The 115,365-nt window shown below is 44.4% G+C and overlaps 4 protein-coding genes and 1 pseudogene across 7 annotated transcripts; 3 read left to right on the top strand and 2 right to left on the bottom strand.

Moving 5' to 3' along the window:
- Nucleotides 1-5,991: 5,991 nt before the first annotated feature.
- On the top strand, nucleotides 5,992-41,357 carry Klb (klotho beta). 3 transcript variants are annotated; one of them, XM_038311478.2, is made up of 6 exons: nucleotides 5,993-6,872; nucleotides 28,066-28,320; nucleotides 28,435-28,576; nucleotides 32,257-32,525; nucleotides 35,596-36,739; nucleotides 39,288-41,357. In XM_038311478.2, exons 1-6 carry the CDS (start codon nucleotides 6,048-6,050, stop codon nucleotides 39,674-39,676), a joined length of 3,024 nt encoding a protein of 1,007 aa, XP_038167406.1. In that variant the 5' UTR covers nucleotides 5,993-6,047; the 3' UTR covers nucleotides 39,677-41,357. The 3 variants fall into 3 exon arrangements, with proteins under 3 accessions (XP_038167414.1, XP_038167406.1, XP_038167397.1); XM_038311486.2 differs by lacking the exon at nucleotides 39,288-41,357 and adding an exon at nucleotides 38,825-39,270 and having other exon boundaries at nucleotides 5,992-6,872; nucleotides 28,066-28,576; XM_038311469.2 differs by having other exon boundaries at nucleotides 28,066-28,576.
- A 3,144-nt stretch (nucleotides 41,358-44,501) lies between these two features.
- Rpl9 (ribosomal protein L9) lies at nucleotides 44,502-47,967 on the bottom strand. The gene is made up of 8 exons (XM_038311518.2): nucleotides 47,868-47,967; nucleotides 47,414-47,460; nucleotides 47,206-47,321; nucleotides 46,630-46,725; nucleotides 45,764-45,896; nucleotides 45,166-45,246; nucleotides 44,722-44,835; nucleotides 44,502-44,579 (listed from the first exon to the last, which is right to left on the bottom strand). The coding sequence occupies exons 2-7, from the start codon at nucleotides 47,457-47,459 to the stop codon at nucleotides 44,729-44,731; spliced, it is 579 nt and encodes a 192-aa protein (XP_038167446.1). The 5' UTR covers nucleotide 47,460; nucleotides 47,868-47,967; the 3' UTR covers nucleotides 44,502-44,579; nucleotides 44,722-44,728.
- A 33-nt stretch (nucleotides 47,968-48,000) lies between these two features.
- Lias (lipoic acid synthetase) lies at nucleotides 48,001-65,115 on the top strand. 2 transcript variants are annotated; one of them, XM_038311497.1, is made up of 11 exons: nucleotides 48,001-48,157; nucleotides 48,875-49,047; nucleotides 50,994-51,087; nucleotides 51,947-52,027; nucleotides 53,235-53,391; nucleotides 53,468-53,525; nucleotides 55,989-56,117; nucleotides 58,968-59,113; nucleotides 60,478-60,548; nucleotides 61,604-61,715; nucleotides 64,688-65,115. In XM_038311497.1, the coding sequence occupies exons 1-11, from the start codon at nucleotides 48,113-48,115 to the stop codon at nucleotides 64,744-64,746; spliced, it is 1,125 nt and encodes a 374-aa protein (XP_038167425.1). In that variant the 5' UTR covers nucleotides 48,001-48,112; the 3' UTR covers nucleotides 64,747-65,115. The 2 variants fall into 2 exon arrangements, with proteins under 2 accessions (XP_038167425.1, XP_038167434.1); XM_038311506.1 differs by lacking the exons at nucleotides 50,994-51,087; nucleotides 53,235-53,391; nucleotides 53,468-53,525.
- A 9,064-nt stretch (nucleotides 65,116-74,179) lies between these two features.
- On the bottom strand, nucleotides 74,180-100,975 carry Ugdh (UDP-glucose 6-dehydrogenase). Its single transcript, XM_038325167.2, has 12 exons — nucleotides 100,818-100,975; nucleotides 91,469-91,637; nucleotides 86,525-86,626; nucleotides 85,604-85,804; nucleotides 85,297-85,494; nucleotides 84,777-84,924; nucleotides 81,995-82,089; nucleotides 79,609-79,739; nucleotides 77,960-78,093; nucleotides 77,357-77,448; nucleotides 77,133-77,243; nucleotides 74,180-75,000 (listed from the first exon to the last, which is right to left on the bottom strand). The coding sequence occupies exons 2-12, from the start codon at nucleotides 91,628-91,630 to the stop codon at nucleotides 74,893-74,895; spliced, it is 1,482 nt and encodes a 493-aa protein (XP_038181095.1). The 5' UTR covers nucleotides 91,631-91,637; nucleotides 100,818-100,975; the 3' UTR covers nucleotides 74,180-74,892.
- On the top strand, nucleotides 81,055-81,534 carry LOC119818634 (annotated as a pseudogene).
- Nucleotides 100,976-115,365: the final 14,390 nt, after the last annotated feature.

Below are 115,365 nucleotides of genomic sequence, written 5' to 3'. Positions count from 1 at the left end.
ATAGCAAGATCCTGTCGCAAAAAGAAAACTTTACAAAAGAGCATAGGTTTGAATTACTAACTAATGAGTCAACTGGACTGGGTCTCACTCTATAGCCCTGGTTGCCCTGAAATTCACAGAGGTTGAATTCTTGCTCCAGAAACTGCCTCTGTCTCCAGGGTTCTGGAATCAAAGATGTGTGCCACCATGCCCACCACTACAGGTCTGAATTTCAAAGGCCTAACAAAAGGAAGTCTAACAGAGTCTTACACAAAATATACATGAAAAATCTTGCCAGACATAGAGGCAGAGGCAGGTGGGTCTTTGTCAGCTGGAGGTTAGCCTGATCTACACAGCAAGACTCCACCTCAAAAAAATGTTGCAAATGAACACAAATCAGAACTGAATTAATTAATGTATTTCTTCATATTTAAATGTTTATTTATGCTGGGCAGTGGTGGCGCACACCTTTAATCCCAGCACTCGGGAGGCAGAGGCAGGAGGATCTCTGTGAGTTCGAGGCCAGCCTGGTCTACAAGTGCTAGTTCCAGGACAGACTCCAAAGCTACAAAGAAACCCTGTCTCGAAAAAAAATTATTTATTTAGCAAGTACCAGGACATCCAAATTGTCTGACCTCCACATATGTGACATGGTACAAATATGTGCCTCCACATGTGTACACGGTACATTTAAAAAGCAGACAACAAACATTGACTACTCACAACAGAAGAAATTTAAGATCAATAAAAATATGAAAAGATGTCCAAACTCTTCACTATAATCAGATAAATGCACAAAAATTCAAGATAGAGACTTTACCAAATAAAAAGAAGGAAGGGTAGGGAGAAAGGAAGAACATAGTCCAGTGTGGGGGGTGCACGCCTGTAATCCCAGCACTTGGGAGGATGGAGGAAGAAAGTTCAGGAGTTCAAGGTCATTCTCAGCTACCTAGTAAATTCAAAGCCAGCCTGGGCTGCATGAAACCCTGTCTTCCTTACCACGAAAGAAACATCAAGTGTCTATTTAGATCTGTTAAGTCAGTCTCCAAGGGTAGAGATTAAATATGATAGAAATTAGGTAAAATCAAATAAAAAATAATTTTTACAATTAAACTTCCAGGTTAGAGAAAGGTGGCTCAGTGGGTGGAAAGCATTTGCTGGCAAGCCTGACTACATAAAAGTCAATCTCTAGAGCCCACATGATGGAAGGAAAGAACCAGTTCACACAAGATGTCTTCTGACCATGTGTGAGCTGTGGTACACGTGTGTGCCCCCACACAGTAAGTAAGTAAGTAAGTAAGTAAATAAATAAATAAATAAATAAACAAACAAACAAACGTACCTTTTTGAGTGGAGGAGAGTTCATGACAATGTTTCTCTATGTAACTATGGAACTTGCTTTGTAGACCAGGCTGACCTCAAATTCACAGAGATCTGCCTGTCTCTGCCTTCTGAGTGCTGGGATTAAAGATGTGCACCACCACTGCATGGATAAATGTAATTTTAAAAAGTTACAGGTGGTTGTAAGCCACCATGTGGATGCTGAGAATTGAACTCGGGACCTTTGGAAGAGCAGGTAGCTTTCTTACCCACTTGACCATCTCTCATCTCAAAAACAGGCTTAAAAATGAGAGCTAAGCACAGTTTCCTGCCTCAACAGTCCCAGCTTCCTTAACAAGGAGGAGGATTGCCGGAGTCTAGGAGTCTAGGAATTTGTGGTCAGTCTGGGCCTCAAAATAGCAGCAGCAGGAACAACAAGAGCAACCATGCATCAACCCCGGGATCATGCTAAGTTAGAAAGCTAGACGCAAAGTAGAAGTCCCCATTATCCTGACAAGATGAAGTTCATGGTGTGCTCAGATTTACAGACATAGAGTAGAGCAATGGTTGCCAGGGGCTGGAAGGATGCAGGGCAGGGATCACTCACTGGGTAAAGAGTGGAGCTGGGGATAAAAAGTTTTGGGGGTAGATGTTGGTGTTTTTCTGGCTAGATCTTTACTGAGATTTGATTGAGACTATAGATCAAAGTCCATAGAAAATTGGTTCTGTTGTTTTGCTGGGTTTTTGCTTTTGTTTTTGAGATAAAGTCTCATGTGTCCCAGGCTGGCCTAAAACTCACAACGTAACACCATCCTCAGTATGCAGTATGCAAACCCAGGGCCTAGAGCAGCAAGGCAAGCACTCTACCAACAAAGCCACATCTCTAGTCCTGGGATTGCAGAAGAAAGTCATAAATCTTTTTAATCCATGTAACTGGTCTATCTCTCCATTTATATAGATCTTGTTACTACTGTTTTTGGTATCAGGCTGACCACGTATCTGAGGATGACCTTGAACTCCTGATTCTCCTGCCTTCACCGAGCAAGCTCTGGGATTACAGGAATGTACCACCACATCTAGCTTGTAAATTGAGACAGAGGTTCTTGATCAAACTCCCTCCAATTTCTACCTCTGATGCACTGGAATTTCGGGAGGGGAGGCTGCCATGCCCACCTGGCATTTGCGTGAGTTCTGGGGATCCAAACTCTAGTCCTCGCCCCTGCTGCCTTTACAGCAAGCACTTATCTACTGAGCCACCTCCCCAGATTGATTTTTTAAGATTATTTTAAGACTGAACCTTGTGTAACAAAAGCTAGTCTCAAACACACTAAGTACAGAGAATGGCCTTGAATTTATTATTATTATTTAAAAAAAATTTAAGTGTATTTTATGTGTATGAGTACTCTACCTGCATATATGCCTACATGCCAGAAGAGGGCATCCGTCCCATTCTGGATAGCTGTAAGCTACCACGTGGCTGTTGGAAACTGAACTCAGGACCTCTGAGAGAGAGGCCAGTGATCTTAATATCTGAGCCACCCCTCCAGCCCCAGGCCTTTCTGATCTTCCTGCTTCCACACCACACGCGCTGACAATAGGCATGCCCTACCATTCAGTTAATACTGTGCTGAGAATCGAACCTCGGGCTTCCAGCATGCTAAGCACGCACTCGGCCAACTGAGCTACATCCCCAGCCCTGCCGCTGTCTTTTTAAAAGACGGTAGCTAATTAGCCTACTTTGTGTACACAGTATGTTTGTGTCCGTGCACATATACGGGAATGTACACATTCATGTCTCCTCGCGCGGAGAACACGGAAGGTGGGGGCCCTGCTCTGTCACTCTGCCTATTCTCTTGTGACAGGACTCCCTAGCCCAGGAACCAAAAGCTACAGAGAAACCCTATCTCGAAAATCTAAAAAAAAAAAAAAAAAAAAAGGAAAAAAATAACAAAATATATTTTAAAGAAAAAAATAATTGAGTCATGATTAACTTTAAGAATTACTGCACTGGGGCTGGACAGATGGCTGGGTGGCTAAGAGCACTGCCTGCTCTTCCAAAGGTCTTGAGTTCAATTCCCAGCAACCACATGGTGGCTCACAACCATCTGTAATGAGATCAGGGTGCCCTCTTCTGGATTGCAGGCATATATACAGACAGAACACTGTATACATAATAAATAAATAAAATATTTTTAAAAAAAGAATTATTGCACCGAAGGGTGGTGGCACACACCTTTAATCCCAGCACTTGAGAGGTAGAGACAGGAGGATCTCTGTCAGTTCAAGCCTAGCTTCGTCTACAGAGTGAGTTCCAGAACAGCCAGGGCTCCATGGAGAAACACTGTCTCCAAAAACCAAAAACCAAACCAAAACAAGAAACCCCAGACACGATCTAGATAAAGGGAGAATCACATAGCAATGGTGAGGGCATACCTGGGAAAACACTGAGGCTGAACTGGGTGTGGGCAGCTTAGTGTGTGTTGAGCTAGAGGGAGGTGTGCACACACAGGTTCAAGTAATGATAAGGGAAGCCCAAACCGGGTCAGAGCCGGGCTTTCAACACTGCCTCTGACTGCCACTTACTGGACTCTTTTCCTTCCATGTAAAAATAATGCTTTTTCTCTGGGGAGGCTGAGGCAGCCCACATGGATGACAGGCGGGGTCGACCTTGGAGACACAACAAAACTCTGTCTGTAAGCCCGGCTCTCGGAGGCTGAGGCAAGAAGAGCTCCAGAAGTCCCAAGCCAGCATGGACTATAGAATGAGAACCTGTCTCAGGATAGTTTTTAATTTAAGCTTATTGAGCATTTACTATGTGTCGATCTATAGCTGAAGTGGCTTAGGTGTGCTAACTTTACCTCATAATAATCCACAAATATCATCCTTATTATGCTTCTTGGGTTGTTTGTTTTAGTTGACTTTCTTTTTTTTTAAATATTTATTTATTTATTTATTTATTTATTATGTATACAATATTCTGTCTGTGTGTATGCCTGCACGGCAGAAGAGGGCACCAGACCCCATTACAGATGGTTGTGAGCCACCATGTGGTTGCTAGGAATTGAACTCAGGACCTTTGGAAGAGCAGGCAATGCTCTTAACCTCTGAGCCATCTCTCCAGCCCCTTAGTTGACTTTCTTATTGTTTTTGAGACAGGGTCTCACTATGTTGCTCTGGCTAGCCTGGAACTCACTATGGAGTCTGCTTACCTCTGCCTCTCAAGGGCTGAGATGTGTACCACCACACAATTTATGCTACTTCTGTATAGCAGGAAACTGTAGTGCACAACTGAGTTCCAGGTCAGCCAGAGCTATGTAGTGAGACCGTCTAAAAACAAACAAGCAAACAAACAAACAAACAAATAAATAAATACATGATAAAAATTAATTTAGGCCACTCCTGGACTTGGCGATGTAAGCCTGAGGCAGGGCAAGTTCATAGGCAACAGAGTGAGCCCCTGCTTTAAAATAAGAGTCAAAAGAGGGGCCGGGCCGCGGTGGCGCACGCCTTTAATCCCAGCACTCGGGAGGCAGAGGCAGGCGGATCTCTGTGAGTTCGAGACCAGCCTGGTCTACAAGAGCTAGTTCCAGGACAGGCTCCAAAGCTACAGAGAAACCCTGTCTCGAAAAACCAAAAAAAAAAAAAAAAAAAAAAAAAAAAAGAGTCAAAAGAGGACTAGAGACATAGCCCCGTGGTGGGGTATTTACTTAGCATGCACATGTCCTGAGTTCAAGCCTTAGTACTGCCAAAAGAAATTCAATTCATATACTCCAACAAATCCTCAAACTCAAATCATCTCCCACATCCAATGCCACATAGCCTCGGTGACCTCAAATTCCTTTTGTAGCCAAGAATGACCTAGAACTTCTGGTCCTCTTGCCACCACCTCCTAAGGGCACCGATCCTAAAGCACCTACTTGGCTTGGTTTGAAGTTCTTTAGATGGAGTCTTGCTTTGTAGCCAAAGTGGCTTTGAATTATGCAGTTTAGGCAGGCCTTAATAGACTCACAGCAATCTTCCTGCTCCAGTCTCCCAACTTCCGGAGTTACAGGCGTGAGCCAGTGTGCTCAACTAAGTTGTTTGTTTGTTTGTTTGTTTGTTGACAGGGTTTCTTTGTGTAGCCCTGGCTGTACTGGAACTAACTTTGTTCACCAGGCTGGCCTCAAACTCACAGAGATCCACCTGCCTCTGCCTCCCAAGTGCTGGGATTGAAGGTGTGCACCACCACGGCCCAGTTCAACTAAGTTTTCTTAAAAAACAGATGACATTTACTAAGATTATTCTCGGGTGTGTATGTTTTGGGTTGAAGTGTGGTAGCCTGCTTTTGATTATTTATTTCCGGCTATTGACTTGTATGTAAAATTGCTTTTCCTAAAATGGGAGATGATAAAATTACCACTCTAAGACTCTAAGAACAGAAAAGTCGGTCCCTTATTCAATAAAGTTCAAAACATTCAGAAACGATCTATGTGAGAGGCTGCACAGACATTGCCACTCTTGGGCATCGTTGCCATGGGTTTATTTAACCCATTCAAATTAGCGCCAGGCATGCGTCCCCCATCCATCTCATTTTGTTCATCCCAAGAAGACGACACGTGTTGCTGACTGCACTGAGGCCACCTCCCTCAAACTGCGTGGCTCTCACGACCCATCCTAAGTCTCCCGGTCCAGGCTAATCATTGACAGGGCTTTACAATCACAGGCTTTTGCTGGAGAGCTGATAAAGACAGTCCAGCAGTTAGTGGCAAATGAAGGCAGGCTGTGCAGCAGGGTCTCCAGGGAATGAATGGATTTTCTTCAGCTCTGATGAAAGAAACACACGCTCTAGGAAAACAATGTCCAACGGGGCACTGCAAAGATCTGTCGTGCTGTCAGCGTTTGTTCTGCTGCGAGCTGTTACCGGATTCTCTGGAGACGGGAGAGCGCTATGGGATAAAAAACATTATGTGAGTCCGGTCAATGCAAGTCAGCTGTTTCTCTATGACACTTTCCCTAAAAACTTTTTCTGGGGTGTCGGGACTGGAGCATTTCAAGTGGAAGGGAGTCGGCAGACAGATGGGCGAGGACCCTCGATCTGGGATCGTTTCATCTACACACACCTGAGAGATGTCAACATCACAGCCAAATCTGCCGACAGTTACGTATTTCTGGAAAAAGACTTGTTGGCTCTGGAATTTTTAGGAGTTTCTTTTTATCAGTTCTCAATCTCCTGGCCACGATTGTTCCCCAATGGAACAGTAGCAGCCGTGAATGCAAAAGGTCTCCAGTACTATAACACGCTTCTGGACTCACTGATACTCAGGAATATGGAGCCCATCGTTACCTTATACCATTGGGATTTGCCTTTGACACTACAGGAGGAATATGGGGGTTGGAAAAATGCAACTCTGATAGATCTCTTCAATGATTATGCCACATACTGCTTCCAGACCTTCGGGGACCGTGTCAAATACTGGATTACAATTCACAACCCTTACCTCGTTGCTTGGCATGGGTTTGGCACAGGTATGCAGGCGCCAGGAGAGAAGGGAAATTTAACAGCTGTCTACACTGTGGGACACAACCTGATCAAGGTACTGTACGGCCGGCTTCTCACAAGAACTTCAGAGCACAGGTGTGGGGGTTCAAAGAAACACTCTGTTTAAGGGGTAGTCTAGTAAAAATCGGCACCACCAATTTTATGCTAACTCACAAAGTCTGTCCTCGATTTTTATGTTTAAAGTAAGAATATGTTTCATCTTCCAAAGCTGGTATTAATATGTTAGCTTAGTTGGTTTCTTTCACAGTTGCAACTGAAGACCATTTTTAAAAATCTATAGTCATGTGGTTAAAGTTATAGTATATAGTATAGTTATAGTGATGGGAGTCTAGCTTTACTCTGTGGGAAAGCAGCAGCTTATATATTTAGAGGTTGGGCTTCTTTTCCAACAACACATCCTGATTTCAGAGTAATGTTAATGCACAATCATTCTCAGTACGGATTTTTTGCTCCTGTTCTTAGTGGTACTTAGCTAGAGTAAAAAGGGAATCGCCGATAGCTCACCTGTGCATATTGAATATGGAAAGCGAAAATGATTTGTAGCCCACGTTTGGCATTATGTGTGCCACGCAGCAAAACTGGTGGGCTGACATGTGTTGGGAGCTAAATGAAAGCAATAATATAAAAATTGGAAATATTAGACCCTGCTAAGGTATTTAAAACAATGTGTTTCAGAAGTCAGAATTTATTCTGGAAAATGTTCTGTGTATTAAAGCAATCATGAAAGCACAGGAAAAATAATAGCTCCTACTGGGTACCACAGGTTATGGGAAACACTTTTTGTGTACCACGTTTGACCCTCATAACAACCATGAAACAGGCCCTCATTTTCATTGTTCCCATCTTAAGGAGACCTGAAGCTCAATGAGATTAAATATCTTAGCCACGGTTCAGAATAAAATTCAGCAGCTATAAACCTGAGCTGTATAACTGGCAACATAATTAAATGCTCTTTAAGTCTTTTTTATTAAAGAGTAACCTAGGGACTTCGGAGAGGCACAGCCTCATGGGAGGCTACCATCTGAAATCAGATATAACCTCTTGGATAAATAGTTCACTTGAGAAAAATAAACTACTCTAAGTATTGTTATACTTTAAAATAAAAAAGTTAGCAATAACATTTTATAATGTGCTAAGGGAAATCATTTGACTCCTAAGAAATCAAAATTTCAAATATGTACAAACAGAAAAAGTGCCCAGGCACATAAAACATACCCATTTAACCCTTCTTTTCTTTGGATTTTCTGAATTTGCATAAATATATATCTTATATATTTAGTCTGATAGTTTCAGTCACATCTTCCCTTGGTGAGAACCAGGTTGCATTACGTTTTCAAGGTCATTTGTTGCATCCGACGTAACTTTTAAAAAGCTGTATTTGCGTGTGTTTTCCCTTTTCCTCTATTTCATCAGCTAGACATTTTTTTAAAGTTTCTGTTACATTTGTACATGACTGTATGAGTGTATGTGTGCACGCGTGTGGTGTGAGAATGTGTGCTCACACCAATCCCTGTGCACGTGTGTGGTATGAGAATGTATGCTCACACCAATCCCTGTGCACGTGCCACGGTACACTTGTGGAGGTCAGAGGACAACTTGCCAGGGTCAGTTCTCTCCTCCCACCACGTGGGTCCTGGGGAACAAACTCAGGTTGTCAGGCTTGTCTACAAGAGCCTTGACCACTGAGCCATCTCAGAGGGTTTCATTTTTAAGTAATCATGTTGTCCCAAGTCACTTCTCTGATGTGCTTATGATTTCTAAACCACTAGCCTAAATAAATGATCTAAGGAGTCCCTTGAAATCAGCCAGACAGTGAAATGTGCTGCCTAACCCGGTGACCTATGGCACAGAGAGAAGTCTCGTAAGGCTCTGGTAGCCTGAAGTGAACTCGTTCCCCACATCTCCTCTCAGCCTTTTCTTTAACATAAAAGAGATTATTTTGATATTTTGTGCTGCAAGAGTATTTTCCCTTCTTGCTTCTCCTTGTGGCCCAAGAGAGTTAGAATTCTTTAGAGTTAGTTTGTAGTTCAAAACTATTTACTAAATTAAAACTAATTTAAAGCTCAAGTGTTATGTGACCCTAGGATACTTTATTCTCTACTTCTCAGAGGTTTTGAAAAAACATACAGTAACTGTTAGAGTTATTTTAGCTCTAGAATGATCTCCAAAAGTTTATCTCAATTTGAAATGCCCTCGTTTAGAGGCAACCTGAACTGTCCAGCTCACTACAGACTAACGAGGAATTTGGGTTTCTGTTTGTTTTTGTTTTTAAGATGAAGCTTCACACAGCCCAGACTAGCCTTGAATTTGATATATTTATTATATAACTGGGGATGACTTTGAAATTCTTACCCTTCTGCCCCAGCTCCTGTGCTGTGAATAGAGGTGTGGGCCACCATTCCTGATTGGTGTAGCTTTGGAGATCAAACCTAGGGCTTCGTGCATGCTAGGCAAGCTCCCAACTGACTTAGACTCTGTGTTATTGAAGCTACTTTATGATTCCTTAAAGTAAGTCTATGCCGCTGACGTAAATTTCCCATAATCCCACCTGCCAATGGATGTTCTGTTTTGAATTTTTAATAGTGTTTGGAGCAGAACAAGGGTGAGACTTGTCTTATCCATTGTTAAGCATCTAATTAACTCTTGTATGTAATTTTCACAACAGCCTTACAAGGCAGCTATTATCATGCCCATTTGACAGAATAAGATTGGAAATATGTAACAGGTTGCTTCCCTGAATAAAATACTTCAGTGGCTTCCTAAAGCTTTGAGGCTAGAGAGTCTTCATTTGTCACCCCGACCTTCAAAACACAACCCCTGCTTTCACGTCAGCTCACATCTGGCCACTCTCTCATCCAGCTGTCATGTAATTCTGTGGGAGCACACACAGCCCATCATGATGTGTTGTTGGCGGTGGTTTGCCTTGTTGGTTGTTGGTAGCAGGTTTACCTTGCTATTCCTCTGCATTCAGCTCTCCTAACAGGTTCTAGCCAGACAAAATGCCTTTCAGAACCCAGTTTTTCCCGTCTAATGTTGTGGAAAAATTGTTTTAGACTGTTACCCCCTCAGAGGTAACTGTCCCTTCTGTCCTTCTGTGGGCTCACAGCAGCCACATCATCTGAGTCTTGTTTATTTGTTTGTTTGTTTGTTTGGTTTTGGTTTTTGCAGACAAGGCTGGCCTCAAACTCGCAGAGATCCACCTGTCCCTGCCTCCCAAGTGCTAGGATGTGCCACCATGCACATTACATTACATGTACCGTACACTGGTGTTTTGCCTCCTGTGTGTCTGTGTTACAGACAGTTGTGAGCCGCCATGTGTGGCAGGGGGTGGGAAGAACTGAACCCGGCTCTCTGGAAAAGCAGCCAGTGCTCTTAACCACCGAGCCGTCTCTCCAGCCCCTGATCCTTTCCTTCCTCTTCATTTAGACAGAGTTCCTACAGAGACTTGCTTTGATGCTGCTGCTGTTTTGTTGTTGTTTGTTTGTTTGTTTTTGGTTTTGTGTTCTTATGCCATGTTTATTTGGTTTGGGAAGGAGCATGGGCAGGTTGAGGCACAGGGGTGGAGGTCGGATGATGACCTTGGGGAGTCATTCTCTCTGTGTCTCTGTCTCTCTGTCTCTCTCTGTCTCTGTCTGTCTGTCTGTCTGTCTGTCTGTCTCTCTCTCTCTCTCTCTCTCTCTCTGTCTCTCTCTCTCTCTCTCTGTCTGTCTGTCTCTCTGTCTCTCTCTCTCCACCATGTGGATGTTAGGGATGGAACTCGGGTTCTCGGGCTTAGTGGGAAGTGCTTTTCCCTGTTGAGTCCTCTCACCTGCTCTGCTTGCTCGCTCTTGGGTTTTATGTTTCCAACATCTAATGCAGAACAGTTGGCACACGTTAGGGTACAGATGTCCAGTGAGTGAATACTTTGGGGTTCTAACTTAATCTTTGTAATCCAGGAGCCATGTATCAAGGATGTAATCAAGTTCATTCTTCCTGCTCCCTTGTGCTGTCACTTATTCCGGACATATCGCAGATATGAGTCTGGTGGTGTATTAGTCAGAATGTGCTCGCTGTAAGTAACAGACCGAATCCAAGTCGGCATTAAGCAAAAAGGAGCAATTTCCTGGCTGACTAAGCAGGGATAATGGACGCGCGGCAGCTAGAACACCCTCAGAGGCCTCTTTCCTCCCTCCCTCATGTTCGTTCCTTCTGATATGTGGATGTTGTTTTCTCCTTCATAGAAGAAAGATTTTAGCTGGGTTTGACAGCATGTGCCTTCAATCCTAACACTCTGGAAAACCCATATTTGTGAGTTTGAGGTTACCCTGGTCTACACAAAGTTTCAGGCCAGGCAGGGCAACAGCAAAACCCTGTCACAAAATTCAATACATTTTAAAAAGAGAAAAGGAGATTTCTTACATTCAGTTTTTTTGCTTTGGTTTTTGGTGTGCCTTTTTGTGGTTTTTTGTTTGTTTGTTTGTTTGGTTGGTTGGTTTTTGGTTTTTTGAGACAGGATTTCTCTGTTTAGTGCCTGTCCTGGAACTAGCTCTTGTAGACCAGGCTGGCCTCGAACTCACAGAGATCTGCCTGCCTCTGCCTCTCAACAGTCTGATGCGTTTGGCAATACACGCCCAGTGTACCAATCCAAGCACTCAGGGGGTAGAGGCAGGAAGATTTCAAGTTTCAGGCCAGCCTGGGTTACATAATAAAAACCTGTTTTGCTGGGTGTGGTGGCACACACCTTTAATCCCAGCACTTGGGAGGCAGAGGCTGGTGGATATCTGTGAGTTCGAGGCCAGCCTGGTCTGCAGAGTGAGTTCCAGGACAGCCAAAGATACACTGAGAAACCATGTCTCGAAAGAAAGAAAGAAAGAAAGAAAGAAAGAAAGAAAGAAAGAAAGAAAGAAAGAAAGAAAGAAAGAAAGAGGGAGAGAGAGAGAGAAAGAGAGAAAGAAAGAAAGAAAGAAAGAAAGAAAGAAAGAAAGAAAGAAAGAAAGAAAGAAAGAAAGAGAAAGAAAGAAGAATCTGTCTCAAAATAAATAAACAAATAAGTAAGTAACTAAATAAATAGGACTAGCAACTGGTAAAGTCACCTGCTGCCAAGCCTGAGGACCTGGTGGGAGGAGAGAAGCTCCCATGAGGTCTATGCCATGCACACCCCAACAGACACACATATACACACATGCCTACAAAATAAATAAGATATAATTTTCAAAATAAATAAGTAAAGCTTCATAGATAGTTGACCTTCTCAGGTGGTACCCTTCCTTCTTTGATCATCAAAGCTGAGAGTTCATATTAGTCAAGACAATAATGGCGTTCATTTTCCACTCTATTATTAAATTCATAAATATGAATAATAATCTAAGTTTGTAAATTTGCCCCTGAAAGTGGGGCATCTGAGAGCCCCTGAGTAAATAGTCTCAAGGGTTGGGATGTGAGTTTGCCAATGAAGCAGTCAGCCATTCCGTTTATTAGTTCACAAAGCACTGCTGGCGTCCATGTTAGCTGTGATCCTTCTGTGGCTTTGAAATGTTATCTTTCATAGACATATGCTGTTGACATAGTGTGAGGGTTTCTCGACCCCAGAGCTATTGACATTTGGGGCTGGGCAACTTTCTGTTGCAATGGATTATCCTGCATATTCTACGATGTTCATCAACAGCCATGGATCTCCCCACCCCTTCTAATTCCTTAGCCTGAACTAGCCCTGCTTCAGGCTTGTGACAGCCCAAGTGTCCCTAGACCATTGCCAAATGTCCCACAGCAGTCAAGAGTCCTTCCCTTTCCTCCACTTCTGGAAAACCAGTGACTTCTATCTATACTGGACAAGTGTTCAGATGAGACATGGCTCGGTCGAAGGCTGTAAAGACAGCTGAGATCTTATACCACAGCTTCCAGGAGATCTTCTCTGGACCTCTAAAGTGCACGTCTAACCTCAAAGTTAACTCGTTTGCTAGGAAGACACAATACTTTAAGAAATGTTTTCAAGAGGGGGCTGGAGAGGTGGCTGACCACGCATATTGCTCTTGCAAAGGACCTGAGCTCAGTGCCTAGCACCCATGCTTGGCAGCCGGTGACTTTACCAGTTGCTAGTCCTATTTATTTAGTTACTTACTTATTTGTTTATTTATTTTGAGACAGATTCTTCTTTCTTTCTCTTTCTTTCTTTCTTTCTTTCTTTCTTTCTTTCTCTCTTTCTCTCTTTCTCTCTCTCTCCCTCTTTCTTTCTCAATTCTCAATTGCCTGTAACTCCAGCTCTAGGAGAGCCAATGGCCTCTTCCGAACAGTGAGGGCACCTGGGCTCACATGCACTTACACAAAGACACACATAGACACAGGATTTTAAAAATTAAACCCTAAATAATGGTTTTAAAAGCTGGTCTACGCCAGATGATGGTGGCACGTGCCTTTAATCCCAGCACTTGGGAGGCAGAAGCAGGTGGATCTCTGAGTTTGAGATCAGCCTGGTCTACAGAGAGAGTTCCAGGACAGCCAGGCTACACACAGAGAAAAATCCTGTCTCAAAAAAAAAAAGAATATATAAATTTTACACAGCATTGTAGCATTATAGCGTGCATTTATTTCTATAACCAAACATGTTATGCCATTTTAAAATATGCCACAAAAATGCTTTCTCTTACCCAAGTAAAATAATTTAAATGATGTGCATTGTTTATTAGTTAGGAAATGCCAATGTTTGCATTTGCATTATTGATCCTCCGCCCCCTGTACTGGGAGATGCATGAACTACACGCCTGGTCCTTTCATCCGCATTTTAATTATTGATAATTTAGTCCATGAATATTTTGTTTTAAAATTTACTTTTCTTTCTTTTTTGTTTTGCTTTACTTTTTGTTTTGTTTTGTTTGTTTGTTTTTGTTTTAGAGGCAGTGCTTCTCTGTGTAGCTTTGGAGCCTGTCCTAGAACTTACTCTATAGGCCAGGCTGGCCTTGAACTCCGAGATCCGCCTGCCTCTGCCTCCTGAGGGCTGGGATTACAGGCATGTGCCACTACCACCCAGCTTACATTATTTTTAATTTTTAAAATTTATTGTGTATGCCAGACATGGTAGCACACACCCTTAATTTCAGCACTTGAGAGACAAAGTTAGATGGTTCTTTGTGAGTTCGAAACCAGTCACATCTGCTTAGCGAGATCCAGGACAGCTAGGGCTACATAGAGAGACCTTGTCTCCAAAGAGAGAGAGAGAGAGAGAGAGAGAGAGAGAGAGAGAGAGAGAGAGAGAGAGGGAGGGAGGGAGGGAGGGAGGGAGGGAGGGAGGGAGGGAGGGAGGGAGAGAGAGAAAGAATTTGAAAAAGAAAAAACTATTCTGTGTGTGTGTTGGGGATGGGGCTGCTCACGTGCAGTGACTCACGCATGGACGTCAGAGGTCTACTAGGAGAATCATCAGTTTTCTCCTGCTCTGTGGTTCTCTAGACCCAACTCACACCACGAGGCTTCACAAGCCTTTTTCCCCACTGAGTCAGCTCACTGACCCTGAATTTAGTGTAAACGAACTTTACGCTACAGTCTTCAGTAACATGGTTTTCTATCAAACGCAACCTATGTCAACACTTTTTTGTATGCCACACACAAATGCTGACACGCTTCCTGGCATTCCTTAGGGACTTAAGGGATTGCTTCACACTGTGAAAGAGGCGTCAGGGCACAAGATATTGGGAAACTCCACTCTAGGTCAAGCCCTCACCGGCTGGTTCCTGAGCTTGGGATAAGTCTGTTTTTCCTCCTTGTTTTTCCACCTCTTTGAGGACTTTGTCCAGCCTTTCGTTGCATCGTTAGTTGGTGAAGCTCACATAACACTGGGTATATGTTAGGTATATGTCAAAGAAATAAATTGATTTTTTTAAAAGAATTTTTTATGATTTATTTAACTTTATTTTATGTGCATTGGTGTGAAGGTCTCAGACCCCCTGGAACTGGCTTTACAGACAGTTGTGAGCTGCCATGTGGGTACTGGGAATTGAACCCCAGTCCTCTGGAAAAGAAGTCAGTGCTCTTAACCACCAAGCCATCTCTCCAGCCTCTAAATCGATTTTTTAAATGATTTTCTTTTTCAAATTTTTAAAATTTTTATTATATTTGCTTGTTTTTATTTTGTTTTAGGGAGGGAGAGGTTGAGACAGAGTTTTATTATGTGGCCTTGGCTATCTGGAACTCACTTTGTAGACCAGACCAGCCTTGAAATCACAGAGACTCCCTGCCTCTGCCTCCCCAGTGCTTGAGTTAAAGGCAAGCGCCACCGTGCCTAGCTGTCAACTTTTTATTTGTGTGTCAGGTGGGATATGCCTGTAATCTCTGCACTTAGGAAGTAGAGGCAGGAGGATCAAGAGTTCAAGATTAACAGCTGCATAGTTAGCCTGAGTTCCATGAGACCCTGTCTCAAAAAGTCAAATAAATAAAGTTTTTAAAGGCAAACAAATAAACAAAGTAAGGCAAAACTCCTCCCGCAGAGGGGCTGGAGAGGTTGCTGTGTGGCTCAGAGCACTTACTGCTCTGCAGAGGACGCAGAGGGGCTGGAGAGGTCGCTGTGTGGCTCAGAGCACTTACTGCTCTGCAGAGGACGGAGTGAGGAAGCTCCAGCTCCCTGTGGCTCCAGCTGGACCCCACGCCTTCTTCTGGCCTCCTCAGGCAGGCACACACACATGACATGCTCACACACAAGCAGACACATACCTGTAAATACAAATAAAATAAACCTTAACATTTTCAAGTGAACAAGGCTCTGGGTTTGATTCTCAGCATCCCTCCCCCCTCTCCCCAAAAAAGCTTTTAAAAACAACCTGAGTTGTAAAAGCCAAGTGGTGTGTCGATGAGCGCTCATCATGCTCTCCTATTTTGTTTTGTTTTGTTCTTTGTTTCTCAAGACAGGGTTTCTCTGTTTAGCTGTGGAGCCTGTCCTGGAACTTGCTCTGTCGACCAGGCTGGCCTCGAACTCACAGAGATCTACTACCTCTGCCTTCCGAGTGCTGGGATTAAAGGCGTGCGCCACCACCGCCCGGCCATGCTCTTTCTTCTATTTTTGTGATCATGATTTTCACAAGGAAAAATAAAAATAAAACAAGACAGCAAATATTTAAAAATCCTGGCGGGCTGCTAACCCTGAAAATGTGAGCTCAGCCCCCTACTTTCCACACGGTGGAAAGAGAGAGCCAACACCTACAAACTGTCTTCTGCGTGCCCTGCGACAAACGGTATCCCCACACACAATAAATCTTGAAGATGTAGTCAAAACTTAAAACATAAAAGTAAAAAGAATAGAAAATAGCTGGGGTGGTTGTAATCTCAGCACTTGGAAAGCTGAGGAGGTTCCAGAGTTGGAGGCCAGCCGGATATGTTAAGATCTTGTCTCAAAATGCAAGAGGAAAGGAAACTGTCTTTATGTAGCTTGTTTTTAAGGTGTTGTTGGAATTCTTAAGCAAAAGTTAGTGTTAAAACCACAAAAACAACGTTGAGAAATGAATCCTAGGATTTAGCCATCTTCCTTTGCCCACACACCACCCTAGCTTCTGTCTGGAATGTCTGAAGACTGCAGGTTTCTAAGATGCACTGTCGTGCATTAAAAATCACCTCTAAGTCTTCCAGCCAACCCCCCCACCAACAGTATCTTGAAAGCTGTAACTAGTGTCCAAGGGAAAGGCGGGGGAGGCTTTTGGGTGTCCCTCTCATCGCTTTGTGCCTGATTCCTTTGAGGCAGGGTCTCTCCCTGAAGCTGCAAGCCCAGCAATCCTTTTGTCTCTGCCCCCACAGCACTGTGCTTGTGTGGACCACACCCAGGTTATCGTCTCCTTCACACTGGGACTAAACTCAGGTCCACCTGGTTGTGCAGTAAGTGTGTTCTTAACTCCCGAGTATTCTTGGCAACTTCAACGGGAGGCTTTTTGAGGTCTTATATATTTAGAGGTAAATCTTCAAAGATTGTAAGAAATATATTTCTTTGGGAAAAAAAAAAACGTTTGAAAGCCCCTTTGGGAAAGTTGTAAGGTATTATTAATACAGCCAGAATTAAATTTGCTGCAATTGGAACTAAAAGACTAACACGTTTTTAGCTACCAGATCCATAAACTACTTAGCCCATGACTAACATGTCTTATTTGTTTGTTTGTTTGTTTGTTTGTTTGTTTATTTTATGTGTATGGCTGTTTTCCCTACATGTGCCACATGTGTCCCTTATGCTTACAAGCCAGAAGTGGGATTCCCTGGAACTGAAGTCACAGTTATGAGCCACCATGTGAGTGTGGGAAATCAAGAGCAGACGGTGCTCTTAGCCACGGAGTTGTCTTCTCTCTGGTCATAACATATTTCATTTTATTTTTGAGACAAGGTCTCTTGCTGTATTCCTTGCTGTCCTAGAAGTCTCTATGTAGACCAGGCTGGCCTCAAATTAAGAGATCCTCCTGTCTCTGCCTCCTGTGTGCTGGGGTTAAAGATTAGCCCTGGGGCTGGAGAGATGGCTCAGAGGCTAAGAGCAGTCAGTGTTCTTCCTAGAGATCCCGAGTTCAATTCTTTTTTTTTTTTTTTTTTGGTTTTTCGAGACAGAGTTTCTCTGTGGCTTTGGAGCCTGTCCTGGAACTAGCTCTTGTAGACCAGGCTGGCCTCGAACTCACAGAGATCCATCTGCCTCTGCCTCCCGAGTGCTGGGATTAAAGGCGTGCGCCACCACCGCCCGGCCCGAGTTCAATTCTTTGTAGAGCCTACTGGCTTCAAACTCACGGAGATTCTTCTCCTGTTCCTGAGTGCTGGGATTAAAGGCATGCGCTATCACCCCAGCATGACAGATTTAAAATAGTAACCTTGAAACATGATGGCTTTAGTGGCCAAAAACACTTGCCCTCAAGACTGACAGCCTGAGTTCAATCCCCAGATCACAATGGAAGGAGAGAACAGGAACTAAAAGTTTGTCCTCTGACCTCCTGCTGGGCCTGTGACTTGTGCGCTCCCCCACCCTCAAATCAGACCTCCAGAAAAGGAAGAGAAGGAAAGGAGGGGAGGGAAGGACAAACAGAGGGACGGAGGGACTGAAGGAAAAGAAAGAGAAGAGAAAAAAGAATGACTAGCATTTTTTCCCCCTTTACCATATGCTTTCCAGGGATTGAACTCAGCTAGGCAGACTGGCTACAAGCACCTTTACAAGTTTAACCACCCCATCCCCAAGCCTCTTTTTATCTTCTTTTGTTGCATTTATTGTTTGAAACAGGGTTTCTCTATGAAGGTGAGACTGACTTCCAACCCCCAATCCTCCTGCCTCTGCCTCCCGAGTGCTGGAATTTTGGGTTTGTGTTTCCATGCCTGGCTTCATTATTCTTTGAGATACTTTTAATCAGATTTAAATAAGTGATAGAACTGCCTGGGGAAAATTGCCAAAGATGGTTTCTACAACCATAACACCCTGCTATTGCCGAGAGTCACAGACTCAAAGGGTAAAAATGGCACTCTGAAACCTTCAAGAGAATAATATTTACTTTTTCTAACTACTAAGTAGAAAAAGTTAAACTTCAGTGAATGATTAACAAGAGTTTTGATAAATGTAATTATAAATGATCATAGAATAACTTTGCAGTCTGGTCTAAACCGCTTTGAACACTCTCATACATGGAGACTACACCAGCCAGAGTAAAAACAGCTACAAGTCATGGAAATGGGAAGGAATGGTTTGAAAACATGACTGGAGGAGAACTGCACTATGTACTAGATCATTTACGGTGAAATGTTGGAGAAAAAAAGAAACCTTCCACATTAGGATAAGTGTGGCACACACTTTGATCCCAGCACTAGGGGGGCAGAGGCAGGAAGATCTCTGTGAGTTAGAGGCCTGTGTGGTCTACAAATCAAGTTTCAGGCCAGTCAGGACTTCATAGTGATACCTTGTCTCAAAACAAACAACAAGAACAATTTTTAAAAAAAAAAGTCCGTAGACACACACAGGCTGGAGAGGTGACTGGGGGCAAGAACACTCGCTGTGCAAGCATTAGAGCCTGAGCTCGCATTCCAGCGCCAGGTGAAAAGCCAGGCGTGGCTGTGCTGGTGCCTGTAACCTCCGCACTATTGGGGGTGAAGGCTGGAAAATTACTGGGGTTTCCTGGCCACCAGCCTACCTTCCAGTTCAGTGAGAGACTCCATTCCATAAAGCAGAGAGTGACAGAGCAAAACACACTCCATGTCGTCCTTGGGCTTCTGTGTGGATACATGCACACAAGCACCAGCACACGTGTGCATACACTACAGGCATATACATGTATACTCACAAGAATGCATACACAGGGCTGGAGAGATAGCTCAGAGGTTAAGAGCACTGACTGCGCTTCCAGAGGTCCTGAGTTCAATTCCCAGCAACCACATGGTGGCTCACAGCCATCTATAATGAGATCTGGTGCCCTCTTCTGACATGCAAGCAAACATGGAAGGAATGTTGTATACATAATAAATAAATAAATCTTTAAAAAAAATGCATACACAATAGTAATAATAATAACAACATAAGATTTCATTCAAACCAGTAATACCACCAGTAATACAGTGCTAGGAATGCTGGGCATAGCCTAGGACCTTCTAATGTATCAGTTAGTCATGAATGAATCACAGAATTACCTAGAGTGGTCTGATGGTGTCCTTTGAAAATGGTTTGGGAGAACCCAGAAGTGGGAGAAAACCAGTATCTTTTAATGTTGAGTGTTTTAATAGGAAGGTGGTACATTGCCAGGTATGTGGGGTGCACTTGTACTCCTGGCACTTGGGAGGCAGAGGCAGAAGCCAAGCTGGTCTACATAATGAATTCCAGGCCAACCAAGGCTACATATGCTGGTACCTCCTGCTTCCTCTCCTAACCAGAGATTATAACAAGGGTTTCCGTTGTCCAATCTTTCATGTTAAGCCATCATAGCCTCTTCCTCTTGCCTTACATTAAACATCATATGCTATCATTGGGTTCAAAACACACCCCATGCACAATAAATTCCAGAATATTTACCTTCCATTACATTTTTTTCTTTTGGGATTTTTAGAAGTTTGGAAACTCTGCAAGAATAATTATATAAAACAGCCCAATTCCCTGACAGAAACCATTTCCAATTAGTCTCTGGTGTTTTTTTTTTTTTTTTCTTTTTTTTCTTTTTTTGGTTTTTCGAGACAGGGTTTCTCTGTAGCTTTTTTAGAGCCTGTCCTGGAACTAGCTCTTGTAGACCAGGCTGGCCTCGAACTCACAGAGATCCGCCTGCCTCTGCCTCCCGAGTGCTGGGATTAAAGGCGTGCGCCACCACCGCCCGGCTAGTCTCTGGTGTTTTAGAGCTCTTTATTTATTTTTAAAAATAGGGCCTTGCCAAATGGTGGTGGTGCACACCTTTTAATCCCAGCACTCAGGAGGCAGAGGCAGGCGGATCTCTGTGAGTTCGAGGCCAGCCTGGTCTACGTAGGGAATTAATTCCAGGACAGTCTGGGCTGCATAGTGAGAGCCTGTCTCAAAGAAAAACACTTATGTAAACTTGCTTTTGCTGAAGTATGTATAGCTTACGGAAAAACAAAACAAAAGGCAATCCTGTGGGTTCTTCGTGTGACTGGGGTGCCCAGCTGGTAAGGCGGGATGAAGGCTCAGTCAAAGCTCTGATTCGCAGATGATTTTTCTTGCCGTGTCCCTGAGAGGTGCTCTCAGTGTGCCACCCCTCACGTGTGTGCCATATCCATAGGTACCCCTTGCGTTTTCACAGCCTACGCAGCCACCTTCTAGTCTCAGAGACAAAAGCACATTTCCAAGGCACGGAACTAACTTTGCACAATTGCCCTGGTAATGACAGTGTGCTAGGAACTGAAGGGCTTCTAGCTGGCTCTAGCCTTAGCACTGAGACTTGGGTAAGTCGCTTATCTTTTCTTCTTTCAGCTTTCATCCACAATAGAAAAAGATATTTAGACTAGGTATGGATTCGTATCCCTTTAATACAAGCACTCGAGAGGCAGAAGCAGGAAGATCTCTGTGAGTTCTAGGCCACCCTGGTCTACGTATCGAGTTCCAAGCCAGACAACGCTATATAATGAAATCCTCTCTCACAGAACCAAACAAAAGTTTAATTAAAAAAAAATATTCCCTAGATGTCAGGCGACAGCCAAGAGCTGAAAAAGCAATATTCAGTGAGTGAGACAGGGTTTTTAACCTCTCCACCCCTTGGTTTCCTGCCCCCTAAAATGGGGAAGATGGTGCCTGCTCCATAAGACTTAAGTGAGTTTAAGTGAGAGGGCAGGGACGGGGAAGATGGCTCAAAGGTTAAAGCACTTGATTGACAGATGGTTCAATGGTTAAAGCACAGGATAGATGGTTCAGTGGTTAAAGCACTTGATTGACAGATGGTTCAATGGTTAAAGCACAGGATAGATAGATGGTTCAGTGGTTAAAGCACTTGATTGACAGATCGTTCAATAGTTAAAGCATAGGATAGATGGCTCAGTGGTTAAAGTACTTACTACAGAAGCATAAGAATCTCTAAAACCCAAGTAAAAACAGACACAAGGGACTGTTGGAGCAAACTAGCTAGCAAGACTGGTGTATCAGTGACTGCTGAGACCTTGCCTACACACACATACACATACACACACACACACACACACACACACACACACACACACAGAGTTGTGCTCTCACACGTGTAAAACATGCACACACAAGAGAGAGAAGAGAGAGATAGATAGATAGAGAGAGAGAGACAGAGAGAGAGAGACGAGAGAGAGAGAGAGAAAGAGAGAGAGAGAGACAGAGAGAGAGAGAGAGAGAGAGAGAGAGAGAGAGAGAGAGAGAGAACAAATGGGAAGCACAAGTAAAGCACCAGGAACATTTGGTGATAAAACGTGTTCTTGCTGTTTATATTGTTTCCCCTGTTCTTAACATCACCACTGTACTATCTGACAATGAAAGTCAGTCACCTCTAGGAACGTGCGCTTTTCCTTCTACAAGGCTGGTGCTGTCCTAAACGCTGTGCAGGTGCCACATCCCTGCCCTCTGCATCTGACACTGGTGATGGCATAAAGGCCACCATCTTCTGGAAAAGACAGCTAATGCAGGGGTGCCCTGAGGGACTCGTGTGGCCTCTGCCACCCCGAAGGAAAATGTCCAGTGCCAGCATTACTGGTTCTAGGAAAGAGGCACAAGTTTTTGCCCATCAGTGTTACATGCCATGCTAGGCGCTTGGACAACCACATGGATTTCCAATCTGGGGTGGGAGGATTTCTGGCAGTCCTCTAGGAGCTTTCTAGAGAGTTCTGAATTCCAGAAACATGCAAAGTTGGAAAAGTGGTACTGTCTTTCCAGGATGATGGAATAGCCAAGTATAGCCATAACCCCACATACCTGCAATTGCAGCATTCAGGAGGATGGAGAGTCATTTGCAGCTTGTTCTTTCAGAGTTTGGGGCTTCCTTTCTTGTTTTGAGACAGGGTCTCTCATTCAGCACAACCTAGCCTGGAACTCCATATGTGGTCAAGGTTGACTTGAGTTTCTGATCCTCCTGACTCCTGAGTGCTGTTGGGATTACAGATGTGCCACCACACCAGTGGATGCCTGCTGAAGATGCAAGGGAGGATTTCCAGCATTCTAGACAAGCCAGCAACCAACTGCGGGGCATCTACAGCCCTTTGTGTGTTCTGCCACAGTCCTGGGTGGGGGGGGGGATAGTTTCAGCTCATTCTGACAAGCCACTAAGGACTCAGAGAGGGAAATGACTTGGCAAGCTCATAAACCCCAGTAACAGCAGAGCCAGAAGCAGAACCCGGATTTCTTGCGTTCAAAACCAGGGTCATTTCCCCAATGAGAGAATGTAGGGGGAGGATGCTCAAGGATAATTTCCCTGCAAACAAAGCTGTCCAAGTCTGGCAGCAGATGATCAGAGAACACGCCTACCAAGGGCAAAATCGGGCGAGTGATTTGGAAATAGTTGAAGCAGTTCTAAGAATTAAGCTGTCCAGGGCTGGGGAGATGACTCAGTGAGTAAAGACAGCCGCCACCAAGCCTGATGACCTGAGTTCAATCCCCAGGACCCACCTGGTGCAAAGCAAGCATGGGCAGCTGCAAGTTGCCTTCTGACCCATGTGATTGTGCACGCACACACTTAGGCACCTGTGCACACACACACAAGCTCCCACACACAAATAAATAAAGGTCACTTGTCTGTCTGGTGCCAGAAAAAGGCATCAGACCCCCTAGAACTGTTGTTATGCGTGGCTGAGAACTACCACATTGTACTGGCAATTAACCTGAGTCCTTTGGAAAAGCAGCCAGTGCTCATAACCTCTGAGCCATCTCTCTAGTTTCAATAAGCATAATTGTTATACTAAAAATGGTCAGCTGATCATTGGTGGCTCACACCTTTAATCCCAGCACTTGGGAGGCAGAGGCAGGCGGATCTCTGTGAGTCTGAAGCCAGTTTGGTCTACAGAGTGAGTTCCTGGACAGCCAGGGCTTCACAGAGAGACCTTGTTTCAAAACAAACAAACAAACAAACAAAAGTCAATCTGTTCCTGTTACTGACAGGAAAGAATTCAAATAAATTAAAAACTGCATTCCCAAAGTCAGTTATTTACAACAGGAATAAAAGAAAAACAAGCTGATCTCTATCAAAATACAGAGCTGAGGGCTGGAGAGTTGGTTAAGAGCATTGCCTGCTCTTCCAAAGGCCCTGAGTTCAATTCCCAGCAACCACATGATGGCTCACAACCATCTGTAATGAGGTCTGGAACCCTCTTCTGTACTGCAGGAATACAAGCAGACATAATAAATAAATAATAAATATTTTTTTAAAAAAATACAGAGCTGACCAAGCAAGTACTATGTCCTCAAATCCGGAACTTTCAAAGTGTTAAGATAATTATCGAGACTACAATACAGAAAATGTTTTAACTGAAGTTAGCTGGGAAATGCTAAAAGGTAGCATTAAAATATCTTCTAAATGTTTTCACAAAAACATGAAAACATTTTGTTATGTTATGGAGACATTTATTTCTTTGTTTGCTTCTTACTTTCTTGAACTAGAATCTCTCTACATAGCCAGGCCAGACCTAAACTCACTATGCAGCCAAAACTGGCCTCAAACTTACATTCATCCTCCTGTCTCAAGCCTCCAGAGTGCTGAGATTATAGGTGTGTGCCCCTACACGTAGTGACTGTGATATTTTAAAGTAAAATTTAAGTTTTAAGTTTGTTCTCTACTCCATAATTTTCATAATCAATAAAATTACAAACCTCATGAAGGTATTTCAACCAACATGTGACTGAAATCTGAGAGATTTGGAAAATGGACTTTCTATTTTTTCTTTTAAAAAATTATTATTATTATTAATTATTATTATTATTATTGAGATAGGATTTCACTATGTAGGCCTGGCTCACCTGGAACTTTCTACACAGACCAGGCTGGCCTTGAGCCCACAAATATCCACCTGTTTCTGCTTCCCAAGCACTGGGATTAAAGGCATGCACAATCTCACCCATCCCTGGAAACTTGAGTATCTTTTGTTTCTTCTTTGGTTTCATGCTAAACAAAATATCTTGATCATACCCATCCATTCTCCATCTCCTCCCGTCCACTCCCCCCGCCAGGCACTCCCAACGGGTAAAATAACTTTCCAAAGGACCAGGAGTCCCCTAATGCCCTCAAACGATGGCAAGGTTCACCATCTACCTTCTCCTTCCCACCAGTGTTCCTCCATGGCATTCTGGCCCTTAACTCACCTCTGTTTTTATTATCTTATTTCTGCCTACCCACCCATTGAATTTATCATCCTAGACTTCTGAAGAAATCAAAAAAGATCAGCCTGTTAGACATGGGAGGGACCTGAATATGGATGAAATTTTGAGATTCCTACTGTCTTTCAAGGGTACTGAGTCCCAAGAGCTGGCTCTAACACAAAAGGCAGCTAGGTTCCTGTCGAGCTACTGAGCCTAAAGAACAAAGGTTGACGTGCTCTTCAATCAATCATTCCAAAGGTAGATGGCCTTGGACAAGGTAGAGGTAACCTTGGAAAACCATAGGAGGTTGTGCAAGGGTCCTGGCTGCAGGCCCTTCTTCATTGTCCAACAGATCCTGAGTACCGTCCATCTGAACATCTGCAAGATTCGGGTCAAATGGACCATCTCAGGGCAGAACGTTTTCCCTGTTATTTGACAAACAGTCAAGTCATACCATAAGGACTGCTTGGAGAGCCTCCCCCATTTTGTCTAGTGAGACGTGTCTTTGCCTTCAGTCAGAGCAAAGATAACCTGAGATACCTTGATAGCTTATGCAAACAGCAGCCACGGAGCAAGACACAGGGTGAAGCACGAAGGTCACCTTGGGCTATGACAACGCGTGTACCAGAAATCCAGGTTGCAAACACGTGGCAAAAGTGCAAACTATTGCCTTCTAAGCTGCCCTGGTTCCTATTTTAATGCTGATGTAACTGAGATTTTATCACAATTTAAGGCACCTTTCCTATAATCACCTAGTTAACAGAGGGTTATTTTTAAAGAGGCTCCCTTCCCTGTCCTTCCCTGCTAGGCTGGTTAATTTCTGTTAGTTTCTCTTTAAACCATTTTTTTTTATTTATTGGGGGAGAGGTGTGGGTAGGTGAGGGGTGTGAACGCTACAACACACATGTAATATCAGAAAACACCTTTCAAGAGCTGCTTCTCCCCTTCATCCGTGCAGTCCAGGCGAACCTTGAAATGCTGATTCTCCTGCCTCTGCCTCCCAAGTGCTGGGTTGCAGGTGTCCACCCCCACACTTGACTCTGGCTAATTCCTGCTTGGAGCATGTTCATGCATTGATCTTGATTGTGTCCCGTTCTCCCCGCAGTGTTGGTGGCAGTCCTGTGAGTGAGGTGGCTTACGAACAGCCAGCTCTCACACTTGTGCAGTGTTCTTGGTGTCCACCTCTGGGGTGCACAACTCTGAAGGGGACTGGCAATTGCTGTGTGTTCTAAGTATGAAAGTACAGAATTGGTGAAAGACTAAGCAACCACAATCAGGGTAGGGCGTCCCCTCTGGAGCCTACCATTCACAGCCATAAAGAAAGCAGTCCTCAGAACTTTCCACAGAGATTCTAGCCTCCGAGTCACTCAGGAAGGTGGGGCTTCAGATCATTCTTTGACAGTTTCACACAATATATTTTAATATTTCTTTCCCACCTCCCAACTCCTCCCAGGTCTCTCCCCCACCCAACATCATTTCTGTTCTTTCTCTCTCTTAAAAAAAAAAACCCAAAAACTAAAGAGAAATTCACTATAAAAGCAAAACAAAACAAAAACAAAAAAACCCATGAAGTCCAAATTGTTTTGACCAACTTCTGAGCACGGGGCTTGCGTGAAAGTGTGGTTGGTATACCCAGTGACTCCACAGAAGAAAATGGCTTTTCCTCCTCCCAGCATCTGTTATTTACAAATGGCTGCTTGACTGGGGTGGGACTTCGGTCCCCGGTCCTCCTCCATCATGAGACTTTGGTTGGGCTTCATCTTGTGCTGGTCACAGTCTTTGTGAGTTCGCGGTAACCAGCACAGACCCGCAACTGGATGAGGTTGAAAGTGACAGACTTTGGAGTGCTCAGCCCTAAAAGGGATGTCTACACACACACACACACACACACACACACACATACACACTTACACATACACACTCCCTCAAGGCTCCTGGATCTATGCAGAAGAGGGGCCATGAAAGTTGGAAGAGTCTGAGATGGTAGACAATTGTAAGAAAACAGCATTTTCCAGACACAAAAGGCAGATACACATATGAACTTCAGAGACTGCGGTCGAGACCATTTAAAGCAGCCTGCCTTGGTCTTCACTGGCTCCTTGCAGAAACTCCGACCTCAGCCTGCAAGCAAGAGAGGAGGTTGGAGTTTAAGACCTTATCTGAGACAAAAACATTCATAAAGATCCTGTGCTTGGTGGCACAAGCCATTAATCCCAGGAGTGGCAGAGACAGGCAGATCTCTATATAGAATTTGAGACCAGCACGGTCTACATAGTGAGTTCTGAGACAGCCAAAGCTACATAGTGAGACTCTGTCTCAAAAATAAATAAATAAATAAATAATAAAAATTAAACTAAACCCTGGAATTGCATACAGCAGTTCACAACTATAAATAATCCCAGTATTTATAGGTTGAAATATGAAAATTGTGCTTTGGAGGCTAGCCTGGGGTACATTGTGTCTCAGAAGAAAGGAAATCAGGGTGAGTTGAACATTTAAGTTCTAAATTATTCCAGGATCTTACAATGAAAATTCAGAGAGAGGACTGGAGAGATGGCTTAAAGGTTAAGAGCACTGGCTGCTCTCCCAGAGGTCCTGAGTTCAATTCCCAGCAACCACATGGTAGCTCACAACCATCTGTAATGAGATCTGGGGCCCTCTTCTGATGTGCAGGCTGTATACATAATAAATATATATATATATATAATATATATAATATAAATATAAATTAAAAACACTATATACATAATAAATAAATAACACCTTTAAAATGGAAGAAAAAAGAAAGAAAGAAGACACAGAGAGGAAGGGGGTGGTGTGGTGAGTAAGGACCCATTGCTGAGGTGATGTCTCAAAATGGCTTCCTCTAGAAAGTTCTCCAGAAAATAGTTTCAATTAGCTTTTTGTTGTTGTTTTGTTTTGTTTTGTTTTTCGAGACAGGGTTTCTCTGTAGCTTTGGAGCCTGTCCTGGAACTAGCTCTTATGGACCAGGCTGGCCTCGAACTCACAGAAATCCACCTGCCTCTCGAGTGCTGGGATTAAAGGCGTGCGCCACCACTGTCTGGCGGTTCTAAAGTTACGTACAGTGTTAATTCAACCCTCGCAACATCCCTTCGTGAACTCTATTGTTACTCATTTACAGACTTCACAGCCTGCCCTGTCCTGGACTTCTACAGCAGGACCAAATGAAGGGCTGAGGAGATATCTCAGTTAGCAAGCTGCTTGCCATACAAGCACGAGTACCTGAATTTAACTTCCAGAGCTTATGGAAAAGCTGGGTGTTGGGACCGTCCAAACCGCTCAGCGGATAAATAAGCTTGCAGCCAGGCCTCATGGCTTGAATTTGTTCTCCAAGACCCGCACCGCGGAAGGAGAAAATCAGCTCCCCAAGGTTGTCCTCTCTGACCTGGGCAGGTTTGCCTTGGCGTGTGCACGAAAACACATACACACATGTTAATAACTGCTCAGGATTTGCTAACTGTGTCACAGCCCCTGTGAAACCCGATGATGTTTTCTTTCCCACCAGGCTCATGCGAAGGCGTGGCATAACTACAACAAAAACTTCCGCCCCCATCAGAAGGGTTGGCTGTCCATTACCTTGGGGTCCCACTGGATGGAACCAAACCGAACAGAAAACATGGAGGATGTACTCAACTGCCAGCACTCCATGGCTTCCGTGCTGGGATGGTTCGCCAACCCCATCCACGGGGACGGCGACTACCCTGAGTACATGAGGACGATGGTCGGCATGCCCGTGCTCTCTGAGGCAGAGAAGGAGGAGGTGAGGGGCACGGCTGACTTCTTTGCCTTTTCTTTCGGGCCTAACAATTTCAGGCCCTCGAACATGGTGAACGCAGTGAAAATGGGACAAAACATGTCACTCAACTTAAGACAGGTGCTGAACTGGATTAAGCTAGAATATGACAACCCTCGCATCTTGATTTCGGAGAACGGCTGGTTCACAGATAGTTATATAAAGACGGAGGACACCACGGCCATCTACATGATGAAGAATTTCCTCAACCAGGTTCTTCAAGGTTAGTTGCACTTTGGCTCTGTTTGTAATATATTTATGTGTATATATGTTTGCTTGTGTGAGTGTATGCCACGTGTGCACAGGAGCTCCCGAGGCCAGACGAGGGAGTCAGCCAGCAAGGAGTTGGAGTCATAGAACAAATGCAGGCCCTCAGGAAGAGCCGCCAGCATCTGTAACTGCTGAGCTATTCTCTCCGACCCCAATTCGGGTTTTTGTTTAAGGTTACCATGGATATGTCATTATTGATGTTGATTTTTCTATTGTTCAATATTGACCAAAATTTGTTTGTGACAGGGTTTCTTTGTGTAACAGTCCTAGCTGTCCTAGAACTAGCTCTTGTAGACCAGGCTGGCCTCGAACTCACAGAGATTCACCTGCCTCTGCCTCCCAAGTGCTGGAATTAAAGGTGTACGACAATCACCGTTGATAGTGGAATCAGGTCCTTTTATCTTGACATGATTGAACAATGAAAGTTCTACAAACAAAGCCGAGCCTTTCCTACTCTCTTGGAGATTTCTTCCTACCTAACCGTCAACTCGTTCCCTCCTACTCAGGCAGCGACACCTACAGGCCAATGGAAAAGATGAGGCCAAAGACAGCTCAGGCTGTGTCCTCATCAGAGTCGGGCTCCATTCCACCTGAATATAATTCCAGTGGCTCTTTCTCCAGCTGACAGCATTTTTTAGAAGTTCTAAGTATTGGAGAGAGGGAGATGGATAAGTGGGTAAAGCAAGAGGACCTGTGTTTGACCCCCGGCAGCCATGGAGAAAGCTGGGTGCAGGACTGGTGAGATGGCTCAGCCAGTAAAAGCAATCACCCCACCACATCACATCCCCAAGTTCAATCCTGGGACTCACCTGGTAGAAAGAGAAGTGACTGTCTTCACACATGCATGCATACATCCACACACATGCACTACACACACATACACACACACATACACACACACACACACACACACACATCTTCCACCACAATACATAAAGTATACTTTAAACAAATAACTAAATGTGGAGAGAAATCCCATAGGAAAAGAGGTTTCAGGAAGGGTTTCCAGAAAGTGCAAGTCCTGGGGCTGGAGAGATGGCTCAGTGGTTAAGAGCATTGACTGCTCTTCCAGAGGTCCTGAGTTCAATTCCCAGCAACCACATGTAGTTTACAACCATCTATAGTGGGATCTGCTGACCTCTTCTGGCATAAAGGAGTACATGCAATAGAGCACTCACATAAAGTAAATAGATCTTTAAAGAGAGGGAGAGTTTTAACAGATATTTAAAGAGAGTTTTTAAATAGATATTTAAAGAGAGAGAAGGGGGGGCGGTGGTGGCGCATGCCTTTAGTCCCACCATTCAGGGATACAGAGGCAAGTGGACCTCTGTGAGTTTGAGGCCAGCCCTGGTCTACAGAGTGAGTTCCAGAATAGCCAGGACTGTTACACAGAGAAGCACTGCCTAAATAAATAAATAAATAGGAAAAAAAAAAAAAAGCAAATCCATCTCCTGGTCTCACTGCAAAAAGGGACAGCATGGAACACAGCCACACCACCCAGTCCTGGGCCATATGAACATGGTGGCCTTCACAGGACACTACCTACAGGCTCCTGGGTCAAGTGCCAAGCACTTGGACAAAAAGGTGTTGATTCCACCCTTCCTCACAACATCACCCCACCGTGGGCCAGAGTGCAGCTGTTGAAATACGTTTGTCTTTTTGGAATCTTTTGTCATGGTTCTCTACTTTTCTTTCAAAAAGAAAAGCAAAGCTGATGGCAAGGCCCCGTGCAGAGATGAGGGGTTTTGGCGAGAGAGACAAAAGGGATTGGTTTTGTTTTGGTTTGGGTTTGGGTTTGTTTGTTTTTTAAGTGATTCAGTTGGGTGGTGGTGGTTGGTGCACGCTTTAATCCCAGCACTTGGGAGACAGAGACAGGCAGATCTTGTGAGTTCGAGGTCAGCCTGATCTACAGAGCAAGTTCCAAGACAGCCAAGGATACACAGAGAAACACTGTCTCGAAAAACTAAAAAAAAAAGAAAGGAAGGGTAGGAGGGAGGGAGGGAGGGAGGGAGGGATGAAGGAAAGGAAGAAAGAGAGAGAGAGAGAGAGAGAGAGAGAGAGAAAGAAAGAAAGAAAGAAAGAAAGAAAGAAAGAAAGAAAGAAAAGAAGAAAAATGAGATGGCTCAGAGGCTGCTCCTACAGAGGACTTGGTTTCCCACAACTGTTTCTAACTCCAGATCCAGAGGGTTTGATGCCCTCTTCTGGCCTCCATGGGTACAGACACATAGGTAGTTCACAGATACAAATGCAAGCAAAACACTCCTGCACATGAAATATAACACAAATAACAAAAACTCTAAAAATGTTTCGGGGCAAATTTCAGTTTTTATTTTACACCAGGCTGACCTTGAACTCACAGAATGCTGGGATCAAAGGCTCCATATCTCATTTTTAGCCAACCAGAGTTTTAAAGCTGGAAACGTCCTTAGAGATGATCTTCTCCAGTAATTTCTGTTTACAGATAGGAAACTGCCATTCAAAGCCTTGCCCAATAGCTCCCTCTCAGAGACACAGCAGGACCTGGCCTTGGGCCTGCTGCCCTTCAACCCAGCCACTTCTCACCCCACTTCTCTGCCTTCCATGCCCCCCCACCCCCGCATCTGCTTGTGTTCATCCTGAGAGCTGGTATTTCAGTCCCTGAAGGACAGTTTCACAGACTGGACAGAGGTGCACAAACAGGAACCCGCCCAAACTCAGAATGAGAAACTCTAGGTCACTAGTAAACATCACATCCCGAAAGGCTATGAAACCGCCATGCCCTGTGCCCCAAGACACAGATCTGCACACTAAATATTTCCTATTTCCTTTTTTTTTAATTTGAGACAGAGTTTTACTATGTAGCTCTGGCTGACCTGGAGTTCAATATGTAGGCCAAGTTAACCTTGAACTCTGAGATCTTGCCCATCTCTGCTTCCTATGTGTTGAGATAAAAGGCATGTACATACCCTGCTAAACTACATGATTAAATCTTTTTTTATTTATTTTTTTTTATTTTTATTTTATTATTATTATTTTTTTTTTTGGTTTTTCGAGACAGGGTTTCTCTGTGGCTTTGGAGCCTGTCCTGGAACTAGCTCTTGTAGACCAGGCTGGTCTCGAACTCACAGAGATCCGCCTGCCTCTGCCTCCCGGGTGCTGGGATTAAAGGCGTGCGCCACCACCGCCCGGCCTTTTTTTATTTTTTTGACACAGGATTTCTCTGAGGCTTTGGAGCCTGTCCTGGAACTAGCGCTTATAGCCGGGGATGGCCTCGAACTCACAGAGATCCGCCTGCCTCTGCCTCCTGCCGCTCGGCTTAAAATGTTTTCAGCTATCAGAAATGTTTTTAATGAGGTCCTTCCACTGTCCTCATCTGTGTAGGGAGGGTACAGTGTTTATTTTGTGTGTGGTGTCCGGGAGATCGGAGGAAAACCTTCAGGACTCGGCTCTCTCCTCCCACCACGCAGCTCTGACTATCAGATCCCTTTACCGACGCAGCCATTTTGCCAACGCTTTTTTTGTTTGATTTAAAAGGCCTGCTTTTAGGACAAGTGTAGCGTGTGTAACAAGCCATGATGCAGCTCATGAAGCTGTACATATGAACTAGAGAGCTTAGCCCTCTGAAGACCCCTGCTCTCCCTTTTCTCCGTGCAGCGCTGAAGTTCGATGACGTTCGAGTGTTTGGCTACACGGCCTGGTCCCTCCTGGATGGCTTTGAATGGCAGGACGCCTACACTACTCGCCGAGGGCTGTTTTATGTGGACTTTAGTAGTGAACAGAAAGAAAGGAGGCCTAAGTCCTCGGCGCACTACTACAGACAGATCATACGAGACAACGGTTTCCCTTTGAAAGAATCCACGCCAGACATGCGGGGGCAGTTTCCCTGTGACTTCTCCTGGGGAGTCACTGAGTCTGTTCTTAAGGTAAATTAACCACACGCTAGAGCAGAGGGTATACAATATGTTTTTACAAATGTTATGGGTTCGGATGTTTTATTTGCATATGTATCTGTGTGCCTGGTGCTCATAGATCCAGAAGAGGGCATTGGATCATGGACCAGGCTCACCTTGAACTCACCTGCCTCTGTCTCCCGAGGGCTGGGATTAAAGGCGTGCATCTGGAGACACAGATATTTATGAACACCCATTGCAGGTGCTCTGATACCCTGGTCAGTGCTCTCAACCGCTGAGACGTCTCCAGCCCTGAGGTGGGACTTAAAAACTTGATTGCACTGGATTGCAGATGTGTGTGGTGGAGATTGTGGCTCACGTGGAAGCCAGAGGACAGCTGTGGAGTTAGCTCCTTCCCCTCTACCTTTGCATGGGGTGTGAGAGATTGAGCTCAGGTCACCAGGTTTCCTGATTAAGTGCTTCACCCGCTGAGCCATCTCCCCAGCCCAAACCCACTGGTTTTTATTGGTATATGTTAATTATACAGACGAGTGTGTTTCAGTATCACCTCTACACACATATATAAAACACACTCTGGTCATGGTCACCACGTTACTCCTTTTATCCTCCTACTGGCCTATTCCATTGGGGTGCCTCACCTTAACGTGGTCTCTGAGCAGATAACCACATGCATGGTCTACAGCTAGTGTTTTCTGGGGCTCTGGAAAGTGCAGGGCATTTTTTTTTTTGATCTTGCCTTTTTGTGGCAAAATTACCTTTTATAGACATCTTTTCAATAGCACTGGGATGTTCTGAACTTTTCAAAACACTGGAGCTGGCCTTAGCTGGGAAGACTGCTCGGGTAATTGATTATGCACAGATTGAACTCCATGCCCACATGATCAATGTTCTCTCAGTTTAATGTTCTAGATAACCGGTTGGCAGATGGCAAGAGGGCAGTAATATGACTTTGTAATTAGACTATGAAAAATGACACATGAGAAAACAATTAGAAGGAAAATATTTACCAAAGGTTAATTATCGGTTTTCATGGTGCATTTAAATTCAGTCGGGGCTGTGGGGGGGAGTACTTTAATGAAAGCACAGAATTTTTCCTTGCTCTAATTAATCTTGAATTTGGAAATGTTTTTCTTACATCTTTTGTTTTATTTTATTTTACTAGTTTTTTGAGACAGAGTTTCTCTGTGTAGCCCTGGCTGTCCTGGAACTCAATCCAAATCAACTTACCTTTGTACAATGGTTTTCAGTGGAGACCCCACCTTCCCAGAGCATCTATCTGGTCCCCACAATGCACCTGGGAAGTGGGTGACACAGGACCATCCCCATATGATTGTGCAGTCCAAACTCAAAGAGAAAAATTCAAGGTTGAGGTTATAGCTCAGTCAGTACAGTACCTGTCCAGCACACTCAGGGCCCTGAGGTTTTTTGTTTGTTTTACTTTTTTTGTTTTTTGTTTTTAATTGAACTCTACACTTTTCTCTGCTCCCCTCCCTGCCTCTCCCCTCCCACCTTCAACCCTCCCCCAAGATCCCCATGCTCCCAATTTACTCAGATCTTGTCTTTTTCTACTTCCCATGTAGATTAGATCTATGTAAGTCTCTCTTAGTGTCCGCATTGTTGTCTAAGTTTTCTGGGATTGTGGTTTGTAGGCTGGTTTTCTTTGCTTTATGTTTAAAAACCACCTATGAGTGAGTACATGTGATAATTGTCTTTCTGTGTCTGGCTTACCTCACTCAAAATAATGTTTTCTAGCTCCATCCATTTTCCTGTAAAATTCAAGCTGTATTTTTTTTCTGCTGTGTAGTACTCCATTGTGTAAATGTACCATATTTTCCTTATCCATTCTTCGATCGAGGGACATTTAGGTTGTTTCCAGGTTCTGGCTATGACAAACAATGCTGCTATGAACATAGTTGAGCACATGTCTTTGTGGCATGATTGAGCATCCTTTGGATATATACCCAAAAGTGGCATTACTGGGTCTTGAGGAAGGTTGTTTCCAGGGCCCTGAGTTTTATCACGAGCATTGCACTAACTAGGTGTAGTGGCATATGCCTGTACTCCCAGCACAAGGGAATGGAGACAAGAGATGTAGGAGTTCCAGGTCATCCTTGGGTGCTTATTAGGTTTAAGGCTAGCCCTGGGCTGTATGAGCTAACGCACACGCAAGCACGCGCGCGCGCACACACATACACACACACACACACATGGGGGGGGGCAGGGAGAGGAGAACATCCCATACAGTCTGCTGCTGAGTAGTTTTTTTAAAAAAACATTTTTGGAGGGCTAGAAAGATAAGGCCCGTTCTCCCATATTACCAACAGAACAGCCAGAACTCAGAAACCATTATGAAGTTATGTATTTTATTTTGTAGTCTCTGCTATATAGCTTAGGCTGGCCTCGAACTCATAGTAATCCTCCTGCTTCAGCCTCTTGAGAGCTAAGATTATAGATATGACCACTACTCTAGTAGGTTATCACTTGGTCTTTTCAAACAAGAACTACTGAGAGTTGTAGCCAGTACATGCAAGGGGTCACTGCCTCTCTCTCTCTCTCTCTCTCTCTCTCTCTCTCTCTCTCTCTCACACACACACACACACACACACACGGCCTCTTTCAGGGATGGTCTGGCTCACCCAGTCTCCTCTGAATGCAAGTGCTGCTCTCAGTGACTCTTCACAACCTCATTTTTACCTTTGTCATCAGCTTATGACAGTGCCTTTGACTGAGGGCACCGAGCCAATTTCCTGATTCATTTGCACACCATCGCATGAGATGCTATATAACCTGGATTTGTGTGTCAAATGAGCTGGAAAATGGCCCTTTAGGCTTTTCTCAAACAACAGTCCTTCCTCTCCTCTGTGTGGTTCCTGGTCTCCCTGGAGATTTGAAGGACTAGAATCAGGCCCTTTCTCCCTTATTACCAACAGAACAGTTAGAGCACAGAGATCATTCTGTACAAAAGTTACTTGTTTTATCTTGCCGTGAGAGGCTTCAGAGGGCTCAGCTCTTCTCATCTGAGGGGTGGGGTATGCTAGGAGCCACACGTGATTTACCTGGATGTGTTTGTTGTTTTCCACAGCCGGAGTTTATGGTTTCCTCCCCTCAGTTTACCGACCCTCACCTGTATGTGTGGAATGCCACTGGTAACAGATTGCTATACCGAGTAGAAGGAGTAAGGCTAAAAACAAGACCATCCCAGTGCACAGATTACGTGAGCATCAAAAAGCGAGTGGAGATGTTGGCCAAAATGAAAGTCACCCACTACCAGTTTGCTCTGGACTGGACCTCTGTCCTTCCCACTGGCAACCTGTCTAAAGTTAATAGACAAGTGCTGAGGTACTACAGGTGTGTGGTGAGCGAAGGACTGAAGCTGGGTGTCTCCCCCATGGTGACGTTGTACCACCCCACCCACTCCCATCTAGGCCTCCCGGAGCCACTTCGGAGCAGTGGGGGTTGGCTAAACACATACACTGCCAAGGCCTTCCAGGACTATGCAGGGCTGTGCTTCCGGGAACTGGGAGACTTGGTGAAGCTCTGGATCACCATCAACGAGCCTAATAGGCTGAGTGACATGTACAACCGCACGAGTAATGACACCTACCGTGCAGCCCACAACCTGATGATCGCCCATGCCCAGGTCTGGCGCCTCTACGACAGGCAGTATAGGCCGGTCCAGCGTGGAGCTGTGTCTCTGTCTCTACATTCTGACTGGGCCGAACCTGCCAACCCCTATGTAGACTCACACTGGAAGGCAGCCGAGCGCTTCCTCCAGTTTGAGATAGCCTGGTTCGCAGATCCGCTCTTCAAGACTGGGGACTACCCATTGGCCATGAAGGAGTACATCGCCTCCAAGAACCAGCGAGGGCTGTCCAGCTCAGTCCTGCCGCGCTTCACCCCGGAGGAGAGCAGACTGGTGAAGGGCACCATCGACTTCTACGCGCTGAACCACTTCACTACTAGGTTCGTGATACACAAGCAGCTGAACAGTAGCCGCTCTGTAGCAGACAGGGACGTCCAGTTCCTGCAGGATATCACCCGCCTCAGCTCACCCAGTCGCTTAGCTGTAACGCCCTGGGGAGCACGCAAGCTGCTTGGGTGGATCCGGAGGAACTACGGGGACAAGGATATCTACATCACAGCCAATGGCATCGATGACCTGGCTCTGGAGAATGATCGGATCCGAAAGTACTACTTGGAGAAGTACATCCAGGAGGCTCTGAAAGGTGAGGTTTGGGGAGCTCACATACAGAGAGGTGGGAGGGGTATATGAATTGACAGCAGTGAGACGCTGGGCGCCAAGATCACCAGCACCTCAGATTTGTGGTTCCCGACTGACTCCTGTCCATTGGATTTCCCCCTTATAATGGGCCTTTATTATTGAATTTTTATTTATTTTTTCTTTTTTGTGAGACAGTCCTGATCATATATCAGAACCAGCTGTGTAGCCTCAAAACTCAGAGATACACCTGCCTCTGCCTACCGAATTAAAGGAGTATGCCACCATACCCAGCATAATTTTCAATTTTTTCTTTCATTATTGTTTCTTTTTTAATATTTGTGATATATATAATATTCTGTGTGTATGCCTGAAGGCCAGAAGAGGGCACCAGACCTCATTACAGATGGTTGTGAGCCACCATGTGGTTGCTGGGAATTGAACTCAGGACCTTTGGAAGAGCAGACAGTGCTCTTAACCTCTGAGCCATCTCTCCAGCCCCATTATTAATGTTTCTTAGACAGGGTCTAACTAGTCATCAGGCTGGTCTCCAAGGCCAGGCTGACCCCTATCCTCTTGCCTCAGCCTTCCAAGTGGTGGGATTACAAGACCAGACTACCACATCTGCACTTTTATAAAGTGCCATAAACTCATTATGGAAAATTTGGAAAGCATTTATTTTCACTCTCACTTCCCAAGAAAAGCACAGTAAATGTTAGATTACGTCCAGTGAGTTTCCTAGATACTGTTAATACAAATGAACTCAGGCTATCACCCTTTCACATACACCTTGTTCGCTTGCTTGGGGAGTTGGACCCAAGTTCCATTTGACTACACTAAAAAGCTACATCCCCATATCCCTAACTTCTATTTTCGTGGAGCTGGGAATTTAACCAAGGACCTCATGCATACAAGACAAGAACTCTACCACTGACCTACAACACCAGCACCACAAGGTTTGTTTGTTTTTCGAGACAGGGTTTCTCTGTAGCTTTGGAGCCTGTCCTGGAACTGGCTCTTGTAGACCAGGCTGGCCTGAAACTCACAGAGATCAGCCTGCCTCTGCCTCTAAGTGCTGGGATTAAAGGTGTGCGCCACCACCACCTGGCCCCAGGGCTTTCTTTATGTGTGCTAAGCAACCAATCTACCACAGAAGCACAAAACAGCCGTGCAGGAGATTTTCTTTCTTTCAAGATAGGCTGGTCATAAACTCCTGCTCTCCAGCATGTGTTGCCTCCACTGGAGGCTGCAAGCTAGGGTAACCCCTTCTGCCCCACTTTTTAAAACATTAGATGTGTTTCACGTCATTAATTCTTACAAATGTTAATGGCTGCTTAATGTCCTATTATTAAACATATCTTCATGTATTCAATGTTGGAAACCAGCTTCGACAAAAAATACCACTTACCAGGGTAGGGGCATGGGAATCAGAAAGATAGTAAAGAGGACGAAGACGCAAGTGAAGACAATAAAACAGAAAACACAGGACAGTACCGGGAGGGAGTGTCAGCGAATACTGAAATCCACCTGCGTTTAATTATCCCAATACCGCAGGGGGAAGAAGACAAAAGACTGCTTTAACATGGTGCAAAGCACAACTAGAACAGTTACTTGCTTCAATACTTTGAGCCATCAAGCAATTAATTCACGAGAAAACATTCTGTTGTTCAGGCAGTGAACCCACCCTAGACCAAGTATCCTGAAGGCAGCTACTCCCAAGGGTAAGCCTCCTATGAGGAGCAGAAGTATGCTTGAATACCCTGACCATTAGTCAGGGTGGAGTGGATCTAGCTGTATGGGCCATTTTAATGTCAAAATGACTAAGGAACTATACCCTAGGTCAGGATGTTGTCAACAATTCTGAGTAACTTCAAACTCTGACCTCCAGACAAGGTGAAATAGGCTTACATTTTTGGGCCTCCACAATTCAACCATTCTTTAGTTGGGAATATCACCCCCACTGAAAAACTTATCTTTGTACAGAGATGTCATTTCTAATTACCTTAGACTGCCCAATATATGAAAATGTGCAGATTAGAATCAACAAACAAGACTGGGGACATAGTTGACAGTGTTTTTTTTTCACATGCAGAAAGTCCTGGGCTAGATCCGTAACACATAAAAGCCAGGCATGGTGGCAAAACCAGGTAATCCCAGTCCTCTGGAAGTGGTGGCAGGAGGATGAGAAGTTAATGGTCACCTTCAGCTTACTTAGAGGTCAGCCTGGAATGCACGAGACCCTGCCTCCAAAACAGTATCTTCAATGAAAATCATGACTTCATAACTTTGCCTTAGTTTCAATGAAAACTAAATTTAAAAGAAATTTAAAACTTGTGTATGAATTTTTTGCCTTCGTGCATATCTGCTTGCCACGTGTGTCCCTGGAACTGGAATTACAGGTGCTTGTGAGCCATCACATGGGTGCTGGGAATTAAACCTTGGCCTCTGCAAGAGCAACCAGTGCTCATAACCACTGGAGCCAGTGAAATCTGAATTCTTACTCAAAGATACTTTACTGACCATTTGTGATCAACAATTTGCTGTTTTTTTCCTAGCCTACCTCATTGATAAGGTCAATATCAAAGGCTATTACGCATTCAAACTGACAGAAGAGAAATCTAAGCCGAGATTTGGATTTTTCACATCTGACTTCAAAGCTAAATCCTCTGTAGAGTTTTACAGCAAGCTGATCAGCAGCAGTGGCTTTCCTTCTGAGACCAGCAGTCCTGCATGTGGTCAGCCACCAGAAGAGACCGAGTGCGCCATCTGCTCATTTCTCACTCAGAAGAAACCACTCATCTTCTTTGGTTGTTGCTTCATCTCCACTCTGGCTCTACTACTGTCAATCACCATTCTTCATCATCGAAAGAGAAGAAAATTTCGGAAAGCAAAGAACTTAGAAAATATACCATTGAAGAAAGGCCAGAGTAGAGTTCTTAGCTAAACTTATCATTTCTGACATGGTTTAAAGATTCACTCCAGTTCCAAATACTGGTAACTTACAATGTGAGAGACAGCTGTAACCAAGGTGATGACAATCGATGCCTTTGCAGTGTGGTCCAAATCCTTCCTTTCGGTATTGACAATCAATCAGTGAATGCAGTTCTTAGAGCTGAAGGCTTCATCTTGACAGGAATTCTGGGGATGACCCCAAACATGGCTAACACGGCTTTAGGAAGTTTGAAGCATGTTTCACATCATTTTTCTCTAGCTCTTCTGTAAATAGCAATCACTATTCATGGTAAAGAAATGAATTTTAAGTGAAGTTCTGTTGTTTTAGACTTCATAGTTTCAAACCATTTTGCTGTTAACTGTTTTTTGAGACAGTGTTTATTATGTAGCTCTGGCTGTTCTTGAACTCACAAAGATCCACCTGCTTCAGCCTTCTGAGTGCTGGGATTAGCCACACCCAGCTAAGACTATTCTTCAAACTGAAGTTAGTGACAGATGCTGTCACTTCTAACAAGGTGCTCTGTTGAGGTGAAGTAGTCCTCAGAGGGAATGTAGAAACACAACAGAATTTTAGATAATGCTTGTCCATAGGCAGTTAAACATACAAATCTTAGCTTTAGCTTTTCTGTTTTGTTTTTCTTTTCTTTTTTTTTTAAAGAAAAACCAGGCATTTCTTAAACGTCTGACTTTGTGAGCTCTCTCTTCCTGAACTTCTGTTTTGGTATGGGGATTTGGGGGAGAAGGTTCAAAACAGGTTATTTTTTTGTAGCTCTGACTGTCCTGAAACTCTGTAGACAAGGATGGCCTTGAACTCAGAGATCCATCTGCCTCTGCCTCCAGAGTGCTAGAACTAAAGGCGCGCCCACCATATCCAGGTTGGAGTTCTGATTTTAAAAGTAGCTTCCACAACTCATGTCATGGAAAGATCACAGGATGGACAACTAGACCAAGTGTCTGTGAAGATCACGTTCTTACAGCACGGCAATTTCCATTTTAAAATAAATTGGCATTACTCCTATTTCCCTGGAGGCAAGACGACCAGGCACACTTAGGAAGGTTTAAAAAGATGTAGATGAGTAAAGGGCAAAGACCTTACCATTATTCCCAGAGCCTCATAACTCCTCATGCACATAGGTACAGAACACAACCAGGGTGTCTGGACTGACGAAGCCAGCATGTCAGTTGTATTTTACCTTTTAAGGCTAGCACTAAGTAAATCTCAATTTGGATATTTTTGTATTTGATCACAAACAATAGGAATGTGTACCCATTCATACCCATTATTTCAAGTCAATATATAAACCATGTTACCCAATCACTGTTAACCCTCTCCAGCAATTTAGACTGAAGAGTCAAAGTAGCTCTTCCACAAAGAGCCTTAGTAACAAAGCATCCTAAATGGTAAGCTGATTTTAATTGTCTTTCAGATCTACCTGTTAAGATGTCAAGACATAATTAGGGTTTTTCCCACCCTGTAGACAGGTGTCTCTACCCCTGGGCATCTTAGAACTCACTCTGTAAACCAGACTCACCTGCCTTTGCCTCCTTTGCGGGGATTAAAGGCATGCGCCACCACCGCCTGGCCACAACTGTAATTCTTATAATCACTAATTTTCGATAGCATGTGCCAAAGCGATGAGAAATAAAGCTGCTACTGGACTAGCCGAATCTAACAGCAGATGGCTGCTTTCTCCTTCTGGTTCCCACCCCACCCCTGCCAATCTGAGGTTTTCCTTTTCAAAATGTGTACGGGTGTTTTGCCTCATGCATGTGTGCCCCACTTGTATGCCTTTGTCCTTGGAAGCCAGAAGAGGCACCAGATTCCTGGCAACTGGAGTTACAGATGGATGTGAGCCAACACGTTGGGGGCTGGGAGCCAAACCTGGGTCTCGCTGCATAGCTTGGTCAGCCTGGAATTCACTATACAGACCAGGCTAGCCTCAAACTCCCCCTGCCTGCCTCTTTAGTAGCAAAAGAATGTTTACTCTCTTTGAGAATTGTCTAAGGACACCCATTGTAGTTTGCTGAATGACTGTATTGACAGTCACATAGAAAAGCTATGGATCACTTGGTCTTCCTAGAATTTTGGGTATTTTGCCTGAATACATGTGCACCTGGTTCCTTTCTTTGAAGGGCAGAAGAGTACCCTAGATCTCCTGGAACTGAAGTTGTAAAAGGACGTGAGCCTCCATATGGGTATTGGAAATAAAACCTGACTCCTCTCAAGAGCAACAAGTGCTCTTACCCACTGCGGGGTCTCTACAGCCCTACTTGGGTTAAGTCACATGAATTCACTCAAGAAAAAATTTAAAATCACCTTATTAACTTCTGTCTTAGAATTTATAAACTTCCGTGTTAGTCTTGGAAAATGCAGCAGGCAATAGGAGTAATAGAAAACTTGGAATCAATCCTTAATTCAAGTACCAAATTTTAAGTTTTCGTTTGATTGGATGTCATTATATAGACTAGGCTGGCCTCAAACTGGCAGTGATGCTCCTGCCTCAGCCTCAAGAGTGCTAGGATTAAGGTGTGCACTACCATGCTCAGTTCAGTTATGGTTTCTAACTCAGCAGCACTGCTGTGTTTTTGAGACAGGTCTCATATGCAGTCCCAGCTGACCGTAAACATTGTTAACTCCCCAGCAACTTCATGGTGACTCACAACCATCTATAATGAGATCTGGTGCCCTCTTCTGGCCTGCAGGCATACATGTAGACAGAACACTGTATACATAAATCTTTTTAAAAAATGGGTTTCCATTAAGCTAAGCTTAGAACATGTTCCTCCTACCTAAAATTGCCTTGCTGAGTTCCCCAAATGTAAAGTTCCTAGCCCAATGCTTCTTACTGCTACACTTGGGGGGACGGGGAGCATGTGCAGTTACCCATTTTAATTGATCATATGAAAATCATTAGGTCACTCCAGTGATAGTAAATGCATGACACAGGTTGGGGATATGGCTCAGTGAAACAGTACTTTCCTAGCACACAAGATCCTAGGTTTGACTGCTGATACTGAAGGATTTTTTTAAGATTTATTATGTATAGTGTTCTATATGCCTGCACAGCAGATAGGGCACCAGATCTCCTATCAGATCCTAGTGAGCTACTATGTGGCTGCTGGGAATTGAACTCAGGACCTCTGGAAGAACAGCCAGTGCTCTTAACCTGAGTCATCTCTCCAGCTCCCAAAGAACAATTTCTTTACTTATTATGTAGTGTTCTGTCTGCATGTATGCCTGCAGGCCAGAAGAGGGTGGCAGATTTCATTTCAGATGGTTGTGAACCACCACCACGTGGTTCTGAGAACTGAGCTCAGGACCTCCACCCAGATAGTTCAGTATCATTGGCATCAACCAGGTTGTTTGGTATAGCACTGAAGGGTAAAACGGGGACTGGAGAGATGGGTCAGAGGTTAAGAGCACTGGCTGGCAATTTTACCAAACTGGTCAAATGTGTAGCTGAGGCTTATCTTGAAGCCTATGCCCACTTCTGTAAGGTCAGGATCACTGACAGGCACACACCAGCCACACCCGTATGCACTGCTGAGGCTTTGTTAACACTAGGAAAGCATCCTGCCAACTGAGCTACAACCATCTCACACAGCCTCCAACACTGATCCTCTTGCCAGGGATTACGGACATGTCTACAGTTTGTAGGATTCAGCTAGGTGACAGTTACGTGCAAATACAGCTCGGATTGAAAATAAACTAGCTGGGCAAGGTAGCACAAACCTTTACCCCAGAAGGCAGAAGCAGGTGATTCTCTAGAGTTTGAGGACAGCCAGGGCTAAAGAAACCTTATCTCAAAAATCTAAGAGTCTACGGGGGGTGGGGGGGGGAGCCTTGCTTTGCAAACCTGACAACCTGAATTTGATTCCTAGAACCCAAATAAGTGGACTCCAAGTTGCCCATTGTTCATCTACCCACATAATGACAGGACAAAACAAAAAACAAACAAAAAAGTAACTAAAAATTTGGAGTTATCGCCTTTCAAATTTCTTGTGTGGCTGTCCATGTCTACACCAAAGAGCTCATAAACTCCTTTAACTCTAGCCCCAAGTGTTCAACACCACCCTTTCTGACCTTCAGACGAGTGTCATGTCTGCCTGATGCCGGTACCAGCACAGTGGCGAACGCCCGTGGCCGCACTATCTTGTTTTGGCTGTGGGCAGGGGATGAGATGGTGTAACTGCAGTACTGCTGCTTGAGTTCAGCTCACTCCCGTGCGAATCTAGCTCAGGGAACTAACATCTCTGGGCACATGAGCATACAGGGAAGCATAGCTAATTTGGGCACTGTATACCCCTAGCACTGGGGAAGACAAATACTGCCTCTAACACAAGGTGAAAGGGTAATGGACACCAATTGCACATACATAGTTTTTTTTAGGCTAACAATAGAAAGCCATGGTGGTACTCGCCTGCCATCCTAGCACTGAGTATGTGGAGCCAAGAGGACTAGGAGTTCGAGGCAATGATAGAACTCATCCAAGAAAGCTGTAGGTCTGAGGTTAACCCTCCATCTTTACCACCAGATGGATAGGAAAATAATTCACACAGAACTTATAAATAACCATGATTTACATTTTCAGTCCTTATTGAGATATCTGCACATCGAAATAGTCAATATTATGCACAGACCAAAGCCAAACACCTCTAGAATGTTCCCAAAGTGCCATGCCCATGTCTGTCATTGTTACTACACTCCTGTTTCCTGAAATGTCTGGTTATTCTTTTAAGCCACTTGTTTCCATGAAAGAAAAATGTTACAGTTGACCCATTTGCTAAGTAATCAGAAAGATCAAGGACACCCCAAATCAATACAAGTCTTTTATTGTCCCAAAAGACACCCCAAATCGTATTAAAATTCAGGATCTTGTTTCTGGAACTGGTAACTGTAAAAACAAAACACACAAATTTTCATAAATATTCCTGCCCAGAAATTTTTCTTAGTTAAACTACATTGTAAATTACAGAGTAAAACAAATCCACCCATGATACACTTTAGTAATGTTTAGTGTACCAAGCTCCACCTACCTTAGGTCTACTCATCAGCCTGCTGCACGGTTCCCTTTTCAGACACATAGATACCATCCAAAAACTTCCTGATATCCTTGTTCTTAACTGTTGTGGCCTGCTGTATCAGAGCCGCTACAGAGGAGGAAGCAAAGGAAGCCATTATCTCACCAGCCAAATTCAGCTACAACCCAACTACTGGAGCTCAGTCCCTGGAAGCTACACAATAGAAGGAGACTCATTCACTGCCCTCAGTTAATTAAGGGCAGCGGCATACAGCCCCCAATATAGATCTAAAAAGTCAGCCACATCCTACCCATCACTTTGAACTATATACATAGCCACCATGTATCCATGATACCAATGTACAATACACAGAACAGATTCTGAATGTCTGACCACTCAGAAGTTCCCAAACAGAAATGCATTCAACCTTTAGGCTTAGATAAAATTTTCCATACATACCCGAGTTTGAAACAAGTTCAATATCATTTCCTTCAAGGATTAATTCATCCTTCTGGGCTTGAGAGACAGAACAAGCAACGCCTAAAAGAGGTGTGCATTCGATAGCATTAACATGAGGCATGTACAAAATAAATTTCATTTAAAACACCATGCAACCCATCAACTTTAGGACTGGACTTTCTGAACATACTGTGATTACAGGAGTGACAGATTCAATTTCCAATATCCACAAAAAGCAAGCTCTCTCTCTGTGTGTGTGTATCCATCCTACAAACTACTCCCACATGGTCTCTTCAGGAAAAATGACATAAACCTCAAGCTAGAGCAGGGGCAGTGCATGCCTTTAATTCCAGCACTTGGGAGGCAGATGGGTCTGAGTTCAAGATCAGCCTGGTCTACAAAAAGTTTCAGGGCAGCCAGTACTGCTACACAGAGAAGCCATTTCAAAAACAACCCCCCCCCCCAAAAAAAACTAACAAAAACACCTCAAATTAGCAGAGCTACCAAAACAGAGTTCTGAAATAACCTTCAGCACAAACACCAGCACTCCAAGAAAAAGAACCGTAACAGCTGATCATTTGTTAAGGGGCACACATACCTGTCCTCATGCGAACCCTGCGGATATATTTTTCACCCAAGAAATTTCGGATTTCAACCAAAGACCCATTCTCCTGAATAACGACGTTGATGGGGAAGTGAGCATACACGGACCTCATCTTGTAGCGGAAGCCCTACATTAAATAAATGAACAATCTCAAAACATTTTCATTTCAGGCTTGAGATTCCTTCTGCTTTGTGTGCCATCAGGGTCAGCTCTAAAATTCCCCAACGTGCTTCTGTTTTAACTTGAAAATTTAACACACCCTACCTGCTGTGACCTGTGTTCCTTCCCAAAGGAACTGGAACTGCCTCTTTAGACAGTAACACTCCTGGAGGAAGCATCTGTTTTACTAATTTATCCCGGCTTGCTTTCTTCAGTGAGAGCCCAGGACCCTCATCTCTGGTACTAGATTTACTGAGTTAGACACACCAGACCATAGACTTTACATTTCCAAGCTAAATAAAAGGTTCAGTCCTCCAACGAAACTGGGCGCAACAGGGAAGCATGACCCAAGAGGTACAGGTTGTTTTTATGAAACCTCTTCAGCATTAACTTAATCTTTGGAGAAAGGACTCCAAATTAGACATGCACAAGCCAGACCTTTTCTATGAGGAGTGCCACACATACCAAACAATAATCAAATCTATGCTACAGCAGATTACCTATTAAGAAAATGCTGGAGTATGGTTGCCCAGCAAATCCCTAGGTTTGATCCATGGTACGCCCCACAAACAGAAAACAACGAAATCGCCCCCTAACTTATCAGAGTCCAAAGCCCATCCTGGTAATAAACATTTGCATACATAAAATGCACGCAAAACCTCTCCCAAGGGGCTAAAAGGCAGCCCGATGGGCTGGCTTACCAGTGTAACACCCTTGATCATGTTTTGAACGTGGCTGCAGATGGTTCTGACGGTGGCCAGTTCCTTCCTGTTGCCCCACCATTTGTCAACCCGGAGCTACAACAGAACAAGGCTTCAGAATTCAAACATCCAGTTTTTAGCCGGTGACCCCAAGAGCATTCAAAGTCTCCCACAAATGACCAATATATTGTAAGTCATAGGCACAGAATTCCAGAAGAATGCCCCCCAAAAAAACCCTCGAGCAGAGCACGAGGGTCCCCCCAGGATTAAGTCCGAAAAACTACTCAGAATTGACTTTATAATTTCACCAAAGCAAAACTGCCTATTAATTCCAGGCACCCCATCGGTAACATCTTAAAAGTCACCAATTTTTGTTTGTTTTTTTTTTGAGACAAGGTCTCAGTTACGCAGCCCTGGCTGTCCTGGAACTCACTAGGTAGACCAGTCTGACCTCAGGTTGGCAAGGGGCTGTTAATTCATGGCGTGCACGCCGGGCCCAAGGCACCAAACCTCACACTTAACAGTTAACTACCCTGCAAACAAACAACTTGGCTATCAAAGCAATGAAGTCCTTACCCTCTTCTTCTTCTTCCCAAGAAGACTCAGCTCTACATTGATGTGATTGAAGTCCCTCCGGAGGGTTCCTCTGGGGCCCTTCACAATGACTGTGCGCCCCTTCAGAGTGATGTCCACTGGAAAAGAGGGCAGGACCAAGCCGTGAGACCACAGGCGAAGGCTCAGGACATGCAAAAAAGCCGTCAAGACAAAGCACCAAGTCGCCTACCATTCTCTGGAATGTCGACCGTCTGATTGCTGAGAATGGTCTTCATTCTGAAACACAAACACCCAGGTAAGAAGGCTGGAGCAGGGCACGCTCTACCGCAGATACGGGGCAGAGTTCCGCTTCAACCGGAAATCTTCCAGTAGAAAATCCGGGAGCAAGGCACAAATGGGGGTCCGTGACAACGGGCGGCCCGGGAGCGGGCGAGCTGGGAAGGTGCGGGCCCCGGAGGGACGGTAGCAAGCCCAGCCCGGGGCGCCGTGGCGGTAGGGCTGCGGCCGGGGCAGGCCTGAGAGCCCAGAACGCAGCGTCCAGCCCGCATCGCCATATCCGGGGGACGCCTGTCGTGCTGGGGGACAGTCGGGACAAGGACTCGGGGCACCAGGCCCACGCCGCCGGTGTCCCCAAGAGAGGATGGCTTCAGATTCCCGGGGAAGAGAGCTCGGAAGCTGCTCACCTCGCAGTAGATGGGGCAAAGAGAGAACGTCTTTCGTCATCACGTTCTTGTAATCCGTCAGGGTCCTGACGTGTGACGTCTGAGCGCGCGACGGAAGGTAAGACCGAACTAGTCGCTCGCCATCAGGTCGATCCGTTCAGGATCGATGAGGACGTGTCATAAGCCAAGCGACGGGTGTTTAGCGGCGTCCTGTTCCGCCAGTGCTGGTCCCTCGAGCCCTTGACCCTCCTGAGACCTGAGAGGGGATGTCTCTACGCTGCGGGGATGCGGCTCTCAGCCTGGGGTCCTGGGTGAGCGGCAGGAACGCTGTTGCTCATCCCAAGTCCAAAACTAGGGAAATCTTTCCAGATATCCTTTTCTGAACGCCCTGGCTCGTAGGGAATGAAATCGTCACAGCCGTGGCATATCCTAATGATTGCAGTTTAAACTTGTTGACAGCATGTTTTTAGTGCCTGTTTTAAGAATAGAAGACTTGCCGGGTGGTGGTGGCTCACGCCGTTAATCCCAACACTCGGGAGGCAGAGAAAAGGGATCTCTGTGAGTTCGTAGGCCAGCCTGGTCTACAGAGCGAGTTCCAGAACAGCCAGCCTGGAGTACACAAAGAAACCCTGTCTCAAAAAAGACACAAAAATGTGACATGTTAAGTCAGTTCCTAAAGTTTTCTAATCTATATTTAGTGTTTTAACTCTTAGTCTTGTACCCTACTCCTACCCCGTTTCTATCGGGGCAGGGGATGCACAGATCTCTGTAGCTGGCCTGAAACTAAATTTGTAAACCAGACAATCTTCCCTTGCCTCTTCTGAGTGATGAATTACAGGTTTGAGCCACCATAGTTAGAGGTTCTTTTACCTTGATTCTTTTTAAGACTCCACCCAAACACTAGTTTCAGCCCTTAAACCGTTTTACATAACTTCTGAATCAGTTCTTTGGCTTTGGTATTATAATGGGTTAAAACTAAATTATTCCAGAGTGTACTGAATGAACGTTATAATAAACCTTTTCTGTAGGTATTTGGAAGATATTTATACAACCCGGCTAGAGCATTAAGTTCTTTGCCCGATGAAAAAAAGAAATTTTTACAGAATGGACCAGATCTTCAAGATTTTGTGTCTGGTGATCTTGCGGACAAGAGCACCTGGGATGAATATAAAGGAAATTTAAAGCGCCAGAAAGGAGAAAGGTAACTGAATATTAGATATTATTTTAGTATCTCACCCTTTGATTTTGTGCACTGTTTTTAATCAAGCCTTGTCTCTTTTAAATTTCAGACATGTTAAATTTACCAAAGTTACTAGAAGTGATGACAAATCTAAATAGGATAGGTGAACAAAGCTGTTATCATCGTTTTAGTTTTTCTGTGCCCTCTGGCCATTTTTCTTCATCCTTCTTAAAACAACCTGGATGATTTTACAGTGTGATCTCCCATTTTATACCCCAGCATCTAATTGGAAAAGTGTAGACTTTCCTCTAGGTAATTATTGATTTATTTTACTTGATTTATCAAGACAGGGATTCTCTGTATAGACCTGAATGTTCTGGAACTCGCTCTGTAAACCAGGCTGGCCTTGAACTCACAGAGATCCACCTGCTTTTACCTCCCAAGTGCTGGGATTAAAGGCCTATGCCACCGTGTCTGGCCCTAACTTGTTCTTTTTCTGAGAAAGTTTGCATGTAGCCTACAGTTACTTTATCTTCATTATTTTTTAATGATGAAAGGTTGCCTGGTATGCAGAAGCCTCAATTCCTAGTACCACAATAAACAGAAATCGTAACAGAAGTATGGTGAGGATTGAATCCACAGGGTCATTTTCATAAATACTTACAAACAGTTTCTAGATCACAAGTGAATCAAGTGAAGGGGGAAACAAGGGTATAGCCTCCGTTCCAAATTTTAGACCTACCTTTTGTTGTTGTTATTGTTAGTTTGTCGTTTTCTGGTTTACTATGTACCTAAATTTGACCTTGAACTCCCGAGCCTCCTACCTCCGTGGTTTAAATTCTAGCATCACAGACATGAACCACCACCACTAACAAGTTGTCTCTCTTTATTAATGACTAGAATCTAGTGTGCAGTTGGGCTCTTTCCTTATTTGGAGTTACTGCAGCAGTTTATACTATGTTGTGGAATATTATTTTAACTAGGTGAAGATGAGTTACGTTTGTTTTATGCTGTGGAATATTTCTTGAACTATGTGAAGCTGTGTTAACATTTGTTTCCGCTGCCTTTGTTAACAATGTAAAGATGTGTTGCATTCAGCTCATCTTGCCTGCCTTAGGCACCTGACTGGCCTAATAAAAAGCACAACAGCCAATAGCTAAGCTGAAGAGTTATAGGCAGGACTGGTCCAGAGAGAGTAAGAAGGAGGACTCTAGGCTCAAGAGAGGAGGAGGAGGCTGGGCGATGGTGGCGCACGCCTTTAATCCCAGCACTCGGGAGGCAGAGGCAGGCGGATCTCTGTGAGTTCGAGACCAGCCTGGTCTACAAGAGCTAGTTCCAGGACAGGCTCCAAAGCCACAGAGAAACCCTGTCTCAAAAAACCAAAAAAAAAAAAAAAAAAAAAAAAAAAAAAAGAGAGAAGAGGAGGAGGAGGAAAAAATGAGGAAGAAAGAGAGGGACATGCCTGGGACTAGATGCCAGGCAGCTGCCAGCCAGACACGTGAAGCAGTGAAGTTAAGATATACAGAAGGGAAGAAAGGTAAAAAGCCCACAGGCAAAACAGATTAAGAGAAACAGATTAAAGTAAGAGCTAAGGCCGGGTATTCATAACTAAGTCTCTATGTCATGATTTGGGAGCTGGTTGGTGGTCCAAAAGAGAAAGCCTGATACAGTAGTGTTCACAGGGAAGGACACACTCAGTGACATATCCGTCCTTTAATTAGAATAGTATAGCAATGCACCTTTGCATAAGGTATCTATAAGCATATCATCCCTTAGACTCCATTATCAGTGTTTCCTAAAGCAGCTTGAGCAGACCTGAGATTGAGTCTTTGTTCTTCCTATGATGGAACTGAGTGAGTCCAAGAATATGGACTAATATAGAGCTAATATAGAGCTATGTAGCTTAATATATAAGCTACGTGTCTTCCAGAGGTTGGTGATGGACAGCTCGTTTTGGCTTTCTCTAGGTTAAGACTACCTCCGTGGTTAAAGACAGAGATACCCATGGGTAAAAATTACAATAAGCTGAAAACTACGTTGCGGAATTTAAATCTCCACACAGTGAGTAGCCAGTGTGTTTCCTCTCCATTTTACCCCAGGTCTATGCTCTCTCTCCATATTTATAACAAAAAGGTTTTGAGATACAGTCTAACTATTTTGCACAGGCTGGAGCTCCCTGATTGGCCTCAAACTTGTGATTCTCCTGCCTTAGCCTCCTGGGTGCATGGGTGATGAGATGTGTGGTACCAGACCAGACCAAAGAGAAGTGGCTGACGAGTGTGTGACTCTCAGTGGGAGAGGGAAGTGTGAGCTACAGCAGTGGTGGGCACACCTTTAGCCCAGCGCTTGGCAGGCAGGGGCAGGCGGATCTCTGTGAGTTTGAGGCCAGCCTGGTCTACAGAGTGAGTTCCAGAACAGCCTGGGCTACACAGGGAGACCCTGTCTTCAAAAACCAAAGTGAAAAACAAAAACATACACAGACATATAGGGACTGAGAATATAACCCAGTGCTTGCTTAGTGTGTTTGAAAGCACTTTAGTCCCTAGCTCCCCTTTACATTTCCCTGCAAAAGAAACAATGTGATTATATTTCTCCTGAAATACATTGGAAACAATGGGCAGTTTAAATTACATAATACTGGGCTGGAGGGATGACTCAGTGGTTAAGAGCAAGGCTCAGTTCCCAGCACCCACATGGCCACTCACAACCATATCTCCTCCAGTTTCAGGGGATCTGACACTCTCTTCTGGATACTGCTTGACACTTGGCATGCATGTGGTACACAGAGATAGATGCAGGCAAAACACCCATACATACAAAATTTAATAAAAATAATCTTAAAACAAACCTGGAAACATCTAATGCTCCATTGTTGGTAGGTAGGTCTCTTCAACCTGCTGCACCGTTTCCCTTCTCACAGGTCTGCGAGGAAGCCCGGTGTCCCAACATTGGAGAGTGTTGGGGAGGTGGAGAATATGCTACAGCCACAGCCACCATCATGGTAATGAGGCCCGCTCAGTCTCTACAGCTTTGGTCCAGGCGTGGGACAGGGGTATTTTATGTCCTCCTCCTAAGGATACGCACTGTGAACATCCGGTGAAGTCTTTATTACATATGAATTCAGGAAACTTACAAAGAAAAAGAAGTGACAGAATCTTGTCACCTGTTGTGATTTCACCCCTCTCTGAATTAGTCTGTTGTAGGTTCTTCCATGTATCTGGTAGTTAACTGTTTGATACCTTAGGGGAAGTGTTGGATCAATGTTTGGAGATACTTTTCATAATTATTTAACTTTTGTGCACTTTTTCCTATCATGTATTTAACAAGAATGAGCTGTATTTCCAGTTCCACTCTCCTCAGCTGCACGATGTCTTCCCACTGAATATATCGGCAGCCAGTGGCTCAGTGGGCAGAGTCACCTGCTGTCAAGCCTGGTGACCTGAGTTCAACCCACAGGACCCACACAGTAGATGGAAGAAGCTAACTCCTACAGTTGCCCTCTGACGTCCTTGTGTTTCCACACACACAGATGCCCATACAGACAAAATGAATTTAAAATGTCATTTAAAAAGAATATATTTTAAAATCATACTTGTTGATCATTAAGTAGTGAATAGTCTTTATAAACCACGAGTAAACTGTAAAAAATAACAATACACCAGGCGGTGACGCACGCCTTTAATCCCAGCACTCAGGAGGCAGGGGCAGGAAGACCTCTGTGAATTCGAGGCCAGCCTGGTCTACTGAGTGACTTCCAGGACAGCTAAGGCTACACAGAGAAACCCTGTCGAGAGAGAGAGAGAGAGAGAGAGAGAGAGAGAGAGAGAGAGAGAGAGAGAGAGAGAGAGAGAGAGAGAGAGTCAAAGGACAACTTTGTGCAGTTCTTCCCACTTTTGCATGGGGTCTGGGAATTGAACTCAGGTTCCCATGTTTGCTTGACAAGTGAGTCATCTCACTGGCCCCTTAAATTATAAAATTTAAAATTCATATGCTCCCTCCTGATCCCATAACCCTCCAGTTCCCTTAACACTTACTTGAGTGTATCATTTTCTTTTCCCACATAAATTTGTATTCCTTAACCATATGTTATTTAATTTTGAATATTTCAGATTCCTTATAGACAGTCATTCTGTTGATGTTCTTTGCCATGTTTTTGGCGTTGTATTCCTGAGAGTCATCTGATTTAAATTGTAACATCTCTATTCTAGTTGATGGGGGACACATGTACAAGAGGTTGCAGATTCTGTTCTGTTAAGACTGCAAGAAATCCCCCTCCGTTGGATGCCAATGAGCCCTACAATACGGCCAAAGCAATTGCAGAGTGGGGTCTGGATTATGTTGTCCTAACATCGGTGGATCGAGATGGTTAGTAGTGTGTCGTTGTGACTCTAGCTGAGTGTGGCATAGCTTGAACAATAACTGCTTTTCTTTTTCTTTCTAGATGTGCCTGATGGGGGAGCTGAGCACATCGCCAAGACTGTGTCATGCCTGAAGGAAAGGTACTTGTTTTACGTTCGTTATGTGTTTAAGGACTTTCTAGACACATACACATTCATTTTGAGGGCTTTGTCTGTCTTTTTCTTTCTTTCTCTCTTTTTTCTTTTTCTTTTCCTTTTGAGACAGAGTCTATGTAGCCCTGGTTGCCCTGAAACTCACTAGATAGACAAGGCTGGCCTTGAACCCACAGAGAACCAACCTCCTCTGCCTCCCAAATACTGGGATTAAAGGTGTGCACCACAACTAACCCAGCACTGAGTTTTTAATATGTTATCATTTGAGGGTGGGTAGTGCTTTGTGGTAGAATACCAGCCCTAGTGGGCTGGAGAGATGGCTCAGCAGTTGAGAGCACTGGCTACTCTTCCAGAAGACTCGGGTTCAATTCCCAGCACCCAAATGACAGCTCACAACTGTCTGTAACTCTACTTTCAGGGGATCTGACACTTTCATACCAAAGCACATAAAATAAAGTTAAATAAATTATTTAAAAAATTAAAAAAAAAGAATATTTGCCTAGCATGCCTGAGGCCCTAGGTTTAATGCCTGCTCCTTCCCTTCACACGCACATAAAATTGAGCATTTAAGAACATTTATTGCTATTGCAGAACACCCAGGTTCTATGCCCAGCTAACAACCATCATGATACCACAGGGATACAGCACCCACTTCTGGCCTCTCTGGGCACTGGGCATATACTTAGTGTACATACATACATACATACGTACATACATACATACATACAGGCAAAACACACATAAAGTGAAAAATAAATAGATCTTTAAAAAAAATAAGAAACCTAAAGTACGCCGGGCGGTAGTGGTGCACGCCTTTAATCCCAGCACTCGGGAGGCAGAGGCAGGTGGATCTGTGTGAGTTCAAGACCAGCCTGGTCTACAAGAGCTAGCTCTAGGACAGGCTCCAAAACTACAGAGAAACCCTGTCTTGAAAAAACTAAAGTAAGATGAAGTAAGCACCAGCCTTTGTAAAATACATCTCGAAAGAGTTTTCATTCATACCCATTAGTCCTGCCAATTTTACTTGTAATCATGTTTTTAAAAATGTTTTAATCCCATGCATTCCAAAAGGATTAAAAAGGAGCAAAATTCACCAGATTAGTGGCACACACCTTAATTCCCAGTGTTTAAGCGCAGAGACAGGAATCTCTGAATTTAAGGCCAGCCTGGTGTACATAATTATAAACGGAGACTGCTTGTTTGTTTCCTAACCACCCAGACCTGAATAATCACACAGAAACTATATTACTTACAACACTGCTTGGCCAATAGCTTAGGTGTATTCCTACCTAGCTCTTATATCTTAAACTAACCCACTTCTATTAATGTGTGTATTGCCACGAGGCTGTGGCTTACAGGAAAGGTTCTGGCAGTGGTGTTTTGTTCCTTCAGCCAATACATGATATCTCTCTGATTCCACCCACTCTCTCTCTATAGTTCTTCCAGCCTGGCTTTATTTTGCCCTGCTATAGGTCATAGCAGCTTCTTTATTAACCAATGGTAATAAAACATACTGATAGCATACAGAGGGGAATCCCACATCACATAATAAACTCCAGGCTAGCCAGGGCTGCATAATGAGACTTTGTCTCTAAAAACAAAAGGAGCGAAATTGTTTCTGGAACTCTGTGCTGGCATAATGTCTATTGTACTAACATGTTTTTTCTACTGATTCTTAACAGTTCAGAAAATTTTGCAGCTCACGAAGTTTCCTTCACAGGCCACTCACAAATGGACCTCAGGTGTAATTTTGAAGTCTGTTTCAGGGTTACACACCCAGAACTTTCTGCATCTTGTGTTCACAAGGGACCAAGTGTGGTCTTCCGTCTCTATTCTCAGGGAACAGTTGCATCCTGCCTTGGGTTTGCAGGGTGCTCTGTGACCTAGTTCACATTACAGTGCTCACTAGATAGGTACAGCCACAGTATAAACAGGAAGATTAATGTGTGTTGGTACTTGATTTAAAAATAAAAACTCGTGACTCAGCAAACCTGGAAACAGCTTTTAAAGCTGAAGGCACTGGTGAGATATTTGCTAAGGAGATGAGGAAGGAGTGTTTGGTGAATTACAGAAGAGGTCAGAGTCGAAGCAGATAGCATTTGCATTCACAGAAGTACCTCACTTTGTTTTCTAAACAGTGAAATAAGAAGAATACTTACGCCTTATTTTGGTTCCTTTAAATGATTTTACTTTTTAATCACCTACTCCCATTAGGTTTAAGTGGGAGGTTACTGATGGCTGTTGAGGTAGATGTTCTGGTCGTTAAGGAATACAGTTTACCTTTCTGAGGGTTTCCCTACGGTTGCTCACATAGGACTATGGTGTGCCCAGGCCCTCCTTAGCAGGGCTCAGAGGCTGCTGCGGTCACCCTGGGCCAGCGGGGACAGTTGTGCAGGCAGCTGTCCTGTCGGTTCTTTTCTTCCATTCAGGGCTTATCTTTTTTCCTTCTAGGAATCCAAAAATCCTTGTGGAATGCCTCACCCCTGACTTCCGAGGAGACCTGAGAGCAGTAGAAAAGGTCGCTCTGTCGGGCTTAGATGTGTACGCGCACAATGTAGAAACTGTTCCGGAATTACAGAGGTGACTGCATGTTCATGGGCCACAGCATGCTATGGGTCTCACTTTGCAGGGGGACTTTGCAGAGGACTTGTACAAAGGCAGCCCCTTTGTTTTCCTTCCCCCTTTCCTTTCCTTCCTCTCTTGATCTTCATTTTGTCCTTCATTTTGTCCTTCCTCCATAAGTTAATAAAAAAAAATCAAAAAAGATAACCACCAAAAGTGAGTGACCAAGGGCTAGAAAGATGTCTCAGTGAGTAAGAGCCCATATGCTCTTACAGAACTAGAGTTAAGTTCCTGACACTCATACTGGTCACCTGTCACTCCAGCTCCATGGTGTTCCCATGCACTTGGCTCTACCAACAGCTGCACTCGTGCACACACCCACACACAAGCATACACATATACATATAATTAAAAAGAAAAGTCTTTTTAAAAAATGTGCAAACAAGCCGGGCAGTGGTGGCGCACGCCTTTAATCCCAGCACTCGGGAGGCAGAGGCAGGCGGATCTCTGAGTTCAAGGCCAGCCTGGTCTACAAGAGCTAGTTCCAGGACAGGCTCTAGAAACTACAGGGAAACCCTGTCTCGAAAAAAAAAAAAATGTGCAAACATCACCCACGATGTTTCTAGCCAGTAATGACAGCTACTGTCACGTGCGTGTTGTGTTACACCTGCATGCGAATGGCTAGGAACTGATAATGTTGTCGACGGTTTTCAGTTTTTGTTTGTTGTTGTTTTTTGAGTCAGGGTTTCTCTGTGCAGCCTTGGCTGTTCCGGAACTCACTCTGTAGACCAGGCCGGCCTGCACTCACAGAGACCCACCTGTCTCTGCCTCCCAAGTGCTGGGATTAAAGGTGTGCGCTGCCACCACCTGACCTACAATGTTTTAATGACACGTAATGACATCTTTACTGTTTTCTAGCAACATTATCACTGCAGATGCACTGCATTTCTTTTTTTTTTCCCAAAGAATACTTCTCAATGAAAAGTGATGTATCAGAAAAACCACTGTTTTAAATCTCTTAAGAAACAGACAGACTATGAAACAAAAAAAAAAGTAGACAGACTCGCCAGGCAGAAGTGGCTCTTTAAAAAAACAAAGCAAAACAAACAAACAAAAAAACCCAAAACCAAGAATAATAGTGCATACTTTTAATCCCAGCACACAGAAGACAGAGGCAGGTGGGTCTCTAAGTTTTAGGCCAGCCTGTCCTACATTTCATGTCCTAGGTCAGCCAAGGCTACATAGTCAGACCTTGTCTCAAATAGAAACCCAAACAAGGGGCTGGAGAGATGGCTCAGTGGTTAAGAGCACTGGCTGTTGTGCTCTTCTAGAGGTCCTGAGTTCAATTCCCAACAACCACATGGTGGCTCACAACCATCTGTAATGAGATCTGTTACCCTCTTCTGATGTACACGCAGAATATTGTATACATAATAAATACATAAATGTTTTAAACTTTGGACTAGCTAGGTGGCTCAGTGGGCGAAGGTCTTGTTGCTGAGCCTGATGATGACCTGAGTTCAGTCCCCGGCACCCACGTGGTGGAAGGAGAGAGCTAACTCCAGCAAGCTGCTCTCTGATATGCCCCGCCCTCGAGTAAATAAACAATAAAGACAAATGTTTGAAGTCCACCTTGCTAAGTGTAGTGGCACACGGCTGTCATCCTAGCCAACACACAGGAGGCTGAGGCAAAAGGGTTGCAAGTTCAAGACCAACATAGTTAGCATGACTGTCCCACAGTGTTAGCTTTCTATACTGCCAGTTTTATGGAGGTTTTTTTTTTAATTGTTCTTTTTAAACTAAACATTTGTGTGTGTGTGCAAGTCACAAGATAACTTACTGTTCTTGTATGTTTGTTTGTTTTTTCCTTATATATGGGTGTATTGCTGTGCAGTGTGTGCATTCAGTGTCCTGGAAGGCCAGAGGCCAGAAGAGGGTGTTTATCCCTTGGAACTAGAGTTACACACTTATTAACGCCCTGTGGGTACTGGCAATTGAACCTGAATCATCTGGATTAGCAGTCAGTTCTCCTAACCACTAAGCCATCTCTTCAACTCCCTGCCTCTTACTTAAATTAAAACAAAACAAAAATATAGAACATAGGCTGCATTAGAATTCAGCTAAGTGCTGGTCTTCCATTATCCCTTTGGATTCCTTCTCATTTAAGCCATTGTTGAAGGGTCGCCACCCAGTCTGTGGTGATATCGTCAGCAGTGGGTGCCAGTCTCCCTGGTTTCACTTCAGAAACTTACCCTTTCCAGAGAAAATCCCAGAATGCTTTTCCTCCAGGCCTGCAGTGTTACTACATGCCAGCAGAGGGCAGTCCAACCTGTAGGAAAGAAATGCACAAAAAAGTTTCAATGCCAGAAACGTGCGTTCTGATACGTTTTGTCCTCGGAGTGGGGTTTGTCTTTTGTCCAGTTTTTTTCTTGCTAAAAGTCATTATAATTTTGAGGTTCAGGTTCTCATTTTTCAGTGTATAAACCGAGTAACTTCCAGTCTGTGCTTCTCTGACCCAGACTTGAAAGGCCTGAAAAGTTGATATATCTAGGAAGCCAGTGAGGCCTCGTTTTCTTTCCTATGTTAATTACCTCTGTGCACATATGTACCACTGGTCCATATGCTCACTAACTGAGTCACGTGTTCTAGAGCAGTGGTTCTCCTCCTTCCTGATGCTGGGACCCTTTAATATGCCCAGCCATAAAATTATTTTCATTGCTACTTTATAACTATTATTCTGCCACTGTTATGAATCATAATGTGAGATCCAGTGGTCTTAGACTACCTCTGTGAAAGGTTGAGAACACAGTTCTAGAATGTGCTTTCTGGTTGAACTTGCTTCGTCACTGAGAGCTGCCCATTTTCCAGGAAAGTTCGTGATCCCCGGGCCAATTTTGACCAGTCTCTTCGTGTGTTGAAACATGTTAAGAAAGTTCAGCCTGATATTGTTTCCAAAACATCAATAATGCTGGGCCTGGGTGAAACGGATGAGCAAGTCCACGCAACGATGAAAGGTAAAGACGTTGAAAACCAGAAACTTGTTTCCTTTTCTGTTCAGTAGTAGCCAGGACTCCTCTACAGAGCCTGTTAAATGCGCGCTTCCTCCGTAGTCTTAAGCGCAGGTGGTGGTGAGAACAGCGCACCTGGAGTGCAGCTGTAGGTCAGTAGGAGCGGTCCAGCTTGCTCTATCCTCATGGAACCGTGTGCGTGGTGCTTAACACGGGGATCTTTAGCCCTCCTTGTCCTCGCCTGTTCCAATGAGAACGAGATTGCACTCTGTCATTGAGTGGAGTGGAAAGCCAGTTAGGCACCAGGCCCTGGGGAATGAGATTCTGAAGGGCTGGGGCTTTAGCTTAGTAGTAGAGCACTTGCCTACCAAGTACCCTGAAAAAGAAAGATTCTGATATGTCACACTCTGAGAGCACAGCCTGCTCACCAGGGCAAAGCCCAGGCAGCACGTTTGACTCTTTTTACCTTTGGATAGTTGTTCCTTCACCTTTTTTTTTCCTTTAAGGCAGAGTTGGAGTTTATTAAGAAAAGATTTTAGGTGTTAGGGCTGGAACAATGGCTCAGCCATTAAAGGCCAGACTCACAACCAAATATATAAGAATTTGGTTCCTAGCACCTGTGGCCATCTTTTCAGTCATCAAAACAGAAAAATAAAGAAAAAGAAAGATTTTTACATAGACTTAAGCATGGGGATAACTAGAGACACACTCAAGAAAAGGAAAAACACAGCCAGGCATGGGCATGGCTTCCAAAGAGCCACCCCACTCACCATTTGATAGCATTAAGTGTCTTTCTTTCTTTCTTCTTTCTTTTTTTTTTAAAAAGATTTATTTATTACATATTCTGCCTGCAAGTATGCCTGCAGGCCAGAAGAGGGCGCCAGATCTTATTACAGATGATTATGAGCCACCACGTGGTTGCTGGGAATTGAACTCAGGACCTCTGGAAGAGCAGCCAGTTCTCTTAACCTCTGAGCTATCTCCCCAGCCCCTTTTCTTTCTTTTTTTTGGTGTTATCTGTATAGCTTCAGCTGTCTTGGAACTTGCTTTGAGGCCAGGTTGGCCTCAAACTCAGAGATGCTCTTGCCTCTGCCTCCTGAGTGCTGAGACTCAAGGCGTGTGCCAGCACATCCAGCCTTGAGTTTTTCTTTCTGTCTCCCGGTTTCACACTTCGGTGGTAACACGTTCCAGTGTTTCCGATTCCCACCAGCATCCCTGACTCATGTGTTTCTGAACGACTGGGTTTCCTCCCGCCTTGCCTGTGGTAACAGAGTACACAGGGTGGGGGCTCTCTTCACAGGACCTGTGCTTAGTCTGTAACTGTGCCTGAAACCCCTGCTGGTGGAATCCTTGCTGTTCTTCCCTTTCAGCACTCCGCGCAGCCGATGTGGACTGTTTAACTCTAGGACAGTATATGCAGCCAACGAAGCGCCACCTTAAGGTACAAGTGTCTTGAGTTACCAAATATTTTCTTAGTAATTTAAAGTAAATCTTCACTGTTCACAGGTAAAAATAAGAAGCTATTAGCTTTTTAGTATAATGTTCCATGTATACGTGCAAGTTTCCATCTTCTTGCCCACATAAAGCAGTGACTTACTACTACCCAGGTTCAAGTCAAGTGAACATATAGAGAAAGTTAAAGGTTGGGAGATTTTGCATTTGGTGATCTTGCAAAGGAAGGCAGTTTTCTGTTTCTGTATTAAAGTGTATATTTACTGGAGAAAATTGTGTTGAGTACTATCATGTCCTATAGGACGTTCGGGCTGTTGCTCAGTGGTAGAGCACTTGCCTAGTATGTGTGAGGTCCTAGGTCTAACCATTAGGACTGCAGACAGACAGACAGACAAACCAGAATAAAATATGTGCCATGAACAGTGCTAAACATGAGACAAAAGGTGAATTAGTCTTGTCCTCGGGCGTCTTATCAGGGGACTTGGAATGACATTAGGGTGCTTGCAGACTGAGTTCAAGTCCCAGAACCCACGTTTTCTTTTAGCCAGACGGTGGCGTGTGCTTATATAATCCCTGCACAGGTGAGACAGACACAGGTAGATTCCTGGGGCTCAATGGCCAGCCAGCCTGACCTACTAAAGAATTCTAGGCCATTGAGGGTCCTGTAGCAAAAGAAGGTAGAAATGCCTGAGGAATGACTTCCAAAGTTGTTGCTGGCCTATACACATGTGTGCAAGCACTCACAAAAATGTGCGTGCACACAAACACATGGAATCTTACAGGAACAACCAATTCTTGCTTCTACTATTAATACATGAAAGAAAAACAAATAATCTCTATACTCTCATTTTTCCCCTTTAGAACAACTAATGTAGTACAAAGTGACATTCTCTCCTCTGAGTCCTCTGTGGCTGTGCTCTGATAGAGGCCAGCAACATGTACATGGGGAGGGGGCTGGATAAATGACGAGCCCTTCCGAGTACATAGACTATATAGAATCAGAGTTACTTAGCGTTCTGTTCTGAAGAGATTCTTTACATCAAGGTTGAAGAGTATGTCACTCCTGAGAAGTTCAAGTACTGGGAAAAAGTAGGAAATGAGCTTGGATTTCATTACACTGCAAGCGGCCCTTTGGTGCGCTCTTCCTATAAAGCAGGTAAGTTTGCCTCGGGTGCTGCTGCTTTTTAGAATTAATTTCCATTAGTTTCCCACAGCTGTGTTCCACCCCAAACCACCAGAGTTCTAAAGCACATTGCAATAGCGGTGGTTGTCGGCTGTCAGGGGGAGCGCCTTTCACAGCGTGGCTCTGTGGGGTCTTAGGAAGAGGGTGCTCCAGGCTCACCTGTCTTTGCACGCTGCCTGCTGCTCTCGCTACTGCAGCCATCGACAGGCAGAGAGTTGTACAGTCAGCTACTGCACGGGTGGCTTCAGGGGCCAATCTTCCAGAAACAACAGCGCGTGCAGGACATGGGATACTGTTTTCTGGAAAATGTGTGTTCATTTGACAGTGGTGCCAGCTGCATCTCATGCTGCTGATTCCAGAGCAGTGCAAGGCATTGAGACCCTATAGTGTTGCTTCTTGTATAGTTAATTTCTTTTTATTTTCCCCTTCACATAAAAGAGAAGAAACTGTAAAGTCACCTTTTCCCTAAACAACTTTTAGTGGTTTTACTAACTTAATACAATGTTTCACTTTTGGTATTTAGCTCTTTTTTTTTTTTTAAATATTTATTTATTTATTATGTATACAATATTCTGTCTGTGTGTCTGCCTGCAGGCCAGAAAAGGGCATCAGATCTCATTTCAGATGGTTGTGAGCCATCATGTGGTTGCTGGGAATTGAACTCAGGACCTTTGGAAGAACAGGCAATGCTCTTAACCACTGAGCCATTTCTCCAGCCCCTGGTATTTAGCTCTTGCTTGGTCAGTTGACTGAACTGATTATAAAATAAAAGCGTTTTCCAAGGAATTAAAAAGTCATTTCGGGCTAGGGATGTAACTCAGTGGTAGAGCTCTTGCCCAGCATGCATGAGGCCCTAGGTTGAGTTCTCAGCAGCGCAGGAAGAAAGAAAAGAGGAAAAGGAAGTCATTTGAGCCAGACTTGGCGGTATACGCCTGCAATGCCAGCATTTAGGAGGCCGGTGAAGGAGATGGGGGAGGAAGATGTCGCCCTGGTAGTTGGGGTCAGCAATCAGGACTGGTAAACTAGGTGTTGTAGGGTATGTACACAGTGTGTTAATACCATTAATGAGCATTTAAGTGATTGCTGTATATACTGGGGTCTAAATCACAGACATATTTAAGTTAGAGTTCTGTTTAGAAAAACCAACATTTACCTATCAGTGATACTGAGTATCCCTATAAAGGAATTTAAGTGAGCTGGGCATGGTGCACACTTGTAATTATAGCACTTGGGAGGGGGTCAGGCCACCCTCAGCTTCATTGTGAATTTGAGGCCAGCTTGGGCTCCATGAGACTCCTGTTTAAAAAAACCAAACAGGAAGAAAGAAAAGAAATTTAAGATATTTTTATGAACAGTTTATCCTGTTTATAAAAGCCAAGAATTTGAATTCTAGGTTATTTTTTTTTAAGTAGTAAAAGAAAACATGAAGTTGGGTGTGTGTGGGAGGAGTTAGGGGGAAGAGTGGAGAGGAATCAAAATGCATTGTATTCATGTATGAGATTCTCAAAGGATTATTTAAAAACCCAAGACTTTGGTTCAGCACTGACTGGCAGACTGTGAAGGCTTACACACATATATAACTAGGGAGGATGAAGCAGGATGATTGACAAGTTGAAGTGCATACAGAAGCCAGAACCAGCGTCAGTTTCCAGAAGTGGGCACCCTAGAGTAACGTTTATTTTTATTTTTGCCTTTCTTATGTGCATAGCAGGTGGCTTTATCTATTTATCTATTTATTTATTTTTGGTTTTTTGGGGACAGGGTTTCTCTGTGTAACAGCCCTGGCTGTCCTGGAACTAGCTCTGTAGACCATGCTGGTCTCCAACTCACAGATCCACCTGCCTCTACCTCCCAAGTGCTGGGATTAAAGGTGTGCGCCACCACTCGGCTTATTATTTTTATTTACTTTTTAATTTTTGAGACAGGGTCTCACTATACAGTCCTTGCTGATTTGGAACTCAGGCCTGCCTGTGCCTCCAAGTGCTGAGATTGAAGGTGTGAACAACCATGGTTAGCATTAAGCAATATTTAAAGGGAAATCTAATATTTGTAAGGAAGTGAATTATGACTCTTTAGTATTTGTCAAGTCACTACTAAAAGATTGAATTCTGGTGTATTGGGCATGGAACGCAGATTTCACGCCAGATTTCAGTCTGGTGATGTCAGTTCTGTGTCTTCCAGATTTAGGTGAAGGACTGAGCAGTGTAGACAAGAGGCTCAGGATCCTTGGTGATTGGGTTTGGATGTGGTGATGGCGTTCTGATTGTGCCTATATGGTACTGAGGGAGCCGACCAACTCCTCATAAACTCAAGCACCAAGCTCATCTGACACATGCTGAACTAAATGGAGCCTTGTGGGCTGAGAGGGATGTGTAGCTCAGGCTCAGCTCAGAGGGGGACAGACGCCCATTACATTCAACCAGAAGGGAATGCGTGAGAGACAGATCCCACCCATGTGCTCAGCTGCATGAGGTCGGCTTTATAAACATCAGGTTCAGGCAGCGGATGGACAGGCAGCTCTCTGAAATGCCTTGTGCCAAAGGCAGCACTTTATAGAATAAGGAGTAGTTAGTTCATAGTGGGGTGAACGTGCAGAAGCTGATGCGCAGGCTCAGGGGTCGTCTTGCATAACACTTGGGTATTGCAAGGAACAACAGTTGAGAGCAATTCTTTTTGGTCCCTGAGTAGCCCTGTGCTGTTATGGAGAGAGGAAACCGAAGGGGAGGTGTGGTAAAGTATTATAATTTCAAAAAGTATAATAAAAAATCAAATCAAAACAGTAGGGGAAAATTTGAAAGATATGGAGTATTTAGGTGATAAAAATAACTGCCTTTGAGATTTGAGAGGAGGGCAAAGCCAGTACATACAATCCTTTGTGTGTGGGGAGGCGGGTTGTTGCTGCTTGCTTCAAGATGATATTAATGTATTCTATTTTTCCCAAATAGGTGAATTTTTCCTGAAAAATCTAGTGGCTAAAAGAAAAACAAAAGCTTCTAAAGTTTAGCCAAAATTTTCAGAATTATAGGAATTTGAAGATTTTCCTTCCAGTTGGTGCCAGCCTTTCAGGACTCCTGTGCATCCTGCCAGTGCTGTTGTGTCTGGTCCAGGAGCAGAGCAGAGCTGTAGTTCCTCTCAGGCCATCCCCAGCTACCTGAGTAAGACCCGACCTCCAAATAAAAAATTAAAGAAGAAACGAAGAGAAAAGAAAAAATCTGTAAGCTATACATATTTAATGATAACTCATTTAACTTCTTGTCCCTCTCCTTGTCCTTGTCATTGTGAGGAATCATAGAACACCTTGAACAGTTTGCTGTTACATTAACAACATTCAGAAGATCTCATAAATTACAGTAATATATCTATAATTATGACATTTCTGGGTTTTGTTTGTTTGTTTGTTTTGTTTTTTGAGACAGGGTTTCTCAGTTGCTATGGAGCCTATCCTGGAACTTGCTCTGTAGACCAGGCTGGCCTCGAACTCACAGAGATCCACCTGCCCCTGCCTCCCGAGTGCTGAGATTGGGATTAAATGCATGTGCCACCATTGCCTGGCTCAACGTTTCTTTTTTTAAAATGATTTATTTTTTTTAATAACTTATTGTGTGTGTGTGTGTGTGTGTGTGTGTGTGTATGTGCGCGTGTGCGTGCAGTACACATGTCTGTGGAGGTGTCTTCTGAACTGTGCAGTACACATGTCTATGGAGGGTGTCTTCTGGACTAACTGTGCATGTGTGCAGTACACAACATGCCTGTGGAGGGTGTCTTCTGAACTGGAGTTAGAGGAACATGTGCACCTGCACATAAGAACTCAGTGGCACATGATAATAACACATCTCTTTAAAAGACCTGCACAGGTAGGACCAAGTCAGTAAGCATAACAGTGTGGAATTGGGAATGGCTCACGAGCCCCACTAGTTCAGCAGCTGAGGAGCTACTGACGGTTGTTAGCTGCGGGGAGGGGGAATGTCAGTTTTCTTAGGGGTGTGGTCTCCATAGGTTCACCAATGCTCTAGAACAGTGATTCTCAATCTTCCTAATGACGCGACCCTTTAATACAGTTCCCAACCATAAATTTATTTCATTGTGTCAGGCGGTGCTGGCACATGCCTTTATTCCCAGCCCTCAAGGGGCAGAGGCAGATGGATCCCTGTGAGGCCAGCCTGGTCTACAGAGTGAGTTCCAGGACAGGCTTCAAAGCTACACAGAAACCCTGTCTCAAAAAAAACTAGAAAAAAGAAAAAAGAAAAACCAAAACAACTAATTTATTTCATTGCTACTTCATAACTAATTCTGCTACTTTAAAAAAAAAAAAGATTTATTTATTTATTTATTTATTTATTTATTTATGAATCTCCATTGATATGCCTGACTTTATGTCAGAAGGGGGCAGCAGATCCCACTGCAGATGGTTGGGAGCCACCATGTGGTTGCTGGGAATTGAACTCAGGACCTTTGAAAAAACAAGTAATGCTCTTAACTGCTGAGCCATCTCTCCAGCCCCCTAATTCTGCTACTTTTATGAATTATAATGTAACTGATACGTGACTCCCAAGGGGCGCTTGACCCACAGGTTGAGAATCTCTGCTCTAGTGAATGGTTCAACAGTCATGAGGATATGGGAAGCCAAATTGGACTCAGTGATTTTTGTGTGTGGTCTTTTGAAACAGGGTTCTTCTGTGTAGCTTTGACTATCCTGGAACTCACTTTATAGATCAGGCTACCCTTGAACTCACAGAGAGCCACCTGCTTCTGCCTCCAAGTGCTGAGATTAAAGGTTAGCGCCACCATGCTAGACCTGGACTTGGTGAATATTAAAAGAAAAACGTATGAGATTGGGAGGGATGGGTCCATGGCTCTAGTTGTCTCCACTCCACGTCCCCATTTCCTGCCCTGCCTGTTCTTTGAACCCTTAGGCTATGATGGCCTAACTATAAATGCAGGCTGCCTCCCACTGTGGAGTCTAGGAATGGAGACAATTGGAAGGTTGTTCAAGATGGATCTCCAGCTGGTCCCACAGTCAGTCGGTTCTCCTCTCACCCTTCCCTTGGGGTAGAGCCTGTGGTCCTGGTGTATAGTAACGAGGCCGCGAATTTGTTCCCAGCTGCTTAGCCCCAAAATAATCACACAGAAACTATATTAATTAAATCACTGCTTGGCCCATGAGCTCTAGCTTCTTATTGGCTAACTCTCACAATTTCTATTAATCTGTGTATGGCCATGTGGCTGTGGCTTACTGGGTAAAGTCTGACTCCAGTGGGGCTACGTGGTGTCTCCTTGACTCCGCCCTTCTTTCTCAGCATTCACTTTAGTTTTCCCTGCCTAGCTCTTTGTGGGCTCTGTTCTGCTGTGGGCTCAAAATTAACCAATGGTATTCACAGCATACAGAGGGAAATCACACATCATTTCCCTTTTTCTGTTTAAATAAAAATGGTTTTAACTTTAACATAGTAAAATTACTTCTAACAAAACAGTTATCAAGCAATAATTACAGTTACAATATTTATATCTACTTTATCTTTTATCATGACTAAGGAAAACTATAACTATAAATTCTTTAACTCCATCAAAGACTCCAGAAGGATATAATATTACCTAAGTAAACAGGAAGTACATTGTAAGCAAGTTCCAAAAGTCTAGAATTGAGAGAGATATCTCGCTGCCTGAACAGTCACCCAAAGTTCTTCTGTACTGTTAGGGCATCCATCTTCAGCCCACAGGCCCATAGTATCCAGCAGACTTTTTCATGAAGCAGGAATTTCAAAGACAGTTCTACCTATATTGTCAGTCACTTTTTTCTGTGTCTTGTAGAATGTTTTGTAGACTCTTTCATGAAGCAGAACCCCCAAGGATCATCTCACCTTTAGGCAAGTTCAGTGGTCATTTCTCTGCAGGTCCTGCATGTTCCGTTCATTAAGCAGCCCAGGGAAGAGCAGTTTTTTGCCCAAATGGCTAACCAACTCCATAAGGAACCTACTTCAATGCCCATCTTCTTCTTTTCTTTTTCTTTTTTCAAGACAGGGTTTCTCCATATTTTTGGAGCCTGTCCTGGATCTAGCTCTTGTAGACCAGGTTAGCCTCGAACTCACAGAGATTCTCCTGCCTCTGCCTCCCGAGTGCTGGGATTAAAGGCATGTACCACCACCACCCGGCCCATCTTCTTCTTGAAGTAACTGGTGTTGCCAGGAGTATATTTTAAATGTCATATTCTATAGTCTTTGAAAGGTTTGAAGAATACCTATGTATCTGAAATACATCTCTGTACATCTAGAAAATCTAACATAACTACAAGCTTGACTGTTATAGATGATTATCTATTAACCTGTATTATACGTTACATTTTTAAAATGAGCTGCACAAACATAATACCTTAATCAAGAGCAGAAATATACATATAACAAAATTGACCTTAAATTTGTATCAATAAACCAAGATCCATATCAATGCAAATCTCTATAGCATATGCCTCCTTAAATGTAAACCAACATTTATAAACAATATTTGGGAATATGGGTGTAGTTCTTTCCAAACTGCTTCCTGCTGTTTATTGGGTGAAGTAATTTTTTTGAGGGGTGTTCAAGGCTTTTCAGGGGGTCTTGGTCCATCAAACCATATTAGTCTGAAAGCAATCCACAGGTTCTCATCTTTTGTGGAAACAAACGAAGAACCTCTTTTCCAAAGCAACATATCCTTAGACTCAAATTTTGAATTCAAAATACCTTTGAAATAAATATGTTGGAGCCGGGCAGTGGTGGCACACGCCTTTAATCCCAGCACTCAGGAGGCAGAGGCAGGCGGATCTCTGTGAGTTCGAGGCCAGCCTGGTCTACAAGAGCTAGTTCCAGGACAGGCTCTAAAAAAGCTGCAGAGAAACCCTGTCTCGAAAAACAAAGAAAAGAAAAATAAATAAATATGTTGGTTTAGCTCAGCAGCCCATATAATGAAATGTCTCTCTGTACTAAGCTCCCTCACAGTCAAAAATTCAAAGAAAATACAATAATATACATAATCTAGATTCTCTGTGAGTTTTCCATGTTTGTGTGGCTTGTTTTTACTCTATTACTTTTTCTATAAGTTTAATATTTATTTTATTATCTTTACTCCTTTAATCTATGACTGTCTGTACTCTGTCTCTTTAAAGACTTTTTTTAAAACAACATTTACTTCTTTTTTTGACTCTCTGTACTCTTTTTCTCCTCTCTCCCAAGCCTACGTACATTTATGCAACACTGTGACCCATTTAGAGGTCTTTTATGTCTGAATCTGTCCTATTGTGTATCTGTAATTCTTTGCTGTCCAGGAGCACTTCTTAAAATGCTAAGTCCTTCTTATGAACTTAAGCGGCTGCATTACTAGGGAAAATACGGTACTGCCTGCTTGCCCCACTCAGCCCAGCATGGTGGTGTAGTGATGAGCTGCGCGGGCAGGCCTGCTTTTCATCCTGCCCGGCTCCTGGCCACCGGCTAGCTTAAAACCCGAAATAACAACACACAAACTGTATTCTTTTAAATACTGCCTGGCCCATTATTTTCAGCCTCTTACATCTTGACTAAACCATATCGAATAATCTGTGTAACACCACAAAGTGGTGTCTTACCGGGAAAGATCCAGCATGTTTGACCTGGTGGCTGGCTTCATCGCATCTCTCTCTCTGAAGAGAGGCATGGCAGTCTGACTAACTTAGGAGAGGCGTGGCATCTGACTGAGCCATCTACCTCACTTCCTTCTTCCTGTTCTATCTACTCCACCCACCTAAGGGCTGGCCAAGGCAGTTTCTTTATTAAAACAGAAGACCCTCCCACATTGTGGAGCTGTTTGCTGCCTGAGAGCCATGCTCATAGCCCCATTTTTAGGCACACAGCCAATCTATGTTGCCATTAAGCAAGTTGTAGCAGTCTGCTCAGAGACCCCACTCAAATGCTCTTTAGCAGGACTGCCAGAAATATAGAGTTCGTGCTGGCAGCATGGCCCAGAAAGCCAGCATTTCAAAACCATGGCTTTTTTTCTGCTACTGCTGAATCAAGAAAACCTCTCTTAAAGTAGCCATGCCTCTGCTTGCTTCTAGCAAACAGAGCCCACCCAAGAAAATGTTGCTACCAAACCATGCTTAACTCTGTTCTTTTGTGTCTAGGATTCCTTTTTAAGCTTTCTCAGGTTTTAAGTGGATTTTAGTCAACCACATTGGTGCACCAATTTGTAGGCACTTGCAGGGACATCAGCCAGCATTCCAGTCATTACATACCCATGCCCTCCTTGGTGCTGCCCAGAAATCTCTGGACCACCAGTGGCTCCTTCCTTCTCTGTTTTATTGAATTATGCTTCCCTTACCCACACACCTTGCTATCCTTAATTGTAATGGGTTCCTCACAAAGGAAGAACAGAATGTGTGCACAGAACAAGACATGGTGGTACACACCTGGAGCCTCAGCACTCGGGTGGAAGATTGCTGTGAGGAGAAGGCCAGCCTGGGTCAAAGCCTTTTATTCTCTGTCCCTCCAAACTGGATGTGGTAGCACATGATTTTTGTTGTTTGTGAGACAGAGTCCCATACAGCACAGGCTAACCTCAAACTGGCTGTGTAATAGAAGACGACCTCCAACTCCCGACGGCATGACTCCTGAGTGCTGTGAATACAGCCTGCACACCAGCTGGCCGGTAGGACACTCTTACAACCCCAGCACTTGAGTTTGAGGCCAGGCCAGATTATACCTCAAAATCCTGCTCCCCCTAAAGAAAACACCTCCTTACCTGTCCTAAGTAGTCTTCTATTCCTCAACTCCAGACCAAAAAACAACCTTTTATCTTTCTGTCCTTTGTGTCTGTGTTTTGAGATAGGGTCTCACTGTATAGCAAAGGCTATGTAGTCTAGGCTGTCCTGGAATGCCTGGCATCTGCCTGCTTTACTAGGAGTGAGGCACCACACTCAGCCTTGTGCCTCTTTGTTGCTACTAAATTGTCTGTCTGTCTGTCTGTCTGTCTATCCATCTGAGACAGGTTTCTCTGTAGCTTTGGAGCCTGTCCTGGAACTCACTCAGTATCCCAGACTGGTTTTTTTTTTCTTTAAAATATTTATTTATTTATTATGTATACAATATTCTGTCTGTGTGTATGCCTGCAGGCCAGAAGAGGGCACCAGACCCAATTACAGATGGTTGTGAGCCACCATGTGGTTGCTGGGAATTGAACTCAGGACGTTTGGAAGAGCAGGCAATGCTCTTAACCTCTGAGCCATCTCTCCAGCCCCCCCAGACTGGTTTTGAACTCACAGAGGTTGGTCTGCCTCTGCCTCCCAATTGCTGGGATTAAAGACGTGCATCACCACCACCTGGCGCTAAGTTCTTTAGTAAGATTTTTAAAAATTATTTGTATGTATGCGTGTATCTGTGTGTGGGTATGTGTGCATGTATGCAGGTACCTGAAGAGACCAACCAGAGGCATTGGATCCAACCAAGCTGCACCCTTGGCTCCCTAACCTTTATAACTTGATTTATTTAAAAATCTTACACAGAATTGATTGTCCATGTTACATGTTTTATAATAACCACATAAAATATCCTTTGTAAGATATAAAATAAAAAGACAGGATCTGAGTCAAAAAATAAATCTGAGGGTTTTTTGGAGAGAAATTTCTCAGGTTATCACTGTCAGTACCATTCTGTGATTCTGCCTCATCGTGCCAGAGGTAGCCACTCTTTTTGATAACAGTCTACTTCTACTATTAGGGTGTTTTCAGCATCAGGTAAGAAAATGTCTTCAAACTGGTTCTATTAATCATGGGCATTTACACCACCAAACAGGAAGTAGGTGTCAGAGATGATTAAGTGGTTCAAGAAAACCATTAAACACTTACTGATGGGGCTGAGAGATTGCTCAGTGGTAAAGAACTCAGGTTCCAGAGGACCTGGGTTCAATTCCCAGCAACCACATGACAGCTCATAGCTGTAACCCCTGTTCCAGGGGATCCAATTCCTGCATACATACTTGCAGGCAAAATACCAATGTATATAGAATAAAAATAATTTAAGAACAAAAAAAACCTTACTGATCCTGGTGATCCTCCATGGAATCCAGCATTTGGGAGGCCCAGGCTACAGAGCAAAATCCTATAATGCACACTGCCTACCCCATATCTATGTTGTTCCAGCTGTCCTGGGATTTGCTTTGTAGACCAGGCTGGCCTCAAACTCCTAGAGATCCACCTGCCTCTGCCTTTCAAGTGCTAGGACTAAAGGCGTGTGCTATCACACCCAAGCAGGATGGCTTTTTACTATGTCTATTATCTTCAGTTTTAAGTATTCCCACCAAACATGGTCTATATAAATTTACTAGGCTGGGTGTAGGCGAAGGCTGCTCTTATGTTTCCCAGCTGCCCAGATCCAAAATAATCACACAGAAACTATATTAATTAAAACACTGTTTGACCTATTAACTCGGGCTTCTTATTAACTAACTCTTACATCTTAAATTAACCCATTTCTATTATTTTGTATTTTACCATGAGGTTCATGGTTTACTGGTTAAGGTTCCAAGCCATCTGTCTCCTTTGGCAGCTACATGACATATCTCTCACTCTGCCTTTCTCCCAGCATTCAGTTTAGTTTTCCCACCTTGCTCTATTCTGCCCTGCCATAGGCCAAAGAAGCTTCTTTATTAACCAATGATTATAAAACATACTCACAGCATACAGAGGGGAATCCCACATCACTATGTGCTGGGTATTTTTGCTGTTTTTTAAAAATTATTATTTTATTTGAGACAGCCTGGCCTTAAACGCAGAGATCAACTGGTGTGGTGGAATGTGCCTTTAATCCCAGAACGTGGAGGCAGAGGCAGGCAGATCTCTGAGTTCAATGCCAGCCTGGTCTACATAGTGAGCTCCTGGACAGCCATGGCTATTTCAAAAACAACAAATAACAAACCCTTCAGAGATCCCCCTACCTCAGCCTCCTGAGTGCTGGGATTAAAGGCATTTGCTGCCATGACCAGTCTTGAGCTGGTCTTGAACTTGCTCTCAAATGAGGCAGGCCCTATACTTTGGTTCTTCTCATCTTGGACACCCAAGACTGACATTGTACCAGTAGGACCAACATTTCCTGTTTTATTACTGTGTATGTGTATATGTCTGTGTTCATGTGTGTATGTGGGGTTGCCTGATCCCCTGGAGTTGTAGTTAGAGGCATTTGTGAGCTGTGTGGTGTGGCTGCTATGAACTAAACTTTAGTTCCCTGGAGGAACAGCAAGTGCCCTTAACCACTGGGACTTCTCTCTAGCCCCCTCTGTTTGTTGTTTTGAAACAGGCTCTCAGGTAGCCCAGGCTTTACTTAGACTCACGATGTAGCCACAGCTATCCTTAAACTCTTGATCCTCCTGCTTCTGCTGTCCAGATCTGTTGGCTTAACCCTTTTAGTGTTATCATCGCCTGTGGTGTGTGTCTGGGTGAACACACGAACAGAGTACAAGCAGAGACCAGAGGACAACTTCACTTCCCCTTTGTAGGGGCTCCAGGATCAAACTCCATCAGCCTTGTGTAGCAGGGACTAAACCGTGGCCCTGGCCCCTAGCACTGCGTCAATTTAAAAATTATTTTCTTTGCTGGGCAGTGGTAGCACACGCCTTTAATGCCAATACTCGGGAGGCAGAGGCAGGCGGATCTCTTTGAGTTCCAGGCCTGCCTGGTCTACAAAGCAAATTCACAGAAGTCCTAAAGGATGGGACATGTATCTGTTTAGCAAAGTTTGTATATTCTTGGTGCACACGGCATAAAAGGGGAATATGACATCAGTCCAAGTGAAAACAACCACTACAGATAATTCACCACGAGACAGCAAACACAGGGCTGTAGATGTGTCTCAGCCGTTAAAAGCACTTACTGCTCTTGGAGAGGACCTGGGCTCAGTTTCCAACACACACATGATGGCTGACAGCCATCTCCATTCATAACTCCAGTTCCAAGGGATCTGATGCCTTCTTTTGTCCTCCCTGGGCACCAGGCACACACTTCATATACACACATGCAGGAGAACATACACATAAAAATAAGTAAAATGAGCCAGGCGGTGGTGGCGCACGCCTTTAATCAAGCACTCAGGAGGCAAAGGCAGACAGATCTCTGTGAGTTCGAGGCCAACCTGGTCTACAAGAGCTAGTTCCAGGACAGGCTCCAGAGCTACTGAGAAACCCTGTCTCAAAAAACCAAAAAAAAAAAAAAAAAAAAAAAAAAAAAAACATACATAAATTTTAAACTGTAAATGGGAAGGCACACAAAGTTTTTTTTTAAAAATGCTGAGATGGCTGAGTTCGAAGCCCAGGACTCACACGGAAGGGGAGAACTGACCACTCTAAGTTGTCCTCTGACCTCTGCACACATGGTTTGGCTGTACATGTCCCACCTCCCCTCCAAATAAAAACATGTAAAAAAGATATATGTAACTTAGAAAATCTTTTAGTTTACACATGAGATTTTATTGGTTTTCTTTGTTAAAGGAAAAACTCAGAACTGTAGGAGAAATAATCAAAAGAAGGGTAACAAACACTTCCTGACTCTGGCTGCAAAGGTAACGGTCAGTGGCAGAGGCTGAGGGACCCCACAGACCACAGCCCTGGTTTTCTCCTCGGTTAAATCCTTTCAAAAAAAAAAGTATTATTCATGTTAAACAGGGAAGGAATTGCAGAGTGATCATTTGGGGAAAACAAAAACAATTAAAACCACTAATGACATATCGTATTAAAACGATAAGGACAGAGAACCCCGACCAGCCATACATGTAGCACAGTGATTTCACGGCTCCAACACCCCACTGAGTGATAAGCCCAGGAACACGAGACGGCCTTTCCCTGGAATCAAGTCAGTCTGCGGACAGTCTGCGACGCTAGAAAGAGTTCAAAGTTTCTACTTTACAAAAATTGACCACATTTAAACCAGCATGATTGCTTTCCATCCATTCAATAACTGAGAGACAATAATATAAAAATATGTAAAAATTATTCTAGACTCATAATTCCTAGATATGCTAACACCCATATAGCTAGTATAAATTTGATGATTAAAAAAATATTTTTGTTTCCTTAAAAACATGTAGTTCATTTCCCATTTAATATCAGACAGACACCGGCTATCCTGAAGTACCAAAATAATCACAGAAAATGGCAGTATCTAGACTTTGGGTTTCTTGTTAGGTGGATCCTGAAGACTAAACTTCGGAATTTCACCAGGAGTGTATGGAATTCTCTTGGAAGACACCTTTTTGCCAATTGTTTCAATCTGAAGAGGAAAAAAAAATAGAACCATTAATCACAGTGCAGGTACGTAACAGCTCCATAGTGTGGAGAGAGGCGGAAAGACGAGGAGAAAAACTTTTTGGGTTGTCCGAGCGGCTGAGAGATCTTTGGCGCCTTTATTTTTGTGTTTCTAGAATCAAGTGTCCCCTCCCCCCACTTTGCTGGCTTGTATTTGTTCAGGTTTTTAGAGACAGGGTCTTGCTATGTAACACTGGCCTCTAACTCACAGACCGTCCTGCAGGAGTGCAGGGAACAGCACGTCTGCAATCAAGTCACAGACACGGCTGCTCCACTTCTTTATGTCTATGAGTCATTCTGTCTGCGTGCACATCTGTGCAGCAGAAGGCATCAGTCGTGAGCTGCTGTTGGGTGCTAGGAACTGAACGCAGGACTTGGAGAAGAACGGTGAGTGCTCTTAATCACTGAGCCATCTCCCCAGCCCCATATAACCACTGTTTTTTTTTTTTTTTTTTTTTTTTTTTTTTTTTTTTTTTTTTTTTTACTTGGTTAGCCCTGGCTGTTCTGGAACTCACTCTGTAGGCCACGCTGGCCTCGTCCTCAGGGATCCACCTGCCTCTGCCTCCTGAGTGAAAGCACAACTGGCTACAATAGTCTTAAGTATGGACCTTGCTACATAGTCTTAGAAATAACATTTTAAAAATAACACTCAGCTAGGTAACCTAGCACTTGGGAGACAGAGGCAGGCAGATCTCTGTGAATTTGAGGCCAGCTTGGTCTATAGAGCTATTCCAGGACAGACAGGGATACACAAGGAAACCCTATCTCAAAAAAGAAAAAAAACAAGAGTAAAATTAAAAATAACACTATTGCCAGACAGTAGTGGCATATGCCTTTAATCCTAGCACTCAGGAAGCAGAGACAGGCGATCTCTGTAAATCGGAGGCCAGCCTGGTCTACCAAGTGAGTTCCAGGACAGGCTCCAAAGTTACACAGAAAACCTGTCTCAGAAGAAAACAAACAAACAAACAAAATTTAACACTCCTGACTTTGTCTTATATGACAACTCTGAAGAGCAGGCCTGCTGTTTGCTTGGGAAGGTGGGATAGAGGAATTCCCAAGGTCAGACAGGAGTCAACAAAGTTGTCAGCTAACTCTTGCTGGAAGCCAGTGTCTCCCAAATAACAGAGCCAAGGCCCCTCAGCAAGTGAGTGAGAAGCTAAAGAAAGCAGACACAGTTATCCTGGCACCCACACGCTGTGCTGAGGCACGCACAGGCCCTCCTCTCAGCACATCAACATCACCGTGTCTCCTGCTTACGCTATCCTCCAGCAACTTTTTAATCCTCCCTAACTGACCCTGCTGGAGCCTCCACTCCAAGCCCACACTGCTGCAGGAGGTAGAAAGTAACAACTTGTTAGTAGCCTGAGAACACAGATGCGCTGCTCTGGGCAGCTTCTGTTAGCTTTCCCGAGCTCCACCAAAGAGGGCTGCCTCACGAAGCCACACAGCCCAGAACAGCACGGAGTGTCTGAAAGGTTCAGGATGAACACCAGCTGATGGGCCTGGGTACCTGGTGAGGTGGATGCTGGCTATGTTCACACGAGGATGACAGTGTTGCTGCCACAATGAAGCATTTTCTCAGTGGCCACCCACCCATCATCCATCTCTTCCCTGGGAAATGAGGACAATGTAACTAGTGTCTTCTTACTTATGGTATGAGGTGAGCTAGGGCACATGCTGGTTCTGTATGACAGACACCTGAGGCCCTCTTAGCTGCTAAGTAAAGGAGACCAACTTTATGTCAAATACGGAATGAGTGAACGGTCACCAAAGAAATCAGGACTTCCCAGAGAAGACCTCTTGCCCGGTTATCTTACTGCTAACTTAGAAAATATGGCGATTCTAGAACCCATACAATGAGTTTATGACAGACCAGGCCATTGAAATGACTCAGAGGGCAAAGGTGCTCACTATCCAAGCCGGAAGCCATGGGGGACAGATATAAAGGAGAGAGGAGAGAACCAACCCCATAGGGCTGTTCTGACTTCAAACATGCCCCCACCCCAAATCATGCACGCACACACACACACGCACACACACACATACACACACACACTAATAAAGCAATAATGACAAGCCCAGAACCCTGGTTACCTGGAAGCCAATGGTCTGTAGCTCATTGTGGAGCCCATCCAGGACACGTCGCCCATCAAAGATAAAAGCTGGTTTCAGCATCTTTTTGTGAATCCGTTCATAATCCAGTTCCTGTGAAGACACACCAAATGCATAACTAGAACACACATGTGGACACATATCCAACCAATGCTGATACTGGAATGTGCCTAGGATTTTTCTTAATGTAATTTTTGAGACTTCACCTTAAACATGTCCCATTCAGTGCAGATAACGAGGGCGTGGGCGCCGTCACACGCTTCATATGGATCCTTGGAAATGGTCACCAGTCTGGACACTACAAAAACAGTGACAACGTCCAAAAGAGAGATGGGAAACAAGGCGTCTGAAGTTACACATACAATACTAGTCTTGCAGAAAGAGTGTCTGACAGAAGTGAATAATGGGGAACCAGGAGCACCCCCAAACTTTCTCCAGAAGTATTTCCTGGGACTCTCTGGGTTTTATGAAATACCACTGAGTATACATCCCTGACCCCCGCAAAAACTGCTAGGTTGAAACACCAGCGGCGACTTCAGGTCAAGGCTGAGTACATAATACCTAAGAGTTTAATTCAGAGCAATGAGGCTGCGTGCAGAGGCGGCCGTGGCAGTGACGGAAGTGCAACTGCACAGCTCCACAGCTGTACTCAGACAACAGGCTCCACAGGAGCACAGCCGTGTGGTCTGTACTCAGACAACAGGCTCCACAGGAGCACAGCGTGTGGTCTGTACTCAGACAACAGGCTCCACAGGAGCACAGCCGTGTGGGTCTGTACTCAAGACGGCTGGGCTAGGGACCAGTCCTACCCTGGTCATCCGCCGACACGCCTGGGTGAGACAGATCCACGACGATTTGTTCCCTGGGGACTTTGGGGTCGTATATATGGAGGTGTGCGCCTTCGTCCATCAGATACTTGCTGATGTAGATACTGGAGGACTCTCTGCAGGAGAAATCAATCAGCATGCTTTAAATGACAGAGGCATTTGGTTTATTTGTTTTGTCTTTTCCAAATAGTTTCTCTATGTAGCTCAAGCTGTCCTAGAACTCCCTTTGAAGAGCAGGCTAGCCTCAGATTTAGAGATCTACCTGCCTCTGCATCCAGAGTGCTGGGATTAAAAGCAGATACCACCACTAGCACCCAGCTAAATGACATATTCTAATATCAGGAAATTTAAGATATGGGGAAGTTCTAGTTAAGCTAAACTGTTGAGGATATAGTTTTTTTTTTTTTTTGAGCTTTTTTTTGAGACAGGGTTTCTCTGTGTAGCTCTGGCTGTCCTGGAAATCACTTTGTAGACAAGCCTGGCCTTAAACTCACAGAGATCTACCTACCTCTGCCTCCTAAAAGGCTGACATTAAAGTCATGCACCACCATGACAGGCTAACACACACACAAAGGAGGAGATACACAGACCTTCTTCCGTTTAGTGAGGCACCATGTTAACAGACCTCTTCTGGTATCGTTATATAATAGAGAATAAAATACTATAGAAAACACACATGTACACATATGTACAGTCACATGTACATGTACTTCAATTCTTTTCTATCAATTGGAAAATCAGGATAAGATGAAAGATTTCCATACTTTCTCAAAAGGTTTGAAATGTTATTTTTTGGTTCATTCTTTTTTTTTTTTTTACATTTATGTGTGTGTGTGTGTGTGTGTGTGTGTGTTCATGAGTGTGCCATGGTGTCCAGGTAGAGGTCAGAGGACAACTTTTTGTCCACTGTGTTGAGTTCTATCAGGCTTAGCAGCAAGTGCCTTTACCCACTTCTGGCCCCGAGATATTTTAAAGAGGGCCGATGAAATAAATTAGCAGGTAGAAAGGGGAGAGACTTGGCTACTCCAAGTTGTGCTCTGACTGCCACATGAATACCATGGCTTGTGGGCACATGTGAACACACTACTCACTATGTAACCCTGGATGGCCTGTACTTGCTATTATATAGGCCAGGCTGGCCTCCAACTTACAGAGATCTGCCTGTCTCTACCTATGCCTCCTGAGATTAATACCATGAGTCACTAAGCATAGGTAAAATTAAAAAAAACAACAACTTTTTTCCCCCGAGACAGGGTTTCTTTGTAGCTTTGAAGCCTGTCCTGGAATTAGCTCTTCTAGACCAGGCTGGCCTCGAACTCACAGAGATCCGCCTGCCTCTTCCTCCCAAGTGCTAGGATAAAGGCGTGCGCCACCACAGCCTGGACAAAAATACTTTTAATATTTTAAAGAACTAATACCTGGGGCTGGAGAGATGCCTCAGCAGTTAAGGGCACTGGTTACTCTTCCAGAGGACTGGGGTTCAGTTCCCAGCCCCCACATGGCAGCTGGCAACTGTTGGTAACTCCAGCTCCAGAGGACCTGACGTCATTACACACACACAGGCAAAACACCAATGCATATAAAGTAAACGAATCTTAGGAACAACAACAACAACAAAAAAGAACTGATACCTGGTATCGCCAGTGTCCTTTTTGAATGCAAAACCCAAGATGGCTATCTTCTTATCAGTTACTGTATTAAACAAGCTGTCTATGATCCTTGAGGCAAACCTCCTCCTCTGGTAGTCATTCATGTCTATGACCTGAAATCATATGTGTAATAACAATGTTAGCTTACAAAAGTGTCATCTAGGATATGCTCATGATGTTCTAGTAAATGCTACTGTACAAATATATGGTTCACATATTACAGCAAAGTTTACTCAACACTGTTATTCAGATTTAAGTCTGAAAATTAAAAATCCACCAATTGCCAGATGTGGTGGCACCTGCCTTTAACCCCAGCATTTGGGAGGTAGAGGAAGGCAGATCTCTGAGTTCCAGGCCAGCCTGGTCTACAAACCAAATTCCAGGATAGTCAGGGCTATACAGAGAAACAAATAATAATAATAATAATAATAATAATAATAATAATAATAATAATAATATAAATCCACTAATTCCCTTCCTTAGAGCCTTTCTGAAAATGTTCTTTTTCATTTGGCGTGGTCGGCTGTGAGTGACACTCGGGTGGATGAAAAGACTCCGGGAACACAGCTAGGCTTGAATTCTGAAGGCATCTGAGATCCAGCCACAAAGCCAGCCAAAAAAAGCATCCTCACCCCGCTTCTTCAAGTCTCCAGAAGGCACAAGCAATCAGCTCTCCAAGCACTTCCTCAAATGCTGCAAGCTCACCAACTCACCACAGCTCACCAACTCACCAAAGCTGACCAATTCACTCACCATTCACCAATGCTCACCAACTCACTCACCACTCACCAAGGCTCACCATGAGAAGACAGAACAGACACCGCACAGAGGGGGAGCTACTTCTGTACAAACCGTGACAACACAAGTACTGGACAGCGTTGTAGCCAAATGAGTCAGAGTCTCAGAGCATCTGACATCTGCTAGGTTAAGTTGCTGATGAAGTGAGCTGGGGGGAGAAGGGGAGGCCTTTTCAAAAGCTTTCAGGAACCATCTCAAGTCTTGGCAGCTTGGAAAGGAGCCCAAAGTGTTGGGAAATCAGAGCTTCATCTGCATTGAATGGCAAGATGAAGCCGCCTGCTTGGCTGAGTGAAATACTCAAAAAATGAGCCTCTACAGACTCGCTCCCATAGCTATTGCTGAAATCTGAAAGATTATGGATTCAGGAAATCATTTGGGAATGGTGCATATCCTGGCTGGTTCTTTAGGCAAATCTGTCATTTCTCAAAGTACCTTCTCTCATCTAAAAATGGGGGATAACGTTAGTGAAGAGGGATAAACGGTGTTCTGCATGCAAAGAGTACCCAGAAAAAAACAAGCATTTGATAAGCCGGGAAGGGGTTCCTGTTTTAGCTCCGTGAAACTGAAAGAAGGGAAGGAGAGTACCCATAGATGCAAACCACTTCAAATATTACAATGTGCGTTGTTTCTAAAATGGCGGCAGCGATGGATGTGGATGCCCCCAGCGGCATCAACAGTGGCGCAGGCAAGAAGCACTGTCAAGTGGGAAAGAGGAACGCAGTAGCCTCTGGGCCTGGGATATTGTAGTTGATACTGTGCCATCCACAGGAGCCACATCATGGATTTCTGCACTGAACGTCAGGCCCACCGGGCGTCTGTGATTTCTGAGGGGTGTGCTGAGCGTGGGGAGTCTGGAGTCATGCTCGCGTTCCCGCTGCACCTCTCGAAGGCCCAGAGCGAGGCCGGGGTGTCCACTGGACAGCAGGGTGGGAATTCCAAACCGTACGGGGGCACTGCCTAGAAAAGACTTCTCCCAAAGCCTGCCCATTTGCTACGTGTGCTACTCACTTTCCTGTTAATTATAAATTACATAGAACTGTGGTGTTTTTCCTTTGTCTTTGGTGTTCGCTGTTCCCACAGACATATGGTATTTTGTGTCAAAGTCGTTAAGTTCAAGAGAAAAAAAGATATTACAATGTGGGCGCGTTCCCGGCTAGCCTGGACGACACAATGAGACCCTGTCTCTTATGACGGTACATACCTGTAATTCTAGTATTTAGGAGGCGGCAGAGGGAGTGGGTGTTCAAGGTCATTCTCAGCTACTCAGCTACACGCAAGTTCAAGGCCAGCCTCTATCTGAGACAGTCTCAAACCCCAAACATAAAGGATATTACTTCCTGACTTATTCTGGGAGAAATTTAGCTATAAAATGGGAAATACAGGTGTATAAAAAAATGCCCATCACAGTTGACTAGGAAAAAAGACTAACTGAAAACAGATACTCATCAAATAAACCTGAAATAAGAAAACTGAGTTCCTGGAACAAGTTCAAATGGTGAAAACCATTTCACCAAGGAGGCCATGTTGAATTAGACTCTAATCGGGAGTCACTGACGACAAAGACAGATACCTGCTGCCAATAGCGAGCTACTTCAGGCAGATTCAGAGCCTCGCAGAGATAAACCAAGTTCAGAACATCTTTTTGGAAGCAGCTCCCACCAAAACCTGAGGAAAGAAAAAAAAAGAACTCACATTTTTTTCAGGTAAGATCCAGAAACTAAATCCTGTGGTAAAACCTCTACAATACCTGTAGTTCTTATTCAGATTTTAAGTAATAAAATTCAGATAGCAGAAAAATTTTGCAGCTATATGGTAAGTTCAAGTCCAGCCTGGGTTACATGAGACCCAGTATCAAGATAAAAAAATGTTGGAAAAGCAGATTTATAAATCATGTGACATTTATAGATAGTTAATCAGCTCAGCTCTTCAAGTACTTACCAAACAGTACCACAAAACAAGTTTTATTAAATCTACATTCAATATTTTTCCTTTTAAAAAGGGATTTTTTTTTTTTTTTTTTTTTTTTTTTTTTTTTTTTTTTTTGGTTTTTCGAGACAGGGTTTCTCTGTGGCTTTAGAGCCTGTCCTGGAACTAGCTCTTGTAGACCAGGCTGGCCTCGAACTCAGAGATCCGCCTGCCTCTGCCTCCCGAGTGCTGGGATTAAAGGCGTGCGCCACCACCGCCCGGCTAGGATTTTATTTTTTTATGTGAGTGTTTCGCCTACATGAATGTATGTGCACTATCCTCAGAGGTCGGAAGAGGATGGATGGGTTAGCTGACCACCATGTGAGTGCTGGACCCTGAACATGGGCCATCCATCCACAAGGACAAACGTTCTAGCCCTGAGCCGTTTCTGCAGCTCCATTTGATGTTTCCTTTGCACTTCTCTTCTGTTTCTCCTGTGCTCACCTGGTATGACTGCCTAGATCTCCTGCTTTACTGCAGAGCCAGGAAACTTTTAAGGTGAAGGGCCAGATGGCTAGTATTTCAGTCTTCGTGGGCCATGAAGTCTCTGCCCAACTGTTATCCTCTGCCACTGCAGCCTCATAGTAGCCAAAGGCAAGGGCCAGGCTGTGGGCGTGGTGGGACTGTTTTCCCATAACACTCGTTTACAACAAGCTGCGGCCTTGGTTTGGGCCAAGGCCTGCTACTCGCCCTTGAGCTAGCTCAGTCCAGGCTGCCGTAGGGAGGCAAGGACTTGAGTGGCAGAAACATTTGGCCTCAGCACTGCAGGATTCTGAACAAGGTACAAAACTTCCCTTGACTCTGAGTGCTCTCTAGAAACAAAATTACATCACCTCTGTAATAGGTCATAAGCAGTAAAAATGCCAAATGTCATTTCAAACATCTGTGATTCTGGCCCACGAGAGGTATCGGCAGGAGGACCAGGAGTTTGAGGACAACCTTGACTACATAGCAATTTAAAGTCATCTTGGGCTGTGTGAAACTCTGTCTTGAAGGAAAAAAAAATTGAAGGAGATAAAGTACTAATATAGAATATGATACATAATATGCCTTATGTAAATAGTAGCTATTTTTATTATAGTGAGAGAAAACATCAAAAAGGGCAGGGAAAACAGTACTAGGAAGTGACGTTTAACCTCAGAAATACTAGCTGTGTGTACACGCATGTGCGTGAGTGGTGGGACTGAACCCCAGGCCTTGCACACACTAGACAACACTCTCCCACTGAGTCACGTCCTAGGAGACAGGGTTTGTTTCACTAAGTTGTGTTCTATGAAGTATTTTTAGCACTATAATACCGTATAACCTCCACAAATAACGAGAACTGACCACAGGTGTAAAGTCAGAGTCACAGACTGGGCAAATATGCTGTGGCCAGGCCTGGTGGCGCATGCCTGTAATCCCGATCACCTTGGAGACTGACTGATGGAGGAGCACAGAAGACTCATGGCCTGCCTAGGCTACACAAGTTCAAGTTGTTCAACACAAGTTGGCATCCTGGGCAACTTACGTAAAAGAGGCTAGCCTCAAACTCCTGATCCTTCCGCCTCGACTTCCTAAGGGCAAGGATGAGCACGCCCAGCAACACTTCATCTTTACAGCTTACACTGGAGTCAGACGACCCCGGGGTGGGGGTGGGGGTGGGGGTGGGGCCTGTGAGTTCAAACTCAAGTCACCAGGCTTGGGGACAAGTGCCCTCACCCACTGAACCATCTCACAGGCCCGAGATATTTTGTTTTTAGATTTATTTTTTTATGATTTATTTATCTTTATTTTATGTGCATTGGTGTGAAGGTGTCAGATCCCCTGTAACTGGATTTTCAGACAGTTGTGCGCTGCCATGTGGGTGCTGGGAATTGAACCCGGGTCCTCTGGAAGAGCAGTCAGTGCTCTTAACCACTGAGCCATTTCTCCAGCCCCTTTAAGATTTATTTTATGTGTATGAATGTTTTGTCTGCATGTATGCATGTGTACCATGTAGAGCGTAAGAGAGCTTAGGGTGCTGGAATTCAGGTTACAGATGGGTGAGTCACCACGCGTGTGCTGGAAATTGAACTCTGGCCCTCTGCAAGAGCAGCCATTGCTCCTAACCACAAAGCCATCTCCCTAGTATCTCTAAAATCCTTTTTTTGTTGTTGTTGTTTTGAGACAGGGTTTCTCTGTAGCTTTGGAGCCTGTCCTGGAACAGCCTCTTGTAGACCAGGCTGGCCTTGAACTCAGAGATCCACATGCCTCTGCCTCCCAAGTGCTGGGATTAGAAGCATGAGCTACCACTGCCTGGCTTAAAATCTGTTTTTTTAAGGATATTAAATTACAAAGAAACACAAGTCTTCTATAAAGCCGGAAGCATTGGTAAACCCGTGTTGTATAGAGAAAACTGTACTTACCGACACTGGCTTTGAGGAACTTATTTCCAATCCTTTGGTCCATCCCAATAGCTGTGGCCACCTCTTCCACATCAGCCCCCGTTGCTTCACACAGAGCACTGATGGAGTTAATGCTGCTGATCCTCTGTGCAAGGAAAGCATTTGCTGCCTTCAAGTATAAGACAAACGAGAGAAGACGGTGAGTGAAAAAGCGACTTTATGTCAGGAGAGCTCACTGAGCTGACGCAAACTACTAAACAGGCGTAAGATACTGACAGGCTCATTTGGAGGAGACAGTAGAAAACTGATTAGAAAAGACAATAAGTTGCAGTGGTAGAGAACAGGTAAGGCCTCAGGTTTAATCTCCAGCACTGGGGGGAAAAAGCAACATAAATATTTTCGTGTGTGCATGTGTGTGTGGTGGTCCCCACAGTCAGGAAGCAGAGTCAGGATTTGAGTTTGACACTGGCCTCAGTAACATTGAATACACTGCCTAAACACAGTAACAGATTTAATGAAGAGCTGCGAGCTTTGCACTGACCAGTTTGGAAAGCTCTGAAGACCAAGTGTTGGTGGTGAGGATCTTTTCCTTGGGCACCCAGTGCTCATACACGGCACAGAGCGCCCGGACAGCTTTCTGGCCCTCTGGGGTCTCATCCCCTCCGATCAGGACTCTGTCTGGGTTCTTTAGGTCCTTGATGGCTGTCCCCTCTGCCAAGAACTCAGGATTGGACAGCACCTAGAGGAGCAATACAGAGGCAAGTTTAGGCTAGAATGAATCAGGGGTAACTTGAAGGCATCAGTCCTGCCCTAAGAAGAATCAGTTGCGGTGTTTTCTTTCTTCATACCTGTAAATTCAAGTTGGGCTTTGTGTTGGCATCAAATATACGGCGGATGCTTTCCGCTGCCCGCACGGGGACTGTGCTTTTCTCCGTCACGATTTTGTACCCATTTGAGTTCTGCACAATGCGTCGAGCACAAGCTTCGATATACTTCAGATCAGCTGCCCGGCCTTTCCCCATTCCATAGGTCTTGGTTGGTGTGTTCACCTAGCGAAAGCATAGGGAGGAAGAGCACAGCGCCTGTGAGCGCTCTCCAGCTCTCAAGACAGTGCAGACTATCTGCCTACTAGCAATAGTAGGCATGCTCGCAACTCCCACAGAACAACACAACACACCTTAAAAATACAACCATGGAAAGAAACAACTGGAAACATCTAGAGAACTCTTCTGTGGGAGGGTGGCCCTACATATGCTAGATCCGAGGGCAGGCAGGAAGGTTCCAAGCTAAGGTCAGGAGACAAAAATGAATGAATTTGGAGGTCCTTACTCTAAAGGAGTACCTATTTATCACATGCAAAATATTATCATGCATGTGATATCATGGTCTTTTAAAAAAAGATATTTTGTTTTATGTACATTTTGTCTATGTGTATATACATGAACTGTGTGCATGCCCGGCGCCCACTGAGGGTAGAAGAGGGTGGTGGTCATTGAAACTGGAGTTACCAACACTTGTAGGCTGCCAAGTGGGTACTAGGAATCGAACTCGGGTCCTTTGGCAGAGCAGCCAGTGCTCTTACCTTCTGAGTCATCTCTCCAGCCCCTATTATTAAGTCTTTAAAAAGACTTTTTAGGGCTGGAGTGATGACTCAGCAGTTAAGAGCACTGTGGCTTAATGCCAAATAAAACAAAGAAACCTTCACAGGCAGGAATATTAAAAATAAATAAATAAATAAATAAAATCACATGGGGAAGCAAACTACTTACAGAAATAAATACTAGATCAGCTTCTCTGATGGCATCGTCAATATTGGTAGAAAAAAATAGATTTTTCCCTCGACAAGATTCTACCACTTCTTTTAATCCAGGCTAGAAAAGGAAAAAAGAAAAAGGAGTTGAACACAGTATTATCCAATCCTGAGACGAACAGCAAATAGAATCAACTATGTTGTACTGTAATTTCAAGGTCTAGATTTCCAAGTAGTGTTTTGTAAGAATAGTTGAGGGTCTCTGGGCGTGGCAGCGCACACCGCAGTCCTGACACTTGGGAGGCTGAGGCTGGAGAACTCAGTCCGGGGCAAGGCTAAGCTACACGGTGAATTTGAGGTCAGACCGACTACCCTGGGAGATCCCGTGAAAGCCAGAAAAAGGAGGGGGCATACACAAGACATAGTAAGTGAGGATGTTATGAAACGAAGCAAAGCAAAGTTGAACTTGCACAATCAAAGATCAGCAGCTCTAAAATGCCTTCTCATTGTTTGCCATGGACCTGGGGTGTGTTAACCATTAACCCCTCGTATCAACTCGGTTATCACACCCTGCAAGGCCCTGGGATTCCAAGCAAAGTTTTCGCATTGTCATTATGAATGCAGTCATATCTATCCCATGGCCTCTGCACCTGCCCCATGATTTCATACCACAGAGGTGGTTGCAGAAGTCAGTATTTGCTTTAAACAAAGAAACAATAGTATGTGTTTTTCCAAGTCCTACTATAAGAAACACTGAACATCTTAACTATTTTTTACCATGCAGTTTATCTGGGGACATATTTATGTTAAAAATTTTTAAAAGGAACATTGCCACTTAGAAAGTATTTAACTTTTTAAAAAACTACATTTATTTTGGGTGTGGAAGTGTGCGTGTCATGGTATGCGTGTGGAGGTCAGAAGAACACCTTTGGGAGCCAGCCCTCTCCTACAGTGCTGGTCCAAAGGCACACGCAGGTCATCAGGTTTGGTGGCATGCACCTTTACCCAGAGTCATCATATCAGTCACAAGTATTCTTGTAGACAGAGAAAAAACTGAGCTCAGATCTGATCACATCTGTCCTCTAGATCCAATCGCCAATTTACAGGGACTAGAGGATACAGAAAAATGTTAGAAATACTCGAGGGAGGGGCTGGAGAGATGGCTCAGCGGTTAAGAGCGCTGCCTGCTCTTCCAAAGGTCCTGAGTTCAATTCCCAGCAACCACATGGTGGCTCACAACCATCTGTAATGAGGTCTGGTGCCCTCTTCTTGCCTGCAGGCACATACACAGACAGAATATTGTATACATAATAAATAAATATTAAAAAAAAAGAAATACTCGAGGGAGCTCAGGAGTCAACCAGGAGAATCGACTCTGGAAATGTCCTCAACAAACCAATTTCTCTAACTAAAAAGCAGGGGAGAAAAGAAAACCATTAACAAAGCAGGGGAGGATGAACAAGTGAACAGGAAGTAAAAAGATTGTGGGCTTATAAAAGACATGGCTGCCGGAGAGTGCAGGCAAAAGTCTTTAATCCCTGCACTCGGGAGGAAGGGGCAGGGAGATCTCTGAGTTCAAGGCCAGCCTGGTCTATAGAGCCAGTTCCAGGACAGGTAGAGGAACACAGAGAAACCTTGCTCTAAACAACAAACAAAACACAGCTGAGCACAGTGTGCACCTGGGCTCAGCCCTCGGGAGGCAGACAGGAGGACTTGAGTTTGAGACCAACAGCCTGACCTGATTTGTCCAGTGAGATCCTGTCTCAGATGAAAGAAACAAAATAAAATACTTACACATAAGTGATACCATTCTACTGCAAAATGGGAATCTTCCTTGGCCTCTGATTTAAACTAACTAGAGGATGAACATTCATAAACTTCTTCTTTTGTTTTTGTTTTGGGTTTTGCAGTGGCCTAGATCATGCTGTCTGTTCTCTCAAAAGGCTACACTCCCAGTCCCAAGAGTTCTTCACAGTATTTTGCTTTGTTTTCCAAGACAAGGTTTCTCTCTATATATATATCTGGCTGTCCTGGAACTCACTCTACAGACTAGGCTGGTCTCAAACTCACAGAGATCCACCTGCCTCTGCCTCCTGAGTGCTGGGATAAAAGGTGTGCACCACCACATAGTAAAATGTTTTGTTCGTAGTAATGAATAGTGATGTGTTCGTGCCTTAAAAAAAGAATCATTCTTCAGAAGCACATAATGCAACTATAACAAATGAAATTATAAAGAATCAGGATGGTGAGAGATGGAAGGAAATTAGCCATGTTTGTAACTGCTTAAAAAGTGATGGGGCCACAGGGATCTCTTTACTATTATCTTTGCATTTGTTTAATTAATTTTTGAAGAATTTATAGAGGGGTTGGAGAGATGGCTCAGCAGTTTAGAGCATGGGTTGCTCTTGCAGAGGACCTGGGTTTGATTCCCAGCACTCACATGATGGCTCCCAACCATCCATAACGCCAGTGCCAGGGGATCCAACCCCCTCTTCTGTCCTCCAAGAACACCCAAGCAGGCATGTGGTGCACATACAAACATGTACACAAAGCATTCATGTGTGTGTGTGTGTGTGTGTGTGTGTGTGTATAGTCTTTTGTGTGTTTGTGTGTGTGTGTGTGTGTACGGTTTTTCAAGACAGGGTTTCTCTGTGTCCTGACTGTCCTGGATCTCACTTTGTAGACCAGGCTGGCTTCGAACTTACAGAGATCTGCCTGCCTCTGCCTCCCAAGTGCTGAGATTAAAGGTATGTACCATCACTGCTAGGCTTAAAGTCTTATTCTTTACTAATTTTAACTTATTTTTTATTTTATATAAATATATTTATTTATATTTTATTTATTTATTTATATGTGTGTGTGTGTGTGTGTGTGCACATGCAAGTGTGCCATAGCATGTGCTTGCCATGGTGTGCATATGGAGGTCAGAGGACTTTTGGGAATAGTTCTTTCCTTCCACTATGGAGGTCCCAGGACCAAACTCAGGTTGTCAGGTTTGATAGCAAATGCCTTTCTGAGCTGAGCCATCATCTCCCAGGCCCTGAGGCCTTCTAATATAAGCTACTGGAGGAGATCTAACTGTAAACTCATACCCCGTATTAATTAACACGTGAGCAGGAGCAGCAGCAATATAAAACACGTGTGGGGTCACCAACCACTGCACTAGACTTCCTTGGCTGTCCTGACTGGGGCCTAGAATGGCAGAAAACGTTACGGATGTGGGGTTTTGCAGAGAACAGGTTAACCAGTATTCTGAGAAATGAAGTGAATCTGGCACAGGAAGACAAATACCACATGTCCTTTATGATGTGGAAGCCAGGAGAGCTGATCACACAGAGAATAAAACAGTGATTACCAGAGGCGGGGAGAGTGATAGCCAGTAAAGGGTTCATAAGTCCAGCTGGACAGGAAGGGTGACTTCTGACACTCTCGAGACAGCAGGGGCGCTGGCCGAGAGCTGGCAATTAGATTATCTCAAAACAGTCTGTAGAAAATTCTCTCTCTGTTTTCATTTTAACCACTGCCCAGCTTTTCTTTAAAATTTTATATTCATTAGTGTTTTGCCTGCATGCATGTCTGTGCGAGGGAGTCAGAAGCCCTGGAGCTGGAGTTACAGACGGGTGTGAGCTGCCTGTGGGGGCTGGGAATTGAACCTGAGTCTTCTGAAAGAGCAGTCAGTGCTCTCAACCGCTGAGTCATGGCTCTAGCCCCGAAAATTCTCTTAATACAAATAAATGATAAACGTTCTGAGGTGAGAGATAGGATAAATTATTCTGATATGATCACTAAGCACTGTACAAGAAATATCACACTATACCCCATAAGTGCATACAAATAATTTTAGTTCCGTATATACAATTAAAATTTATTTATTTATGTATGTATGTATGTATGTATGTATGTATGTATTTATTTATTTATAGGCAGGGTCTCACACAGCTCAAGCTGGCCTAGAACTTTGGGATCAGCTATCCTGTCTCCCACACACCAGGGATCTACTTATTATTTTTGTGTGAGGTTTTTTTTAAGATCGGGTCTCTTTATGTAGCCCTGGCTGTCCCGGGACTTGTGTGTAGATCAGGCTGGCCTCAGACTCATAGAGGTCAGCCTGCCTCTGCCTCCTGAGTGTCAGAGTTAAAGGAGTGCTCCATCACACCCAGCAGTCCACAGGGCCTCTTGTATCCCAAACTGGCCTCCAACTCTCTCTCTCGTGGGACTTCTGTCCCTTCTGACTCCAACTCTTAAGTGCGCCGCCATGCCCCTTCTGGGAAAAACTTGAGCAAGCACTTCACCAACTTAGCAATACCCAGCTCTGGCACACTTCTCTTGTTGCTCTCTCGCATTCCTGACATAATAAAACTGTCACTTTATGTCCTTAGTCCTTTTCTCTTCTGCAGTACTGGAGAGGAAATTCAGGGCCTGACACACGTTAATCATGTGCCATATTCCCTGTTCAAAGGCCCAGAACATTTTCTTATCTTGGATTTTTGTTGTATACTTTTGGCTTTTGGCTTACTATATAGCCCAGGCTGGCCTGGAACTCACTATGTAGTTCAGTAATCCTCCTGCCTCAGCCTCTACAGTACTGGGATTATAGGCATGCACTACCATACTTAGTTTCTTTCTTCCTTCCTTCTTTCCCACCTGAAATAAGGGCCTTATGTCAGCTAGTTAATCTAGGATGAGCTATATTCAAACACCATCCAGAACTTTTGCTTTGTTTTGAAGCAGGGCTTCTCTGTGTTGTCCTGCTTGGCCTTAAACCAGCTAAAGTAGAACATGAACTAACTTCAGTCCTCCTAAGAGTTGGGATCATGGGTGTTACAAACATGCCCAGCCAGACCTTATTCACTGAAATTGGTTGCATCCATAGATATCACAATAATAGTATATATAAAATAGTTAACCAACACAGTAAGAAAACGATAAGCATAAACACAAAGCTGTTTAATATATAATTTACCTCATAAATAGGAAGGGTCGGGGAATTCCATGCGTTGATTCTCGATTCATTGACGTCGACAACGGTTACCCTGATCTCAGGGCACATATGGGCAATGACACTGCACGTGGGGCCACCGACATAGCCCGCACCAATGCAGCAGATCTTCTTGATTTCAACCATGGCTCAACTAGAAGAAAACAATCAAGAGTGTTCTGTTTTGGTATTAGAAGCAGAAAATATGGACAAATCACTGGCACATTCATCACAAAACTGTCGGGTATCTGGAGCAAGTTCCTCCGTCTGCTCATGGGAACTGGGAAAACTGTAAATGGAAAATAACATTCCAGTTAGATGACTCGGCCACTCCCCACTGTGCTCACACGAAAAGAGGGAAAATCTCTAACAGCCGATGATAATTCTGCACATACCATAAGATTATAATGACCTGAGAGTTAGAAAGTCAAGAAGCAAAATAAAGCCTGTCCTCTAAACCAGGGTTATAGGTGAGCGTACAAAGGTGAGGTTTTCCACAGGTTTAGATGGTCACAGATGGTCAGATTACTTCCATGACTCAGCTCTGGCCTCGAAGACTATTTGCCTGCTTGGCTTATACACGTCCCTCTGGAAGTGTGTGGGTAACTTAATTCCCTGTGCAAAAGAGCTGGTAGGTGGGGCATAAGAGGAGCTCTGCTCTCAGTGTGGATTAATGCCTATTATAAAAGGGCTTAAGCCTTCAGGTTTGATCTCATATCTCTTATTCTTCCGCCAGGGAATGACATAGCAAAACTGTCAACCTCTAGTACCCTAAGACAAGAAATTCCTGTTCATTATAGATTATCCATCACAGGTGCTGTTGTAGCAGCAGAACATAGAACAAATGAGTCCCTCAAATACTTAACTTGGCATCGGTAGATTATTTGGACAATAATCTTGAAACTATTTCAACTTTAGTTAGAAACTGTGAAAACACTGCAGGAAAGTAGTGTGTGTGTGTGTGTGTGTGTGTGTGGGTGTGTGGGTGTGTGGGTGTGTGCACTGGTGTACAACAACCTATGTGTAGAGACCTGAAGCCCACACCATGCTCCTCTATTGCTCTTTACCTGTTATTCTGAAGCTCTGGTCTTACTGAGCCTGGAGCTTGCTATCATCAAGCAAGGCTGACTAGCCAGCAGTCCCCAACCACACCACCTCTGGCTCTCAGTCCTGGGGTGAGAGAGGTATGTGCAGCCACAATAGCTTTTACTGGGTGCTAGGGATCTGAACTCACGTCCTCAGGCTTACACAGCAAGCAGTCTCCCTAGCCCAGCAGAGTCATTTCTGTGGTTACCAATACTGCTGCACCGATCTTAGTACGTTTTCTTTTTTTTTTAAATTTATTTATTTATTTATTTATTTATTATGTATAATAATATTCTGTCTGCGTGTATGCCTGCAGGCCAGAAGAGGGCACCAGACCCCATTATAGATGGTTGTGAGCCACCATGTGGTTGCTGGGAATTGAACTCAGGACCTTTGGAAGAGCAGGCAATGCTCTTAACCTCTGAGCCATCTCTCCAGCCCCCTCTTAGTACGTTTTCAATAGTCATCAGGTGAAATGATTAACACTAAAACTTTACAAGGAACTGGCTCATATATATGAATGCCGTTATTCACTGTAATTACTGTCAAAATGACTAGTCACTTCAGTTTTTCTGCCAAGGTCTCAGACATCACAAATTCAAACCCATTCATGCAACCCAGAGAGAAGGAAAACAGCAGTCAGAGAGCTTAACAGTTTGTTGTGGACTCCTGCATGGATGGGAGAAAGTGCTCAAGGTTAGACCAATCACAGTGCTTGGCAAGAACGTATCTGTGGTTCAGTAGAAGACTGTTGGCCCAGCATGAGCTGAGCTAATGAGTTTGAGTCTTACTACTGCAAAAAATAAAGCACACAGTTTTAGTTCCCCAAATAGGCAAGTCATAGAATTTCATAACTCTACTAAGAAAGCATTCTACCTGCCTCTGCCTCCCGAGTGCAGGGATTAAAGGCGTGTGCCACCAGCGCCCGGCTAAGAAAGTATTCTTAATGTTATACATAAAAGTTTTGGAGTGGGGGGTAGGTCTCTCCTTCCACCATGTGACTCTCAGGGACTGAACTCGGGTCCTCAGGCTTGTTGGCAAGAGCCTTTACCAGCTGAGTCACCCTGTCACTACCAAAGCCATAGGTTACAAAAAAATCCATCTCAAGAAGCCTCACTTCTACCTGTCCCTACTGACTCCGCTGCAGGCAGCTCCCTTGCTTCTTGTGTTACTCCTGGTGCTACTTTGCCCCACTATATGAGCACTTATGTGTGCGTACTGTGGCCTTTTTGAGACAGGGTTTCTCTATTATGCAGCTCTGGCTGCCCTGGAACACACTATGTAGACCAGGCTGGCGTCAAACTCAGAGAGATCTGCCTCCCAAGTGCTGAGATCATGCCTGGCATAATCGTAGTTTTGAACTGAAGAAACACCACATATAGACAGTGTCTATGCTTGGCTTCTTTTTACGTTACTGTATTTTAAAGTCACATCCATGCTTCCCTGCCTTGGCTTTCTCACTATTGTGCTGCATCCCTCTACATGGATTCACTTACCAGGAAATATTAAAACTGATTCCTTGAGAGCCTAAGTAAATTTAAAAGTTCTCTATTCACATTGTGAAGCTACAAAAGAAACACTCCTGTCAGACTTTTAGGACTGTAAGACTTGCCTTGGGAAGAAGTACTGAGAGTACCCAAGCTGGCTTCTGGCAGTCACCCATCTTTCCCTGCCTCACCCATTTTGCTTCCCCCACCCAAGTAGACGGAAAAGATGATGTTGGGGACACTAAGTGATGAAGCTGGGGAATCATCTGAAACTCTCCCATGCCTCCAGTCGTCACTACAGCTGCCCCACCTCTGCAAAAGGAAAACTTCGGCATCTGGTTCCAGAAAACTTGTCCCAGGGCCTACTCCTTCTCCATCAAACACACACAAAAATAATGTTCCCAACAGTAAGAAATGGACAAGAACTTGGCCATGGATAGATACAAGACCTGACACTGAAGTATTTAACAACCATTAGGAGACATTTATTACACACCTCCATGTAACAGCTCCTATTGTTCAGTGTGCTATGGATACAATAATAAGACAGCTCAGACCCTGCCCTCCCACAGTTACAATACAGCAAGGAGCAAGAAGAACCATGGCCTTCGTAAGCGCTCTATAGAGAAACACACAGGAATTGTCTGTGGGGGAAGGGACAGGGAAGGGCTCTCTGAAAAGTGGTAACTTAAAGAGGGAAAGGAAAGGCCCCCAAAAACGGCCACATGAGAAAAAGATAATCAACTAGAAAGCAAAATTATGTCCAAGTCCAAAGAAGAAAGAGGATGAAGAGGGCCCATGAGACGGTCCAGAGGGTAAAGTGCTGGCCGGACCAGCCTGATGCCCTGGTCCCTGGAACCCACATAAGGTGAAGGAGAAAACTGGCTCCTGAACGTTGCCCTCTGACCTCCACACACAATAATAATAAATATGAGGTGTTTAAAGAAAAAAGGAGAAAGAGCCAGAGAAAGGTCATCTCAATGGAGATGCAGAAGTTGAGCCTGGCGTAAAGAATGGGTAGAATTTGGGAGGGGGAAGAACAAAATCAGAAAGAACATTCTAGATAAGAGTAAAAGAATAAACTCAGAGAAGTGAGGCTTCATGCTCAGTGGGTGAAGCAATGAGAACTAAGGAGCTGTGGGGAGCAGTAATTGTCCCCCATAGCTACATACATTGGCTCCTGAATGTCTCTCTCAGGACAGCAAGGCAGCAATCGGTAAGCATAATCTAGTAACAGCTTACATGGTCGAATGGAACCATCACAGTCAGAGGCACTGCCACAACTAACCCGGTTCTGTGCTAAGAGAGAGGGGAAGTGTTTCCGAGCAGGGCGGCTGCAGCTTAAGTCTGGAGACTGAAAGAGTTAAGAACAATACAATGCAATACGTGATATTCACTGTTATACAAAGGACTGGGACGTGGGATCTAGACATGAGAAATTCTCTGGTTCCAGGAAAGTGGGGACAGAAATAGAATTTTCCAGGCTTGGATAGTGCATCTCCTCAAAATTCTCTGTTCTGATGCTTTATCAATTTGGATTTTCAGAAGCTACAGTAGCAGAAAGAGGTGGTCCTAGCAGGGTATTTATAATTAAAGGTGGTTCACGCCTTTAACCCCAGCAGAGGCATGCGGATCTCTTTGAGTTTGAGGCCAGCCTGGTCTACAGAGTGAGTTCCAGGACAGCCAGGACTGTTACACAGAGAAACCCTGTCTCGAAAAAATAAGTAAAGAAAGAAGGAGATAGGGAGGGAAAGAAAGAGGTAGGGAGGGAGAGAGGGAAGAAAAGAAGGAGGAAGAAAGAAGGAACGAAGGGAGGGAAGGAGGAAGGGAGGGAGGGAGGGAGAGAGAAGGATGGAAGGAGAGAGAGAAAAGATGGTTTCAATTTCAGGTATAAGTACATTCTCTATACCCAGAAGGTCTATGCACACAGAATTAACTGTGAGGTGTGGTATGTATTTGTGTATGTGTGTAGGTATAATGGCAGACATATTTAATCCTAGCACTAGGGAAGCAGAAGCAAGCTTGAAGCCACCCTGGTCTACATTGCAAGTTCCAGGCCAGCCAGCCACAGTGACATAGTGAGACCTTTCTTAAAAAAAAAAAAAAAAAAAAAAAAAAAAAAAGTTGGATTTCTACTGAGAACACATATAGACTTTTTAGGTATTACTTTCATTGTTTGTTTTGAGACAAGGTCTCCCTAGGCAACCTAGGTTAGCCTGGAACTTGCTATGTAGCCTAGGAAAGATAGTCTTATGCTCAAGATCCTCCTGCCTCCACCTCTACTATGTTAGGATGACAGGAATGTGCTATGATACTCAATTATAGGTATCATATGTAACTCAGAGGATTTAAAGTATGCAGGAGGGCATGCATAGGCTGTGGACAGATAAATACTGCACCATTTTATTTAAAGGACTTGAGCATTCCCAGTTGTGGGCATTTGCAGTAGACCTGGAGCCAATCTCCCAGAGATACCAGGAGCCCACTGTCTTCCAGGCCTGCAACAAAGTCCTCCACTGTAATAGCAAAGTTCCACTGTAGTGTATCTATCTGCTCAGTCTCTTTATAAGCCACATTGTCAACATCTAAAGCCTAGTTAACTCTGGGCCTATAGGTTTATCTTCAAGGTTCACAGGACTGAACCAGAACTACCAAATAAATATAAGATACCTGGTGAGGGGCTGGAGAAATGGCTCAGTGGTTATCATCACTCGCCGATCTTCCAAAGGACCTAGGTTCAATCCCTAGCACACATAGCGGTTTGCAACCAACCATAACTCCAGTTTCAGAGGATTTTCTTCTGACCACAGTACCAGGCATGTAGACAGTAAAGGTCAGTGGGTCTCAACCTGTGGGTCGTGACCCCTTCGGCAAACCTATCTCCAAAATATTTACATTACGAGTCATAACAGTAGCAAAATTGCAGTTATGTGGCCGGGCAGTGGTGGCTCACGCCTTTAATCCCAGCACTCAGGAGGCAGAGGCAGGTGGATCTTTGTGAGTTCGAGGCCAGCCTGGTCTAAAAGAGCTAGTTCCAGGACAGGCTCCAAAGCTACAGAAAAACCCTGTCTCAAAAAGAGAAAAAAATTACAGTTATGAAGTAGCAATAGAAACTATTTTAAGATTGGGATCACCACAACATGGAATCCATATTAAAGGGTCGTAGCATTAGTGAGGTTGAGAACCCTTGGTATAGACATACATGCAGCCAAAACATCCATACACATAAAATAAGAATACATACAAATAAAAGACACCTGCTTTCCTCCCTAATTAGACGAATAAGTAGTATTTTTTTTTTGGTTTTTAAAGACAGGGTTTCTCTGTGTACCCAGATCAGGCTGGGTTTGGACTCACAAACATCCACCTGCCTCTACCTCTCCTCCACCAGTGCTGGAGTTAAAGGAATGTGCCACCACCGCCTGGCGAGAATTTCTAAGTCATGTTGTTCCAGAGGATCTTTCAGAGGTACAACTTAATTCCACAGCCAAGACATTAGCGCTACTCTGGCAGACTACACCCTCAAGCTCAAGCAGGCCCTATTTCCGTTACCATTTACAGAATAAGCACAGATCCAATGTCTATGGAAGATAAATTCCTGGGCTTTAAGGAGTTCACAGTTTAATAAGGTATCCCAAGACTAATGAATCTTTTAAAAAATGTTTTTGGATTTATCTATTTAATGTGTTTTAAGGTAAACCACCTGAGTGCCTGGGAGTCAGATGGTGGTGAGCCACCACTGTGAATGTTGGGAGCGGAACCAAGAGGAACAAGTGGTCTTTAAATTCTGAGGCCTCTCTCCAGTGCCAAGGCTGCTGGTCCTTATCAGCTGCCGTTCACTGCTGTACCTTCAACACCTCGTATGGCAATCCCTCTGCGCCTACTGAGTTAACTGTCCCCATGGGACTCTGTATTGCAGACTTCCTATTTCATAGGTTTAGTTAAGATGGTTGATATTTTGCAGTGAACAATCAGACTGCTACTTTTTAGCCACCTAAAGAATGTCATCTTATTTTCCTGTTACCTCTAATATTACTTGGTTGCTTTTTTTTTTTTTTTATCGTGCTGGGGATTAAATCCAGGGTCTCAAGCATCTCAGGTAAACATTCCACCGCTGTGTTCCACCCCCTAGTCCTCAAGTTACTTCCTATCTGCCTTTCTTTCCAAGAAGCAGTTACTGACGACAGCTGCATCTGTACTGGAGAAATGAATAAGCTTTTCTTTCCCCTCTGGTTTTGTGTTTTTTCTCTCCCTCCTCCTTTTCCTTCTTCTCCCCACACACACCTACTTCTCTCTCAATAAAGATTCCCTCTGCAGCCTAGGCTGTCCTGGAACTGGTGGTGATCCTTCTGCCTCAGCCTCCTGGGGACTGTGATTACAGACACGAGCCACGACACTCAGCTACTTGATGAGTTGGTCTTCATTTTGGGGATCCTTGCCTTGCTAATCTTCAAATGAAGTGCAGCTTGTACATGACAACGGATGGAAACATGGGAAAGATGGATGCAAAACCGATGCAAACCCAATAAAGTCACTTGGAAGTTTCAAAAACAATCCTCAATAAACTTTTTTTGATTTCCTTATTATGTATACAGTATTCTGACTGCATGTACCCTTGCAGGCCAGAAGAGGGCACCAGATCTCATTATAGAGGGTTGTGAGCCACCATGTGGTTGCTGGGAATTGAACTAAGGATGTCTGAAATAGCGGCCAGTGCTCTTCACTGCTGAGCCATCTTTCCAGCCTCCTCAATAAACTTCAATATGGAGCTTGATACAAAGTTATCAATAGCTTTATGACACAGATATTTTAATGATTGTATTTTCATTTTTTTTATAATTTTAGAGTTTTGGTTTTTTGTTTTCTTTCTCTGTATGTCGTATGCAGGCCATGGCACATGTGTGAGGTCAGAGGACCACTTTGGGGGGTCTAGGTTTTCCTTTCTCTGTGGGTTCTGGGGATCCAACTCAAGGTTGACAGGTAAGTGTGTTGGAGGAGGCTGCATGTTTGTCCCGGCCACCCAGAACCAAAATAATCAAACAGAAACCATATTAATTAAAATACTGCTTGGTCTACTAGCTCTAACTTCTTATTGGCTGACTCTTACACATTAATTTAACCAATTTCTATTAATCTGTGTATCGCCACATGGCTGTGGCTTACCTGCTAAAGTTCAGTCTGGCTCTGGCTTCTCTCTGACTCCACCTTCCTTCTATATCCCAGCATTCAGTTTAATCCTCTCCACCTACCTAAGTTCTGCCCCATAACAGGTCTAAAGCAGCTTCTTTATTAACCAATGGTATTCACAGCATACAGAGGGGAATCCCACATCATAAGTGTTCTCCCTGCAGGCTCATCTCACCATTTTCTAATTCTACTTGTTCACCCTCTGGCCTTTGCGGTACTGAGAGAAAAGTGGGCCTATCTGCTTAGTGAATAGGTCATTCTGAACTGAGTTCCCACCTCTGTGTTTTGGGAATCACAATATACCACACCGGACCTGAAACAACTGTTCAGATAAAATCCTTTTAAATTCAGATAAACATTTCAACCTACAAGATGTCACTAACAGCCAGCAAATGTCCTATGCTGCAATCTGAACAGAATATAATCCATCTGCCACCCCTCTTCATATAGCTACTGATTAACTAAACAGTAGGCATGATAGACAGCTGGGTACACCAACCTGGCTCATCTCAGTCGGTCATTTCCTGGACACATACTTTAAAAATGCCTGACCTAAGGGGGTTAAAAACTATTGTGAAAGACTTAATTCTATGTCTAACGGGCACGAGCAAAGCTGTGGAAATACAGGGAACGATGGAGTATGCCTAGTGGTTAGAGTCAGAGATGAAGGCGAGGGGCGGGTGTGGGGTAAGAAGTGGGATATATTTTGAGTTCTTTTCCAAACCAGGGTTGTGTAGCATTCAGCTAAGACTAGAAGCTGAGTACGCATAAGCCCGCCTCAGAGCAGAAACACTCAGCTCTTTCAAGTCCAGACCCCTCAGAAGAAACAGACCAGACTACTGTTCTCCATTTCTTAGGGGAGTTGAAAAAAAACCTAGACAGGCCTTTGAGGTGAGTGGATGAACAGTAAGTCCTCTGTGTATCCCACGTATGAGCGAGCTCTCTCACCTAGCGAGTACCTCCTTTCTCCATAGCAGATTTCCCAGCCCTACTCAATTATCTTACACGTAGGACATGAAGATGTTCAAGATCTCCCGAAAAACATGGTCTCTGAAGCCCCCAAGAAAGGCCTTCCCTGACATCAAGCAGAACATCCAAGCATTTGCCTCGGCCAACAATGGGCAGCAGAAGCCCCCTAAGATTTTAGGATAAATGCCTTAGGGCTTCGTCTTCAGGGGGCGTTGCTTTCTTCTCTTAGGGGCTACCAGAGGAGAGCAGAGGACCCCCAGGTGAGCAGACTCTTAATTCTCAACAAAGCACAGATAGCCTCCTATTAGGCCCCACGGAGTGGACCCCTTCCTTGGGGCGGGGGTGGGGGCGTTTGGCTTTCCGAAGCGGCGGGAAAACCTTGTACGTTTCAAGTCCTCAAGTGGGAAGAATGAGAACCAGCCAGAAGACGCACAAGTTGCTAATCAAAAGCCCTCCTTGCCCGACCTCCTGCAGGCGCCGGACGCGATTCCGCCGGGCCCGAAAGGGGGACCAGGATGATGCGATGGGCAGCCCCGCCGCGAGCCCCGGGCCGCGTGCACACCCCGGCCGCGAGAAGGGGGCATCCCGCGGGGAACCGCGCTTACCCACTTCCAAGGCCGGAGCACGGCGGCCACTCGGATCCCGTTCGCTCGGACAGAGCCTTACTTCCAAGCCGTAGCCTCCACACTCTCCGCCCGCCGCTGCCCGAATCCAGGGCCCGCGGCCGTATTTAAATGCTTCTGCAGGGGAAGGCGGAGGCTTCATTCCCCCGCAGCCTGGCCGCCCGGGACTCTGAACCCAGCCACCGCCCCGCACTGCCCCGCCTCCCTCCGCGCCAGGCCCGGGACAGGCCTCTATTTCCTTCTGGACTCAGGGCGGCAGGAGGGGTGGGGCCCGAAATTGGTCGCCACGCCCCTGCCGAGACGGGCGAATCGGCTCGAGCCAACTCACCGCCCCGCCCCCGCCCCGCCGAGCGGCGGTGGGCGTGGCTGCGTGCGCCCTGGGTCCCTAGGTTGGGTGGCTGTGGGACAGGGCATCGTGACCCTTGTTCTTTCTCTGCCCCTTGATCCTTGGACTTTGGGATGAGAAAGGTTCACGTGTGCCAAATGAGCCAGCGTGGACTGGAGCGCAGGGCGCGTTGCGGGCCGAGCTCACCGGAAGATCCTCTGATTTTCGGGCCTTCCCCTCATCCTGGAGCCTGATCCTGGGTTCTTATCGCCCTGGTCTCTGCGGGCCAGCCTCCGCTACCCTCCCACATCCTTCAGGCCCCTGGGTCCGCCCCTCCTTCCGGACTGCTGCCCAGAGTTTAGTCACGTCCCACCCCGGTGGCGCGGGATCTGGGAAGAAAAACGCCTCAGATGGGAAGGATGCTGAGTTCCATCATGACTGGACCAGTGTGTCTTGGTCCCTGGCCGAGGAACCCGGGCGCCCACGCCTAAGGGCGTATTTTCCAGGAAAACTTAGCAAACAAATTCTCAAAGGGAGAGTGCATGATACATAGTAAGGCGTACGCAAAGTAGAAATGTGTAGGTGTGCATTGACGCGTGTGTATGTGGTACTAGAAATTGAACTCAGCCTTGTGCATGGCGGATAAGCACCCTACTACTGAACTATGTCCCCAATCCTTACAAATGCATAAAAGGAAAAATTGCCAGCTGGGCAGTGGTGGAGCACGCCTTTAATTCCAGCATTCGAGAGGCAGGAGGATCTCTGTTGAGTTGGAGGCCAGCCTGTTCTACAAGAGCTAGTTCCAGGACAGGCTCCAAAGCTACAGAGAAACCCTGTCTCGAAAAACCAAAATACATACATAAATAAATAAGTAAATAAATAAATAAAAGTAAAATTGCCGCTTGGAGAGAGGGCTCAGGGGTTCACTCCCAGGGCCCACATGAGGGGACCCAAAGAAGCCTAGAACTCCAGCACCAGGAGACCACGCTCTGGCCTCCACAAACCCAGCACACATGTGGCACACACAGAGACACCCGTACACATAAACTTTTTTAAAAAAGTAAAATTATCTAGCCTGCACACGCAAGTCTTTTGAGACAAAACCTGGTTGTGTAGAGGTGGCTGATCTGGAACTCCCTGTATAGATCACACTGGCCTTGAATTTGTAGCGATCCTCTTGCTTGGCCTCCCAGGATTCATGATTACTGGCAATCCAACTTTTAATGTGAAGGGTTGTTTTGCTTCTTTTGCTACTTCAAGATCATCTTAAGCCTGAAATCAAAAAAGGAGGAAAAAATAGGCACAGTTACTGTCTCTCACTGGTGGTGATATGTTCTGAGAAATGTGTTAAGTAGATTTGTTCCACCACGTCATTGTGTACTTAGACGACACATACTCACAAAGACATCAGTACCCAATAGAATATGTGACCACCCATATGAAGTCAGTCATTGGCCAAATGAGACGTTATGTAGTGTTTGACTCTACCTCATGGGACAAGTAATTAGGAAAATTGGAAAGCACATTAAAATGCCATAGGTATGAGGAGATGGCTCAGTGGGCAAACTGCTTTCCATGCACACATGAAGACCTAAGTTCAGATCTCTAGAGCCCAAATGAGCCAGGAGCTGGGACCAGAAAGATATCTCAGTAGTTAAAGGGAGTACTGCTCTTGCAGGGGATCCTAGTTCAGGTCCCAGTACCAGCCTCAGTGGTGCTCACAACCACCTGTAGAGCCAAACCCAGAGACAGGTGCAAGCGATACACCAAGACACAAATACACCGGTATAATTAAAAAACAAAGCAGGAGCCGGGCAGTGGTGGCGCACATCTTTAATCCCAGCACTCGAGAGGCAGAGGCAGGCAAATCTCTGTGAGTTTGATGCCAGTCTGATCTACAGAGTGAGTTCCAGGACAGGCTCCAAAGCTACAGAGAAACCCTTTCTCGAAAAAACAATAAATAAATACATAAATTCTTAAAAAAAAAAAACACCAAAGTCAACTGCTGCTAGACTTAAGAAATCAATCAAGAGGCAGAGAGATAGGAGGAACCCTGGCGCTTGCTGACCAGAAAGTCTTGCCAAATTGGTAAGCTTCATATTCCATGATACACTCTGTCTCAAAAAAGAAAGTGCAAGTTCCCATTCCTGAAGGAGCTGGAGGGAATAACGGAAATGAGAGGCAAATATGATCAGAATACATTATATGCAAGTATGAAATTGTCTAAAAATTACTTTTAAAAATAAAGTGAGAGCAAGAGGAAGGCACCAACTGTTGACCTTTAGCCTCTGGATGCTAAATTTTTTTTTCAAGGTTTCTCTGTGTAGCTTCGGAACCTGTCCTGACACTTGCCCTGTAGACCAGACTGGCCTCCAACTCACAGAGATCCACCTGCCACTGTCTCCCAAGTGCTGGGATTAAGGCATGCACCACCACTGCCTGGTTCAAAAATATTTTTTTTAAGTTGTAATTACAGCCAGGAGGTGGTGGCACATGCCTTTAGTTCCAGTACCCAGGAGGCAGAGGTAGGGGAATCTCTGAGTTCTAGGACAGCCAAGGCTGGACAAAGAAACCCTGTCTTGAAAAAACAAAAAGTAAGCTGGGTGGTGGTGGCACATACCTTTAATCCCAGCACTTGGAAGGCAGAGGCAGGCAGATCTCTGTGAGTTCGAGGCCAGCCTGGTCTACAAGAGCAAGTTCCAGGACAGGCTCCAAAGCTACAGAGAAACCCTGTCTCAAAGAAACAAAAAACAAAGTTATAATTTACTTTCTTGAGATGCTCATGATGGCAACTCTAAGAAAATTGGTGAACGTTGGTTAGTTTTTTGTCAGCTTGACACAATGTAGCGTCATCTATGAAGAGGAAACCTCACCTGGAAATCCCTCTATCAGACTGGCTTTCTTCCCCAGGTTGCTGTGGGCATAGTCTTAATTACAGCAGAAAGCAAAGTAGGGCACATGCTGTGCTAAGGGTAGTGAGCTGAAGGTTGTAAGAAGTGGGACAGACCCGGTAGGATTTGTACAGCCAATGCAGTTCATTCACCCTGCAAGAATTTACAAAGTGTCGAATGTGTGTCCCGCATTGCCCCAGAGACTGAAGACAGAAACGCTCACAGGCTCGTAGGGCAGGATAGGAAAATTAAAAGGGTCATGGCAAAAGAAAGAAGCCCCTCCCTTCTTGGCTAGTTAGGATTTCTGTTGCTGTGATAGAAATATCATGGCTACAAGCAACTTGGAGAGGAAAGGGCTTATTTGGGTTCCATATACAAATATTGAGGATGCCCGGGCAGGAACTCAAACCGGGCAGGAACGTGGAGGCAGGAGCTGATGCAGGAACCATAGAGGAATGCTGGGTTGTTCCTCATGGCTTACTTAGTCTGCTTTCTTATAGAACCCAGGACCACCAGCCCAAGGATGACATCACCACAATAGCTGGGCCCTCCCACCTTATTCACTGATGAAGAAAATGCCCTACGAGTTTGCCTACAGCCTGATCTTAGGGAGGCATTTTCTCAGTTCAGGTTCCTGCTCTCTGATGACCCTAGCATGTGTGAAGTTGACATAAGACCAGTCAGCACACCAGAATCTAGTTTGTTTTCTGCTGGTTCAAGTAAAAATAAACAAAAAACTTCTGTTAGACCTGGTATAGCCTAAAATCCCAATAGTCAGAATGCAGAGTTGAGGGCCAGCCTGGTCATATAAAGTTTTAAGCTACCCTGGTCTACAGGAAACCCTCTCTCAAAAACCAAAAAAACCCTTAATACAACTAGAAGAGTCAAAATTGCCTACTAAGCTAATATTTGAGGGAGCAGTGCCACATTTAAAAAAAACCCTTGGTATTGGTTACTCAAGAATGAGCCTGGTTTTTATAAAGAGTTCTGATCTCTCAAACAAATGTCATCCTTTCTACTGAACTGCACAGCAAATATAGTATAGAAAAGAAATGAGGACATTTTAAATTTAGTTATTGATTGATTGGGGTTTTGTTTATTTTGGGGACTGGATTTCTCTGTGTAACTGCCCTGGTTGTCCTGGAACTCACTTTGTAGACCAGGTTGGCCTTGAACTTACAGAGATCTGCCTGCCTCTGCCTCCAAGTGCTTTTAAAATTAAAATATATCATTTCCCCCTTCCCTTTCCTCCCCTTAGCCCCACCATGTACCCCCTGGCTCACTCTCAATGTCATAGCCTCTGTTTTGGTTTACACACACGTGTGCACACATGCACCCACATGCACACACGTATGCACGCACACAGGCTCGCCCATATGTGCTTACCTATGTAAGTAAACCTGCTGAATCTGTTTAGTGTTTCACGTCTATATGGTTTCAGGGCTGAACATTTTGTATTGGGTAGACAACTAAGAGGCTCATTTCCAATCTCAGCATCCCTTAGTTGTCTTTAGGTCCTTTGTCTAGGCGTGGGGGCTCCGTTAGATTCCCCCTTCTATGTTATCAGGTCTATTGATGTCGTATTTCTTCAGGTCTTGTTTAGGCAGCTATATTGTTGAGGGGATGAGTGGGGTACTTTTGTCTTAGCCAATCTTTTTTTTTTAGAAAAAAACTATTTAACTTTATTTTATGTGCATTTGGTATGAAGGTGTCAGTTCTCTGGAACTGGAGTTATAGACAGTTGTGATCTGCCACATGGGTGCTGGGAATTGAACCCGGGTCCTCTGGAGGAGGCGCTAATGCTCTTAATCATTGAGCCATCTCTCCAGCCCCTGTCTTAGTCAATCTTTTATAGGAGTGTCATAATAGGAAAATTTGTTTTTCTGTGCCACTCAAAACATCCCACAAAGCCACAATCAAATGTTATCAAACTATGTCCACATGTTGTTGTCAACATGTTTTGTGGGTGAACATTGCTTTCAATGCCCGGAGGATAGCAGTTACCACATCCCATGCATACAGACATTATTCTGAGTTATGGGCATGTGAAAATCACAGAGGAGACATGGGATCAGGAGTCAAGCATAGTAAGATTGATTTACAGTTGTGTTGTTTGGTTTTGCAGACAGGGTTTCTCTGTGTAGTTCTGGCTGTCCTAGAACTCACACTGTAGACAAGGCTGGCCTCGAACTCAGACATCCACCTGCCTCTACCTCCCAAGTGCTGGGATTAAAAAGACTTGCACTACCATGCCTGGCTTTATTACGGTTTTTCCTAAAGGGTGATTCATTTCTAACAGTATGGAAGCAGGGTGAGTTCACAGTGCCATGTGACCTGGAAGCACATTACTTACTAACTTGGTTACAGGTTAAGAGAAAGTTTGATTTGTAAAGGTAAGTTACAAACAAGCACTGTTTCTTTTTCCTTTTTTTTTCTTTTTCTAGAAAAATCATTTCTGCCAGGTGATGGTGGCATACACCTTTAATGCCAGCACTTGAGAAGCAGAAGCAGGTTAATTTCTGTGAGTTCAAGGCCAGCCTGGTCTACAAGAGCTAGTTCCAAGACAGTCAGGGCTGTACAGGGAAACCTGACTTGAAAAAGACAAACAGACAAAAAAAAAACAAAGAAGAAAAATCATTTCTATAAATACTTCCTTTTCCAAGAGAATCTCAAACAAGAGTTAAGTTAATCAACCCGTGCTTGATTAGATGCGTGTTCTTTGCATCTCAGCTGGTCAACCATATCAGTGCTCTTCTTATAACTATGCCTGAACAGAAAACCATCTTAGAATTCCATTTACAAAGAAGAAATTCTTTAGGAGGGCTGTGTAAACAAGCTCCCCTTTTAAATTCAAATTTTAAACTTTGCTTAATCTTTAGATCTGGTTGTGAATTCTATCTTTTGAGCAATATACCTTTAAAAGTCACAAAGTCACACATAGGAGGGCTGTTAAGGTATTTAAAAGTTACTCTCTTGAGAAGCCCATTATGGTGATTCTCAGAAGATCCATGTCTAAATCTAAAGCATATATTAGCTCCTCTCGTCCCTCCGTCCGTCCCTCCCTCCCTCCCTCCCTCCCTCCCTCTCTCTCTCTCTCTCTCTCTCTCTCTCTTCTCTCTCTCTCTCTCTCTCTCTCTCTCTCTCTCTCTCTCTCTCTCTCTCTCTCTCTCTCTCGTAACAGTGTAACTTAGTCCCCCAGACCTTAGTACAACTGACTCTATGATGGAAGGGTATGATGATCATTCAGGCTGTAAGACTCAGTACGCAGCTAGGACCACCAGTCAAAACTAAAGCAAAGGCCTCATCCATCAAAGTCCATAGAGGTCTGGGAAAGTCTGGAAATGTACTAACCTTGCTTTTCAGCTTCTGTAGTCCCGCTTCTGGCTGACTGATGTGTGTCAACTCAGAATAAGGCTTTCACCCTGAGAAGGCTGGGGGGTTACACAGTGTAACTTTACCCTGTTACACTGGGAAAGGCGATTACGGAAAAAACTGGTAAGTTCAGCTTGATCCCTAAAGCCCCACATTGTGGAGAGAACTGACTCCCACAAGTTAGGATATCTGAGCAACATGAATACATGCATACTCTGCATGTGCATGTACACACGCACTCTCTTTCTCTAATTCCTTTCTCTAAATTATTATTTTTTTTTTGCTTTTTTTTGTTTTTGTTTTTGAGACAGGGTTTCTCTGTAGCTTTGGAGCCTGTCCTGGAACTAGCTCTTGTAGACCAGGTTGGCCTCGAACTCACAGAGTTCCACCTGCATCTACCTCCCAAGTGCCGGGATTAAAGGTGTGCGCCACCACCACCACCGGCTTCCTTTCTCTAAATTATACCCAGGGTAATTGCCAGCTGGCCAATAAAGACTTTCTATTGGCTTAAGCTCATGTCCGAGCAGTCTTATCTGGTGAACAACCCACAAAAACCAGGGAGCCATCTTGCCAGCCTGAGGACCTTTTAGAAGATTCATGAATTGGGCCGGATAGTGGTGGCACATGCCTTTAATAGTAGGAGGCAGAAGCAGGCAGATCTCTGTGAGTTCAAGACCAGCCTGGTCTACAGTGTGAGTTCCACGGCAGCCAGTGCAATGTGATAAGACCGTAATCTCAAAGAGGTGGAGCTGTCGAAGAGTTAAGGGCATTTACTGCTCTTGCAGAGGAACTAGGTTATAAATCAAGATACTTTTCAAAATGTGCTGAAAAATCAGATGGCCGAAGGTCGAGTGGAGAGATCTTGCCTAAGTCCTCAGGAACTACCTAATTCCTTCCGGGATGGAAGCTAGTGGCCAGCTAAGCTAACACATTCCAGACGTTTTTGCCTGTCACAGAACGTTAGGTCCTACACAGAGCTGGGAAGGGAACAGCTATGTAGGAGGCTAAAGATAGCCCAAGATAAACCGTAATTCAGCTCTTGACCGACACATTCCAGCCTCCCTGTGCCGCTGAAGTTCTAATCGGTCACAAACAGCACCGCTCCTCTCCAGGAATTCTCCTTTGCACTACCTCCATCTGCAATGTGTGCTGATCTTCCACACCCCATTTCTGTTTGAAGTGGAAGCTTCTTTTTTTGAGATAGCTCTTGTAGCCCAGACTGGCCTCGAACTCACAGAGACCTGCTGGCCTCTGCCTCCCAAGTGCTGGGATTAAAGGCGTGTGCCACCACTGCCCGTGAAGTGGAAGCTTCTTGTAGAGAGTTTAAAACAACGGCTTTGTGTTTTGCTTTGGTTTTCAAGACAGGGTTTCTCTGTGTCGCCCTGGCTGTCCTCAAACTGCTCTGTAGACCAGAGTGGCCTCGAATTCAGAGATCCACTTGCTTCTACCTTCTGAGTACTGAAATTAAAGGTGCATACCATCACTGCCCAGCAAAAAAAATGATTTATATAAATCCAATGAGAATTTTCCATCAGGTATGCACTGAGTGACAGAACCATCTGTCACTGTGAGTAAAAAATAATACATTCCTTACACTTGTAAATAGTAATTTTGTTTTATGTGGAAATATCAAATAATCACACAAATAAATGCAAAATTACAATGTCTTTATTGGGGCAGGGCAGCATTGAGACAGGGTCTTTCTATGTAAACCAGGCTGGCCTGAAGCTCATTAAGTAGACCAAGCTGACTTTGAACTCAGAAATCTGCCTTCCTCTGCCTCCCGAGTGCCAGGATTACAGGTGTGTGCCACCAGGCACAGCTAAAGACACAGTTTTATAAAGATAGATAATAGGTCTCTTAGCACTCAAGACCTGGAGGCAAGAGGATCAGGAGTTCAGGGCCAACCTCAGCGACATAGCCAGCCTAAATGACAAAATACTCTGACTCGAAAAGCAGAGGGTAAACTCAAAAGATAGGCTCAGGGAGAATAGTTAGCACCCCGGTCTTGGATACCTCTTCAGGTTGATAGCTGAGCTCCTAAGGAAAGTAGGCGTTAACTTAGAGCAGCACGGGGTGGTGGTGGCGCACGCCTTCAATCTCAGCACTCAGGAGGCAGACATTGGCGGAGGCATGCAGATCTCTGTGAATTCGAGGCCAACCTGGTCTACAAGTGCTAGTTCCAGGACAGCCAGAGCTGTTACCCAGAGATACCCTGTCTTGGAAAACAAAACAACAAACAACAAGAAGACATAGAGCAGCTGCAGAGGGAAGAAGAATGGACTCAGGAAGGTCAGTTCAGTCATGTGGAGCTGAAGGCAGGATGACTAAGACAGTAGCCATGGAGATTCAGGGAAACCAGGATCTCTAGAGATGTTTGAAAGTAAAAGTTAATACAGACCCCCCGACTTTCATTTGTGTGTGTGTGTGTGTGTCACACCCGTGTCTCTGTTCAAGGCCAGAGGACATCTAGCTTTCTGCTCAAGTACACTTCACTTTATTCCTTAAGGGCTGTCTCACTGAAGCTAAGTGATGGCGTATTCAAAGAAAAAGTCGACGATACAGGACTCTTGCTGCTGCTGTCCTTTGAGTTTGGTTTGGGACACAAGGGATTGAGGATGCACCAGCTTAGGAGATACACAGGACCTTGCAGAGAGGCAGAGTGAATGCCTGGGATAGTGACAAACAGAACAGGGTCAATCCTGATAGTTTCTAACATCAGTTATCATGATGAGGTCATCAAGGTGGGAAGAGGGTGGGGGAGACATCGGTGAGGGAGATCCGAGAACAAATCAGGTATGATGGTGCCCGCTTGTATGCCCAGTACTGGAGAGGTGGAGCCCAAAGATCAGAAGTGCAGAGTCATCCTTGTCTACAGAGGGAGTTTAAGTCCAGCCTGGGCTCTGTGAGACGGTGTCTCCAAACAAACAAAACCAGCTGCAATGCAAAGGTTTTCCTTCTATCTTCCATGCATACCCTGAATTGTCTGCTCCCCTTTTGGTAGAACTCCAAAAAGTTTTTCATATTCCCTCCTCCTCCCTCACACTAACTGCTCAGCTCCCATCATGCCACCAGCAATTTTTATTAAGTTCATCAATAAATCTGTTTAGTCAAAATATTCAAATTCTTTAAGCATATTTGCATGTGAATGGGCATGGGTGTGCCGGTGTGCTCAGGTAGGAGTCAGGGAACTTGAGGGAGTTGGTTATTTACTTTAACCACATTGAGTCCCAAAGGCCACCTGGCCTGGCAGCAAAGCAGCTTTACTCACCGAGCCAACTTCACTAGTCCAAATGTGCAATTCTTTGCCCCGTGACTGAATGACTCTGCACAATTTGACCTAGTTGATCTTGCCTCTTAGAGGTTTGATTTGTGCTGAGGTTCTGAGATGGCGCACGCCCGTGACGGGCTTTGCTTTCCATTTGTTTTCTCTCTTCCACTTTGCTGTTCCCCTTTTTCTTTTTTCTTTCTTTTTTAAGTATTTATTTATTTATATTTATTTATTAATTATGTATACAATATTCTGTTTGTGTGTCTGCCTGCAGGCCAGAAGAGGGCACCAGACCTCATTACAGATGGTTGTGAGCCACCATGTGGTTGCTGGGAATTGAACTCAGGACCTTTGGAAGAGCAGGCAATGCTCTTAACCTCTGAGCCATCTCTCCAGCCCCCCCCCCCACTTTTCTTGAGACAGGATTTCTCTATGTGGCCGTCTGTCCTGGAACTTTCTCTGTAGATCAGGCTGGCCTTGAACTCACAGAGATCCGCCTATTTCTGCCTCCTGAGTACTGGAATTAAAGGTGTGTACCACTACTGCCCAGCTCCATTTTTTTTCTTTAAGTGACACAAAAGTCAGATATCTCCATGCTTCTGCCTCCTACTGCTGGGATTAAAGGCTTGAGCCGGCGTACCTTCCATCAACAACTCTTTTTGTTTTGTTTGAGACACCTTCTCTGTGGAACAGCCTTCGCTGTCCTAGAACTCATTTTTTAAAATTGATTTTTATTGAGCTCTACATTTTTCTCTGCTCCCCTCCCTGCCTCTTCTCTCCCTCCCCCAACGTCCCCATGCTCCCAATTTACTCAGGAGATCTTGTCTTTTTCTACTTTCTACATCCCATGTAGATTAGATCTAGAACTCATTTTCTAGACCAGTCTGGCCTCAAACTCATAGAGATCCTCCTGTCTCTGCCTCTGAATCTCTGAATGCTGGGATAAAGGCATGTACCACCACCACCACCTGGTCCATCAACACTTTTTAAACATAACTTTTAAAAAGTGTTTGGTGTTTTCCCTGTATGCATGTTTGTGCATCACATAAATGTTTAACATTTTATTCTTTGAAAATTTCATACAGGTATACAATGTATTTTGAGTATATCTACCCCGTCAACCCAACTCTCTGAAACACTCCCAAAAGGTCCCCTTCATGTCTTCTTTTTAAAGTATGATTTCCATTTTATTTCCCCTGAAATGATGGGGGAAGCTTTGTTAATCAATCACCTCTAAGAAGTGGAACCTAATTAAGGCATGGCTAGCTTGAGCCCAAGGAAGAAAAACTGGGACGGACCAGATGCAGGCTCTCTCTAGGTGATTCCCACTGGACACAGCGGAGCTTGGACTTCCCATTCTCGTGGCGTGAGTTTCCCCTTATAATAAGTAAAAATATAATTGTTTATCTTCAAGCTGGCCTGGTTATTTCGCGAATCGAGTTAACATTTACAATTGGTACCCGGCTCGTGGGGCCACTTGAGTCTCTGGCAGCTCTGGCCAGCAGCGGCTACACGCGCTCATTCGGGCTTAGAATTCCCGCACATTGGCCCTGATTGGCCGCTACTGGAGGCCGAGGTGGAAAAAGCTGAGGAGCTCGTCAGCCTCTGCGGGTGGAGGCTGAGGAGCTTGTACCCAGCCCAGCTCCGCCACTACCGCCCTGGACAATGCACCCTCTGTCCTGAACAAGAGGCGCCTTTTCCAGTCCGACTGTCTTGTGGGGCTGTAGAACAGCCAAGGACCTTCACGGAGCACACAGTCTGTGATTTATACTAAACAACTTCTTGATTTAAGCATATCTTTCATCATTTAACCTAAAATCGGATTTAAGCCAAGCACGAGGCTCCAAGTGCACCGCGGCACCTACTGGCAGATAATGGTTATTGCACCTACTCAAGCTAACTAAACCACAGTTGAGATTTACTATTCTAAATATAATTTATAAGTTACTGATTTAAAAGAGCAATATGCCAGACAATCTAACCGTCCAAGGTTTCAATAGCTTCTTCACTTACACCATGTGTGAGGTTTTACAAGGTGCTATGATGCCTCACAGCACTATTTTTATTTCTAGGGTTTAGTCTTGTCCTCAATATTTTTTTTCTTAAAAATATGGTTTGACGGGGCTGGAGAGATGGCTCAGAGTTTAAGAGCATTGCCTGCTCTTCCAAAGGTCCTGAGTTCAACTCCCAGTAACCACATGGTGGCTCACAACCATCTGTAATAGGGTAGGGTGCCCTCTTCTGGCCTGCAGGCATACACACAGACAGAATATTGTATACATAATAAATAAATAAATATTTTTTTAAAAATATGGTTTGACAATAGGGAAATGGTGCAGTCTTTACAGACTGAATCCAGGCTTCTTAGGGAAGAAGTTAGGAATCTGAAGAAGGACACGGCCACCTTAACTAACAATTTTCAGTCAGCTGAGGTACTTTTAACCAGGGTACAGGCTGGTACAAAACTTCTTGAAAATGAGGTCGTACATCTAAAGGAGAATACAAACACTTTGATAACAAAACTCAGTCGAATGAGGTGCTTTTAGAAGTGGTACAGACTGATAACAAACTTTTCAAAAAAGAGATTGTACTCTGAAGGAGGATACTAAGACTTTACTTAATAAGGCTCGGTCAACTGAGATATTTTTGGAAAAGGTACAGACTGATAGTAACTTATTTAAAGAGAGATTCAGCACTCTGGAGAAGAAAATAGTTGTTTTGGCACATCAAACCCAGTCCATGACAGTGGGTGCTGAAGCATTATTTGAGAGAATTTGCACTGTTGAATGTATTAATCAGACTCTGTCAAAGGGGTAGGACAGATTGACTGAGAGAATGTCTCTCCAAGAAGGTAATATGCATGCCATGAAGATATGCCCCCTCTGAAAGCTTTTGTAATTACTCACTCAGTCTAAGTAGAGCTGTTTATGTGCACATGAGTATGGGGGCCTTCACTGGAGCATGGGTAACCCAAAGAAAAGTAACTCTGCCCTAACAGCCATCAATTGTCAATGGTACCTCAAGTAGGTGTGGGGATTTGTAAGCCCCTTCCTCATCCAAGCTGGATTCTCAAACAAGAATTTTAACCATCTGTTTTTGTGAATGTACAGGGACACAGGTGACACCTTGCACGTGGATGTGGAAGTGAGAGGACAACTTATGAGGGTCAGTTCTCTCCTCCCACCATGTGGGTCCCAGGGATCCAACTAAGGTCATCAGGCTTGGGGGTAAGTACCTGGAACTCATTCTGTAGACCAGGCTGGCCTCGAACTCAGAGATTTGCCTGCCTCTGCCTCCTGAGTGCTGGGATTAAAAGCATGTGCCACCACCACCTGGCAAGTTTGTCTTTCTGAAAAAAAGAAAATGCTTTAGCTCCCAGGAGCTCATTCGTGAGCCCCGAGGCAGCTGGTTTTCTTTTAATCAACTCCATCTTCCTTCCGGGCAAGGAACATTTGGGGAAAGTTCCACCTCTTCTTCCTCTTGTTCTCTCTTAACTTCTTCTCATAGACTGGATTCTCTCAGGTAGCAGCATGAGCTTTCTTATGTGTCTCCTCCATGTCTGGAGTTATGTTGTCCTCTATGTGCTGAGAGAACTGTTTCTTTTCTTTCTTTTTTTCTTTTTTGAGACAGTTTCTCTAGTAGCTCTTGGCTGTCTTGGTCACTCTGTAGACCAAGCTGGTCTCGAACTCAGAGATCCGCCTGCCTCTGGAGTGCTGGACACAAAGGTGTGCACCACCATCACCTCAAGCAATTCATATTTGACAAATGCTATCATCCTATATTTGGGTGTGTCATACTTATTTTTGTCCTGGATCACAAATCGCTTCCAAGAATAGGAGTCAGTTTTACCCTCTTGCTGTCTTTAAATCTTAACTTGGTATCTCTTAAAGTAGGACTTATTCAGTTGGGTGGTGGGGCTTGCGCCTTTAATATTAGTGAAGGCAGCAAATCTCTGTGAGTTTGAGGCCAGACTGGGCTAAAGAGTAAGTTCCAGGACAGGCTCCAAAGCTACACAGAGGAACCATTTCAAAAGAACAAAAAACAAACAAACAAAAAGACCTTATTCAAAAATGCTCACGAACACATTCCACAGACTAGAAACCAAAGTCACGCCTCCACGCAGACCTGCAGGTCTGGTGGTGCTAAGAGTGGGAAATCAGTAACAATTTTCAAAACCAAACATTCTAGCACAATACAATCAAAGATGTACAAATTTGAGACTTAAACAGGGAATTATAGTCAGAAAATACTTAAAATCTTTGCTTTTTCATAAACTGTTAGGCGGGTGGTGGTGGCGCACGCCTTTAATCCCAGCACTCAGGAGGCAGAAGCAGGCGGATCTCTGTGAGTTCGAGACCAGCCTGGTCTACAAGAGCTAGCCCCAGGACAGGCTCTAAAGCTGCAGAGAAACCCTGTCTCGAAAAACAAAAACAAAAACAAAAAACAAAAAAAACAAAAAAAAAATAAACTTACATTTCTATAAGAGCAAAAGACCCATGTACAGGAAAATCACTGCCATTCATTGCATAAATAGCCTCATGAGCACAGTACAAGGTGCACACGTGTGTGCAGGACAAAGGAACCAGCAAAGGTGAACGTGTGTGCAGAACCAAGGCACCAGCGAAGCCACACAATACGTGATTGTTACCAAAAACACCTCTGATTCATTGT

Source organism: Arvicola amphibius, chromosome 1 (genome assembly GCF_903992535.2).
Source record: "Arvicola amphibius chromosome 1, mArvAmp1.2, whole genome shotgun sequence".
NCBI lineage: Eukaryota > Metazoa > Chordata > Mammalia > Rodentia > Cricetidae > Arvicola > Arvicola amphibius.
The sequence above is the reverse complement of the archived record's forward strand: the minus strand, read 5'-3'. Positions and strand labels throughout refer to the sequence as shown.

Excerpts from the sequence above, each read along its gene's own strand:
- Ugdh (XM_038325167.2), bottom strand. The coding sequence starts at position 91,630 with ATGGTTGAAATCAAGAAGATCTGCTGCATTGGTGCGGGCTATGTCGGT. Across the intron at positions 85,805-86,524 it reads CTGATCTAGTATTTATTTCT|GTGAACACACCAACCAAGAC; the intron begins GTAAGTAGTTTG and ends TGCTTTCGCTAG. Across the intron at positions 85,495-85,603 it reads AGCCCAACTTGAATTTACAG|GTGCTGTCCAATCCTGAGTT; the intron begins GTATGAAGAAAG and ends TTGCTCCTCTAG.
- Rpl9 (XM_038311518.2), bottom strand. The coding sequence starts at position 47,459 with ATGAAGACCATTCTCAGCAATCAGACGGTCGACATTCCAGAGAATG. Across the intron at positions 45,897-46,629 it reads TGATCAAGGGTGTTACACTG|GGCTTCCGCTACAAGATGAG; the intron begins GTAAGCCAGCCC and ends TATTTAATGTAG. Across the intron at positions 44,836-45,165 it reads TGAACTTGTTTCAAACTCGG|CGGCTCTGATACAGCAGGCC; the intron begins GTATGTATGGAA and ends CCTCCTCTGTAG.
- Lias (XM_038311497.1), top strand. The coding sequence starts at position 48,113 with ATGTCTCTACGCTGCGGGGATGCGGCTCTCAGCCTGGGGTCCTGG. Across the intron at positions 52,028-53,234 it reads CAGCCACAGCCACCATCATG|TTGATGGGGGACACATGTAC; the intron begins GTAATGAGGCCC and ends TCTCTATTCTAG. Across the intron at positions 61,716-64,687 it reads GCGCTCTTCCTATAAAGCAG|GTGAATTTTTCCTGAAAAAT; the intron begins GTAAGTTTGCCT and ends TTTCCCAAATAG.
- Klb (XM_038311469.2), top strand. The coding sequence starts at position 6,048 with ATGAAGGCAGGCTGTGCAGCAGGGTCTCCAGGGAATGAATGGATTTTC. Across the intron at positions 28,577-32,256 it reads CCTCAACCAGGTTCTTCAAG|CGCTGAAGTTCGATGACGTT; the intron begins GTTAGTTGCACT and ends TTCTCCGTGCAG. Across the intron at positions 36,740-39,287 it reads CATCCAGGAGGCTCTGAAAG|CCTACCTCATTGATAAGGTC; the intron begins GTGAGGTTTGGG and ends TTTTTTTCCTAG.